The sequence below is a fragment of the Rhinoderma darwinii genome, chromosome 7, assembly GCF_050947455.1.
Source record: "Rhinoderma darwinii isolate aRhiDar2 chromosome 7, aRhiDar2.hap1, whole genome shotgun sequence".
NCBI classification, from domain to species: Eukaryota; Metazoa; Chordata; class Amphibia; order Anura; family Rhinodermatidae; genus Rhinoderma; species Rhinoderma darwinii.
The window spans coordinates 73,606,632-73,750,810 of record NC_134693.1 but is presented as its reverse complement, the minus strand read 5'-3'; the positions used below and the strand labels follow the sequence as shown (position 1 = coordinate 73,750,810).

The following is a 144,179-nucleotide window of genomic DNA, read 5'->3' as shown; positions in this document are numbered from 1 at the left end:
CATTTTTTTAAATAAAAAGCACTACTGTCACCTACATTATAGGGCCGATCTCCTTATGTAGGAGATAGGGCACTTATAATGTGGTGACAGAGCCTCTTTAATGTATATGTTTATATATGAAATTATTTATTCACATGCTTTTTCACATGTTTTGTACTAATTATGATACTTTTGTCTTTGTAACATCATATAGTATATTCCACTTTAATCATGTTTGATTATCTTATATTACCTCTTTGTATTTTTGCACACTATATAAATGCTTTGAGCACATACATTCATTGCTTGACAATGCCTTCAATGGGAAGGTGAAACGTTGCCTGTATGTTGGGTGATTAAATTTTTGGATTTTTCTACTACATTGGAGTGCTGCCTCTTCTTTTGGATTGTGGTCTGAATTACTAAGATAAGTACGTTACAATTTGATCTATTTTCAACTTAAAATCCTATTAAACTAATTTTAATATCTCAGAAACCTCTTTTTTACCTTCCCCAGTGGTCGCTGCTTACTATGCTTCCCGCTGACCATTCAGATAGATCCTGGAAAAAGCTGAAAGTATAGTCGAGGGGACACATGACAAAGGGAGTAGTGAGTTTAAAGTGTTAAAGAAAGTTAAGAAAGGGTTAATAAGTGCAGTAAGATGTTTAGTAAATAGATAGGGAGGAGGAGTTAAGAAGGTATAAAAATTAAGGAATAGATAGCGAGGGTCCCTTTCCAGTAGAAGAAAACCCTGAGGAAAAAGTTTCTCGCTACCTGGCGATGGCTGATACTGTGGAGGCCTTGTTGTAGCAGGTGAGGGCGGCTGGCTTGCTTCATGGACCCAGCTGGCTTGAGGAGCAGGTGAGGCAGGCCGGAAGGTGAGACGGGGTAAGCAGGCAAGCTTTCCAAGAGGACTCCTGAGAGACTGAGCCCAGGATTTTCGCCGCAGGCCAGGCGGCAGCAGCAGAGCCACAGTCGGGACCCTCCAGCCCATGCTGCTAAGCGGCAGTGCCGCCCTGCTAGCAGCCAGGCTGGGAGGAATCCCTTATTGCGGCCTGGTCGGGGGGTAGTTGGTAGTCTCTGGGAGGAGACGTCATCCCCGTCGTGACGAGCAAGGGCAGCGGGACCTACGGCCGCCTCGCCCATTGAGTAGCCGCAAGGGAATGGGGCTAGGTGAGCCGGAGCTGCAGGAGCAGTGAGCGAGAGGCCTAGGAGGACCCCTTCTGTTGAAGCAGAAGGGCAGTTGGCGCGCACCGGAAGTGCCCGGTCAGTAGATGGACATACAGTGGCGGTCTCACCGGAAGTAAAAGGCCAGCAGCCATTTGTAAGTATTCAGGTTGGAGAGGATGGCTCTGCCCCTAGCGACGTCAGTTATGCGAGGGTGCTACCCAGCATGCTGGCGGCCGGAGGGATCATGTATTAGTGGCAATGGCAGTGTCTGCGCATGGAGCATGCGACACCCCATCTATAGGTGGAGGCCGTTTCTCTAAGTCGGCGACCAGTGTGAGAAGCTCATCAATATCGGGATCTTTGGGAGTGTCCACGTCTACGGCTGCTGGGGACAGGTGAGTCTACCACCTTTTCTCTGGGTCTATTAGTAGGGGAGTAGTCTTACAATGGATAGTTTACAATGTTTTTTTAAGGGGATGCAGGATTTGTTTGCACGACAGGGTTTGGGGAGATCAGGATCCTCAGTCGGAGTTTGAGGGTGTCCCCAAAGCCCATTAGGCCTCCTACGCTAGTGACAGGGCCATTGGACAATTCTGGGTCAGAGGGGCTCCCAGTGGCACGGGGTGAGGGTGAGCAGACAGCGTCTACTTCAGGATCTGTGGTGGCTGCTAAGGCAAAAATGGCTGATGAGGTGCGCTTGGTGGACACGGCACGGAGAGAGGTATATGTGTGTTTTGAAGGGCCTTGGGGGAGCACTTAAGGGCTGAGGTGTGTGAAAAAAATTTGGAAAGATGAATACGTCAACATGTTTTCCTTGTTGCCCTTGGAAAAATTCAATCCAGATTGGGTTAAGCCAGACGAGTGTGAAAAGGAGGAAGAGCAAGAGCGATATCGGCTGATTCCCCGTACATTTCTAACTGTCTCCAAGTATTTGCCACTGTAGCAAGCGTGATAGGGAAAAAAACTTCGGACAACTGTTCTGTGCTTTTTTGTTACTTAGACTCGGTGGGCGAGGTGTATAGGGTTTATGGGAGTACAGAGTGGCTTAGGTATGATGAGCACTTTTGGCAGTGGAAGGACTTCACTTCATTGGGATCGTTGGGAAATTGGTCTTTGGTTGAGACTTGGTTGAGACTTATGGCGGCGCCCAGAGGTGCGAATCAGCCCTGTCATGGGACAGCCGGTGGATCGGGTTCAGCAAAAAGTTGATCGGCTGCGTCCGGAAAAGGTTGCTGCTGAGAGTATAATTGTAACGTCCGTGGTCGCTGACCACGAACTCCTTCCATCCAGTTGACGCCCTTCTCTCCAGAGATGTCTGCACATACGGCCGTCCTGTTCCACAATGACCACCAGGGTGCGCTCGCGAATTCAGTCCAGACTCAAGAAGCCAGAGCGCACGCATGTGGGAGGTTTAGCGGATTGCTCCCAGAGCACCCTGGGCTATAAGAAGGTCTCAGCCCCTTCCTCCCACGCATGAGCACTGTTGTCGTATCCTAATTTTGTCTTGCAAATGGTCCTCTAGTGTTTCCTGCTCCCAGTGTTCCCTGTTACTGTATCCTGTAACCTGTATCCCGATCTAGTGCCGTGTTGAGCTGTTGCCGTGCTGTGCTTTATACCATGCCTGTCCTGCTACTCCACGCCTGACGTCTACCTGCTGCCTAGTCCCTGCCAAGCCTGCATTGCTACTGTCCGACCTGCCACAGGTACCCTATATTAACTATAGACTCTAACCTGCGCCCTGTTGGCCAGCTGCCATACTGCCAAGGCAGTGCGGCCCTGTGGGTCCACGAACCCTATGTGACAGTACGCTCAGGCCATGGACCCCGCTGGTCGATCCAAGACTATGACGATGTCACAAGAGATGCGGACGGATATGCTAGACCTCCAGTCTCGACAGGACCAACTCCTCCAGGCCTTGAACATTCTCGCACGTTGGCAGGAGGCACAAGCTGCCATTCCTCCTACTACACCTCCTGGCAGTACTGTTCCTCAGACTACACCACCTGGCAGTGTTGATCCTTGTTTTTCTTTGCCACTTCACTTCCCTACCGCTATGATGGAGACGCAAGTACCTGTCGTGGATTTTTGAACCAGTGCCAGATCCAATTCAGCCTGTATTCAAGGTCATTTTTGTCTGATGGCGCAAGGGTCGCTTTCATCATCTCTCTTCTTACTGGCATGGGTGAACCCTATCTGGGAGAGACAAGGACCAGAGACCAGTGACTTCCAGGGGTTCCTCCGGATATTTCGCACGGTATTTGAGGAGCCTAGACAGGTCTCCTCTGCTGCAGCTTCTTTGCTGAACCTACACCAAGGAGACATCTCTCTGGGCGAGTACGCCATTCACTTCTGCACCCTGGCGGGAGAACTGTTGTGGAACAATTAGGCCCTGGTGGCTAAATTCTGGCATGGACTGTCTCCTAAGATTAAAGACGAACTTGCCGCTAGAGAATTGCCGTCTACCCTGGATGACCTCATCCTTCTGGCTGCCCGGATTGATAAAAGGCTCCCAGTACGGCTCCAAGAGGTTCGTCTGGAGGGAGGCATTTCTAGTCTGGCCCCTACCTTGCAGCAACCCCTGCCGTCCTCAGATGCCGATCCTTCTCAGGAGTCTGTGAGGATGGACCAATGTAAGCTAGCTACCCAGGAGAGACAACGCAGACTCACTTCGGGACTCTGTCTATATTGCGGCCTCAGTGGCCATCTTGTGCGTCTGTGTCCCCAAAAGCCCCAAAGCCTAGGGTTGTTAGGATAGACAACTTTGGGTAAAGAAGGACTCCCGTCTAAGTTGTCCATACACAAAGACCATAGTTTCCGGAGAGAAAACGGTCTCTCCGAATTTGGACTCTGGATCCGCTGCTAATTTCATTTGTAGAGACCTGGTGGACCTTCTCCAATTACCTAGTACCCCTCTGGAGAGACCGTTGATGATTGCATCAATGAATAGACTACCTCTGCCAGATCCAATTCTATGTCCTGTCCAAGGCCGTTAAACCTGTGCTGCTGGGTCTGCCTTGGCTCAGACTACATGCCCCAGTCCTGGACTGGAACTCTGGAGAGGTTCTCCAGTGGAACCCCGAGTGTCCCAGCCGATGCCTGGTGCAGATTCACCAGGATTGCTTGGTCATTATACTGCGTTTTCGGACGTCTTCAGCAAAAGGGAGGCAAAGACACTGCCCCCACACCGGGCGTATGACTGTCCTATCGAGCTGATCCCTGGTGCATCCCTTCCCCGTGGTAGGATATATCCTCTCTCCTTGCCAGAGACTCTGTCAATGTCCACCTATGTGAAGGAGAACTTGGAGAGTGGCTTCATACGGAAATCTGCCTCCCCGGCAGAAGCCGGGTTCTTCTTTGTCAAGAAAAAGGATGGCTCCCTGCGTCCTTGTATTGACAACCGGGGTCTCAACCAAATCACGGTGAAGAATAAATATCCATTGCCGCTGATCTCTGAATTATTTGATCGTATACGTGATGCCAAAAAATTTTCTAAACTAGACCTGCGTGGGGCTTACAACCTTATCCGGATTCGCCACGGTGACGAATGGAAGACTGCATTTAACACCCGTGATGGACACTATGAGTATCTAGTAATGCCCTTCGGCTCCCGCGGTTTTCCAGGAGTTAGTTAATTACATTTTCCGTGACCTCCTCTATGTTTGTTTTGTGGTCTATCTTGATGACATCTTGATTTTTCTCCAGATCCTGTGACTCATCAGAGACAAGTTTTGCTGCGGTTAAGAAAGAATCATCTGTACTCTAGGTTGGAAAAGTGCGTATTTGAAAAGGATGCTCTGCCCTTCCTTGGCTACATTGTCTCGAATAGAGGTCTTAAAATGGATCCTGAAAAGGTAAAGTCCGTTCTGGAATGGCCACACCCTCAAGGCTTGAGAGCCATACAGCGCTTTCTGGGATTCGCCAATTTTTACAGACAGTTTATTCCAAACTTCTCCTCACTGACTTCTATCTCTGACCTCACTAAGAAGGGCATGAATGCCAAAGTTTGGACTCGTGAGGCACAGTCTGCATTCCTCAGCCTGAAGAGTTCTTTCACGTCAGCTTCTATTTTCCATCATCTCAACATTTCTCTACAGTTCTCCCTGGAGGAGGACGCATCCTCTGTCGGTGATGGGTGAACTCCTGTTCCAGAGAGGTTCCAAGGACAAGTCTATGGTACGTGGATATTTTTCTAAGCTCTTCTCTTCCGCAGAATGCTACTACTCGATTGGGGATCAGGAGTTACTGGCCATCACGTTGGCCCTGGAGGAGTGGAGACATCTACTAAACGGTGCAGCTCATCCCATCCTGATTTTTACAGACCACAAGAACCTCAACTATGTCCAGACGGCCCAACGGCTGAATCCTCGTCAGGACAGGTGGTCGCTGTTCTTTACCAGGTTCCAGTTTGAGCTCCATTATCGCTTGGCCGACAAGAATGTGAGGACCAATGCCTCTTCCAGGTCATTCGAGACAGAGGACACCATGGAGATGCCACAGAACATTATTGATCCGTCTTGCATTGTCTCTGTCAATCCCCAGCAAGTTGTGGACATTCCTCCAGGGAGGACTTTTGTGCGCCTGGCTGACCGAGGGAGAATCCTTGCCTGGGGACACTCCTCTAGACTGGCAGGTCATGCGGGGACCCGTAAGACCCGAGATCTGATTGCCCATCATTTCTGGTGGCCCACGCTGCCCAAGGACATTTTGGACTTTGTTTCCTCCTGCTCAGTGTGTGCAGCTAACAAGGTCGCTCACTCCAGACCTGCTGGCCTGCTCCAGCCATTGGCTGTGCCCGATGCTCCATGGCAGCATATATGTAAAGGATCTGCCAGACACAGCTTCTGTGTCGACGCCCATGGTTAATCAGTCTGCATCTGCTCCTAGGTCTGATAGAGTGACTCGATCTGCTACCACTCAGGCTGGTAGTGTAAAGGATCTGCCAGACACAGCTTCTGTGTCGATGCCCGTGGGTAATCAGTCTGCACCTGCTCCTATGTCTATGAGACTGACTCCATCTTCCACCACTCAGGATGGCAGGCTTAGGAGTGGGAGAGCCTATCACAGCCTGGCCTGATGGAGCTAGCTCCCGCCCACTGCCTATTTATACATGCCTTTCCTGTTCCTCCTTTGACTGTGATTCTGCTCTGCTTGTGTTAAGGATCTGCCAGGCACAGCTTCTGTATCTACGCCCATAGGTAATCAGTCTGCACCTGCTTCTATGTCTGTGAGACTGACTCCATCTTCCACCACTCAGGATGGCAGGCTTAGGAATTGGAGAGCCTATCACAGCCTGGCCAGACGGAGCTAGCTCCCGCCCTCTGTCTATTTATACCTGCCTTTCCTGTTCCTCCTTGCTTGTGATTCTTCTCATTTGGTTTCCTGGCCCTGCTGCAGCTTCTTGAACTATTTGACCCTGCTTCATATTGACCCTGGCTTACTGACTACTCTCCTGCTCTGCGTTTGGTACCTCGTACACTCCTGGTTTGACTCGGCTCGTTCACCACTCTTGTTGCGCACGGTGTTGCCGTGGGCAACTGCCCCTTTTCCCTTGCTTTTGTGTACCCTTGTCTGTTTGTCTGTCGTGCACTTATTGAGCGTAGGGACCGTCGCCCAGTTCTACCCCGTCGCCTAGGGCGGGTCGTTGCAAGTAGGCAGGGACTGAGTGGCGGGTAGATCAGGGCTCACTTGTCTGTTTCCTCACCCCCATCATTACATAATCACAAGCCCATACCTAGTCTACCCTGGTCCCGCACACTACTATGGACCCCCTTGAGACCCTGGCTCAGCAAATGCAGGGTCTCTCCTTACAGGTCCAGGCCCTGGCTCAGAGGGTCAACCAGCCTGACGCTACCATGGTAGTGCCCCTCACCTCACCTCTTGAACCCCACCTCAAGTTGCCTGACCGGTTCTCAGGGGACCGGAAGATTTTTCTCTCCTTTCGGGAGAGTTGTAGGCTTTATTTTCGCTTAAAGCCCCACTCCTCAGGTTCTGAGAGCCAGCGTGTGGGTATAATTATGTCCCGGCTCCAGGAAGGGCCCCAAGAATGGGCCTTCTGCTTGGCTCCTGATGCCCCTGAACTTTCCTCCGTTGATCTTTTCTTTTCTGCTCTCGGACTCATTTATGACGAGACTGACAGGACTGCCTTTGCCGAGAGTCAGCTGGTGACCTTACGTCAGGGTAAGAGACCTGTTGAGGAGTATTGCTCTGACTTTAGGAAGTGGTGTGTAGCTTCTCGGTGGAATGACCCTGCCCTAAGGTGCCAGTTTAGATTGGGTCTGTCGAGTGCCCTGAAAGACCTATAAGTCAGCTATCCCTCTTCTGACTCTCTAGATCAGGTTATGGCTTTAGCGGTACGACTTAACCGACGTCTCAGGGAACGATGACTTGAACGTCTCAGGGAATGACGACTTGAACATTTTTGTGCCTTCTCCTCTGGCTCCCCTATGATGGCTCCCGAGGTTCCGTTGCTTTGTTCTTCCACGGAAAACTCGGATGAACCAATGCAACTCAGGGCCTCCGTGTCTCCCCAACAACGTAGAGAGCTCCGCAGGAAGAATGGTCTCTGCTTCTACTGTGGGGATGACAAGCATCAAGTGAACAACTGTCCTGGGTAGAGATGAGCGAACCAGGACAACCGAACCCGGTTTCGGTCCGAACATCGTGAAAAGTTCGGTTCGCAGCGAATCCGAACTTCACCGGGTTCGGCCGAACCCGTTTTGACCGAACCCTGCCACATGTTAGATGTAAAATGGAGGATTTCAAAATATCACCTGACATCAGGCTACCCCATAATGCCTTGCAAACGGCTCTCGGGCCAATCGGGAGGCAGCAAAGGGGCGGGCTCAAGCCTGCAATAAAAGTCTATGCACGGAGCTCAGTGGCCATTTTAGAGACAGGAGCTGTAGGGATAGCATCTCTGTGCAGTAAGGGAATCTAAAAGCTAGGAATCCAGCAATCGAAGGGGCTCATCCACTACAGCGGGAGACTACTCTACTCTCAACAATCAACATCTACTCTCAACAATCAACATCCAAATTGCAATACAAATTCTCCATTTGCCAAGCCAGTGTGTGAATAAGCTTTTATAAGGGGCTCATCCCCGTTGCATGGGTTAACATCCAACTTGCAATCCAGGCAGGCAGCTGTAGTACTACAACGCCCAGCATTCCCTGAGTGCACAGTGGCTGATAGAAATTCTCATTCATTGCCATTTGCCAAGCCAGTATGTGAATAAGCTTTTAGAAGGGGCTCATCCCCATTGCATGGGTTAACATAACAATCCAACTTGCAATACAGGCAGCCTTTGTAGTACTAAAACGCCCAGCATTCCCTGAGTGCACCGTGGCTGATAGAAATTCTCATTCATTGCCATTTGCCAAGCCAGTGTGTGAATAAGCTTTTAGAAGGGGCTCATCCCCGTTGCATGGGTTAACATAACAATCCAACTTGCAATACAGACAGCCTTTGTAGTACTATAACGCCCAGCATTCCCTGAGTGCACAGTGGCTGATAGAAATTCTCATTCATTGCCATTTGCCAAGCCAGTGTGTGAATAAGCTTTTAGAAGGGGCTCATCCCCGTTGCATGGGTTAACATAACAATCCAACTTGAAATACAGGCAGCCTTTGTAGTACTACAATGCCCAGCATTCCCTGAGTGCACCGTGGCTTATAGAAATTCTCATTCATTGCCATTTGCCAAGCCACTGTGTGAATAAGCTTTTAGAAGGGGCTCATCCCCATTGCATGGGTTAACATAACAATCCAACTTGCAATACAGGCAGCCTTTGTAGTACTACAATGCCCAGCATTCCCTGAGTGCACAGTGGCTGATAGAAATTCTCATTCATTGCCATTTTCCAAGCCAGTGTGTGAATAAGCTTTTAGAAGGGGCTCATCCCCGTTGCATGGGTTAACAATCCAACTTGCAATACAGGCAGCCTTTGTAGTACTACAATGCCCAGCATTCCCTGAGTGCACAGTGGCTGATAGAAATTCTCATTCATTGCCATTTGCCAAGCCTGTGTGTGAATAAGCTTTTAGAAGGGGCTCATCCCAGTTGCATGGGTTAACATAACAATCCAACTTGCAATACAGGCAGCCTTTGTAGTACTACAACACCCAGCATTCCCTGAGTGCACAGTGGCTGATAGAAATTCTCATTCATTGCCATTTGCCAAGCCAGTGTGTGAATAAGCTTTTAGAAGGGGCTCATCCCCGTTGCATGGGTTAACAATCCAACTTACAATACAGGCAGCCTTTGTAGTACTACAATGCCCAGCATTCCCTCAGTGCACCGCGGCGTGGCTGATAGAAATTCTCATTCATTGCCATTTGCCAAGCCAGTGTGTGAATAAGCTTTTAGAAGGGGCTCATCCCCGTTGCATGGGTTAACATAACAATCCAACTTGCAATACAGGCAGCCTTTGTAGTACTACAACGCCAAGCATTCCCTGAGTGCACCGTGGCTGATAGAAATTCTCATTCATTGCCATTTGCCAAGCCAGTGTGTGAATAAGCTTTTAGAAGGGGCTCATCCCTGTTGCATGGGTTAACATCCAACTTGCAATCCAGGCAGCCTTTGTAGTACTATAACTCCCAGCATTCCCTGACTGACTGGCACCTTATGAGTCACTGATTTTCCACCAGTCCGAATAACAATTTAAAAGGGCCTCATTTCTGTCTAAGGGTTTAATTCAACGTGCTAATTAAGTACAGCCGGTGCCTTTGGTGCTATTATACAAGTCACAGCATACACTGACTGCCACCTATTCACAGTCACTCATTTTCAGCCAGTCCAATAATATTTTATAAGGGCCTCATTCCTCTAGTAGGGGAAGGGGTTTTGATTCAACTTGCTGCACTCCAGCACAGCAGTGAAATGTCTGGTAAAAGAAAGGTTGTGAAAGGACGGGGTAGAGGAAAAAACACCCATGCCATGTCCTCTTCCAGTCCAAATGTTAGATCTGTTGGTGCCAGACCCAGTACCAGGATTTGTGGCACAAGACATGTGCCCAGTTCTACTAGTAGCAGCAGCCATGTGCCTGCTGGTAGTAGTAGCAGTATCAGCAAGCCAGACTTGTTCATCTCCTCCGGTGGGCGGGTTACTTTAGACAATACGGCCATTGTGGACTGGCTGGCTGGCTCGCGGTCATCTCAGCAGGAAGACTCTGACGATCTGGCTTCAAGCCAGGTTTCGTTGGATTCCAGATCCTCTACAGTTCCTTGGCACAGTGAGAGTAGTAATATGGGTATTTCTAGCGTTTCCATTCCATCATCTATGTCTTCACTCCCCCTTCCTAGCGGGAAGCTATCTTTCCTGAGAGTCCTAAGAGACATCTCCTCGGGTGCGAAGGAAGATACTGAACAACATAGTGATGATGATTTGTTTTCCGCGAGTCAGCCAACGGAGTGTGTTGCGGCGGTGGTGGAGGTGGAAGCGGTGTCCGAGATGCATAGCTGTGGTAGTGGGGGTGTTTGTGGTAGCCGTGGTGGTAGACGCAGTAATGAGGGGGGCATGGAGCCCGCCATGATGTCACATCACATTCACAACACAGTGACAGAAGTGGCGGGGATGATGAGGAGGGCTATGATGATGTTGTTTTAGACAGGACGTGGGAACCAGGTGACGAGGTGATGACGGCGTCAGAGGAGGAGGGTAGTACTGGCGGCACTGGCAGTGATAAACAGCCAAGCCGAGGTAGGGGCAGAAGTCAATCTGCAAAACGTTGCAGTGGTAGGGTCAGCTCAGCAGCCGGTGACGGCGACACTGATGCTACTGGTGTAGGCTCCCGAAAAAAGCCTGCCAGACAAGGGGCAAGCTCGGGTGGTGGTGGACGTGGTACTACCTCTTTACGGTACTCTGCCGTGTGGCAATTTTTCTGTACCTTCCCGGAGGACGAAAACATGGCACAGTGCCGTATCTAAAAGCAGAAAGTAAGGCGTGGGCAGGGCAGCAATGTAGGAACTACCGCTCTACGTAAACACATGGAGCGGCATCACAAGGCCATGTGGGACAATCGACATGCCCCACCATCATGTACATCTAATGAAGACCCCTCTGCCACTGCTGCTCCGAGTCCTTGTCATCTGAGTAGTAGCCAGGCCTTATCCACCATGTCGTTGTCATCATCATCATCACTGTCATCTAGTGCTCCTCCTACGTCCCGTCAGTTATCCATTACGGAATCGTTGTCCAATAAGCAACAATATATACCCAGTCATCCACTTGTCGTGCGGCTTAATTCACACCTGGCTAAGTTGTTGGTGGTGCAGTCGCTGCCGTACCACCTGGTCGACTCCGCCGGCTTCAAGCAATTGATGGCGTGCACTCAGCCTAGGTGGCGAATACCATTACCATTACTTCTCCAAAACAGCTGTCCCTGCCTTGCACAAGCACGTGGAGGAAAAGGTGGGCCAGTCCTTGCAATTATCCGTGTGCAGCAGGGTACATGCCACCGTCGACACGTGGAGCAGCAACTATGGGCAGGGACAGTACATGTCTTTCACGGCCCACTGGGTCAATATTTTGCAGTCCGATGCTCCACCGCAGCAATGCCAGGCATTACCACCTCCACACTTGTATCTTTCTGGTTCAACTCCGGACACCAGGCGCCTACCATCCTCCTCCTCCTACTCCTCCTCCTCCTCCTTGCCCTCCTCAATGGAGGTCTTCCCGTCCCCGACAGGACACAGCGTATCTTCCACTCCTCCTCCCTCCTCTTTCATAGGTGCAAGGTGAAGCGCCACAACGCTGTCTTACACCTGCTGAGCCTGGGCGAGAAAAGCCACACAGGGCAGGAGCTGCTGCTGTGCATCAAGGAGGAAATCGCACGCTGGCTGTCTCCTCTGAAACTCACACTGGACAATGTTGTCTCTGATAACGGGAAGAACGTTGTGGCTGCACTGCGTCTAGGTCACCTGACACACGCTCCTTGCATGGCACATGTGATCAATCTGGTTATAACACGCTTCTTAAAGTCATATGTTGGTTTGAAGGGTGTGTTGGCCATGTCCAGGAGGGTTTGCGTTCGCTTTAGACGTTCGTATGCATTTAAGCACGCCCTCCTGGACTTGCAGCGTCAAAACAATCAGAACACAGAACACAGCCTGACTTGCGACGTTCCAACACGCTGGAATTCCACCCTGCACATGTTGGACCGTCTGTACGAACAGCGGAAAGCCGTGAATGATTTCCTGATGCAGCAGACGGGCAGCGTTTGGAGCCAGTGTAATTTCGAGTTCAGGCACTGGCAGCTGGTTAGAGACGCATGTCGCGTTTTGAGGCCCTTTGAAGAGGCCACACGATTTGTGAGCCGTGACGCTAGCGGAATGAACGATGTTATGCCGCTGATATTCATTATGGAGCAAACGCTCACAGCGATGATTCAGCAAAGGATGGAGGAAGGATCACATCTGGCTATGGATGTTGAAGAGGAGGATGAGGAAACAGGACCTGAAGAGGAGCTGGATTTGGAGATGGAATCACAGGAAGGGATAGGGGACGAGGCAGCCACACAACATGACAGTGATGGTGATGACGAGTCTGACCACGACCTTGATGATGGACAACCATGGCAGTATGGGGCGGAGATGGAACCAACCGGGCCCTCTGAAACGCTGGCCAGGATGGCGAGCTGTATGCTTCGTTACTTGCGAGCTGACTGTCGTATTGTTAGCATGAAGCAAAGAGATGAGTACTGGATAGCCACACTTTTAGACCCTCGGTATAAAGCCAGAATGGGGGAGTTTTTTGCGCCTTCCGAGAGGGAGGCAAAATTGGCTTATTATCGAGAGAAGCTATGCAGCCAGCTTGTCACGGCTTTCAAACGGCAAACACCTGCTACAAGCATGTCTGACCGGGAGGCCACTCTCCGCTCCCCACTGTCTCATCGTTCCACCGCCTCTGGCAGAGCTACCTCTGCAATAGGCGGCAGCAGTGGCAGCAGCAGCAGCAGCAGCAGCCAATTCAGTTTGGAAAATATGATGACAACATTTTTACATTCAATACCGCGACCTAACACACAACGTAGTCACCAAAGGGATGTTCACCATCACCAGGTCCAGCACCTAAACAATCAGGTTCACTCGTACCTGGACTGTGCCCTTTCTCCGTCAGAAATCCTGATCCCAGACCCCATGGACTTCTGGGTCAGCAGATTGGATCATTGGCAAGAACTGGCCCAGTTTGCCATGGGTGTACTGTTTTGTCCACCCTCCAGTGTAGCGTCAGAGAGGGTATTCAGCGCGGCAGGGGGCTTCGTTACCCCTAAGCGAACAAGATTGTCCGCCAACAGCTTGGAAAATCTCACGTTTCTGAAAATGAATCAAGCGTGGATCGGTGAGGATTTTAAAACCCCTGTGTCTGATGCCACTAATTAGATCTGACATTGCTGCTGATGCTGCCGCTGCCGCGTGCTACTGCCGCGTGCTACTACGGGATTATGTCCTGTCCACTCTTTTTTTTATATGCCGCTGTTGGTGCTGCTACTACTTCTACCACCAATCCACCCCCAGTGCCGTCTGCTACAAGCAGGCCTGCCCCACCACAGGGCTTTGTCCTGTGACTGTCCAGTGTCTTTTAATGTGCTGCTACTACTACTACCACCACCCTTGCTGTCCGTTGGCTACCTCTACTACCACCAATACACCTCCACTGCCGTCTGCTACAAGCAGGCCTGAGGCCTGCCCCACCACAGGGCTTTGTCCTGTGACTGTCCAGTCTCTTTTAATGTGCTGCTGCTGCTACAACTACTACTACCACCACCCTTGCTGTCCGTTGGCTACCTCTACTACCACCAATACACCTCCACTGCCATCTGCTACAAGCAGGCCTGAGGCCAGCCCCACCACAGGGCTTTGTCCTGTGACTGTCCAGTCTCTTTTTATGTGCTGCTACTACTACTACTACCACCACCCTTGCTGTCCGTTGGCTACCTCTACTACCACCAATACACCTCCACTGCCGTCTGCTACAAGCAGACCTGAGGCCAGCCCCACCACAGGGCTTTGTCCTGTGACTGTCCAGTCTCTTTTTATGTGCTGCTACTACTACTACTACTACCACCACCCTTGCTGTCCGTTGGCTACCTCTACTACCACCAATACACCTCCACTGCCGTCTGCTACAAGCAGGCCTGCCCCACTACAGGGCTTTGTCCTGTGACTGTCCAGTCTGTTTTAATGTGCTGCTACTACTACTACCACCACCCTTGCTGTCCGTTGGCTACCTCTACTACCACCAATACACCTCCACTGCCATCTGCTACAAGCAGGCTTGCCCCACCACAGGGCTTTGTCCTGTGACTGTCCAGTCTCTTTTTATGTGCTGCTACTACTACTACTACCACCACCCTTGCTGTCCGTTACCTACCTCTACTACCACCAATACACCTCCACTGCCGTCTGCTACAAGCAGGCCTGAGGCCAGCCCCACCACAGGGCTTTGTCCTTTGACTGTCCAGTCTCTTTTTATGTGCTGCTACTACTACTACTACCACCACCCTTGCTGTCCGTTGGCTACCTCTATTACCACCAATACACCTCCACTGCCGTCTGCTACAAGCAGGCCTGCCCCACTACAGGGCTTTGTCCTGTGACTGTCCAGTCTGTTTTAATGTGCTGCTACTACTACTACCACCACCCTTGCTGTCCGTTGGCTACCTCTACTACCACCAATACACCTCCACTGCCATCTGCTACAAGCAGGCTTGCCCCACCACAGGGCTTTGTCCTGTGACTGTCCAGTCTCTTTTTATGTGCTGCTACTACTACTACTACCACCACCCTTGCTGTCCGTTGGCTACCTCTACTACCACCAAAACACCTCCACTGCCGTCTGCTACAAGCAGGCCTGAGGCCAGCCCCACCACAGGGCTTTGTCCTGTGACTGTCCAGTCTGTTTTAATGTGCTGCTACTACTACTACCACCACCCTTGCTGTCCGTTGGCTACCTCTACTACCACCAATACACCTCCACTGCCATCTGCTACAAGCAGGCTTGCCCCACCACAGGGCTTTGTCCTGTGACTGTCCAGTCTCTTTTTATGTGCTGCTACTACTACTACTACCACCACCCTTGCTGTCCGTTGGCTACCTCTACTACCACCAATACACCTCCACTGCCGTCTGCTACAAGCAGGCCTGCCCCACCACAGGGCTTTGTCCTGTGACTGTCCAGTCTCTTTTAATGTGCTGCTACTACTACTACTACTACCACCACCCTTGCTGTCCGTTGGCTACCTCTACTACCACCAATACACCTCCACTGCCGTCTGCTACAAGCAGGCCTGCCCCACCACAGGGCTTTGTCTGTGACTGTCCAGTCTCTTTTAATGTGCTGCTACTACTACTACCACCACCCTCGCTGTCCGTTGGCTACCTCTACTACCACCAATACACCTCCACTGCCGTCTGCTACAAGCAGGCCTGCCCCACCACAGGGCTTTGTCCTGTGACTGTCCAGTGTCTTTTAATGTGCTGCTACTACTACTACCACCCTTGCTGTCCGTTGGCTACCTCTACTACCACCAATGCACCTCCACTGCCGTCTGCTACAAGCAGGCCTGGAGGGCTTGTGAAAAGCCATTGCTTGTTGCTTTTACATCCATGTATGGATGAACCCCGGCAGGCATCTGCCAATAAAAAGGGTAAATTTTTGGAGGGCTTGTCAAAAGCCATTGCTTGTTGCTTTTACATCCATGTATGGATGAACCCCGGCAGGCATCTGCCACCATAAAGGGTACATTTTTTGAGGGCTTGTCAAAAGCCATTGCTTCTTCTTTTACCACCTTATATGTATGAACCCTGGCAGTCATCTGCCGCCAAAAATGGTTAATTTTTGTACCTTTTTTAACAATGCATTAAGCATACAACATGCATAAGTGCAGTGGTTTCTGTTAGTTATCACCGTGTCCCATCCGTTTTCCTATAGCCATACATGTTGGCGTAACTTTGACACTAACTTTGCCTTAAAGACAGCTCAAAAGTACTTGGATACACTTATGGGTGACCTAAGAGTGTTATACAGGGCTTCTAGGGCTTTTAAACAGTGTTATACACGATTTTAGGGGCTTTCTTGTATTACAGGTTCGGTCAGAACTAGTTCGGTCCGAATCGAACTTTTTCATGAAATTCGGCGAACCAGCCGAACCGAACTTTTCATAAGTTCGCTCATCTCTAATTACGAATATTAAAAATCTATCTTTGGATAACGACTTTTTGGTGTGCATTGTACCTTTCTTATACTACACGGGTTGGGCCCTTACGCATGCACCCATATGAAACCTAGTGCGGCCTGAACACCTTCCAAACTGTGTATAGCATTTTACTTCCTGTCAAAATTAAGGAATATGCGAAAAATATAACCAAAGCCTAAATAATACAACTATACTGTACACATAAATAATGTCATTAACTTTACTCGTAAATAGTACTGCTATACTATATATAGTACACACATATACTGATCAGCCATGACATTAAAACTACTGACAGGTAAGGTGAATAACATTGATTATTTTTGTCGTGGAAGTTAATGGCTCAAAATATATTAGACTGAAATTTAGATGAGTATTCCAACAGACACTCACGCCACGAACTTTATCCAGCATCCTAATCAGGATATTTCATACCGATATATATCGAGAGTGGAGAAAAAACACACAGACACTGCTGATATGCTCAAAATACTCCTCTGGAGGTTTATTACCAAACTCAACTATAATAATATCATTCAAATGGGGTGTAGGCTTGAGGTTAACCAATCAGAGGCAATGTGACAATAACTCTTATTCAGCCAATAGCAGACCATAAGAATATTAATTCTAATTCTTCATTAAAATGCTGACATCAGGTAACACCTGGAGACTGGCATATAATGGGCAGTTGTTAGTGATTTGTTCTCATGGGGGAGAAATAGTTGCACTTTATGTCTGGGCGTTCAGCCAACGTGCTTCAATGGACTATGAAGACCACACGATGAGCACATGGAGATAAGATGTTTCTTTGAATTATATAGAGGAAAGGTCATTACAAAACGGAGAATACATATCTTAGTAATTCGGCATCCTGCTTGATAATTCATAATGTAATTTCATACAGAGAATATAAGCAAATAAACCATCCTTCACAAACCCCCCTTTTTCTCATATTAAATTACAGAAATTATTATTATGATTGTAAAACTCAAACAATATATCAATAGGGCCACAACTAATATAATGCCATCACCAATGTCCGGTTTGGGTATAGGGTCCCACCAGTGCATTGACAAGTCCTGTACATCATCATCATCCTCTTCTATCTTCTGCTTTTCACTGACTGTCACCCTCAGGGTAACCCACACAATTATGGTGTCAGACTGTATGGTGGTGTCCAGTGGGCGATTTATTATTACCCCCTCCAGGCCACTTACTTCTTAAAACACTTGGATGCTGCTAACGGGTTCACTGTTTTTTTTCTTTGCTTTACTTTGACCTTTGCTGATGTCATTAGGACTTGGCTTGATAATTCGCATCTGTCAGACATCGTCTCTATTAGTATACATCAACGGGCTGTACTGTGAGCCTGAGGTGAGTTCCCACGTAGACGGATTAATGAAGTTTTATTGTGACTGCCACAAACTCTCTGCATCTGTCCTCTTCCTCCAGTAAGTTACTTGTCTGGGCGGCTGCTTAGAATTGTGACACTGCCGTCAGTTCATGACAAACGCGTTGTATTGGCTCCGGTTGCGTTTGCCGCATCTCAGTGATGGAGTTCATCATGTTAAAGTCTTTTAGTTCATGTTTACTGGCACTTGCTGGGGACCCCCAACCCTTGTCAATTGTTAAAATAAATGCTAATCTGGTGACATCATCTACATAATATAAAAATTATTCCAAGTACATACAATAACAATGTCAGGCCCTTAACCCCTTCGCGCTCAGGTCAGTATTATTACGTCGCGCTAAGTACATCGTTCGCGCTCAGGTCAGTAATAGTACTGACCTGAGTAAACACGGCGCCATTTAATCCCAGCGCGTGTTTGAGCTGTGATACCTGCTGTTTCCGACAGCAGGCTATCACAGCTTAGTGTGCAGGGACCGATCGCGGTGGTCCCCGCCGATTAACCCCTTAGAAGCCGCGTTCAATAGCGATCGCGGCTTCTTAGGGGTTAAGCTGCCATCGGCGGCCTGCTACACGATAGCGGGCCGTGATGGCTACTATGGCAACCAGAATCCTAACAATGGACTCTGGCTACGCCATCGACGGAAGCCTAGTGGGTCCCGACAAAATCAGGACCCACTATGCTTGCTGTCAGCGAACAGCTGACAGCTCTAATACACTGCACTACGTATGTAGTGCAGTGTATTAGAATAGCGATCAGAGCCTCCTGCCCTCATGTCCCCTAGTGGGACAAAGTAAAAAAAGTGTAAAAAAGTTAAAAAAAAGTTGTGTAAAAATAAGAAAATAAAAGATTTAAAAGTAATAAAAGTAAAAGTCCCCCTTTTTCCCTTATCAGTTCTTTATTATTAATAAAAATATATAAATAAACAAATAAACTATACATAATTGGTATCGCCGCGTCCGTAACGTCCTGAACTACAAAACGATGTCGTTATTTATCCCGCACGATGAACGCCGTAAGAGAAAATAATAATAAACCGTACCACAATCACAATTGTTTGGTCACTTCACCTCCCAAAAAATGGAATAAAAAGAGATCAAAAAGTCGCATGTACCTAAAAATGGTACTGATGAAAACTACAGTTCGTTACGCAAAAAATAAGTCCTCGCACGACTTTCCTGATGGAAAAATAAAACAGTTATGGCTCTTAGAATAAGGTAACACAAAAAATAAATTATATTTTACAAAATGTATTTTATTGTGCAAACGCCATAAGACATAAAATAAAACTATAAACATCTGGTATCGCCGTAATCGTATCGCCCCGCAGGGAAAAGGGAATATGTCATTTATAGCGCACGGTGAACGCTGTAAAAAAAATTGAATAAAAAACAATAGTAAAATTGCTGTTTTTTTAGTCACCACGCCACCTAAAATTAGAATAAAAACTGATCGAAAAGTCGCATGCACCCCAAGAAAACTACAATGGATTCCTCAAGGTCTCTAGTTTCCAAAAAGGGGTCACATTTGGGGGGTTTCCACTGTTTTAGCACCACAAGACCTCTTCAAACTGGACATGGTGCCTAATAAATTAAATTAAATTAATTAAATCTCACCTCTACTTTGCTCTAAATTCCTGTGAAACACCTAAAGGGTTAATAAACTTTTTAAATGCTGTTGTGAATACTTTGAGGGGTCTAGTTTCTGAAATGGGGTGTTTGATAAGGGTGTCTAATATATGGGCCCCTCAAAGCAACTTCAGAACTGAGCTGGAAACTAAAAAATAAAATAAAAATGAGGCAATACTTCGCTTCTTACATTATACTCATAATGAGCCGTGCCCACCCCGAGATGACCCCAGTTTTGACCGTTTGTATAAACGGAGACCCCTATTAGACCATTTCAGTGCCCGGTTTTCCCAGCATTCACCCCCGAGAAGTGTATTTCTATAGATGAATCCCTGGTACATTTGAAAGGGAGGCTTCAATTCCGCGAGTACCTGCCGGGTAAGAGGGCAAGGTATGGCGTGAAGATGTATAAGCTGTGCGAGAGTGCATCAGGGTATACCTACAAATTTAGGATATATGAAGGGAAGGACACCAGTACTCAGCCCCCAGAATGCCCCCCCCTTACTGGGAGTTAATACAAAAATTGTGTGGGATTTGGTGCATCCACTGCTGGACCAGGGTTACCACCTCTACCTGGATAATTTTTATACCAGCGTCCCACTCTTCAATTGCCTCGCGTCCAGAAGTCCTGCGGCATGCGGCACTGCTAGAAGAAACCTGAGAGGCCTCCCTAAGACTCCCTGCTTGGGCAAACACTCAGAAGGCGTGAGAGCAGGGCACAATCTAGCAGCAACATATTGTGTGTCAAGTACAAGACCAGGGAGATGCCACACCAGTACCCATGTACCTGTACGAGGTACCAGTACAGGGACCCCCAAACTAGACTGCATCCTGGACTACAATAGGTACATGGGAGGGGTGGACTTGTCAGATCAAGTCCTGAAGCCTTACAGTACTTCTGGAAGCGGGGCCACAGGCATCGTACCAGGGCAACACTTTTTAGGAGAAGTTCCCCAAACTGGCAAGAAGGGAAAAAGTCAAAAGAGGTGCAGAGTCTGCTATAAGAGGGGGATAAGGAAGGACACAATATATCAATGTGACGCGTGTCCCGAAAAACCAGAGCTCTGTATGAAAGAGTGTTTTAAAATTTATCATCCATCCCTTTATTTTTAATTTACCCCAGTTTTACTCGCTCTGATCCACTTCGCACAGCTTACCCCTCCTCATCTTTCCCCTCTGAGCCCTGCTGTGTGCCCAGGCAGCTGATAACAGCCACATGTAGGGTATTGCCGTACCCGGGAGAGCCAACATTACAGTTTATGAGGTGTATATCTCCGGTGGCGCATGCTGGGCACAATATATCGGACACTGAATTGGCATATATGTATAGAAAATTGCAAATTTCACTCTGCACCAACAGCTGCGCATTATCTTTTACACAATACCTGTGGGGTCAAAATGCTCACTACACCTCCAGATGAATGCCTTAAGGGGTGTAGATTTTAAAACAGGGTCAGTTCTTGGGGGTTTCAACTGTACTGGTACCTTAGGGGCTTCCGCGTACAAGACTTAGCACCAGAAAAGCTCCAGTAGGCCAAATGGTGGTCCTTTCCTTCTGAGCCCTGCCGTGTGCCCAGGCAGCTAATAACAGCCACATGTAGGGTATTGCCGTACCCGGGAGAGCCCACATTACAGTTTATGGGGTGTATGTCTCCGGTGGCACATGCTGGGCACAATATATCGGACACTGACATGGCATATATATAGAAAATTGCAAATCTCACTCTGCACCATCTGCTGCGCATTATCTTTTACACAATACCTGTGGGGTCAAAATGCTCACTACACCTCTAGATGAATTCCTTAAGGGGTGTCGTTTTTAAAACAGGGTCACTTCTCGGGGGTTTCAACTGTACTGATACCTCAGGGGCTTCTGCACACACGACTTAGCACCAGAAAATTCCCAGTAGGCCACATGGTGGTCCTTTCCTTCTGAGCCCTCCCATGGGCCCAAACGGCAGTTTATCACCACAAATAGGGTATTGCCACACTCAGGACAAATTGGGCAACAAAATGCGGTATTTTATTCCTTGTGAAAATAAGAAATTTTGAGCGAAAACTACCTCTTATTGGAAAAAATAAAAAAACATTTAATTCACAGCCCAATTCAAATAAATTCTGTGAAAAAAATGTGGAGTCTAAATGGTCACATTACCCATAAATGAATTCCTTGAGGGGTGTAGTTTCCAAAATGGGGTCACTTCTGGTGGGTTTCCATTGCTTTGATACCTTTGGGGCTCTGCAAATGCGACATGGCACCCGAAAACCAATCCAGCAAAATCTGAGCTCCAAAGAACACATAGCGCTCCTTTCCTTCTAATACCTCCCATGGGCCCAAACGGCAGTTTATGGCCACAAATAGGGTATTGCCGCACTCAGGACAAATTTGGCAACAAAATGGGGTATTTTATTCGTTGTGAAAATAAGACATTTTGAGCCAAAACGACATCTTATTGGAAAAAAGTTTTTTTTTTTAAATTCACAGCCCAATTCAAATAAGTTCTGTGAAAAAACTGTGGGGTCTAAATTGTCACAACACCCATAAATAAATTCCTTGAGGGGTTTTGTTTCCAAAATGGGGTCACTTTTGGTGGGTTTCCATTGCTTTGATACCTCTGAGGCTCTGCAAATGCGACATGGCACCCGAAAACCAATCCAGCAAAATCTGAGCTCCAAAGAACACATAGCGCTCCTTTCCTTCTGAGGCCTCCCATGGGCCCAAACAGCAGTTTATCACCACAAATGGGGTATTGCCGCACTCAGGACAAATTGGGCAACAAAATGGGGCATTTTGTTCCCTGTGAAAATAAGAAATTCTGATCAAAAATGACATCTTATTGGAAAAATTGTCATTCTTTTAATTTCACAGCCCAATTCAAATACGCGCTGTGAAAAAACTACGGGGTCAAAATGGTAACAATAACCATAAATGAATTCCTTGAGGGGTGCAGTTTCCAAAATGGGGTCAGTTTTGGGGGATTCCTACTGTTTTGGCACCTCAACACCTCTCCAAACCTGGCATGCTGCCTAAAATATATGCTAATAAAAAAGCACCACCAAAATGCACTAGGTGCTTCTTTGCTTCTAGGGCTTGTGTTTTAGTCCACGAGCGCACTAGAGCCACATGTGGGACATTTCTAAAAACTGAAGAATCTGGACAATACATATTTAGTTGTGTTTCTCTGGTAAAACCTTCTTTGTTACAGAAAAAAAATAGAATAAAATTGAAATTCAGAAAGAAAAACGAAATTTGCAAATTTCACCTCCACTTTGGTTTAATTCCTGTGAAATGCCTGAAGGGTTAAAAAACTTTCTAAATGCTGTTTTGAATACTTTGAGGGGTCTAGTTTTTAAAATGGGGTGCTTTATGGGGGTTTCTAATACATAGGCCCCTCAAAGCCACTTCAGAACTGAACAGGTACCTTAAAAAAAAGGCTTTTGAAATTTTCTTAAAAATATGAGAAATTGCTGTTTATGTTCTAAGCCTTGTAACGTCCAAGAAAAATAAAATAATGTTCAAAAAACGATGCCAATCTAAAGTAGACATATGGGAAATGTGAACTAGTAACTATTTTGGGTGGTATAACCATCTGTTTTTCAAGCAGATGCATTTAAATTCTGAAAAATGCTATTTTTTCTAAATTTTCTCTATTTTGCAATTTTTCTCAAATAAAGACTGAATATATCGACCAAATTTGACCACGAACATGAAGCCCAAAGTGTCACGAGAAAACAATCTCGGAATCGCTTGGATAGGTTTAAGCATTCCGACGTTATTACCACATAAAGTGAAATATGTCAGATTTGAAAAATGGGCTCTGAGCCTTAAGGCCCAAACTAGGCTGCGTCCTTAAGGGGTTAAACTAAATCAAACACACACCTTTATATAAGAAAAACTTCTCTGTTACAATGGACAGGGCACCTAGAATATGTGTAGTTACTGGGTACATTGTATTTGCACTTGGTGTTACACTTTTCAGCAGGATTTGTACCTTGATCTGAGCTGATTACTGCTCCAACTCACAAAAATATACACAGATTCCACATGTTTATCTGACAAATGTCGCAAACCAATTTTTCTTACTCTGATTTGTATTGCCTGGGAAGGGCTCTCAAGGTCTGTTCTCTTTGTGGGAGGTGGGTATGATAAGGTTGGCACCGGTCTGCCAGAACTGTTCTGTAGGCAAATCAAACAGCTCTAACAGAATTTAGCAGCAACAGCTGTAAAGCCTGGGACAAACCAATTAGATCTTACCACATCGATCCTTGCAGTCTTGGGGCATATGTGAGGTCCCACCATCAATGCAAGTGCCATCAAGAGTGCCTTGGCTGCTACCGATTTACCTTCCTTTATCCGTCCACATTCTGTTAGAATCTGGTTCTCACACCTTCCGCTCCCAGTTGGACTTTTCCTGTGGAGAACAATCTTTTTCATCGCATAATCATTAATTAATTAATTTGAAGAAAAACATTAACAAATAATATCTTTACATTAAACATTCACATTGAGCAGTAACTAGAAGTGATACATACAAACTCATTTTTCTTCTTCATATATATATATATATATATATATATATATATATATATACACATATACTGCACAGAATTTTCTGCTCTAAAATTTGCCTTTCACAACAACAACAAAAAATAAATAAATAAAGATGTTTTCAAATGGGAATATTCCGCTTCTGTACCTTTAATCCGACGCCTCCAATAGTCCAATGCTAAGGCACGCTAGTCTAGAACTTTACATAAAACTTAACCTCAGTGTTTAATATTCCCACAACACTTCTTGAATACAGTTATTAAACAAACTAACTTTGGGATAACATCTGGAGAACTGCTGACATCTTATTGTACAAACACCAGTTCAATGCTTGGGATGAAAACTATTCCCTTGAAGATACAGGCTGGGCTTCAGACCACCCTGAAAACAGCTCTACACATACGAGCACCTTTCCATACACACCTACCTCAGGTAGTTGTATGTTCGGCAGTCGCTGGGACGGGTAATCTGGCCGGGGTGCACTCTTCATAGGTACATTTGCTGTTTTACCTATGTCATGCCGTGCACACATCATGCAGGCTGCTACAAACCTAGTGGTGGCATTATTGTATCTAGGGACAAGCCAATTTACTGACACCTGGCTGCACATACTCTTGTTTTCAGGTCTGTCATCTCTTTGGCTTACCCGATGATCCAATAAATTTCCTACTACCAATGGGCCTATAATTGTGGGCGATGCCAAAAGCGTACCTAGAGTCAGTGTAAATGTCGGCCGTCTTACCTTTTGCCAGGTTACAAGCCTCAGCGAGCACCTCCAGCTCTGCTCCTTGAGATGAACAAAAAGGTGAGAGTGGATTCTGGATGATTTCCCTTGTGCCTCGTATCCTGTCCTGTACATACTCTATATGATAAAGTATTTCTACATTACAAATTTACTTTGGAAACCCATGTCACATATAGATAGAATATTTCAAAAGGATGGAGTTTTATTTTTCCACATTTATCTGATGAATTTTTGTTACTGAAATCTGGCATAAAATGAACAATGTTCAGACAAATTTTTTTGTTTTGCCTTCTTCTCATCTAAATCTATAAAAATTCATCTGTGAATGACGTCACCTCGGCATCCTGTGTAAATTTGCTGGGGGAGGGGATGGTCTCTTACACAATACCTCATATTAGGTGGAGACTACAGCACAGCATACCCAGTGCCATATTTACGATTCTGGAAGGAACTGAAACCATCTATACAGAAATACCTCAAAATTTAGGTTACTGTCATACACATTTAATCTGGATTACTCATTAATAATAATAATAATCTTTATTTATATAGCGCCAACATATTACGCAGCACTTTACAATTTAGAGGGAACATGAAAAAAACAATATCAAACAATACATAGTGACAAAGTTAATTTACAATTCAAACGTGAGGAGTGAGGATCCTGCTTCCAAGAGCTTACAATCTATGAGGAAAAAAGGGAGACACAAAATGTAACAGTATTTGTTCTGTACAATAGTCCAGCCATTTTTTATACACATGGGTGGTACACATAAAGCTGCATGAGCCGGTCACTAGCCAGTATCCGTGTATGACAGGCATGAAGAAAAGGAGTGTGAGGGAATCTTATTCTGATGACTAATCTAAAAGGAGGGCCATGGAAAGGAGTCAGATTAGGGAATGTTATAGGCCTGTCTAAATAGATGTGTTTTCATGGCACGTTTAAAACTGTGTATATTGGGAATTAATCTGATTGTCTGGGGTAGCGCATTCCAGAGGACTGGTGCAGCACGAGAAAAATCTTGAAGACGGGAGTAGGAGGTTCGGATTATGGAGGATTTTAATCTAAGGTCGTTGGCAGAACGTAGAGTCCTAGTATGCTGGTAGACAGAGATGAGGGTGCAGATGTAAGGAGGTGCAGCACTGTGGAGAGCTTTGTGGGTGAGAGTAATAAGTTTGAATTTTATCCTGAAGGGGATGGGTACCAGTGCAGTAACTGGCACAGATTAGAGGCGTTTGTGTAGTGGTTGGTCATAAATATGAGCCTGGCTACTGCATTGAGGATAGTTTTGAGAGGGGAGAGTTTGGTGAGGGGAAGACCGACTAGTAATGAGTTACAGTAGTCAAGACGAGAGTGAATCAGAGCAACAATGAGAGTTTTGGCGGTTTCTTCCATAAGAAAAGGGCGGATTCTGGAGATGCTTTTGAGGGGAAAATGACAGGAGAGTGGGGTCTCATACACATTTTGTAGACCTCCTATAACCAAATTCATTAATTCAAAACAAAATAAAATACAAAACAAAACTACCTGATCAGTCCCCTCACCATTCCCTCCTATTTGGACTCGGCGAAAATAATGTAGCAGGGTTCAAAACTACATATCTCAACATAATAAGGTCTGGCACTCTATCTGGGGGGCACTAGTTTGGCCCCCTGTAATACCCAATAGCCTGGAACAAAAATGACTTTCTCCTGACAAAAATACATTTTATCTTTAAAATAACTTGCAATCATTTACCTGTAAAACATCTCACATTTTCAAAAATAACATTTAGGCAGCACTATACCACTTGCGTCATGTGTGAAAACAAAAACAAAACAATCGTAATTAGTTATTCAATAAAACAGAAAATAATATATCTGGTAATATTAATTACTGCAAACCAATAAACTATATATACAGTGAAGGAAATAAGTATTTGATCCCTTGCTGATTTTGTAAGTTTGCCCACTGTCAAAGACATGAACAGTCTAGAATTTTTAGGCTAGGTTAATTTTACCAGTGAGAGATAGATTATATTTTTTAAAAAAACAGAAAATCACATTGTCAAAATTATATATATTTATTTGCATTGTGCACAGAGAAATAAGTATTTGATCCCTTTGGCAAACAAGACTTAATACTTGGTGGCAAAACCCTTGTTGGCAAGCACAGCAGTCAGACGTTTTTTGTAGATGATGATGAGGTTTGCACACATGTTAGATGGAATTTTGGCCCACTCCTCTTTGCAGATCATCTGTAAATCATTAAGATTTCGAGGCTGTCGCTTGGCAACTCGGATCTTCAGCTCCCTCCATAAGTTTTCGATGGGATTAAGGTCTGGAGACTGGCTAGGCCACTCCATGACCTTAATGTGCTTCTTTTTGAGCCACTCCTTTGTTGCCTTGGCTGTATGATTCGGGTCATTGTCGTGCTGGAAGACCCAGCCACGAGCCATTTTTAATGTCCTGGTGGAGGGAAGGAGGTTGTCACTCAGGATTTTATGGCACATGGCTCCATCCATTCTCCCATTGATGCGGTGAAGTAGTCCTGTGCCCTTTGCAGAGAAACACCCCCAAAACATAATGTTTCCACCTCCATGCTTGACAGTGGGGACAGTGTTCTTTGGGTCATAGGCAGCATTTCTCTTCCTCCAAACACGGCGAGTTGAGTTAATGCCAAAGAGCTCAATTTTAGTCTCATCTGACCACAGCACCTTCTCCCAATCACTCTCAGAATCATCCAGATGTTCATTTGCAAACTTCAGACGGGCCTGTACATGTGCCTTTTTGAGCAGGGGGACCTTGCGGGCACTGCAGGATTTTAATCCATTACGGCGTAATGTGTTACCAATGGTTTTCTTGGTGACTGTGGTCCCAGCTGCCTTGAGATCTTTAACAAGTTCCCCCCGTGTAGTTTTCGGCTGAGCTCTCACCTTCCTCAGGCTCAAGGATACCCCACGAGGTGAGATTTTGCATGGAGCCCCAGATCGATGTCGATTGACAATCATTTTGTATGTCTTCCATTTTCTTACTATTGCACCAACAGTTGTCTCCTTCTCACCCAGCGTCTTACTTATGGTTTTGTATCCCATTCCAGCCTTGTGCAGGTCTATGATCTTGTCCCTGACATCCTTAGAAAGCTCTTTGGTCTTGCCCATGTTGTAGAGGTTAGAGTCAGACTGATTAATTGAGTCTGTGGACAGGAGTCTTTTATACAGGTGACCATTTAAGACAGCTGGTTTTAATGCAGGCACCAAGTTGATTTGGAGCGTGTAACTGGTCTGGAGGAGGCTGAACTCTTAAAGGGGTTTTCCAGAAGTAAAAAATTACTTTTAATTAAACTAAACAATAAAAAACATTTAACTTTGTAATGTACTTACGTTTGATTTGCTGGATGTATCGTCGTATCCCCTCTTCCGTCACGTGACCGCTTGTCCATGTAAAATTTGCACTTCCTGTGCATACCCGTCCATTCGTGCCTAACTTCCGGTTTGCGGTTTCCGGTTTTCACAGTGTACGGTTACGTCATAACTGTACCACGTGTTTTCCCCATCTGCTTAGAGCATGCGTGGTTGTGTCTACCACGCATGCTCTGTTAAATGGTATGGCTGCGTCTTCAGCAGCAGTTTCATTGCGCATGCGCAAGTTTTAGTATGTGGTATCGGTGTGCACTGTGACGGCCGTGTCTACTGTAGCTCGCTCTCTCCTTCTCCTCCTCACAGTCCGAAGCGCATGTGAGGAGGAGGAGGAGGAGGGTGTTTATTTGGTCACTGTAGGAGCGTAATCCCCAAGCCCGGGTTTGGGGATTCCGCTCCACTAGAAGTCACAGACTTCACTGTGTCCATATATGGACACAGTGACTTCTGAAGCGGAATCACCGGCGAATTGGCCGGGGATTCCGCTCCAAGAGAAGTCACAGACTTCACTGTGTCCATATATGGACAGTGACGTCAGAGACGAATGAAGCGGAATCCCCGCCGATGTGGCCGGGGATTCCGCTCCAAGAGAAGTCACAGACTTCACTGTGTCCATATATGGACAGTGACGTCAGGGACTAATGAAGCGGAATCCCTGCCGACGTGGCCGGGGATTCCGCTCGAGGAGAAGTCACGGACTTCACTGTGTCCATATATGGACACAGTGACTTCTGAAGCGGAATCACCGGCGAATTGGCCGGGGATTCCGCTCCAGGAAAAGTCACTGACTTCACTGTGTCCATATATGGATAGTGACGTCAGGGACTTCTGAAGCGGAATTCCCGCCGATGTGGCCGGGGATTCCGCTCCAGGAGAAGTCACTGACTTCACTGTGTCCATATATGGACACAGTGACTTCTGAAGCGGAATCACCGGCGAATTGGCCGGGGATTCCGCTCCAAGAGAAGTCACAGACTTCACTGTGTCCATATATGGACAGTGACGTCAGAGACTAATGAAGCGGAATCCCCGCCGATGTGGCCGGGGATTCCGCTCCAAGAGAAGTCACAGACTTCACTGTGTCCATATATGGACAGTGACGTCAGGGACTAATGAAGCGGAATCCCTGCCGACGTGGCCGGGGATTCCGCTCGAGGAGAAGTCACGGACTTCACTGTGTCCATATATGGACACAGTGACTTCTGAAGCGGAATCACCGGCGAATTGGCCGGGGATTCCGCTCCAGGAAAAGTCACTGACTTCACTGTGTCCATATATGGATAGTGACGTCAGGGACTTCTGAAGCGGAATTCCCGCCGATGTGGCCGGGGATTCCGCTCCAGGAGAAGTCACTGACTTCACTGTGTCCATATATGGACAGTGACGTCAGTGACTTCTGAAGCGGAATCCCCGCCGATGTTGCCGGGGATTCCGCTCCAGGAGAAGTCACTGACTTCACTGTGTCCATATATGGACAGTGACGTCAGTGACTTCTGAAGCGGAATCCCCGCCGATGTGGCCGGGGATTCCGCTCCAGGAGAAGTCACTGACTTCACTGTGTCCATATATGGACAGTGACGTCAGTGACTTCTGAAGCGGAATCCCCGCCTATGTGGCCGGGGATTCCGTTCCAGGAGAAGTACCTCACTTCACTGTTCATATATGGACAGTGAAGTGAGGGATTTCTCCAGAGCCGTCCCCTACAGGAAAGTAGGGGGGGTGGCATTGCCTACAGGGGGGGCTATGTGGCATTACCTACAGGGGGGGGCTATGTGGCATTACCTACAGGGGGGGCTATGTGGCATTACCTACAGGGGGGCTATGTGGCATTACCTACAGGGGGGGCTATGTGGCATTACCTACAGGGGGGGCTATGTGGCATTACTTACAGGGGGCTGTGTGGCATTACTTACAGGGGGCTGTGTGGCATTACTTACAGGGGGCTGTGTGGCACTGCCTACAAGGGGGATGTGTGGCATTGCCTACAGGGGGGCTGTGTGGCATTACCTACAGGGGGGCTGTGTCGCATTACCTACAGCGGGGCTGTGTGGCATTACCTACAGGGGGTCTGTGTGGCATTACCTACAGGGGGCTGTGGCAGTATCTATAGAAGGTAGTGTGTGGCATTATCTACAGGGGGCAGTGTGTGGCAGGAAATTGACAAATGAAATTCATCCGTTTTTAAAACGGACAAGGAAAAAAATGGGTACAAAACGGGTTAAAAGCGAAAGCATGGCCCGGAACGGAACAGATGCAAAACGGCCGAGAAAACTGACCAAAACCGCCGTTTTTTATAGGCCGACACTCAGACCCTCTCGTGTGAATAGAGCCTAAAGGTAGTTGATGACGCGCCGTGTCTTTACACAGTCGAAAGTGCTGTCTTAGCAAAGACACGGAGCGTCATCAATCACAGAACACGCCCCCTCCTCTGACAATCTCGTCGTCCACACCTTCTCATCCTTCTTCACACTTGTAGTTCCCGCACTGTGTGTGAATATATGTGTGTATATATATATCCATATAAATATATAATTTGTATGTGTGTGTATATATATATATATATATATATATATATATAATTTGTATGCGTGTGTATGTGTGTATATATATATATATATATATATATATACATATATATACACATATACATATACAAATTATATATATATATATATATATATATACACACACACACATTTTATATGTATATATATATATATATATATACACACACATACACAAAATTTTATATGTAAAAATATATATAAATAGTGATACACACTAAGGCCTCATGCACACGACCGTAGCCATGTGCACGGCCGTGATCTTTGGGTCGACCTGCCCCGGAGTGTCACCCGCAAATCGCGGGCCGTGCACATGGCCATTATTTTCTATGAGCCTGGACCGTAGAACACGGCCGTAATAAGACATGTCCGTTCTTTCCGCAGTCCAGGGTCCTGGGCCATGCACAGACCTTGGAAACCACGGTCTTTTGCATGGGTCCATAGAAGTGAATGGGGCCGCAATTCTCTCGTGGATTTTCAGGGGAATTGCGCCTACAAAAGCACGTTAGTGTATGGGGCCTTACATACATTTATAGTAAATGATGTAAAAAAAAAAGAAACGTTTTACCATTGTTTGGAGTAGTGTTTGGTGTTGGCTTCACTGTAAGGCCCTGTTCACACAGTTATTTGCAGGCAGAAAATTCTGCCTCAAAATTTCGCTTGAATTTTCAGGCAGATTTTGATCTGCCTCCACGCCGTTTGCCACGATTTTCGCCCGCGGGCATTGAGCGCAACGGGCAAAAACGCTGCGAAAAACGCTTTCTCTGTCTCCCATAGATGTCAGAGGGAGGTCAGAGGGAGGTCAGAGGAGTAAACGCCCGAAGATAGGGCATGTCGCTTCTTTTTCCCTCAATGGCCGCGGGCAAAAAATTTGGCAAACGGCGTGCAGGCAGGTCAAAATCTGTCTCCAAATTCAAGACAGAATCTTGATGCAGAATTTTCTGCCAGCAAAAAAAACTCAGTGTGAACAGGGCCTAATACAGGATCTATTGGAACAGATCCAGCAGCAGGTGAGGTAAATGTGCTGACTGGATTGTGTGTATCAAGATGTCTGACTTAGGTGGAGTGGGCAAACTTAGGGCATGTTCACACGGCCTATTTTCGTCCATTTTTCGGGCCGTAAACTCCCGAAAAACGACCGAAAAATCCAAAGCAGAACGCCTCCAAACATCTGCCCATTGATTTCAATGGGAAAACGGCGTTCTGTTCCGAGGGAGCGTTTTTTGATGTGTTTTTTACACATAAAAAAACGACCGCGAAAAGGAAGTGCAGGAAACCTCTTGAGACGTTTTCCATAGACTGTAGTGAAAAAAGCTCCAAAAACGGGCGTAAAAAACGCAGCGAAAATCGCGATTTGCACAAAAAACTTCTGAAAATCAGGAGCTGTTTTCTCTTGAAAACGGCTCCGTATTTTGAGACGTCTTTGCCTGTGAACATCCCCTGACATTTATCAGGCTGTGGAAAGGGCGGGGGAGGGAGACGGGTCCCTGTACTTAGATCAGGGATAGATGGAGGCACAAAGGATAATGATGATTATTACTGTGTTAGGGCTTATTCAGACGAACGTGTAATACGTCCGTGCAACGCGTGTGATTTTCACGCGCCTCGCACGGACCTATATTAGTCCATGGGGCCGTGCAGACTGCCTGTGAGTTTCATGCAGCATGTGTCCGCTGCGTAAAACTCACGACATGTCCGATATTTGTGTGTTCGCGCATCACGCACCCATTGAAGTCAATGGGTGCGTGAAAATCAATCGCAGCACACGGAAGCACTTCCGTGGTACGCGCGTGATTCGCGCAACAGCAGTAAAAAGTATGAATGAAAACAGAAAAGCACCACGTGCTTTTCTGTTTACAAACATATAAACAGTGTCATAATGATGGCGGCTGCGCGAAAATCACACAGCCACGCATCATACGGGGCTGACACACGGAGCTGTTATGTACCTTTTGCGCGCACAAAACGATGTGTTTTTTGCGCAAGCAAAAGGCACACGCTGGTGTAATCCGGCCTCAGACAGTGTGCAGGGAGGGAGCCGTCTGCCTGTAATCTGTAATTAGAGCAGGGAAGGACCATGTGACCATAGAGGGGCGTGGCAGTATGCAAATAGCTGAGGTGCTTTGGAGGAAGGGGGAGGATGCAACTGTCTCCTCAGATGCAGCCGGGGATCATGGGTATAGTGGGTCACAAGACAGGAAACAGCCAGTAAGGGATGTAAACAAACAGCAAGGGATGTAAACAAACAGCAAGGGATGTAAACAAACAGAAAAAGCAGCAGTGACGATGGAAATCAAACAGAAACTGGTTAGAAGTTTAACCCCTTAATGACCGGGCCATTTTGCACGTTAATGACCAAGGATTATTTTTTGTTTTTTCATGGTCGCATTCCAAGAGTCGTAACTTTTTTTTTATTACGTCGACATAGCCGTATAAGGGCTTGTTTTTTGCGGGACGAGTTGTATTTTGTAATTGCACCATTTTTAGATGCTTACAATATATTGATTAACTTTTATTAACTTTATTTTAGGAGAGAATTGAAAATAAGCAGCTATTCCAGCATTAATTTTCACGTTATAAATTTATGCCCTTTACTATGCAGCATAAATAACATGTTACCTTTATTCTACGGGTCGGCACGATTACGAGGATACCAAATATGTAAAGGTTTTATATGTTTTCCTATGTTTGCACAATAAAAACCCTTTTAGAAAAAAATTACTTGTTTTTGCATCGCCGCGTTCCAAGAGCCGTCATTTTTTTATTTTTCCGTCGATGTGACCGTATGTGGGCTTGATTTTTGCGGGCCAATGCGTAGTTTTCATTAGTACTATTTTGGGGTACATAGGACTTATAGATTAACTTTTATTTTATTTTTTATGGGGGGAATGGGAGAAAAGAGAGAATTTTGCCGTTGTTTTTTGCGGGTTTTTTGGACGCCGTACATCCGGCGGTTTCATTAATGTGTTCATTTTATTGGTCAAGTTGTTATGATCGCGGGGATACCATATATGTGTATGTGTTATTTGTTTTGACACTTTTACTGAATAAAACCACTTTTTGGGCAAAAAAAGTAGTTTTATTTGATTTTGACTGTAATTATTTTATTTTTTTTCAACAAACTTTATTTAACTGATTGACATTTTTTTTTTTAAGTCCCACCAGGGGACTTCACTATGCGATGTGCCGATCGCATATATAATGCTTTGGTATACTTAGTATACCAAAGCATTATTGCCTGTCAGTGTAAAACTGACAGGCAACCTGTTAGGTCATGCCTCCGGCATCGCCAAACAGGCAGTTGCGGAAGACAGACCTGGGGGTCTTTGTTAGACCCCCGGCTGTCATGGAAACCCGACGGCGACCCGCGATTTGTTTGCGGGGGCGCCGATCGGGTGACAGAGGGAGCTCCCTCCCTCTGTCAAACACATTAGATGCCGCTGTCACTATTGACAGCGGCATTTAATGGGTTAAACTGCCGGAATCGGAGCGCGCTTCGATTCCGGCAGTTGCAGCAGGAGCCAGGCTGTGTATAACAGCCGTGCTCCTGCCGCTGATCGCGTGGGTACACTGGCAGTACCCGCGCCATCACAGGACGGATATATCCGTCCTCCTGCGCGAACTAGCAGCTGCTGAGGACGGATATATCCGTCCTTCGGCGTTAACCCCTTAAGGACGCAGCCTAGTTTGGGCCTTAAGGCTCAGAGCCCATTTTTCAAATCTGACATATTTCACTTTATGTGGTAATAACGTCGGAATGCTTAAACCTATCCAAGCGATTCCGAGATTGTTTTCTCGTGACACTTTGGGCTTCATGTTCGTGGTAAAATTTGGTCGATATATTCAGTCTTTATTTGAGAAAAATTGCAAAATTTAGAGAAAATTTAGAAAAAATAGCATTTTTCAGAATTTAAATGCATCTGCTTGAAAAACAGACGGTTATACCACCCAAAATAGTTACTAGTTCACATTTCCCATATGTCTACTTTAGATTGGCATCGTTTTTTGAACATTATTTTATTTTTCTTGGACGTTACAAGGCTTAGAACATAAACAGCAATTTCTCATATTTTTAAGAAAATTTCAAAAGCCATTTTTTTAAGGTACCTGTTCAGTTCTGAAGTGGCTTTGAGAGGCCTATGTATTAGAAACCCCCATAAAGCACCCCATTTTAAAAACTAGACCCCTCAAAGTATTCAAACCAGCATTTAGAAAGTTTTTTAACCCTTCAGGCATTTCACAGGAATTAAAGCACAGTGGAGGTGAAATTTGCAAATTTCGTTTTTCTTTCTGAATTTCAATTTTATTCTATTTTTTTTCTGTAACAAAGAAGGTTTTACCAGAGAAACACAACTAAATATGTATTGTCCAGATTCTTCAGTTTTTAGAAATGTCCCACATGTGGCTCTAGTGCGCTCGTGGACTAAAACACAAGCCCCAGAAGCAAAGAAGCACCTAGTGCATTTTGGTGGTGCTTTTTTATTAGCATATATTTTAGGCAGCATGCCAGGTTTGGAGAGGTGTTGAGGTGCCAAAACAGTAGGAATCCCCCAAAACTGACCCCATTTTGGAAACTGCACCCCTCAAGGAATTAATTTATGGTTATTGTTACAATTTTGACCCCGTAGTTTTTTCACAGCGCGTATTTGAATTGGGCTGTGAAATTAAAAGAATGACAATTTTTCGAATAAGATGTCATTTTTGATCAGAATTTCTTATTTTCACAGGGAACAAAATGCCCCATTTTGTTGCCCAATTTGTCCTGAGTGCGGCAATACCCCATTTGTGGTGATAAACTGCTGTTTGGTCCCATGGGAGGCCTCAGAAGGAAAGGAGCGCTATGTGTTCTTAGGAGTCCAGATTTTGCTGGATTGGTTTTCGGGTGCCATGTCGCATTTGCAGAGCCTCAGAGGTATCAAAGCAATGGAAACCCACCAAAAGTGACCCCATTTTGGAAACAAAACCCCTCAAGGAATTTATTTATGGGTGTTGTGACCATTTAGACCCCACAGTTTTTTCACAGAACTTATTTGAATTGGGCTGTGAATTTAAAAAAAAAAACTTTTTTCCAATAAGATGTAGTTTTGGCTCAAAATGTCTTATTTTCACAACGAATAAAATACCCCATTTTGTTGCCAAATTTGTCCTGAGTGCGGCAATACCCTATTTGTGGCCATAAACTGCCGTTTGGGCCCACTGGAGGTATTAGAAGGAAAGGAGCGCTATGTGTTCTTTGGAGCCCAGATTTTGCTGGATTGGTTTTCGGGTGCCATGTCGCATTTGCAGAGCCTCAAAGGTATCAAAGCAATGGAAACCCACCAGAAGTGACCCCATTTTGGAAACTACACCCCTCAAGGAATTCATTTATGGGTGTTGTGACCATTTAGACTCCACAGTTTTTTCACAGAATTTATTTGAATTGGGCTGTGAATTCAAAAAAATGTAATTTTTTCCAATAAGAGGTAGTTTTGGCTCAAAATTTCTTATTTTCACAAGGAATAAAATACCCCAATTTGTTGCCCAATTTGTCCTGAGTGCGGCAATAGCCCATTTGTGGTGATAAACTGCCGTTTGGGCCCATGGGAGGCCTCAGAAGGAAAGGAGCGCTATGTGTTCTTTGGAGCCCAGATTTTGCTGGATTGGTTTTCGGGTGCCATGTCGCATTTGCAGAGCCCCAAAGGTATCAAAGCAATGGAAACCCACCAGAAGTCACCCCATTTTGGCAACTACACCCCTCAAAGAATTTATTTATGGGTGTTGTGACCATTTAGACCCCACAGTTTTTTCACAGAATTTATTTGAATTGGGCTGTGAATTAAAAAAAAATATATTTTTTCCAATAAGAGGTAGTTTTGGCTCAAAATTTCTTATTTTCACAAGGAATAAAATACCGCATTTTGTTGCCCAATTTGTCCTGAGTGTGGCAATACCCTATTTGTGGTGATAAACTGCCGTTTGGGCCCATGGGAGGGCTCAGAAGGAAAGGACCACCATGTGGCCTACTGGAAATTTTCTGGTGCTAAGTCGAGTGTGCAGAAGCCCCTGAGGTATCAGTACAGTTGAAACCCCCGAGAAGTGACCCCATTTTAAAAACGACACCCCTTAAGGAATTCATCTAGAGGTGTAGTGAGCATTTTGACCCCACAGGTATTGTGTAAAAGATAATGCGCAGCAGATGGTGCAGAGTGAGATTTGCAATTTTCTATATATATGCCATGTCAGTGTCCGATATATTGTGCCCAGCATGTGCCACCGGAGACATACACCCCATAAACTGTAATGTGGGCTCTCCCGGGTACGGCAATACCCTACATGTGGCTGTTATTAGATGCCTGGGCACACGGCAGGGCTCAGAAGGAAAGGACCACCATTTGGCCTACTGGAACTTTTCTGGTGCTAAGTCTTGTACGCAGAAGCCCCTAAGGTACCAGTACAGTTGAAACCCCCAAGAAGTGACCCTGTTTTAAAATCTACACCCCTTAAGGCATTCATCTAGAGGTGTAGTGAGCATTTTGACCCCACAGGTATTGTGTAAAAGATAATGTGCAGCAGTTGGTGCAGAGTGAAATTTGCAATTTTCTATACATATATGCCAATTCAGTGTCCGATATATTGTGCCCAGCATGCGCCACCGGAGATATACACCTCATAAACTGTAATGTTGGCTCTCCCGGGTACGGCAATACCCTACATGTGGCTGTTATCAGCTGCCTGGGCACACAGCAGGGCTCAGAGGGGAAAGATGAGGAGGGGTAAGCTGTGCGAAGTGGATCAGAGCGAGTAAAACTGGGGTAAATTAAAAATAAAGGGATGTATGATAAATTTTAAAACACTCTTTCATACAGAGCTCTGGTTTTTCGGGACACGTGTCACATTGATATATTGTGTCATCCCTTATCGCCCTCTTATAGCAGACTCTGCACCTCTTTTGACTTTTTCCCTTCTTGCCAGTTTGGGGAACTTCTCCTAAAAAGTGTTGCCCTGGTACGATGCCTGTGGCCCCGCTTCCAGAAGTACTGTAAGGCTTCAGGACTTGATCTGACAAGTCCACCCCTCCCATGTACCTATTGTAGTCCAGGATGCAGTCTGGTTTGGGGGGTCTCTGTACTGGTACCTCGTACAGGTACATGGGTACTGGTGTGGCATCTCTCTTGTCCTTGTACTTGACACACAATATGTTGCTACTAGAATGTGCCCTGCTCTCACCCCTTCTGAGTGTTTGCCCAAGCAGAGTCTTAGGGAGGCCTCTCAGGTTTCTTCTAGCAGTGCCGCATGCCGCAGGACTTCTGGAAGCGAGGCAGTTGAAGAGTGGGACGCTGGTATAAAAATTATCCAGGTAGGGGTGGTAACCCTGGTCCAGCAGTGGGTGCACCAAATCCCACACAATTTTTGTATTAACTCCCAGTAAGGGGGGGCATTCTGGGGGCTGAGTACTGGTGTCCTTCCCTTTATATATCCTAAATTTGTAGGTATACCCTGATGCACTCTCGCACAGCTTATACATCTTCACGCCATACCTTGCCCTCTTACCCGGCAGGTACTCGCGGAATTGAAGCCTCCCTTTCAAATGTACCAGGGATTCATCTATAGAAATACACTTCTCGGGGGTGAATGCTGGGAAAACCGGGCACTGAAATGGTCTAATAGGGGTCTCCGTTTATACAAACGGTCAAAACTGGGGTCATCTCGGGGTGGGCACGGCTCATTATCAATATAATGTAAGAAGCGAAGTATTGCCTCATTTTTATTTTATTTTTTAGTTTCCAGCTCAGTTCTGAAGTTGCTTTGAGGGGCCCATATATTAGACACCCTTATCAAACACCCCATTTCAGAAACTAGACCCCTCAAAGTATTCACAACAGCATTTAAAAAGTTTATTAACCCTTTAGGTGTTTCACAGGAATTTAGAGCAAAGTAGAGGTGACATTTAATTAATTTAATTTAATTTATTAGGCACCATGTCCGGTTTGAAGAGGTCTTGTGGTGCTAAAACAGTGGAAACCCCCCAAAAGTGACCCCTTTTTGAAAACTAGACCCCTTGAGGAATCCATTGCAGTTTTCTTGGGGTGCATGCGACTTTTTGATCAGTTTTTATTCTAATTTTAGGTGGCGTGGGGACTAAAAAAACAGCAATTTTACTATTGTTTTTTATTCAATTTTTTTTACAGCGTTCACCGTGCGCTATAAATGACATATTCACTTTAATCTGCGGGGCGATACGATTACGGCGATACCAGATGTTTATAGTTTTTTTTTATGTCTTATGGCGTTTGCACAATAAAATACATTTTGTAAAATATCATTTACTTTGTGTGTTACCTTATTCTAAGAGCCATAACGTTTTTATTTTTCCATCAGGAAAGTCGTGCGAGGACTTATTTTTTGCGTAACGAACTGTAGTTTCGATCAGTACCATTTTTAGGGACATGCGACTTTTTGATCTCTTTTTATTCCATTTTTTGGGAGGTGAAGTGACCAAACAATTGTGATTGTGGTACGGTTTATTATTATTTTCTCTTACGGCGTTCACTGCGCGGGATAAATAACGACATCGTTTTGTAGTTCAGGTCGTTACGGACGCGGCGATACCAATTATGTATAGTTTATTTGTTTATTTATATATTTTTATTAATAATAAAGAACTGATAAGGGAAAAAGGGGGACTTTTACTTTTATTACTTTTAAATCTTTTATTTTCTTATTTTTACACAACTTTTTTTTACTTTTTTACACTTTTTTTACTTTGTCCAACTAGGGGACATGAGGGCAGGAGGCTCTGATCGCTATTCTAATACACTGCACTACATACGTAGTGCAGTGTATTAGAGCTGTCAGCTGTTTGCTGACAGCAAGCATAGTGGGTCCTGACTTTGTCGGGACCCACTAGGCTTCCGTCGATGGCGTAGCCAGAGTCCATTGTTAGGATTCTGGTTGCCATAGTAGCCATCACGGCCCGCTATCGTGTAGCAGGCCGGCGATGGCAGCTTAACCCCTAAGAAGCCGCGATCGCTATTGAACGCGGCTTCTAAGGGGTTAATCGGCGGGGACCACCGCGATCGGTCCCTGCACACTAAGCTGTGATAGCCTGCTGTCGGAAACAGCAGGTATCACCGCTCAAGCACGCGCCGGGATTAAATGGCGCCGTGTTTACTCAGGTCAGTAATAGTACTGACCTGAGCGCGAACGTTCTACTTAGCAGGACGTACTATTACTGACCTGAGCGCGAAGGGGTTAAGGAGTTAATAGGGGGTATTAGGGAAGGCAAATCAAGGCTGGGGGACATTTTTTAGAAAATGTTTTTTCCCTGGACAACCCCTTTAACCCTTTCACGACCAAGGACGAAAATGCACGTCCTGGTCGGCTGCTAGTTCCCGCACCAGGACGTGCATTTTCGTCCGCATTTCAAACTGTCACTCTGTGTAAACACAGAGTGACAGACCCGCGCTGACAGCTGTCCTAGACAGCTGAGACATCAGTCTCGCCGGACAGCGGACCATCGCCGCTGCTTTCGGCAGTTAACCCCTTAAGTGCGGCGACGGATTGCCGTCGCCGCATTTAAGTGGTTTGAAGCACATCGGCAGCCCCCACGAAGTGATCGTGGGGGCTACCGATGCTTGTCACGGCAATCGGAGGTCAGATAATGACCTCCGGGTTGCCATGCACGGAAGCCTCGGAGGAGCAGCCTCCGGCCGTTCCTCCTCTGCTTCCTGTCAGTGTGACAGTCACGTCACAATGACAGTTACAGTACATTACACTACGTGTGTAGTGTAATGTACTCTAGCAGCGATCAAAGCTGCAAGACTAAGTGTCCTCTAGTGGGACAAGTGAAAAAAGTAAAAAAAAGTAATAAAAATGTTTTAACAAAAGTGTAAAAATAAAAGTTAGAAGTTCTATAAACACTAAATGCTTTTTTTCCTATAATAAGACTTTTATTATAGAAAAAAAATGAACACGTTAAAAAAGTACACATATCTGGTATCACCACGTTCGTAACGACCCCAACTATAAAACTGTAATGTTATTTTCCCCGCACGATGAACACCCCAAAAAAAATCACTAAAAAACGACGACAGAATCACAATTTTTTTGGTCACCACCGCTCCCTAAATAGAGAATAAAAAGTGATCAAAAAGTCGCATGTTCCCGAAAATAGTACCAATAAAAACTTATATCCGTCCCGCAAAAAACAAGCCCTTACACAGCTTTTTTGACTAAAAAATAAAAAAATTACGGCTCTCAGAATATGGGCACACAGAAATTTTTTTTGTTTATAAATAAGTCATTTTATTGTGCAAACGCTAAAAAAAAGGACCAAACCTATATACATATGGTATCGCCGTAATCGTACCAACCCGCAGAATAAAGTAAAAATGTCATTTATAGGGTACGGTGAGCGCCGCAAAAAGAAAACCTAAAAACGGTGTCAGAATTCCTGTTTTTTACTCAGGATTGCAAAATAATTGAACAAAAAGTGATAAAAAAAAAAAAATCGCATGTACCCCAAAATGGTAAAAATGAAAACGACAGATTGTCCCGCAACAAATAAGCCCTCACACAGCTCCGGTCGTGAAAAAATAAAAAAGTTCTGGCTTTCAGAATATGGCGATGCAAAATATGCAGAGTGTCCAAAAGCGGATAAGATCGGGCGCCATTTATCAGTGCGACACCGGCCACATATCTATGAAATATTATTTATTTACCCCATTATTATACCCTCTTATTATACCCTGATGTACCCCGCACAGATTACATATGCCCCCCACATTATAAACTGAAATACCAGCGAAATCCAAAACAGAAAAACTACCAAGCAAAATCTGCGCTCCAAAAGCAAAATGGCGTCCCTCCCTTCTGAGCCCTGCAGCGTGCCCAAGCAGCAGTTTGCGCCCACACATACGGCGTCGCCATACCCGAGAGAACCCGCTTAACGTTTTATGAGGTATTTGTCTTCTGTGGCACAAACTGGGCACAACATATTATGCACTAAAATGGCGTATCAGTGGAAAATTGCAATTTTCACTTTGAACCATCCGCTGCGCATTAACCCCTTTGCGCACTATGACTTAATTGCCCGTCATGGTGCGGCGGTTGATGTATGGAGCCAGCTCACGTGCTGAGCCCGCTCCATACGCTGCGGGTGTCAGCTGTGTATTACAGCAGGCCCCCTCGGTACTAACGGACAGGTACAGCGATCGCTCTGTTACAGAAGCCTGTAAGAATAACAATATACTGCAATACATTAGTATTGCAGTGTATTGTACCAGTGATCCAATGATCGCTGGATCAAGTCCCCTAAGGGGATTGATTAATAAAATGTGTAGAAGAATTATAGTTATTAGTAGTGAGAAATTTTTTTTTTAAGTTAAAAAAACAAAACACCTTTTCGCATTTTTCTTCTAAAGTAATGTAAAAAAATGAACAAAATTGGTATCGCTACGTCCGTAAAAGTCAGAACTATTACAATATACCATTATTTAATTTGCACAGTGCACACCTTAAAAAAAATTAATAATTGAAACCGCCAAAATCGCAGTTTGTTTTTTTTTGTCACCTGCGCTCTAAAAAAAAATGTAATACAACTTTTGAATCAATTTTTATGTACCAAAAAATGGTACCAATAAAAACTGCAGCTCCTCCCGCAAGAAATAAGCCCTCACACCAGTCTATTGATGGAAAAAGTTATGGCTCTTGGAAAGCGGGGAGGGAAAATCTAAAATAAGAAAGCAAAAACTGGATCAGTCCTGAAAGGGTTAATTCATTTCTAATGAAAAAACTTTTGACCACATGTGCGGTATTTCCATACTCGGGAGAAATTGCTTTATAAAAAAATGTTTGTTTTTTTCCTCTTTATCCCTTGTGAAAATGAGAAAATGCAACATTTTAGTGGAAAAAATGTTGGTATGAATTTTCGCGCCCTAATTCTAATAAACTCTGCAAAAGACCCGTGGGGTGTAAATGCTCACTATACCCCTAGAAAAATTCCTTGAAGGTTTTTCCAAAATGGAGTCACTTTTGGGGGGTTTCCACTGTTTTGGTCCCTCCAGTGCATTGCAAATGCGACATGGCACCGAAAACCATTCCAGCAAAATCATAAATCCAAATGGCGCTCCTTCCCTTCTGAGCCCTGCTGTGGGTCCAAACAGCAGTTTATTACCACATATGGGGTATTGTCGTAATCGGGAGACATTGCTTTACAAATGTTGGGGTGCATTTTCTTCGTTATTCCTTGTAAATAATAAAAATGTCTATGATGTTTCAGAAAAAAAGTACATTTTAATTTTTACAGACTAATTCCAATATATTTAGCGAAAAACCTGTGTGGTCAAAATGCTAACTATACCCCTAGATAAATACCTTAAGGGGTCTAGTTTTCGAAATGGGGTCGTTTATGGGCAGTTTCTATCGTTCTGGCAGCTCAAAGCTTCTCCAAATGTACAGTGGGGCCTAAAACATTTTCAAGCAAAATATGAGTCCTGAAAGCCTCCGGGTGCTCCCTTCCTTTGGGGCCCTGCTGTGTGTCCAAACAACGCATTAGGGCCACAATGTGGGTATTTTTGAAAACAGGAGAAAGAGGGTGATAGATTGTGGGGTGTGTTTCTTCATTTTCATGTTCGCTTTACAAAGAAATTGGTCTTCAAACTGATACTTTTATGAAAAAAGTGAAATTATTTTTTTTTTCACCTGATATGCATTAAATTTAGCAATGAACTGTGGGGTCAAAATAATTACTATACACCTAAATAATTACGTTATGGGGTCTAGTTTTCGAAATGGGGTAGTTTATGGGGAGTTTCTATCGTTCTGGCAGCTCAAAGCCTCTCCAAATGTACAGTGGGGCCTAAAATATTTTCAAGCAAAATATGAGTCCTGAAAGCCTCCGGGTGCTCCCTCCTTTCGGGCCCTGTCGTGTGTCCAAGCAATGCATTAGGGTCACAATGGGGGCATTTTTGAAAACAGGAGAAACAGGGTGATATATTTTGGGGTGTGTTTCTTCATTCTCATGGTTGCTTTACACAGAAATCGGTCTTCAAAGTGATACTTTTATGAAAAAAGTGTTTTGTTTTTTTTTTTCACCTGCTATGCATTAAATGTAGCAAAAAACTGTGGGGTCAAAGTACGCACTACACCCCTAGATAAATACCTTAAGGGGTCTAGTTTTCTAAATGGGGTCGTTTATGGGGAGTTTCTATCGCTCTGGTAGCTCAAAACCTCTCCAAATGTACAGTGGGGCCTAAAACATTTTCAAGCAAAATATGAGTCCTGAAAGCCTCCGGGTGCTCCCTCCCTTTCGGGCCCTGTCGTGTGTCCAAGCAATGCATTAGGGTCACAATGGGGGCATTTTTGAAAACAGGAGAAACAGGGTGATATATTTTGGGGTGTGTTTCTTCATTCTCATGGTCACTTTACACAGAAATCGGTCTTGAAAGTGATACTTTTATGAAAAAAGTGAAATTATATTTTTTTACGCCTGCTTTGCATGAATTCTTACAAAAAAACTGTGGGGTCAAAATACTTACAACACCCCTTAATAAATACCTTAAGGGGTGTAGTTTTCAAAATGGGGTCACTTGTGGGGGTTTCCACCATTCTGACACCTATGAGCCTCTGAAAACCTGGCTTCGTGCAGGAAAACAAAATGTACTTCAAAATGTATAAAATGATTACTAAATTTGTAAGTCTTCCAAATTCCTCAAAAAAAAAAATTTTTTTTCAAAAGTGCTGCCAAAATAGAGTAAAGAGATGGAAATATATATTTAATAAAAAAAATTGTGCAGTATGTGTGTACATATGTGACATATTGCAGTTAAAAATAGGGAAAAATGATCATTTTTACAAAATTTCTTCAATTTCTCTATTTTTTGATTAATTTCCGCAAATCGTATCAGTCTACTTTTACCACTAAAATAAAGTACAACATCTGACGAAAAAACAATGTCAGAATTACTTGGATATTCAAAACTTTCACAGAGTTATTCTCTGATAAAGTCAGACATACCAGATTTGACAAATCTGGCTTGGTCATTAAGGTACAAACATGCCCGGTCATTAAGGAGTTAATGGTTGGTAGGGGATCAAATACTTATTTATCTGTGCACAATGCAAATAAATATATAGAATTTTGACAATGTGATTTTCTGTTTTTTTTTAAATATAATCTATCTCTCACTGGTAAAATTAACCTAGCCTAAAAATTCTAGACTGTTCATGACTTTGACAGTGGGCAAACTTACAAAATCAGCAAGGGATCAAATACTTATTTCCTTCACTGTAAGAATAGGGAACAGTGGGGGTGCATACATTTTCAAGACCCCGTGTCTCACAATATCTGTATTTTAATTCATTTGAATGAACATCAAAACATGCCAACATTAACCCCTTAATGACGAGCCTATTTTAACCCCTTCCCCCTGCTGGCATTCTGGGCCCTAATGTCCAAGCCATTCTTTAGATTTTTCCATTGTGTCACATTCGAAGAGCTGTAACTTTTTTATTTTTGCGTCGGCATAGCTGTATAAGGTCTTGTTTTTTGCGGGACGACTTGCAGTTTTTATTGGTACCATTTGAGAGTAGATGCGACTTTTTGATCACTTTCTATCACATTTTTTTTAAGTCAGGATTAACAGAAAACAGCAATTTTTCCATTGTTTTTTATTTTATTTTTTACGGCGTTCACAGTGCGGGTTAAATAATGTAACAGCTTTATAGTCGGGGTCGTTACGGACGCGGCGATACCAAATATGTGTAACTTTTTTGCTTTATTGTAGTTTTTTTTAATAGTAAAGCATTTTGTAAGGGGAAAAGCTGGGTTTTTCATTTTTTTTTTTCACTTTTTTTTTTTATTAACTTTATTAAACTTTTTTTACTTTTTTACTAGTCCCACTAGGGGACTTCACTATCCTCCGATCGCTATTATAATACACTGCAATACTTTTGTATTGCATTGTATTACTGCCTGTCCGTTTAAAACGGACAGGCATCTGCTAGGTCATGCCTGCGGCATGATCTAGCAGGCATTCGCTGCAGGCAGACCTGGGGGTCTTTATTAGACCCCCGGCTGCCATAGAAGACACAGACACTCGGCGATTTTATAGCCGGGTGTCAGTGAGATGAGAGGGAGCTCCCTCCCTCTCTCCAAAACCATTCAGATGCGGTGCTCGCTATTGTGCACCGCATCTGAAGGGTTAAACAGGTGAGATCGATACTAATATCGATCTCACCCGGCAGAGCAGGGACGCCCCCAGCCCTCAGCTGCTTCTGGCAGCTGAGAGCAGGGAGATTTCACGGCTCCCTGCTCTGTTTACTTTATTCTACAGCAGCGACGTAGTTTGGCGGCGCTCTAGAATAAAGCCCACTAATGACCGCCGTAAAAAGACGTATCGGCGGTCATTAAGGGGTTAAACGTTAATGACCAAGCCATTTTTTACGTTTTTCTATCGTCGCATTCCAAGAGCTATAACTTTTTTATTTTTGCGTCGACATAGTATAAGGTCTTGTTTTTTGCGGGACAAGTTGTATTTTTTAATAGCACCATTTTGAGGTACATGTTATTTATTGATTAACTTTTATTAACTTTTTTTGGGGGGGGAATAGAAAAAAACCTGAAATTTCGCCACTCTCTTTCGCATCCTAAATCTACGCCGTTTACCATGTGGTATAAATAACACAATAACTTTATTCAGCGGGTTGTTACGATTACAATGATACCAAATTTGTATAGTTTTTGTATGTTTTACTACTTTTACACAGTAAAAAAGCTTTTTTTTCAAAATGATTTGTTTTTGTGTCTCCATATTTGAAGAGCCATAACTTTTTTATTGTTCTGCCGATGCAGTTGTATGAGGGATTTTTTTTGCAGGAAGACTTGTAGTTTTTATTGGTACCATTTTGGAGTAGATGCGACTTTTTGATCACTTTTTATCACATTTTTTTAAAGTCAGGATTCACAGAAAACAGCAATTTTTCCATAGTTTTTTTATTTAATTTTTTATGGCGTTCACCGTGCGGGTTAAATAATTGAATAGATTTATAGTCTGGGTCGTTACGGACGCGGCGATACCAAATATGCGTAACTTTTTTACTTTATTTTGGTTTTCTAATAGTAAAGCAGTTTGTAAGGGGAAAAGTGGGTTTTTCATTTTTTTTTTTCACTTTTTTTAATTAACTTTATAAAACTTTTTTTTTTACTTTTTACTAGTCCCACTAGGGGACTTTAATATGCGATTCTCCGATCGCTATTATAATACACTGCAATACTTTTGTATTGCAGTGTATTACTGCCTGTCCGTTTAAAACGGACAGGCATCTGCTAGGTCATGCCTTTGGCATGACCTAGCAGGCATTCGCTACAGGCAGACCTGGGGGCCTTTATTAGGCCCCCGGCTGCCATCGGAGACACAGACACTCGGCGATCTTATCGCCGGGTGTCAGTGGGATGAGAGGGAGCTCCCTCCCTCTCTCCAAAACCACTTTGATCCGGTGCACGCTCTTGAGCACCACATCTGAAGGGTTAATGTGGGTGAGATTGATACTAATATCGATCTCACACGTTAGAGCAGGGACGCCCCCAGCTCTCAGCTACATCTGGCAGCTGAGAGCAGGGAGATTTGACAGTTCCCTGCTCTGTTTACTTATTCCGATGCAGCGACGTAAAAAGTCTATTGCATCGGAATTATGCCCATTAGTGACCGACGTAAAAACACTATGGGCCGGTCACTAACGGGTTAAATCTTGTTACATCATAACACATAACTATGCAGCATAACTTTTATCTTTTTGCAGACAAATCCCAGCCGGCTGTAATATTTTTCTCGCTTGGTGTAGTTACGGACAACAGCCATGCGCAAATATAAGAAACATACCTTTACACAGAGGAGAGGAGCTGAATTTAACCCCATACACAAAACACTAAGAATTTTATGTTTTTTAGACAGTACTTCTGTTAAAAATAAGAGCATACAATATAGCTTTATTGTGGCAACTAATTTCAAATTTCACACATGTTACATTACACACATGTCTCACACATCACACGGATGTCACATCACACCCATTCACATTACACTCCCCCCGTTCTGACCCACATTAGTCACTGCAATGTACCTGGCTGCTCCGTTTTCTTCACTCTTCCTATCAAAATTTACACCTGTATTCAAATTGTTCTTTCTCACATCAACTTACTTGTAAGCACCTGTATTCACTTACTTTGTCCTTTTAACTTATGCCTTGTCCTGGCCATCCACCGTCCCTTTCTCAACTTTCCACAAACCATTCTATTTATCAAATGCAAACATCCATCTTACGGCTGAAAGCCTCTTCAACAATTTTTTTACAGTGTGTTATTTTGCCTTCACATACTTTACAATTAAAGCCCCAGCTCCTTTTGCTCATTCTACTATAATGATGGCTGGGACCCGTGCCCCAAGGCTGTCCCGCATTTTTGTCTCACTTTCTCCTGACCCCATGGTCGGAGAGCAGTAGGGTGATTTCCGGTAAATCCCCCACCTCCACGCAAACTGGCCACGTCTGCCCACAGATATCTCAGACCAGTCTATCTCCTAGACTGTCTTACCAATACGATGTCAAAAGTCGTTCCTCCAGACATTCTAGCAGTAGGATCTCCTTTCCTCTGATCCCTCACTGTATTGAACATCAAGAACAGACAAAATGCTGCCAATCAACAATTGCAAGAGCAAATTCTTCAACACAATCGACATTCATGAACCTCCATTGAATCAAACAGGAGTTGGTCACATTAATTTCAAACATCCACAAACCCCTCACTGCCGGGGTATAGCTTTTGGTTCATTCAGAAGGACCCTTACACACAGTATTACAAGATGGCAGTGAGTGCTAAAAGTGTATCAATGATTATTCAAAACTACATTCAAAGTTTTCCCTGTTGCACTGGATTCTCCATTATCAGGACTTAAAGAGGCTGTCACCAGATTTTGCAGCCCCTATCTGCTATTGCAGCAGATAGGCGCTGCAATGTAGATTACAGTAACGTTTTTATTTTTAAAAAACGAGCATTTTTGGCCAAGTTATGACCATTTTTGTAGTTATGCAAATGAGGCTTGCAAAAGTCCAAGTGGGTGTGTTTAAAAGTAAAAGTCCAAGTGGGCGTGTATTATGTGCGTACATCGGGGCGTTTTTAATACTTTTACTAGCTGGGCGCTCTGAAGAGAAGTATCATCCACTTCTCTTCAGAACGCCCAGCTTCTGGCAGTGCAGACACAGCCGTGTTCTCGAGAGATAACGCTGTGTCGTCACTCACAGGTCCTGCATCGTGTCAGACGAGCGAGGACACCGGCACCAGAGGCTACAGTTGATTCTGCAGCAGCATCAGCGTTTGCAGGTAAGTAGCTACATCGACTTACCTGCAAACGCCGATGCTGCTGCAGTATCAACTGAAGCCTCTGGTGCCCTCGCTCGTCTGACACGATGCAGGACCTGTGAGTGACGACACAGCGTGATCTCTCGAGAACACGGCTGTGTGTGCACTGACAGAAGCTGGGCGTTGTGAAGAGAAGTGGATGATGCTTCTCGTCAGAACGCCCAGCTAGTAAAAGTAGTAAAAACGCCCCGATGTACCCACATAATACACGCCCAGTTGTACTTTTACTTTTAAACACACCCACTTGGACTTTTGCAAGCCTCATTTGCATAACTACAAAAATGGTCATAACTTGACCAATAATGCTCGTTTTTAAAAAATAAAAACGTTACTGTAATCTACATTGCAGCGCCTATCTGCTGCAATAGCAGATAGGGGTTGCAAAATCTGGTGACAGAGCCTCTTTAACCATTGAAGCCCCTGTGGTACTACAGGATATTACTCACAAATATCCAACTTTTCTCTCACCTACAAACAGTCAATACCTCCCAACTATAATCTCAGAGCAAACGGGTAACAGAATAACTATTAATCCTCAATAATTTTACACAACTAAATAACAAATGACACACTACAACAAAGCAGCAAGAACACGTTTTTTCCTCTCGATCCAGACTACAATCCTTTCATTTCAAATACTTCACATGTGAGTTACAACTTCTCTCCGCCATGCGCTACGTCACCGCATTACAAAGGGGGAAGTCTTACACTTCTCACAATTTTTTCTGGTTAACAATATAATTGCTGGCAAAAATTCTCTCATGTCTTTCATATCAACAGTTCAAGATCATGTACGCACCTGCAATCTTTCATCACACAAAAAGTTTCAACATACCTTTTTTGCATCCATCTTTCATACCACTGCTGGCACCTGTCAAGGGGTGGCTTAACTGGTTCCTGACCGCTGGTTGTGTTTTTACGGCAGCTGTGCAGCTCCAGTTACAGGGGAAAAGATGGTGTAAAAGAAAGAACAAAAAATATATAAAGTTCCCCAAGGGTCTTTTTTTACCTTTGAGGGACAGACCATAGTAATAAAAAAATAAAAATAAAGTGCAAAAAAAAATTAATAATAAATACACATAAAATACCCACCCCAAGAAAAAGTCCCCCCTCCCCCAACCCCCGCCATTCATTGTAACGCTAGCCCGGACCCAATTACTCTAATATAGACATGTAACATATTAAAATTTACGGTAGACAATGACGATCACAAACAAAAGGTCTATTTTAGGGTATAACTATGTTATTACCCAAAAAAATAGCTGAAACATAAAAAAGCTTATTTTTTTTACTATTATTCTCAAACTTTAAGAATAAAAATTCTAAAATAGCAAAAAGGATGTGTATAAAAACGATAAAAAAAAGAAACCGGCATTGTCTACGGAAAAAACATCGCAAAAATCACGTCAAAATTATAGCCATTTAACTACCACGTGCTAAAAATGGCTCAACGGTGTCTGGTCCTGAACGCGGAAAATAGCCCGGTCCAGAACTGGTTAATGAGTAAGTAACTCCACTTTCATAGAGACCTGGCAAAAGTTTGGATCGGTGGGGAGCAGTGGCGGATTAAGTAGACCATGGGCCCTGGGCTGTTACCCAAACTTGGGCCCCCCTTCCTCACCGCCGCCCTGCCGCGCCGTAACTATTTTTAACACTACCTTTTTGGGCAAGCATTAACAGTGTTACGATTTCCCTTGTCACAGCGCGGTGTCCCTACATACTGACAGTATCACACTGTGCAGGGACACAACCTCCTGACAAGGGGAATTGTCTATCAGTCCTGGACTGCAGAAAGACTTTTTGTGAAATACAAGGATTTCCTATAATAAAAATGTCAGGAGAGGTGACAGATTCTCTATAAATCTAGTGACTCACAGGTGACGACGTCTCAGATTCTAGTAGTTTTTTTCCTCTTTTCTTCTCCATCCGGTCCAGCGCTCATGACGACTTCTCCCGGCCATGACTAATTTCTGCAGAATTTGCCACTCAGACGTCTCCTCACTTTTCCAACATTTCCACACCTATAAACGAAAATAAAGTTATCATGGTGCCACATACTGTACCCCTAAATATAATAGCACCAAACACTGCGCGCCTGAATATAATAATACCACACACTGTAAAACACCACATACACACAGCCCCCTGTACATAGTGCCACACACAGCCCCTGTAGATATTACACAATCCCATAGATAGCGCCACATAGAGAACCCTGTAGATATTACACACCCCCATAGATATCGCCATACACAGCCCCCTCTATATATCACACATCCCCCCCATAGAGAGCGTTACACACAGCCCCCTATAGATAGTGCCATACAGCCCCCCTGTAGAGAGCGCCACACAGCCCTCCCCCTTGTAAATAGCACCAAAAAGCCCCCCCTATAAAGAGCGCCACACACATACCACTGTGGATAGCACTACACAGCCCCCCCCCCTTGTATATAGTGGCACACAGCGCTCCCCCTTGTATATAGTGGCACACAGCGCTCCCCCTTGTATATAGTGGCACACAGCGCTCCCCCTTGTATATAGTGGCACACAGCGCTCCCCCTTGTATATACTGGCACACAGCGCTCCCCCTTGTATATAGTGGCACACAGCGCTCCCCCTTGTATATAGTGGCACACAGCGCTCCCCCTTGTATATAGTGGCACACAGCGCTCCCCCTTGTATATAGTGGCACACAGCGCTCCCCCTTGTATATAGTGGCACACAGCGCTCCCCCTTGTATATAGTGCCACAAGGTTATGTACACATTTAAAAACTTTATATTATATATATATATATATATATATATAAGTATGTGTGTGATTGATTGATTTCATTAAAAAATATTTTCACTTTTTGAGATACAGCTGCTTTGTATCCTGTATCCGTCAGGTCAGCAGGACTGACAGGATCAGTGACACGCAGGATCCACCTCAAATCTATCACATCTAAGATTATAATTTAGCGCAGGGCCCGTTTCACTGATCCCGTCAGTCCTGCTGACCTGACGGATACAGGATACAAAGCAGCTGTATCTCAAAAAGTGAAAATATTTTTTAATAAAACGGAATTACAAGTTGCACCAAACACACATTTTTATAAAAAATAAATAAAAACGACGTGATTTTTGCGACGTTTTTTCCGTAGACAATTGCTATTTTAGAATTTTTATTCATAAAGTTTGAAAATAATAGTAAAAAAATAAGCTTTTTTAAGTTTCAGCTATTTTTTTTGGTAATAACACAGTTTTACCCTAAAATAGACCTTTTATTTGTAATCGTCATTGTTTACCGTAAATTTTAATATATTACATGTCTATATTAGGGTAATTGGGTCAGCGCTAGCGTTACAACAATGTTTGGCGGGGGGGGGGGGAACGTTTTTATTTTGGGTTGGGTATTTTATGTGTATTTATTATTTCTTTTTTTTTTGCACTTTACTTTACTATTTTTTTATTACTATGGTCTGTCCCCCAAAGGTCAAAGAAGACCTTTGGGGAACTTTATATATATTTTTTCTTTATTTTACACCAGGTTTTTCCACTGTAACTGGGGCTGCACAGCAGCCCCAGTTACAGGGGAAATCAGCCCTCTCATAGTGACGATTGTCACTAATAGGGCTGTGCTGGGTCTAGTTAGACCCAGCAACAGTCTGTCACTAACGGCACCCGGTGATCATGTGACCAGTCACATGATCACCGGGAGGAATAGAGACAGCGCCGCTGCTGCTGTCTCTATTCCTATACATAGCGTTCATTGAACGCTGTGTAAGAAGACATCGGAGAAGACAGAAGCAGCGAAAGCTGCTTCTATCCTCTCCTCAGGGTCCCCGGCAGTCACTGACAGCCGGAGACCCGACATTCAGCTGCCCGATCGCGCGGGCAGCAAGTTAAAACCCGAGCTGTAGAAAGTCTATGGCTCGGGTTTTAAGGACCCATCCCTGACCGCTGGCCGTAAAAATACAGCCAGCGGTCGGGAACCAGTTGGGTAGGAGGATAACTAACCTCAGCGCCGGTGACCGCCCGGCTCTTCTCTTGCAGCTTTGGAGTAACAGAACAGCCGTCCGTCGCTGTTCTGTTACTCAATGGCGCACTTGTCAGGGAGGCGTGTCCTACCCCTTTCCCGGCCAATTCCCTGCTACTCCCCTCCTCATCTTCGGAAGTTAGCAGCGCTAGCGCGCTGAATAGGTTTGGAAGATGTGCGGTTCGGGCTGCCATGGGCCCCCTGGGAGCTTCGGGCCCCGGGCGGCCGCCCGAATCGCCCATATGATAATCCGCCACTGGTGGGGAGATCCCGAAAGTGCAGAAGTACTCAGCTGAGCACCCTGCACTTTTGACTGTGATCGGTGCTCCCTATCAGGCTGAAGATGTCTCATAGACTGTCTATGAAAGCCGTTTTCAGCCTGACAATGAGCGCCGATCACAGCGGAAGGTGCTCTTCTGAGCGCGTCTCCACCTTCGTTTCAGCGTCGGTGTGTGTCTCTGCTGCCGGACCCCCACAGAGCCAAACTTTTGAAATGTCTCTACTACATGTGAAACGTTTGACGTGTAGTCATTCTTTACATATTGCATGCACAGATTTCACTATTAGGGAAGGGATTACGAGGCTCCGAAGTAGAATGTCCTTATAGAATCATTACTTTCTCTATCTTTTCACGACAACATATGGGTCGGGCAGACCACGACACCTGAAGGTCTCGCAAAGTAGGCAAGACCTCCACGGGGCAGCCTGTACCCGTTCAAAAATTCTTCTCACATGAGTAGTGAGGAACCAGGCGTTACCCCAGCTCGTTATTTTCCTTACTCATTAGTTTAAGGCATAAGTTTGGACTGCCGTCCCCCTGATGTCACCGTGTGCAGTAAACTTATCTACATCAGGGAGAGGATTATGGATGCCTCACTGATACATTGCTGACTTGCAATCTGCTAGCCAGCCTGCTTCTGTGTAATGATTAGCAGTTCAAATGTATTCTTTTTATTATTTCATTACAAATAAAAGAGGTAAATGCAAATTACCACTACTGCTGAAATGCATGATGGTAGTAAACTAGCGCCACGGCTGGCTAGCGTCATGACGTCATTGCATGGCGTTAGACCGCCTTCTTTCTTACAGTTGCTGCTGGGAAGCTGAAGGGCTGCGTTTGGAATATGGCCGACGTGTCGTTAGATGAGCTGATCAGAAAAAAGGGGATGGCGGCGGCGGCGGCGGGAATGGGAATGGGAATGGGCACGGGCACGGGCACGTATAACAGGTGAGTGGGTTGCGCAGGTTTGTAAACACCGGGTGTGCGGGTCTGGGCTCTGTGGTTAGTTATTGGGCCCGTTTGTTTGGCCTTGTGTTATTGGGGCTTCTCGGCGCTATGTTCTTATGGCTTCCTGACTAGTCACGGCTCCTCGTGCTGAAGCCCAGGCACAATTTATGGAACCTTCGCATTGCGCGTGCGTGTGTTTTCATGTATGTATGTATGTGTGTGTGTGTGTGTGTGTGTGTGTGTGTGTATATATATATATATATATATATATATATATATACATACATACACACACGTCTTTCATGACAAGAGCGGCACTCCAATAGACGTAGTCAAAAATTATAAATATTTATTCACCCATCGTGAGAAGGCGACGTTTCCACTCTATCATAGTCGTTTTCAAGCTTGGTATAGTCGAACCGTCGCCTTCTCAATATGGGTGAATACATATAAATATTTTTTGGCGGAGCCTATTGAAGTGCCGCTCTTCTTGTGATATATTTTGTAAAAAAAATCCTGGTTTGGAGGTCAACCGGTGAATGGAGCACCCTAACCTCGGATCTGGAATCGGAATCCATTGCGCAGTACCGCCGCTTTGAATGAGGGGTGTGTGTGTGTGTGTGTGTGTGTGTGTGTATATATATATATATTTGTGTATACACAGTCGAGTCACATTATTATGACCACCTCCTACATTGGACGTCGGCAGCGCGTAGCCCATGAAGGAAGTGATGTCGTGGGCTGGCTTGGTGGGTATATAAGGTTTGCTATAGGCTGTCTGAACACATAACACTCGTTGTTGTCGTTGTCATGGGTAAAAGGGGCGATTTGCAAAAAGAGATTATTGGCTTTCGTGCCCCCTGTTTATGAATGGCCCATGGGGGAGTTATACAGTGGAAAGTTTCCACTAATCGGATCCATTCCTGCTTTTGGCAATAAATCGACGGTGTTCACACAGGCCATTTATACAGAAGTGTGTACAAAGCTCAGGAAGAAATAGACCCTCGCCGTCCCCTTCCTTCACCCATACTAAAGTGTCATATGTAGTTTATCACCTCTAGCGCTCTGTTCCTGTCTGTGTTGCTGTCGGATGTGTCTTTTGCTTGAGCCCTCTGTGTGCTTGTAAGAAAGTTGGGTGACAATCTGTGGTCATTATTAACCAGTTGAGGGCTGACCACCCATATAGCGTGGGTTTAAAGGGGTTGTCCACTTTCTCAAAACTGATGACCAATCCACCAGATAGGTCATCAGTATATGATCGGTGCGTGTCCGACGTCCGGACCCTGCACTGATCCGCAACTCCGGCTGCTTCCATGCACCGGATGTTTGGAACTGTATGCAGTAGTTGGAGCCGGAAGCAGATGGCTCCAACCACTGCATAGCGACAGAACCCACTGTATTGCGGCAGAACTGCAGCACAGCCCCTATTCTTTGACCGGATCTATCTTCTTCTGGTAACATCGTCCGGCGCACGGAGACAGCGGGTGTGGCGGATCAGTGCGGGGGCTGGGTGTCGGACACGCACCTATCATATACTGATCCTATCCAGTGGATAGGTCATCAGTTGTCGGAAAGTGAAAAACCCCTTTTACGCTTGCTCTCCAAGCGATTAGGAAGCTGATTGTTGGGTGCCCCGCAGTCATACTGCCAGGGACCCTGGAGAAAAAACAGAATGTTACCATCGCTTTTGTCTTCTCTGTACTGATGTACACAGCGTTCAAGGAGCGATATGTATAGAATAGCGGTCGCGGTGGTCAAGTGACCAGCAGGGCTGCTGGTAGTAGGAGGCTGCTGCTGAGGTTAGCTAGACCCAGCACAGCCATATCAGTGACCATATTCACTATTACAGGACTGACTTCCTCAGTAGCTGGCGCTGCTGTACAGCGCCAGTTACAGTGGAGTAGTCTAGTGTAAAAAAAAAATAAAAATTAAATAGGTATTTTCTGACTTTTGAGGGACAGACCATAGTAATAGAAACTGTAAGGCCTCATGCACACGACCGTGGTGTTTTTCTGGTCCGCAAATTCCAGGACCGTGTTCCGTGGAATGTCATCCGCAGTTCATCCGTATGTAATCCGCAGTTCATCCGCAGTTCATCCGTATGTAATCCGCAAAAATGCGGATGAAAAAAAAAAAAAAAAAAAAAGGACTTTTAAACAGGATGCCAAAAGCTTGGTCAAACCCCCTTTAGAAGGTCACATGATCCGCAAATCCGCAAACTGCGGATGACACACGGCGGTGTATCCGCAATTTCCACGGGCCCATTGACTTCTATTGGCATGTCCGCACCGCATTTGCGGCCCATAATAGGACATGTCCGGAATTTCTGCGGCACGGATGTGCGGACATGCGGAGACCCGTGAAAACACGGATAGTGTGTATGGGCCCATAGAAATGAATGGGTCCGCAATTCTCCCGTGGATTTGCGGGGGAATTGCGGACGCAAAAACACGGTCGTGTGCATGAGGCCTAAGCCTAAAAATGCTAGCCCAATAAATTAAAAATGTTATAGCTGTTTAACTAAAATGTGCTTAAAAATGGCTAACCAGTGCCTGATCCTGAACGGGTTAAACCTCCCATAGGGTTTGTCGCTGGTCTTTCTAGAGTCCTAAATGGTAGTATAGTAGCAGGTGACCATACACATACGCAGATTTCCCTTTCCTGAGTATGGCAATGCTGGTTGGGAACCCTTAGCTGAGCTGTTGTAAGAGTAACAGATACTTTAAGACAGTTGAAAACACGATTAACCTTTATGGCATATTAATGTGATCTGCCATAACTGTTTGGTCCCCCCTTTTGAGAGATGTAGAAACAGGCAATTGCAGACTATAAAGTTGAGCTTGGCCAACACAGCACTGGGGACTAAGGATGCACGATGCATCGAAACTTCAATACAGTTTCGATACCGTTCATCCTCAAACGGTTCGATACCGTAGTTTCATGTATTTCGATACTTAGCTATGCAGCCGCACAGCTAAGTATAGTAACACATGAATGTATGAGAGCGGGGCTGTGGCGGTGTAATACAGTCGTTGCCCCGCTCCTGGCAAGTGCGCGCCGTCAGGATGATGTAATGCTGCCAGCGCTGCACCAATGTGCGGCAGCACTGAAGACAGAACATGGCGGGCGCACTACAAAACATCTTCAGTTGTCTTCAGTGCCTGCGCTCATTAGAGCCGCATCACCTCATGCTGACCGCGCACGCACTTAATGTGAGGAGCGGGGCAATGGCTGTATTACACAGCCGCAACCCCGCTCTATAACGGCGGAGATCATAGAGACCTCTCATCTCCGTCGCTATTATCCTGAATGCTGTGATCAAAACTGACCGCAGCATTCAAGAGGAAACTTAGAAGGGAGGATGCCCCTTGGATCGGGTCTGAGGGCCATACCATATATGGGCAGACAGCCCAGGGTCCATTGAAGGACCCCAGAGCTGTCTTACCATATTTCCTGTTAGGGCATACTTGGGTATGTCCTAACAGCCTGTGTGCTATCCATATATAGATATATGCCAGTACATTAAAGTTTAAAAATAAAGTAAAAACAAAGTAATATGAAATAAAAAAAAAATACACATACGCCCTTTTTACAATAAACATTAAAATAAGTCTCAAATCATAAAATACACACATTCAGTATTGGCGTGGCAGTAATAACCTGCACAACAATTTTTTTTGCATCATTTATGATGTGTATGCCGTAAAAAATAAAATAAAAACTGCTTTCTATCACTTATTAATGTGAGGCACGAGGTGTGATTAATTTAACCTCCATGTGCCTCATTAATATAAATTAACCCCATCATGTACCTTACACATTAACCCATTATAACTGAGAAACATGATGGGATTAATTACTATTAATGTGAGGCACATTCCAAATTTATCATCATACCACGCGCCTCACATCAGAAAATGGAAGAACTTTTTTTTTTTTTTATTACTGTTGGCAAAGTATCGTTTTGGTATCGGAATCGCAATACTACACGAGGTATCGGTATTGAAGTCCAAATTCTGGTATCGTGACATCCCTACTGGGGACAAGTCAACCATGTTCTCTGCATTGTTGTATTAAATTGAAGGCATAATAAGGTGTATAGTATTTACCGATCAATTTCTATGGGTACCGTGTTATTGATTTATACAACACGGATCGATAATACTACCGTATGCTTGGGGCACTAAAGGGTTGATGGCCTATCCTTAAGGCCCTTTAAATAGGCCAATGATCGGGCAAACGAATGTTCATATGTACACACATTCCCAATCATTGCCTTGTGTAAACAGGGCAACGATCAGCCGATAAACGAGCAAACACTTGTTCATCACTTGTTCATCGGCTGATCGTATAGTTTATGCAGCACAAAATGTTATTGTCGGCAGCACATCTCCCTGTGTAAACCGGGAGATATGCTGCCGACATGATAGAAATGCATGGAGCTGTCTCGTGAATCGGCACTCGTATTTACGGCCCAAATTGGCTGGTGTAAAAGTACCTTTAGGATAGGCCATCAATAGTAGATCGGTGGGGATCTGACTCTGCACCCCTGTCGATCAACTGTTTTGAAGGGGCCGATCTTGCACAGCCGCTAAGAAGTTAGATTTCATAGCGACTGGAAGGTATTACAGGACAGTGCAGCAGAAAGTAAGACCCCCACCAATTTAATATTGATGGCCTATTCCGGATAACCCATTTAAAGTCATGTATTTTAAGTATATCGTCTTGTAATTCGCTAGAATTAGTATTTATGGTTTCTGTCCATTGTGTGCTAAGCATATTAAAGAGGCTCTGTCACCAGATTATAAGTGCCCTATCTCCTACATAGTCGGATCGGCGCTGTAATGTAGATAACAGTGGTTTTTATTTTGAAAAACAATCATTTTTGAGCAAGTTATGAGCAATTTTAGATTTAGTTTCTTAATGCCCAACTGGGCGTGTTTTTACTTTTGACCAAGTGGGTGTTGTAAAGGAGTGTATGAGGCTGACCAATCAGCGTCCTACACTTCTCATTGTTCCAGCCCAGCATGATCCACAGCACAGTGAGATTGTGCAGTGAAAGAAGCTGGGCTGGAACAATGAGAAGTGCAGGACGCTGATTGGTCACTGATTGGTCGGCCTCATACACTTCTTTACAACACCCACTTGGTCAAAAGTACAAACACGCCCAGTTGGGCATTAAGAAACTAAATCTAAAATTGCTCATAACTTGCTCAAAAATGATCGTTTTTCGAAATAAAAACCACTGCTGTTATCTAATTACAGCGCCGATCCGATTATGTAGGAGATAGAGCATTTATTATATGGTGACAGAGCCTCTTTAAGGATTACATTCAATGCGTCTGGTCTCTTCTTCCTTTCTAGGGTCAATAATAGGGGGACTATGGGAGGTATGCGATCCAGGGTCCAATCTACACCGATTAGTCGTATACCAACCACTAATTTCCAGAGAACGTTTGATGCTCGTCAGAAGATAGGAGTAACGGATGCCCGTTTGAAGCTAGGGATAAAAGATGCCCGTGAAAAATTGGTTGCCAAAGATGCACGTTTCCGAATAATGGGTAAAGTGCAAGATGCTCGTCAAATGCTGAATTCTAGAAAGCAGCAGGTCAATGTTGGAGGAAAATCTACTAAAGTCATGGACGCTCGTGAAAAGCTAAGCTTTAGGAGAAGTGCGCCAGCCGTAACTATTAGCCCACCTGTGGCACAAGGGTCCTCCGCCATAAAAATTACCAAGACCATTCAGGCAAGTGGTGCTACAACAAAGGAGATTACACTGTTATTTCATTACAATGTCTTCAGTTAAAGGGGTAGCCACAGGATATTCCATAAATGTCCGATAGATGTGGGTCCTACTCTCGTACCTGCACCTTTCTTTAAAATGGGGCTTCCTGACAATTGTCTTCGCTTCTGCTGCTTGTCTCCAGCCACTGTGCGATGAGGTGGCCGGTTTTCCGTAAAGAGATCAGCAAGTTTTGCTATTCTGTTTCTGGGACTCCCATAGAAGTGAATGTGACTTGCGGAAACAGTTCAGCATGACGGACTGCGCTGTTTCTTTGGCTCCTGAGTTTCGGAAACAGCGTAACTCCCATTCACTTCTATGATAGTTTCTGGAAAACGTATAGCAAAACGTGCTCAGCTTCTTTCCGGAAAACCCGGTGACCACGTGGGCCCAGCGTCAAAAGCTAGGACGAAGGTCAGGGAGCCCTGTTCTAGAGATAGGTGCGGGTCCCAGATTTGTGGCATATCCTGTGGATATACCATAAATGTCAGAGATGGGACTACCCCTTTAACATTTATTTTGTTTCCCCCATGTACACTGTGAAGACCAGAAAGTGTGTAGCATTTTACTAGTGTTATTCATTGAAAGGTGAAAATGTTCAATAGTCAAAATTAGTTTAACAAAATGTTAGCGCCTTCTTTTCCTGACAACTAAGATTGATAGCTTATCACTATGGTATGTCTGCTGGAGTCTGACCTCTGAAAGCTCTACTGATGCATAGGACCGAGGGGTGCCCTATTCTGTCAATAAGCCACCAATGAGAGTTGTTGGAATACCCTTTTAAATAGGCTCTGTCACCAGTTTATAACTGCTCTATCTTCTACCTAATCTGATAGGCGCTTTAATAAAGATAATAGTTTTTTTTTAAAACGTTTTATTTTTGACCAAGTTATGATCATTTTTCGTTTTATGCAAATTTTTTTTTAATGCCCAACTTGGCGTTTTTTTTAACTTTTCACCAAGTTGGCGTTGTAAAGAAAAGTGTATGACGCTGACCAATCAGGGTCGTATACTTCTCTTCCCAGATTGTTTTACTGCACAGCGTGATCTCGCGAGATCATGCTGTGAAGGGACTTCCTCCCACAGGTCCTTCACCGGAGTCATGGAAGACTGAACAGACACCGCCTCCAGCCGCTGCGGATTCGGATAAACGTCCTGGCACAGCTGGAGGCAATGTCTGTTGACTCTTCCATCACTCCGGTCAAGGAGCTGCGAGAGGAAGTCCCGTCACAGCGTGATCACGCTGTGCTGTGAAATAAGCTGGGCATGAATGAAGAGAAGTGTATGATTCTGATTGGTCAGCATCATACACTTCTCTTTACAACACCCACTTGGTGAAAAGTAGAAACACGCCCAGTTGGGCATTTAGAACAAATTAGCACAAAACAAAAAATTATCATAACTTGGTCAAAAATAAACGTTTTAAAAAAAACAACTGTTATTTACATTAAAGCGCCTATTAGATTAGGTAGAAGATAAAGCACTTATAAACTGGTGACAGAGCCGCTTTAACAGTAAATACATGCAAAAAAATAAAGTTACCTTTTGTTATTTATATTCGCTTCTAATATATATAGAAACTTGTGACCGCTTATAACCAATGCTTTCCTCCTCTTTCAGATCTCACAACCTGAGACATTTTCTTCAGGTCTAACTAACCCTGTTAAAGGAATGCGAATAAATGTTGTCAACCACCAACCTGGGAAACAGGTAATTTTGTCAGTTTAACTTCTGTGAGTAGGCGTGCGCACCCACCGCTTTCCTATGTTTGGGTTTTTGGTGGGTTAATGCTTTAAAATGAATACAGTTTGTGTTTTGTTTTGTTCATAGTCCGCTGTGACTTTTGATCACGCAGTGGTCAACGTAAAATAGTTAGAAAAGTCACTGCCACTGTAATTTTTCGCTATGGTGGGAACTTGTTCAACAATCAAGTCTTTCGTCATGGCAGGAATTGTTGTGATTGTTGCTAGTCGTCCATGACTATTTCCGCGTAAGAGAAACATTGTGTGGGGGTACGCATTAAAATTAGAAGGCTGAAATGTAACACAAGGAAATACTTATTTTCAGAAAGGGTAATAGGCCAATGTAACAGATTCCAGCAGTTGGGGTGGGGACGTGCACGGTTTAGGCATTCAAGAATACTTGGGGCAGACATATTTCTATTGTCAAATGTTAAGAATTAAAATATGGGATGTCCATTTCAAAAAGTGATTCACACTCACACATTCTGGGTGGGCCTGTTTGTTCTTTTCTGTCGTTCTATTTGTTGTTTCTATGTGTGCCAGTCATAGAAACCTGCGATTTCACTTCAAGCAAATATCTAATTCGAAGGGTAGTTCCAGTTTCACTGGAAGCCCCTTCTGCGCTTTGCACAAGCGCTAGGCAACCAAACTGCCTGCTCTCCTGGCTGCATCCTCTGCTGTCACACTTCTCTACATTTAAAGATGGAGCTTGTATGTATCCTGGATACATAGAAGCTGTATCTTGTGGTCACAGCTGAATTCGTCAGGTTAGCGGGACTGATGGCTTCGGCGAGCGCTGATCCTGCTGTTATCGATCTCCTGTAAGTTCATGAACTTAGATGTCATTGATAATAACTGGATCCTGCGTATCAGAGACATGCAGGACCAGCATTCGCTGAAACAGTCAGTCCTGTTGACCTGACTGATTTGGCTGTGACTGCAAGACACAGCTTCTATGTATGCAGGATACGTGGAATCTGTATCTCCAAAAGTGAAAAATAAAACAGTGATTTAGAAAAAAAAAAAAAATATATATATATATATATATATATATATATATATATATGCTTTCAAGGTCTACATAGCCTTTAAAGAGTCTCTGTCACCACATTATAAGTGCCCTATCTCCTACATAAGGACATGGGCGCTATAATCTAGATGACAGCAGTGCTTTTTATTTAAAAAACTATCTGTTTTCACCACTTTATCAGCATCATGCACTTCTCTCCATTCATTTAGGCAGCGCATAGGGATCCTTTTAGATCGCTATGTGCGGTCTTATTCTTACACATTAACAATACTGAAGTGTTTAGAGAGTGAATAGACATTCCACGGGATGTCTATTCACAATCTCTGCACTTCGTTACTTTGTCTGTGGTAGTTACAGCAGAGGAAGCGTATTCTCGCGAGATTACGCTGTAGATGACAGGTTACGAGATTACGCTTCCTCTGCTGTAACTACCACAGACAGAGTAACGAAGTGCAGGGATTGTGAATAGACATCCCTTGGAATGTCTATTCACTGTCTAAACACTTCAGTATTGTTAATGTGTTAGTATAAGACAGCACATGGCGATCTTACAGGATCCCTATGCGCTGAATAAATGAATGGAGAGGAGTGCATGATGCTGATTGGTCCGCGTCATACACTCCTCTGTACAACGCCCACTTGGTCTAAAGTAAAAATACGCCCACTTGGGCATTAAGCAACTCATTAGCAAATCTAAAATCGCTAATAAAGTGGTGAAAACAGATCTTTTTTTTAAATAAAAAGCACTGCTGTCACCTACATTATAGCGCCGATCTCCTTATATAGGAGACAGGGCACTTATAATGTGGTGACCGAGTCTCTTTAAACTTCTTGCTGGTAGTTGTGACCTCAATAATAGCTGAAATTGAGCCATCAATATGCGATTGAGATGTGACTGCTGGCTAGTAATCGCATGATCAAAGGGATTAACTTTATAGTTTTACTAGACACAGTGCCTCGGCTTATCCATACATAAGCTGTATCTGATGTATATGGTGCTGAGCTGCTTCACTCGGTGGAGACCATTGATGAGTGGTAGTTGTAATTGATCCCAGCTATCAGACGCCACCAGTTGCACATTGATGGCATATTTTAGGCAAATACCATCAATATTAAGGCCCACTCAACCCCTTAAGCGTCTGCGTATTCTACAAGTGTCCAACAACTAATGTAAAAAGCCTAATTTCTCCCTCCAGCTTTCCATTAGCAATCTAACAATCTCTAGTGCTGTGCTCACCACCTTTTTTTGTTTTTTAGCATTCCATCACCTAGTTCAAACACACTTCTTCACCTTAGCACAAGATAGGGAGCTATCCTCCATAACTAATTCTGCATGGTGTCTTTGGCTGCTACGTCTAAAAATGTATGAGCCGTATGATATATTTTGCTACCAAATTATTAAAATGAATTACATGTAAAACAAAAAAAGCGATTACACTAGATACTGAACTGACCGAAGTGTGAAGCTCCACCATTGGAGCTATTTTATCTGACAACGAGATTGTATTCTTGAACTTCAACAGTATACAAGCGGGCGTGATTCAGGTACAGCAGCGCCAGGAATTTCAAATTCCTTATAGTGACTTTTCTGGAAACATAACTAATAGGTCCATCATCAAAGTTTTTTTATTGATTCATACTGTATGTCCGCCAATTTATGTATCGTTAGTACGGTTAAAAAAAGAACTACCCTACCGTTCAAAAGTTTAGGGTCACTTAGAAATATCCTTATTTTTGCAAGAAAAGCACAGTTTTTTTCAATGAAGATAACATTAAATTAATCAGAAATACACTCTATACATTGTTAATGTGCTAAATGACTATTCTAGCTGCAAACGTCTGGTTTTTAATGCAATATCTACATAGGTGTATAGAGGCCCATTTCCAGCAACCATCACTCCAGTGTTCTAATGGTACATTGTGTTTGCTAACTGTGTTAGAAGGCTAATGGATGATTAGAAAACATTTGAAAACCCTTGTGCAATTATGTTAGCACCGCTGTAAACAGTTTTGCTGTTTAGAGGAGCTATAAAACTGACTTTCCTTTGAGCTAAGTTGAGAATCTGGAGCATTACAATTGTGGGTTCGATTAAACTCTCAAAATGGCTAGAAAGAGAGAGCTTTCATGTGAAACTCGACAGTCTATTCTTGTTCTTAGAAATGAAGGCTATTCCATGCGAGAAATTGCCAAGAAACTGAAGATTTCTTACAACGGTGTGTACTACTCCCTTCAGAGGACCGCACAAACAGGCTCTAACCAGAGTAGAAAGAGAAGTGGGAGGCCCCGCTGCACAACTGAGCAACAAGACAAGTACATTAGAGTCTTTAGTTTGAGAAATAGACGTCTCACAGGTCCTCAACTGGCAGCTTCGTTAAAGAGGCTCTGTCACCAGATTTTGCAACCCCCTATCTCCTATTGCAGCAGATCGGCGCTGCAATGGAGATAAGAGTAACGTTTTTTTTTTTGTTTTTTTTAAACGAGCATTTTTGGCCAAGTTATGACCATTTTTATATTTATGTAAATTAGGCTTTCTAAAGTACAACTGGGCGTGTATTATGTGCGTACATCGGGGCGTTTTTACTTCTTTTACTAGCTGGGCGTTGTGACGAGAAGTATCATCCACTTCTCTTCACAACGCCCAGCTTCTGGCAGTGCAGACACAGCGTGTTCTCGAGACAAGTGGGACAGGACATGAGTATCAGTCCCTCTCTCACCCACCAGCCTAAGGGGCACCTCGAATACTTCTCCCTCCAGTGTCTCCTTATTAAAGGCAGTAAAACTAAGGGGGTGCTCCTGCTGGTCTGGCTATTTTACCACAATTTTTTTTATTTTGACTGCTCTTATTACTATGTCCTGCCACATACGGCTGTTACATTCATATTTCTGCACCGTGATATGGGCATGATCTTTATTTATTTTTTGAGGATCTCTAATAATCGAGCTGTTCCTTATCAATACACCATGGGCTTTGTTAGTTTTGTTCGGGTTCTTACTGGACGTAGTACACCCGACAATACTTCTGGAAATACTGACCTCATTTTGGGGATTGGTGATCCTTTACTGTTCCTATAGATGGACACTGCCCCTCTATATATTCTGTAGGTGATTGGTTGTTTTGTGCACATATCGGTTCCTACCTTGCCGGGCAGGGGCCTGTTATGGTGTACCGCGTCACTTGGCACATTCGTCCCTCATATAAGGATTGATGGAGCTAAAGAGACGTTGTACAACCAGTCACTGAAAAAAAAAAGCTTGTCTTGACAGCCCTGCAGGTGTTCTTCTATCTAGTGAACAGACTCGCGTTTGCAACATAGTTGGATACATTTTCCTCCATTTGTATATATTGCCCTTCACTCCAGTACAGATTATTTTTTCCGCTATTATTTGTTACACATCAGACCAGAATGATGTCAACGGCTTCAGAATGAAACAAATATGGGACAAACTGCTTTGTTAGCAAGACAGTCATATCGACAGTCAAATGCATTTCTAGGCACATGCCTCCCTTATTAGAAAATAGCATCGCTTTTCTTCTGTACGGCCCCCCCAAGATAAGAATGCAATATATTTCTAACACAGCAGCCGTTTTACACAGATATATTTTTCCATCACTTCATTTGAAAATGTATTTAAAATTTGCCTAAAAAATATATATCCATATTTATCTGAGAATTCCCATTCCTCCTTTTTAAATTTTTGCGTTGTATCTCTACACCCCTAGATAAATACCTTAAGGGGTGTAGTTTTCTAAATGGGGTCGTTAATGGGGAGTTTCTATCATTCTGGTAGTTCAAAACCTCTCCAAATATACAGTGGGGCCTAAAATGTTTTCAAGCAAAATTAGTCCTGAAAGCCTCCGTGTGCTCCTTCTCTTTCGGGCCCTGCCGTGTGTCCAGGCTATGCATTAGGGTCACAATGGGGGCATTTTTAAAAACAGGAGAAACAGGGTGATAGATTTTGGGGTGTGTTTCTTCTTTCTCATGGTCGCTTTACACAGAAATCAATCTTCAAAGTGATACTTTTATGAAAAAAATAATTTTTTACGCCTGCTTTTTCATGAATTCTTACAAAAAAAACTGAGGTCAAAATACTTACAACACCCCTTAATAAATACCTTAAGGGGTGTAGTTTTCAAAATGGGGTCAGTTGTGGGGGTTTCCATCACTGAGACCTATGAGCCTCTGAAAACCTGGCTTGGTGCAGGAAAACAAAATGTACTTCAAAATTTATAAAATTATTACTAAATTTGTAGGTCTTCTAAATTGCTCAAAAATTATTATTTTTTTCTTCAAAAGTGCTGCCAAAATAGAGTAAAGAGATGGAAATATATATTTAATAAAAAAAAATTGTACAGTATGTATGTACATATGTGACATTGCAGTTAAAAATAGGGAAAAATTATAATTTTTACAAAATTTCATTAATTTTTCTATTTTTTTAATTCCGCAGATCGTATCAGTCTACTTTTACCACTAAAATAAAGTACAACATGTGACGAAAAAACAATGTCAGAATTACTTGGATATTCAAAACTTTCGCAGAGTTATTCTCTGATAAAGTCAGACATACCAGATTTGACAAATCTGGCTTGGTCATTAAGGGGTTAACTAAACTAATCTTCCCTAAAAATTATATATTTTTTTTCTCCTGATTCGAAGTAGCAATCTGGATTAACATTCAAACAGGAACTCCACATATTGCCATAGGTGCTGTGTGTTACATTCGAGGCACATACCAACAGAAATATACCCTGCCTACACACACTGAGCTATTCCGTTTTAGCTTAGTGTCCGGAGCAGGCATAGGAGTCTCTACCAAGTATTTTTTATTTTTATTTTTTAATTAACCCTTTCGTGACCAAGGGTCGTTGATGCCCGTGTCCAGGTAAAACTTTCCATTTCTGATGTGAACTTCTTTAAACGATAATATCTTTGCAACCGCTTTGAATATCCTAACTATTTTAACTTTTTTTTTTACAAGATTTATGATGCTTTAATTTTCTAGATTAGTTTAATTCCATGTTTTACATTTTTATTATGAGTAGACAAATCCCTAAAAATGTGAAAAAACACTTATATTAAAGGAAGTGTCACCAAAAATTTTTTTTTTATATCAGTTTGATGTTAGTGTTTTATTAAAAACGTTTAGATTTATTTGTGTTACTTTTTTTAATTTTTTTACTTTTTCTTCCCTATGGGGGCTGCCATTTTTGTTTCCATTTCTGTATGTGTCGATTAACGGCACATACAGACATGGAATACGGCAGCTACAGTCCCATAGTGAAGTCGAACGGGGCCCGTTCCAGCCACTATGGTGTACGCCGTCTGTGTGGGAACGGCGCATGCGCCGCTCCCACACAGTCCAAGTTGAACTGTGTGCCGTCCGGCGCCATTTTTCTGTGGACCGGAAGTTGCGGCCGGACAGTAAGATTACTACTTCCGGCCGCGGCTTCCGGACTTGTGCACTTGGAGCAGCGGCAGCAGACGGAGCGGACGGACCGGAGGGAGCGGCGGCGACTGGAGCAGGTAAGTGATTTCTATGTATGTTCGTGTTTCAGTGTGTGTTTACTACTGTATGTAAACCTACTACACTGTGTGTTAGCTCAAAAAATGGCGACACACAGTGTAGGAGGTTTGACCGTTCAATCCCCTCGTTTCTCCCGGCACCAGCCAGGATAAAAGAGGGGGGGATTCTGAGAGCTTACTAGAGCGAGTGAGTTTTTCCCAATTTTGCAGCATAAAGCAATGTGGTTGCTTTACCACATGCAATGCTGCAATTTTGGGAATTGCTCCATCTAGTGACCAGCACTGGGAAATGTTATAAATTCGAATCTAATTTATAATATTTCCTGACTCGTGAAAAAAATAAAAAAAATTAGAACAATGTTTAATCGCCTACACACTAATTGTTTAAAGAGGCTCTGTCACCAGATTTTGCAGCCCCTATCTGCTATTGCAGCAGATAGGCGCTGCAATGTAGATTACAGTAACGTTTTTATTTTTAAAAAACGAGCATTTTTGGCCAAGTTATGACCATTTTCGTATTTATGCAAATGAGGCTTGCAAAAGTACAACTGGGCGTGTTTACAGTAAAAGTCCAAGTGGGCGTGTATTATGTGCGTACATCGGGGCGTGTTTACTACTTTTACTAGCTGGGTGTTGTGTATAGAAGTGTCATCCACTTCTCTTCACAACGCCCAGCTTCTGGCAGTGCAGATCTGTGACGTCACTCACAGGTCCTGCATCGTGTCGGCACCAGAGGCTACAGATGATTCTGCAGCAGCATCGGTGTTTGCAGGTAAGTCGATGTAGCTACTTACCTGCAAATGCTGATGCTGCTGCAGAATCAAGTGTAGCCTCTGGTGCCGACACGATGCAGGACCTGTGAGTGACGTCACAGTGCTGCACTGCCAGAAGCTGGGCGTTGTGAAGAGAAGTGGATGACACTTCTATACACAACGCCCAGCTAGTAATAGTAGTAAACACGCCCCGATGTACGCACATAATACACGCCCAGTTGTACTTTTACTTTTCAACACGCCCAGTTGTACATTTGCAAGCCTCATTTGCATAAATACGAAAATGGTCATAACTTGGCCAAAAATGCTCGTTTTTAAAAAATAAAAACGTTACTGTAATCTACATTGCAGCGCCGATCTGCTGCAATAGCAGATAGGGGCTGCAAAATCTGGTGACAGAGCCTCTTTAACTAAAAAAAAAATTTTTTGCTAGCAACACATTCCGTTTAACATTTAACAAGCTCCAAGGGCCTTTACCAAGTTGATTGCAGAGATGACTTCGTACATCAGGACGAGGGACATCCTCCTGATTCCTTATCTGGACAATTTTTGTGGCCATAAACTTTAACTTGCCTTCCAATATTTCACATTTTTTCCCAAATGTGATATTTATTTATTTTTGAAATTTTGTGGGCATATTTAGCTACAATGTTTTGTAACCAGAGGATCTCCTTATCCTGTTGTCCAATCCTCTCCCCACAGTCTATTTCTCCCCCACCAATATAGTCTGACCCCTCTCTAACCTGACTACCTCCTTCATTTTCTACATTGACCTCAGCCCTAGTATAAATACTCCGCCACCCCAGCTAGAATTCTCTCCCCCAGCACAGCGGACCCCCTTTCATTTAGGTGCAAATCATCTGCAGAATACAGTTTGTACCCCAACGAAAAGTCAGCCCAGTGCTCAAGGAACCCAAAGCCTTCTCCTCTACACCAAGACTTTTTTTTTTTTTTTTAGTTAGTTAGTTAGTGTATACATGATTAGACATTGTTAGAATTTTTTTACATTTTTTCACAAGTCAGGAAATATTATAAGTTAGACTCTAATTTATAACATTTCCCTGTGCTGGTCACTAGAGGGAGCAATTCCCAAAATTGCAGCAGTGGCATGTGGTAAAGCAACCACATTGCTTTATGCTGCAAATTTGGAATAAACACACACGCTCTACTGAGCTCACAGAATCCCCCCTCCCTTATCCTGGCTAGTGCCGGGAGAAAGGAGGGGATTGAATGTACAAACCTCCTACACTGTGTGCCGCCATTTTTTGAGCGAATACAGTGTAGTAGGTTTACATACAGTGGTAATCACACACTAAAACACGTACATACACAGAAATAACTTACCTGCTCCTGCCGCCGCCGCTCCCTCCGGTCTGTCTGCTCCCTCCGCTCCTAGTGCTTGCTTCAGAACAAATGTCCAGAAGTCGTGACCGGAAGTAGTCATCTTAATGTCCGGCCGCGGCTTCCGGTCCACAAGAAAATGGCGCTAGATGTCGCTCGGCTGAAGACCTTCCATTTGGACTGTGTGGGAGCGGCGCATGCGCCGTTCCCACACAGATATGGCGTACACCATAGTGAATGCGAACGGCTCCCGTTCGCATTCTCTATGGGGATGTATGTGCCGTATTCCATCTCTGTATGTGTCGTTAATCGACACATACAGAGATGAAAAATAAAAATGGCAGCCCCCATAGTGAAGAAAAAGTTAGAAAAAATAAAACAGAACACAAACACAAATACATTTTTTTTAAATAAAACCCTAAAAGCAAATTGATCTAAAAATTTTTTTTTTTTCGTGCCACCCTTCCTTTAAGCCATGCGTTTAAAGCTGCTTGTCACCAGATTATAAGTGGCCTATCTTGTACATGATGTGATTGGCGCTGTAATGTAGATTACAGCAGTGTTTTTTATTTAGTGCACAGCAGAAAAAAAGGGTTTTAACCCCGGGCCTGAAAAGACCTTAAAGGGAATGTGACGCTAGAAAGATTTTTTTTTTTTATTTAGTTAAACAATTAGTGTATAGGTGATTAAACATTGTTTTAATTTTTTTCACGAGTCAGGAAATATTCTAAATTTAGATTCTAATTTATAATATTTCCCAGTGCTGGTCACTAGATGGAGCAATTCCAAAAATTGCAGCATTGCATGTGGTAAAGCAACCACATTGCTTTATGCTGCAAAATTTGAGAAAACTCACTCGCTCTAGTGAGCTCTCAGAATCCCCCCCTCCTTTATCCTGGCTAGTGCCGGGAGAAACGAGGGGATTGAACGGTCAAACCTCCTACACTGTGTGTCGCCATTTTTTGAGCTAACACACAGTGTAGTAGGTTTACATACAGTAGTAATCACACACTAAAACACGTACATACACAGACTTAACTTACCTGCTCCAGTCGCCGCCGCTCCCTCCGGTCCGTCTGCTACCGCCGCTCCAAGTGCACAAGTCCGGAAGCCGCGACCGAAAGTAGTAATCTTACTGTCCGGCCGCGACTTCCGGTCTACAGGAAAATGGCGCCGGACGGCGCACAGTTCAACTTGGACTGTGTGGGAGCGGCGCATGCGCCGTTCCCACACAGACGGCGTACAGCATAGTGGATGGAACGGGCCCCGTTCGCATTCACTATGGGACTGTAGCTGCCGTATTCCATGTCTGTATGTGTCGTTAATCGACACATACAGAAATGGAAAAAAAATGGCAGCCCCCATAGGGAAGAAAAAGTTCGAAAATAAAAAAAAGTAAAACACAAACACACAAATAGAAAAGTTTTTAATAAAACACTAAAATCAAACTGATGTAAAAAAAAATTTTTTTTCGTGGCACTGTTCCTTTTAATGACCAGCTCATTTTTTCTGTTTTTGCCTCTGTCTTTCAGCAGCCATAACGTTTTTATTTTTTTGTTGATCTGGCTGTATGAGGCCTTGTTTTATGCGAGAGAAATAGTATTATTTTTTTTTTCCTGTAGTTTGGGTGTCAATTTTTTTTTATTTTTTTTTTTTAACGGAGTGAATATAGGAAAAAGCGATTCTCGCCATGGTTTTTCTTTATTTTTTTTATACTGTTCGTTTCACGCTAAATAACCCATTAAATAAATTCAGGTTATTACGGTTGTGTAGATACCTAATATGTGTAGGTTTTTTGTTTTTATGTAATGTGGGGGCAATAAAATATATTTTATACAAAATGACTTTTTTGGACTTAATGATTAAGGGATAACTTTTTATTTTACTTTTATTTTTTACTAATGTATTAGCATACTACTGTATGCTAATACATTACACTGTGTCACTATGACACAGGCTATTAGGACAGCACATGGTGTGCCCGAACAGCAAGCAAACGGAACGGACAGCCCTGGGGTCCTTTGTAGGTCCCCAGGGCTGACTGCAGAGGGATTCCCCGGTCTTTGATCGGATCACCTGTAGTCCCTGTGATGCGATCAAAGAGGGGTATTCCCTTTGATCATGCCGTGGTCACGGACCGTGGCAATCAAAGTGTTAAACAGCTGGGGTCTGCATGTTTCCGACCCCAGCTATGTTCAGGAGGCTCCTCTGAAATCAGGAGCTGTTCGTTACAGCTCCTGCTTAGAGGATGAGCGCTCACCAGCCTGATCTACAGCGGCGCCAAAAGACGTCGTCGTAGACTGGGGACCTGCACCGCCTGCCGTAAAGACAGTGGGCGGTTGGGAAGGATTTAAATTGTATCAGTAGTTGAAACACAAGCTGCAAATTGAAAATAGCGAGGTCGTTTTTTGTGTGCAAACACTCAATCTGTTAACAGAATCACACACAACAGCAACTCCACTTTTTTTTTTTTTTAGAGGCTCTGTCAACAGATTTTGCAACCCCTATCTGCTATTGCAGCAGATCGGCGCTGCAATGTAGATAAGAGTAAAGTTTTTATTTTTAAAAAACGAGCATTTTTGGCCAAGTTATGACCATTTTTGTATTTATGCAAATGAGGCTTGCAAAAGTACAACCGGGCGTGTTTACAGTAAAAGTACAACTGGGCGTGTATTATGTGTGTTACATCTGGGTGTGTTTACTACTTTTACTAGCTGGGTGTTCTGACGAGAAGTATCATCCACTTCTCTTCAGAACGCCTAGCTTCTGGCAGTGCAGACACAGCGTGTTCTCGAGAGATCACGCTGTGTCGTCACTCACTTCCTGCCCCAGGTCCTGCATCGTGTCGGCCACATCGGCACCAGAGGCTACATTTGATTCTGCAGCAGCATCAGTGTTTGCAGGTAAGTAGCTACATCGACTTACCTGCAAACGCCGATGCTGCTGCAGAATCAAATGTAGCCTCTGGTGCCGATGTGTCCTCGCTCGTCCGACACGATGCAGGACCTGGGGCAGGAAGTGAGTGACGTCACAGCGTGATCTCTCGAGAACACGCTGTGTGTCTGCGCTACCAGAAGCTGGGCGTTCTGAAGAGAAGTGGATGATACTTCTCGTCAGAACGCCCAGCTAGTAAAAGTATTAAAAACGCCCCGATGTACGCACATAATACACGCCCACTTGGACTTTTACTTTAAACACGCCCACTTGGACTTTTGCAAGCCTCATTTGCATAAATACAAAAATGGTCATAACTTGGCGAAAAATGCTCGTTTTTTAAAAATAAAAACGTTACTGTAATCTACATTGCAGCGCCGATCTGCTGCAATAGCAGATAGGGGTTGCAAAATCTGGTGACAGAGCCTCTAACTCCACTTTCTTTTTTAACTCCACTTATGCACTTGTCCAGTGAATACAATGTATCTACTTCTGTGATAAATACTTATCAGATTACGCACGGACTGGTTTTTGAGTTTCTTCGCTGGTCCTTGTTTATGAGGCTGCAATGTCAGTAAATTACAATCTCTGCTCGAAATACAATTTCTTTTAGAAACCAGCTTATATTGATGGTCAAATTCTCACCCAGGATGATAATGTAAACTGGTTATTCACATTTCTGTCTATCAATAGGTCTCTTCTCGACAAGATATAGCTGATGATGATATGCTGGAATTTTCCCATATCCCAACCAAAAAGATGAAGATCACAGCTGCCAACACTATGCCAAAAAGGGTAATTTCGACACTTAATTTGTTTTTTTCTCTTTTTTAGGAACAAGCCATCTAGAAATTAATTCGAAAAGTAAAGTAAGGCTACATTCACACGACAGTGAAAAACAGCAGTGTGATGGCCGTTTTTATAACTGCCGTCACACGGCCGTTTCAGAACATTGAAGTTCAATGGGTGTATTCACACGGACAGTTTTTTAACTGATCCTGGCAGAGGACTTCCCGCACACAGCGCTACTTTGAACGCTGAGCCCGGGGAAGTCCCTTTCAGCTATGGAGTTCCCGGCCAGAGCATCGCAAGATCTCTGTCCGGGAATTCCTGTCTTGGGAAAGCCCTTGACGTCACTGTCCATATGCACCCCCCCGGAATAGGGCGCCGCTGTAGCTACCTGCAGGATCAGATTCCCCGGCGGCCAGACCCCGCTCTTGACGGAAGCCCCCGACGTCACTATCCATATATGGACAGAGACGTCAAGGGGTTACTCGTGGAGTGGAGTCACAGGCCAGAGGGGACTCTGGGCACTATCTGTGTGGGCTGTAAAGGGATGTGTTTTCTATCTCTAGGGGACTATCTCTTCCCTCCGTGGGGGGGGGGGGGGGGGGGTGAGACAGTGGTCACATCCAATGCATTCTCACTGCTTGCCCCCCCAGTCCATGCCAGGTAATGAGGTTCCATGGGGGGAGCCATGCCCCCCCCCCCCCACTTGCACGTGCATGAGCATGTGATGTCATACAGATGTGCACGGACAAGGTATAAGAGGGTCAACAAGCATGCTGATCACTCTTGCTCCTGTCTCCTGCTCACCAGACACCTACAGCACTCACTTCCTGCTCACCAGACACCAACAGACCTCTTTACCTCATGCACCGCTAAGTATCTTTCCTTTCTCTCTCCTCTTTCCTACCCTTTCTCCCCATAACCCCTTTCCCTGGTAACACTTTTCCTTCCCTGGTTTACAGATTTCCCCTCGTATTTAATATCCTGAGTGTATAGGGAAAGTTGGGGGTGGGCCACAGGAGAAAGCATGAATGCTGAAATATACCTTTATTTACTATGTAGTCGTATACACTTAGTAGCAAAACAATTAACGAAATTACCTTAACCCCTTAATATCAAAGGTCTTTTAAACCTTCATGACCGAGCAATTTTTTAAGTTTTTCCATCGTCTCATTCAAAAATCTATAAAGTTTTTTATTTTTGCGTCTACATAGCTGTAAAGGACCTTTTTTTTTTTTGTGGGACAAGTTTTATAATCGCACCATTTTGGGGTACAAATAACATAATAACTTTATTCAGTGGGTCATTACGATTGCGGCGATACCAAATTTCTATGGATTTTTTTTTACGTTTTACTTCCTTTTTTTTCAAAATTATTTGCTTTTGTGTCACCATATTAAGAGCCTTAACGTTTTTATTTTTTAACCGATGCAGCTGTATGACGGCTTATTTTTTGCGGGACGACTTAGTTTTTATTGGTACCATTTTGGAGTAGATGCGACGGTTTGATTAAATTCTTTTGAAGGCCGGATGAACAGAAAACAGCAATTCTGGCGTTTTTTTTATTCTATATTTTACGTCGTTCAACCGTGTGGGTTAAATAATTTAATAGTTTTATAGTTGGGTTCGTTACAGACGCGGTGATACCAAATATGAGTAACCTTTTACTTTTTTTCATAATGAAGTATTTTGTAAGGGGAAAAAGTGGGGGGTTTTATTTAATTTTTTTACTTGGGACATTTATTTATTTCAAACTTTATTTAACTTTTTTTTTACTTTTGTGTTTAGTCCCTCTGGGGGACTTTACTGTGCAAACTTTTGATCGCTATTATAATACACTGCAATACTTCTGTATTGCAGTGTATTATTGCCGGTCAGTGTAAAACTGACAGGCACCTGTTAGGTCATGCCTCCGGCATGGCCTAACAGGCAATTACTAAAGGCAGACCCAGGTTGCCATAGAACCCATCGGCGCCCCGTTGTTCACACGTGGATGCCAGTGGGGTTAGAGGGAGCCCCCTCCCTCTAAAATCAGTCAGATGCGGCGCTCGCTATTGAGCGCCGCATCTGAGGGGCTGCTAGTGGTCTCCGATCGTTGCCCTGAAGCCCGAGGCTGTTACTAACAGCCCGGGCTTCAGCAGCACCCCACACGATGCGGGGGAAGTTCTTCTGAATTGCTGACGTGAAAAGGCGGCGCTTCAGAAGAACTACCCTGAACGGCCGACGTAAAAACACTATACGCCGGTCGTTAAAGGACCAGTGTCACGGAAAAAACATTTTTTTACACCAATTTGCTTTTATTGTTTCATTAAACATTTTTTTATTTATTTGTGTTTGTGTTTTACTTTTTTTTATTTTTTCACTTTTTCTTGTCCATGGGGGCTGCCATTTTTTTTTCCTTCTCTGTATGTGTCGATTAACGACACATACAGACATGGAATACGGCACATACAGTCCAATAGTGAATGCGAACGGGGCCCATTCCATCCACTATGCTGTACGCCGCCTGTGTGGGAACGGCGCATGCGCCGCTCCCACACAGTCCAAATAGAACTGTGCGACGTCCGGCGCCATCTTCTTGTGGACCGGAAGTCGCGGCCGGACAGTAAGATTACTACTTCCGGTCGCGGCTTCCGGACTTGTGCACTTGGAGCGGAGGTAGCAGACGGACCGGAGGGAGCGGCGGCGACTGGAGCAGGTAAGTTAAGTCTGTGTATTTACGTGTTTTAGTGTGTGATTACTACTGTATGTAAACCTACTACACTGTGTGTTAGCTCAAAAAATGGCGACACACAGTGTAGGAGGTTTGACCGTTCAATCCCCTCGTTTCTCCCGGCACTAGCCAGGATAAAGGAGGGGGGATTCTGTGAGCTCACTAGAGCGAGGGAGTTTTCTCAAATTTTGCAGCATAAAGCAATGTGGTTGCTTTACCACATGCAATGCTGCAATTTTGGGAATTGCTCCATCTAGTGACCAGCGCTGGGAAATATTATAAATTCGAATCTAATTTATAATATTTCCTGACTCGTGAAAAAATTAGAACAATGTTTAATCACCTATACATTAACTGTTTAACTAAAAAAAAAAGCGACACATTCCCTTTAAGGGGTTAACTAAAGTTAATACAAGATAAAGGTAGGGGAAACTAGGCATAACCCTAGTGACCCTGATATAAAGGAGGTAGCCTATATTGTACATGATATGATCGGCGCTGTAATGCAAATTACAGCAGTGTTTTTTTATTTAGAAAAACGATCATTTTTGACGGAGTTATGACCTATATTAGCTCATTAACTAAACTCATTAGCATAAAGCTAATATAGGTCATAACTCTGTCAAAAATGATCGTTTTTCTAAATAAAAAAACACTGCTGTAATCTACATTACAGCGCCGATCACATCATGTACAATATAAGGAATTTATAATCTGGTGACAGCCTCTTTAACATCCGCACAAAATCTGAGCCCTGAGAGCTTCATGCCATGGGTTTCCATGACTGAGCATCTGCATACAGGCCTTTCAATGCCATGCATGGGATACAGTGGTGTAAAGAAGTGATCCCCAACCACCGGGCTGCGGATCATTTGGTACCAGGCTGCGGTATCTGTTATCCACCCCGGTGGCCGCAGGGAATTTCAGGTGAAAAACCGCACCAAACTGTGGTGCAGTTCTTTGCCCGCAATGTCTGCTGTGGAAAACTGCTGAGCAACTGCTGAATCCTTCAACCCAGGAGACCGCTGCAGCCTGTGATTTGGCTGCAGTGGCGGTCACATGGGATGAAAACTCATCCGAGGAGGCTGGCCTGGAGGAAGAACACAAACTTCTGGGTAAGCATAAGTTGTTTCGTTTTTTTGTTTTGTTTTTTTTAACGCATTAACTGCTATTTGTTGTGGGTTTTACCTCCCTATTGAATTCAATGGGGAAAACCCACAGCAACTGATGCGGAATAAAACTGCACCGCATGTCAATTACTGAGCAGTTCCTCCGCTCACTATCTACGCAGCATGTGGATGAGATATGTTCTATCTCATCCACTTTGCTGCTACAGTTTTATGCTGTGGATTTTACGTTATCAATTCTGTTGTGGAGAATCTGCGGTATTTACACTTCGAGTGAACTGGCTCTAACCCTCCCCAACTACACACACACACGCGCACTCTTTTCTGGATGGTTGGGCAAAAATTTCCAGATAAACCCCTAAGTCTCCTAGAAAGCCTTCCCAAAAGATTGTTAGGTGTTTTAGCTGCAAATGGGGGACCACCTCCATATAAATGCCTATGGTTTTAGAATAAAAGATCATAAAAGCTCCTGTAGGTGTCCCAATTCTTTTGTCCATATAGTGTAGTTACATATGTTGAAAAAAAAGACACCGGTCCATCAGGTTTAACCTTTCTCAATCAATCACACATCAAGAGGTTTTCCCATCTTGGACAATTCTGGCAGCCACAGGATCCATAAATGTCCGATAGTTGCAGGTTTTTCATCTGGGACCCGCACCTATTTCTAGAACGGGGCCCCCTAAACCCCATTCTACCCTGCTCGGCTCCCACTGCTTTAAGGCCGCCTCCTGATTAGGTGGTTTTGAGTTACAAAAACAGCCAAGCTCGCTGAGCTTCGCTTTTTCCATAACTCCCATAGAAGTGAAGGGGTACAGCGTCGCACAGCGACCTGTGCTGTTTCCGTATCGCCCGTGTGCCAGAAACGGCCTAGCTCGCTGTGCTACGCTGTTTGTTACTCCCATTCACTGCTATGGGAGTCACGGAAACAGCTCAGCCCAGCTGTTTCCCCAAATTCCGACCACCTAATCAGGAAGTGCCCGGGAAGCAGCGGAAGCCGAGCAAGGTAGAACGGGGTATAGGGGTCCCCGTTCTAAAGAACGGTGCTGGTCCTGTGGATATGCCATAAATGTCTAAGATGGGAAAACCCCTTTAAATAAGCATCTAGCCCTTTTTTAAATGTTGACAAATTGTCTGCCATCACTACCTCTTCAGGAAGGGCATTTCAAAGTTTGACTACTTTAGCTGTAAAGAATACTTTTCTTTATAGAGGTCTAAAACACCTTTCTTCCACACGCAATGAATGTCCCCTGATCCCTTGTAAAGCTCTTGGAAAGAACGAATTGTCTTATTTTTTTTATTTATTTTTATAGACCACACATACTTATACATGTTAATAAAATCACCTCTAAGGCCTAATGCACACAACCGTAAAAATCGGTAATTGCGGGCCTTAATTTTTTTTACCCCCTAAAATCTTATTTGCTTTTGCAGCTGCTGCTTGACATTTAGTAGTGCTGCTTATCTTATACCCAGGTCCTTCTCTTGTGCTGTTATCTACAGTTTTATTGCATCTAATGTAAATGCATTAATACTATTACTTCTGCCTAGGAGCATTACTTTACATTTATTAACATAAAAATTCAACTGCCTTGTTGTTCCAATGCTGGTAACTTATATAGGTCTTTTTGGAATATTTTTCAATCAAGCTGAGTTTTAAGTTTCCTACTAATGGTTTTTAATCTACTACCTCTGTAGCCCCAGTACAAGGCTCTTGTGTGGTACAGTATCAAATGCTTTTGCAAACTACAGCTATACCCCAATGCCGTCCTGCCAGAGGTCTCCTGATGACCTCTACTAGGTTGTGGCTGAGGCCTGCGCTGACCATGGCAATAGAGTAGCACTTGCATGAGCCACCTGGTAGGCAGCATAGGATATACTACAACTGCCAACCACTGCAGGTGTAGTATTTTCTTTCTGCCTACCAGGAGTTTCATGTAATTGATACTCTGTTGCCATGGTCCACACAGGCTTCAGCTGTGACCTAGGAGTCAGTTTATGAAATATCCGCATTCAGGTAAGTACAGTTTTGGGAAGATTTAGAGCTCCATTGGACCAACCAAAAGCTGGAATATAATTATTTAGTAGGAGGTTTCACTTAAAGCAATTTCTAGATTACTGTCAAACTTTTTTATTTCTTAAGACCCAATGCACACAGCTGTATCACATCACCCATAGAGGGGCATAGGGCTTTACTCTTATTCTCTAGTCCTCAGATTTCATATGAAGACATACTGAGGTTTTTTTTTGTCATAATCCTTACAAATCTAACAGAACAAAAGAATAATTGTAGTATGCCCCACCACATACTGTATTATGGCGCTGTTCTCCCCTTAAAATATTGCTTCTAGTGGAAAAGTTTTCCAACATACAGCACCCAGCAGAGCATAGTACAGGGGCTCAATGTCCCGCTAAACAGTTTGCGTATGGTTCTGCCATGTGCATGGGACCTTCAGCTGTGTTAGAGATTTTTTTTACACGTTTGGTTTTGAAAGCGAGCTTTACTTTTCCAGCACTAAGTTTCCCCTTATACCTCTGTACAGTACCATATTCTCTAACCTCCCTAATGTGACGAAATCTATAAAAAAAAAAAACTTCACCTCCGTAAAAACCTCTTTGGAAAATCTTAGGCATGCAGAAGCATGGGCCCTTAGTTTTATGTGGGTGCCCTACTTAGAATCTGGAATATGGCAGCGTGCTTGTGCTATTTGTTCCAGACTCTCCACCAACAGTATACATATGGCTAAAGAAAATAGTAATTTGTAGTCTGGAGATGCAAATAATTTTAGCATTCCAGTGTAAAAATATTATTTTCTATTTTTTTTTTTTTAATCTGTTTGATTTTACTTATTTTGTAGCCTGGATTGTCCGGAAACTCATTCTCACTTGCGCAAACGTTACCTCTCACTAAAGTGGTGCAGAATGATACATACACAGCTCCCGTTTCTACACATTCTGCCTCTTCAGCACCTTTACTACGCACGAAGACTTTAACCAATGTGTCACGGACACTTGTCACAAAGGAGGCTAGTTCTTCAGTACAGCCGACTCCAACAGAGGTGAGAATCGCATGCATCAAATAAACTTGTGTTTAGCAGTAACTTCTATCGTTGACACTATTTATTCAGAGGCAAAATCATTCAGAATTGTGATTTATAATGTCAAACCCCTCCGTCCCAGAATGCACAGCTACATCCGTAGTGGTAAGCGGTTCCTGCGAATTGCCGTACAGTTGCGGCACGTGGGTGTGTCGCGAGCTCAGGTCTTGAGCCCGCATTATCAACAGCAGGAGCCAGCTGTAATATATAGCTGGGCTCCTCCAATAGCAAACGCCGGTCCCAGCCATTTAGCGTATTAGATGCCGTGGTTAATAGTCACCACGGCATCGAAGTTGTTGACAGGAAAAGGGGCTCCCTCCGTACCCCATTGGCCCTCCACAAGTGATAGTGTGGTGCTGATGGGCTGATATGGCAACCAGAGGCCTAAAAATGGCCACCTGGTCTGCCATGTGCAGAATCTAACTAGGTCTTGGCAGGGCTTAATAGACTGCTTGTCCGTGGAAATCTCACAGTTCTAATACCTTGCAATACATAAGTAGTCTAATGTATTTTACCAGTGTTTAGAAAATTAGGCCAAATGTGACTAAAGTGGGACTAAAAAAACCAACAATGTTTTAGAAAACTAAATTAAAGTTTGAAGTAGTAAAACAAATTTTGTTCATTTCATTAGGGGACACAGACCGTGGGTATATGCTGTTGCCACTAGGAAGTTTGACACTAAAAAATAAAGTGGGCCCTCCTACAGGATATACCCTGCCCACAGACATTGAGCTATTCAATCTAATAATAATCTTTATATAGCGCCAACATATTACGCAGCACTTTACAATTTAGAGGGAACATGAAACAAACAATATCAGACATTACATAGTGACAAAGTTAATTTACAATTCAAATCTGAGTGAGGACACTGCTCGCAAGAGCTTACAATCTATGAGGACATAAGGGAGACACAAAGTGTAACAGTGCAGCAGAGTCTCTACCAAATGTTTTATTTTGTATTTTTTCCATTCTCCGCAAGAAAACTTGCACACAAGTTTGACAGTCTCCCTGTTGTCCCCTCCTTGGCGGGCACACGGTCTCATTAGATAGATGTGTTTTTCAAAACAAATCACACTAGTTATCAGCGTCAGAGCGCCTTAGATTAGTTAGGAGATAGGGAATTAATATACTTGTTACAGAGCCTCTTTAAAGAGGCTCTGTCACCAGATTTTGCAACCCCTATCTGCTATTGCAGCAGATCGGCGCTGCAATGTAGATTACAGTAACGTTTTTATTTAAAAAAAACAAGCATTTTTGGCCAAGATATGGCCATTTTTGTATTTATGCAAATGAGGCTTGCAAAAGTACAACTGGGCGTGTTGAAAAGTAAAAGTACAACTGGGCGTGTATTATGTGCGTACGTCGGGGCGTTTTTACTACTTTTACTAGCTGGGCGTTCTGATGAGAAGGATCATCCACTTCTCTTCAGAACGCCCAGCTTCTGGCAGTGCAGATCTGTGACTTCACTCACAGGTCCTGCATCGTGTCGGCACCAGAGGCTACAGTTGATTCTGCAGCAGCATCAGCATTTGCAGGTAAGTAGCTACATCGACTTACCTGCAAACGCCGATGCTGCTGCAGAATCAACTGTAGCCTCTGGTGCCGATGTGTCCTCGCTCGTCTGACACGATGCAGGACCTGGGGAAGTGACGTCACAGCGTGATCTCTCGAGAACACGGCTGTGTCTGCACTGCCAGAAGCTGGGCGTTCTGAAGAGAAGTGGATGATACTTCTCATCAGAACACCCAGCTAGTAAAAGTAGTAAAAACGCCCCGATGTACGCACATAATACACGCCCAGTTGTACTTTTACTTTTCAACACGCCCAGTTGTACTTTTGCAAGCCTCATTTGCATAAAAACAAAAATGGTCATAACTTGGCCAAAAATGCTCGTTTTTTTAAAATAAAAACGTTACTGTAATCTACATTGCAGCGCCTAAATGCTGCAATAGCAGATATGGGTTGCAAAATCTGGTGACAGAGCCTCTTTAAGGGGTCATAATTTCTGTACCCCCGACCCAAATGTTTTGGGGCTCTACACCAACCTTTTTTGTCGTACCGAAAAAGGATGGTTCGGTTGGGCCCATTTTGGATCTCAAGCGTCTTAACGCTCGTGTCGGGGCTGTTCTTTTCGGATGGAATACCTCCGGTCTGTCATAGTATCCATGGAACAGGGGGAGTTTCTTTCCTCAGTGGACATTAAGGATGCGTATCTGCACGTTCCTATTTGCCAGACTCACCAGCACTACCTGCGCTTTGCAGTGCTGTCCCATCATTACCAATTTGTGGTTCAGTCTGGCCACGGCTCCGAGAGTCTTTAGGAAGGTTTTCTCAGTCTTGATAGTGCACCTTCGGACCAGGGGGTTGTTGGTCACCCCGTACCCGGACGACATTTTGATAGTCCTCTTCCAGGGAGGGCGACAAGACTGCACTACTAGACACCCGGAGTTGGTTTGGTTGGATTATCAACCGCTTCAAATCTTGTCTGTCTCCATCCCAGAAGATTGTGTTCCTGGGCATTGCCTTCGATACTCTGTCTGCGAGTGGTTTCCTTCCCCCAGAGCGACTATTGATCCTTCAGAACGGGATTCATTCATTGCAAACATCCACTCCGACTTCACTCTGCCTCTGCTTGAGGGTTTTCAGGAACCTAGCGGCCTCAATTGAGATTATTCCGTTTAGGCAGTTCCACACAAATCCTCTATAGCGGGCATTTTCTCCTTGTGAAAGCGCTCTCTGGACTCCCTGGATGTGAGGTTCAACAACTGGGCCGTCTATTTCCTCAGTTGCAAAAAAGGTGGCTCCCGGGGAGTGGTTTCTTCACCAGGAGGTCTTCAACCAAATATGTCTCCGGTAGGGCCATCCAGAGATGGACCTGATGGCTTCCAGATTTAATAGTCCTGTTCCCTGATTCATCGCCTGAGATCTGGAGGCCTGGGCCGTGGATGCTCTCGTGTTGCCGTGGTCCAACTTCAGTCTCCTGTAGGTCTTTTTCCTCCTCCGGCCCATGGTCAAGGGGATTCCAGCCATACCGATCGTTCCAGATTGGCCACGCTATTGGTGGTACATGGACCGCGTGTTCCTGCTGGCCGATGTCCTGTTGCCCTTGCCTCACCTTCTCTCTGAGACGTCTCTTCCACCAGGATTTTTAAGGTCGCTACGTTTATTCTGAGGGCTCGTGGTCTCTCGGAGAGTGTCCATCTCAAGACTAGGAAGCCGCCTTCAGCCCGCATTTACAATCGTACCTGAAAGGCCTTCCTTCGATGGTGTGAAGATCGCAAACTCCTCCCTTGAGCTTTTCTCTGGTTCCTGAAGGGGTAGGTGTTCTTATTCAGTCGCCCATTGGCGTCTTAAGGCTGACGTCAAAACTTTTTTTTTTTTTCTGCAGTGGGTGGCTCATACGTTTTCCCCTAAGGCCCCTCAATTCCTTCTTGGGATCTCAATTTGGTTTTGGAGTTCTTAGGTAGTGCACTCTAAACCCTTGCGAGACATCTCCCTATGTCTCCTGTCCTGGAAAGTGTTTTTTCTGGTAGTGGCGACCTGCATCCGGAGGGTCTCCAGAATTGGCGGCTCTCTATTTCCGTTCTCCATTTTTTTACTCTCAGGACAAGGCAGTGCTCCGCATGATGCCTGCTTTCCCTCCTAAAGTTTTTTTCGTCTTTTCACATGAATGAGGACATTGTTTTGCCATCCTTTTTATCCATCTGTCATCTGAGGGAGCAGTTCCTCCACAACCTGGATGTCGTCCGCAACTTGTAGACTTATTCGGTCACTGCTTCCTTGCGGAGGTTGGATTCCCTCTCCATCCTACCGGAGGGTCTCAGGAAGAGTTTGGCGTCCCATAAGACCGCTCCTGCTCGCAGGATTTGATTGACTATTCGCAAGCCTTATCAGCTGTTGGAGCCATGTGGTCCACCCACCTTTTTGGGGCATGGCCCACTTTACCAGAGCGGTTAAAGCTTCCTGCGCTGTGCATCATCAGGCCTCTACTCCTCAGCTGTGCAAGGCGGCGACATGGTCTTCTTTGCACACTTTTTGTCAAGTTCTATCAAGTGCATGCCCTTGCATCTGCAGATGCTTCCCTGGGTCTGTGATATAGGTGAACATGAGGACTTCTCTAGGACGTCCTATGGTCTGTGTCCCCCAATGTAATGAATGAGGAAATAGGATTTTTTGAGTACTCACTGTAAAATCCTTTTCTCATTCAGTTCTTGGGGTATACCGCTCCCACCAATTATGTGTTGAGGTTTTCTTTGTGCTTGGTTGTCATTTTGAGGGATTGTCCTCTGTTTGTTTGACATACCTTTTTTCTTACCTTGTATTTGCTTCTTCTCCTGCTTGCGGACAGACTGAATAGCTCTGTGTCTGTGACAGGGGATATCATGTAGGAATGGGCCACTTTTTTATTTCTTAGTATCAAGTTTCCTAGTGGCAACAGCATATACGCATGTTCTGTCCCCCAATGAACTAGATGAGAACACTATTTTACGGTGAGTACTCTACTCATAAAATTTGTTATTTTTTTTTGAGTACTCACTGTAAAATCGTTTTCTCGTCCAGTTCATTGGGGGATATTTTTATAAATGATATATATATATATATATATATATATATATATATATATATTTTTTTTTTAATGTCCCTTCATTAACCCCTTAGTGACCACTAATATGCCTTTTCACGGCGGTCACTAAGGGGCCTTAGGCTAGGCCGCCGCCTTTTCACGGCAGCCCAGTCTAAGCCCTGCACGGGTGTCCCGTTTACTTAGATCGCGGCCATTTAACTTTACAGAGGGAGGGAGCTCCCACTGTCACCAATCGGCGGCCCGCAAATGCAATCGCTGGTCTCCGATGGGGTGTCATGTCAGCCGGGGGCCTAATAAAAGCCCCAGGTCTGCCCTGGGCATATGCCTATAAGTATAGCAAAGCATTATAGCAGCGATCTACAGATCACATGGTAAAGTCCCCTAGTGGGACTAAAAAATAAGTATGTAATGTGAAATAAAAATGATTAATAAAAATAAAAAAAAAATCCCCAGAAAAGGGGGTTTTATTTAGTAAAAGTGAAAAAATAAATGTACACATATATGGTATTGACTCAAAGTTAATGTAATTTAAACCGCAAGGTGAACACCACAAAAAACGACATTGCTATTTTTTTTCCATTGCCCCCCCAAAATAGTAATAAAAGTTAATCAATAGGTCCCATGTACCCCAAAACAGCAGCAATCAAAACTACGTCTCGTCCCGCAAAAAACAAGTCCAAAACATAACTACATTGACAGAAAAATAAAAAAATGACGGCTCTTGGAAAGCAACGATGCAAAAACAAATAATTTTCATTCAAAAGTGTTTTTATTGTGCAAAAGTCGTAAAACATAATAAAAACCTCCACATATGTGGTATTTTCGCAATCGTACCGACCCATAGAATAAAGGTAGCGTGTTATTTACGCCGCACAGTGAACAACGTCAATTTAAAACGCATGGAACAATGGTGGAATTTCAGGGTTTTTTCTATTCTCTTCCCCCCCCCCCACCCCTCAAAAAACAAGTTAATCAAATATGTACCCCAACATGGTGCCATTATAAACTATAACTAATCCCGCAAAAAGCCTCATACAGCTATGTCGACGGAAAAATAAAAGTTATAGCTCTTTGAATGCGACTATAGAAAAACGAAAAAAAATAGCTTGGTCATTATGGCCTAAAATAGGCTGGTCACTAAGGGGTTGATGGGGGACGACAATTGATATTGCCACATTTGTTACAACCTGAACTATATAAAAATGGCACATTTATCACGCTTGTTAAGCGGCGTAAAAAAATAAAACCATGGCAGAATTACACATTATTGCTAACCTGGCCAAAAAAAAAAAAATGGAATAGAAAGTGATTAGTGTCACGTGCCCCAAAGTGGCAAAAAAAAAAAAACGTTTTTCCCGCAAAAAATAGTCCTAACAGCTTTGTTGACAGAAAAATAAAAGGTTATGGCTTTCAGAATAGCAACACCAAAACATGATTTTTTTTTAAAAAGTATTTATTGTGTAAAAGTTGTAAAATATACCGAATTTTGTTATTTTTTTTTGTTTTCTTTTCACAATAATCCTATAGTTACGCAGAATAAAGTGAACAAGTCGTTTATACCGCATGGTGAATGTTTTTAAAGTGTCAGAATTGGTGTTTTTGTCTCCTCCCCTCCCAAAACAGAATTTAAAAAAAATTTATCTAAAAGTTGCATTTACCCCAAAATTCTACCATTAAAAACTACAGCCTCCAAAAAACAAGCCCTCCCACAGCTTTTTTGACGTAAAAATAAAGTTATGGCTCTCAGAATATGGGGACACAAAAAATAAATTATTTGAAACAAAAGTGATTTTTATTGTGCAGACGCTGGAAAGCATAAAAAAATTATATACATATGGCGATGCTAAATGTGCAGAGTGTTCCAAAAGCGGGAAGATTGGGCACCATTTATCAGTGCGACAAAGGTCACATATCTATGTATTTACCCCATTATTATACCCTCTTATTATGCCCTGATCTACCCCGCACAGTTTACATATGCCCCTACATCATAAACTGAAATACTTGAAAACCCCAAACAAAACTACCACTAATCAAAATCTACGCTCCAAAACCCAAATGGTGCTTGCTCCCTCCCTTCTGAGCCCTGCAGCGTGCCCAAACAGCAGTTTACGTCCACATATATATGGCATCGCCATACCCGGGAGAACCGCTTAACAGTTTGAGGTATTTGTCTTCAGTGGCACGTACTGGGCACAACATATTGTGCACTAAAATGGCATATACCTGTGGTCAAAATGCTCCCTACACCCCTTAAAAAATGCTTTGAGGTTTGCAGTTTCCAAAATGGGGGTCACTACTTGGGGGTTTGTTTTACTTTTTGATCCCAGAGCCCTGCCATTGTTGGCCAGTGCCGCGAAAATCACCAAAATAGACCTCGCATGCGCATTTGCGCTTTCACTCCTAAGCACTGTCATATGTCCAGGCAAATGATAAATGCCTTGAGGGGTGTAGTTTACAATATGGGGTGATTTCTCAGGGTTTTACACTCTCTACTCTGGTACCTAAGGCAGCTCTGCAAATGCGACATGGTGCCTCTACACCAGTCCAGCATAATCTGCACTCTAAAAGCCAAATGGCGATCCTTCCATTTTGAGCCCTTCCATGTGCCCAAACAGCAGTTTAGGGCCACAATGGGGTTATTGCCGTAATCGGAAGAAATTGGGAAAAAATATATATATATTTTTCTCCTATTACCCCTTGTGGGGAAAAAAATTGGGTGCAAAACTACATTTTTGGGGAAAAAAATAATTTTTCATTTTAACTGCCTCATTCTAATACAATCTATGAAACACCTGTGGGACCAAAATGCTCACTACACCCCTAGATGATTACCCTGTGGGGCATAGTTTCCAAAATCGAGTCACTTCTACTTTACTTGCACCTCAGGGGCTCTGCAAATGCGACATGGCGCCCAAAAAACAATCAACCAAAATCTACATGCTAAGTAGCACTCCTGCCTTTCTGAGCCCTGCCATGTGTCCAAACAGCAGTTTATTACCACTTCTGAGGTATTGCCGTACTCGGGGAAAAATTGCTTTACAATTGTTGTGGTGCTTTTTCTCCTTTCTCCCTTGTGAAAATGAAAGAAAATTCAACATTTTTGTGGAAAGAATGTAGATTTTCATTTTCACTTCCTAATTCCAACAAATTCAACAGAAAAAGTGGGGTCAAAATGCTCACTATACCGCTAGATAAATTTCATGAGGGGTGTAGTTTCCCAAATAGGGTCACTTTTGCCGGGTTTGCACTATTTTGGCCCCTCAGTGGCTTTCCAAATGTGACATGGCGCCGAAAACAATTCCAGCAATGGCGCTCCATCCGTTCTAAGCCCTGCCGTTTGTCCAAACAGCCGTTTATTACCACATATGGGTTATTGCTGTGCTCAGAGTTTGAGCTAAAACGAAATTTTATTTGAAAAAAAATTGATTTTCAATTTCACGGCATAATTCCCATAAATTCTGAAAAAACAGTGTGGGGTCAAAATGCTAACTATACCCCTAGAAATATTCCTTGAGAGGTGTAGTTGCCAAAATGGGTCACTTTTGGAGGGTTTCTTCTGTTTTGGTCCCTCCAGGGCGTTGCAAACACGACATGGCACTGAAAACTATTCCAGCAAAATCTGCTCTCCAAAGTCAAAATGGTGCTCCTTCCGTTGTGAGCCCTGCCGTGGGTCCAAACCGCAGTTTATTACCACTTATGGGGCACTGCCGTAATCGGGAGAAGATGCTTTACAAATGTTGGGGTGATTTTTCTCATTTGTTCATTGTCAAAATTAAAACTTTCTACGTTTTTTCAGAAAATTTCATTTTTACAGACTAATTTGCAATAAGCTTAGTAATGAAATTGTGGGGTCAAAATGCTAAACTATACCCCTAGATAAATTCCTTGAGGGGTGTAGTTTCCAAGATGTGGGTCACCTTTTGGGGGGTTTCCACTGTTTTGGCACCACAAGACCTCTTCAAACCTGACATGGTGCCTAAAATACATTCTAAAAAAAGGCAGCCCCAAAATCCTCTAGGTGCTCATTTGCTTCTGAGGCCGGTGCTTCAGTCCATAAGCACACTAGGGCCACATGTGGGATATTTCTAAAAACTGCAGAAACTGGGCAATTAAAATTGAGTTGCATTTCTCTGGTAGAACTTTCTGTTAAAGAAAAAAATGTATTACCAATGAATTTTGGCAATAAAAATAAATTGCATTTCCCCTCTATTTTGCTTTAATTCCTGTGAAACGCCTAAAGGGTTAAAGTTTCTGAATGCTGTTTTGAATGCTTTAAGGGGGTCTAGTTTTTAAAATGGAGTGATTTTATGGGGACTTTCTAATATATAAGGCCCTCAAAGCAACTTCACAACCGAACTGGCCCCTGTAATAATAGCCTTTTGACATTTTCTTAAAAATTTGAGAAATTGCTGCTAAAGTTCTAAGCATTGTAACGTCCTAGAAAAATAAAAGGACTTTTAGCCCCTTCCCGCCGCAACCATTTTTCAGATTTTCATTTTCGTTTTTTCCTCCCTACCTTCCAAAAGCTATAACTTTTATTTTTATTTTTCTGTCAATATAGTCCTATGAGAGCTTGATTTTTGCGGGACGAGTTGTAGTTTTTCGTACCACCATTTTATTGTGCCATATAATGTACTAGGAAACGGGAAAAAAAATATTTGTGGGTTATAAAATGAAAACTGCAATTCTTCCATTGGTTTTTGCGCTTCGTTTTTACGGAATTCACTGTGCAATTAAACCAACATGTTAACTTTATTCTGTGGCTCAATATGATTACAGCGATACCAAATATAAATAGTTTTTTTTCTATATTTTACTACTTTTTACAAGTAAAAACCGAAGTGTAAAAAATAAAATGTATTCTGTCACCAAATTCTGAGAGCCATAACTTTTTCCGTCGATTAAGTGGTATGAGGGCTTATTTTTTGCGGGTTAAGCAGTAGTTTTAATGATACAATTTTGGGGTACATGCGACTGTTTGATCACTTTTTATTTCATTTTTTTGTGGGAGATGGTGAAAAAAAAGAGTGTGGCGTTTTAGATATTTTTTTTTAATTTATTTATTTTTTGTAAGACTGGGGAGCTCTTACACTGTCCGTAGCAGTGACACGCCTCCTTGCCAGTTCGGCAGAAGACTGATCTTGATAGCTGAAGAGTGAGCGTGCGCACCCGCACACTCTCTCTCCTCGCTCTTGCTGTAACACTGTCCATATCTGATTGGACAGTGTCACAGCCATAGTAATACGCCCCTTGCCAGTACACGCCCCGTTGACTATTCATGGGGTTATTTAAAGAGAATGTGTTGGTAGAAAAATATATAATTTTTTTTTTTAGTTACTGTTAGTCAATAAATGATTACACATTGTTCTAATTTCAATTTTTTCACAAGTCAGGAAATATTATAAATTAGATTCTAATTTATAACATTTCCATGTGCTGGTCACTAGAGGGAGCAATTTCCAAAACGGCAGCATTGCAATGTGGTAAAGTAACCTCATTGCTTTATGCTGCAAATTTGGTGTAGACACACACGCTCTAGTGTGCTCACACAATGCCCCCTCCTTTATCCTGGCTAGTGCCAGGAGAAAGGAGGGGGTTGAATATTCAAACCTCCTACACTGTGTGCTGCCATTTTTTGAGCGAATGCACAGTGTAGGAGGATTACATACAGTGTAGGAGGATTACATACAGTGTAATCACGCAGTATAACACGCACAAACATAACTTTCCTGCCGCTGCCTCCGCTCCTAGACCTTGCTTCTGAACATATGGACAGAAGCCGCGACCTGAAATAGTAATCTTACTGTCCGGCCGCGGCTTCCGGACCACATGAAAATGGTGCCGGATGTCGCTCGGCCGAAGACCTTCCTTTTGGACTGTGTGGGAGCCGTTCCCACACGGACGGCGTACGCTATATGGTGAATGGAACGGCTCTCGTTCGCATTCACTATTGGGATGTATGTGCCGTATTCCATCTCTGTATGTGTCGTTAATAGACACATACTGAGATGAAAAAAAAATGGCAGCCCCCATAGAGAAGTTAAAGAAGAAATAAAAAAGTAAAACACAAAAACACAAATAAAATTTATTTTAATAACATACTTAAAGCAAAAACATATATAAAAAATATTTTCCGTGACACCTTACCTTTAAATATCGGGCGCCAAATATAACAGCACCGATAGCTAAATAACAGAGGGAGGTAGAAAAAAATGTAAAGTGCCCCCGGGTTTGTGCAGCCCTCCCCATTACATGCTGCACTTGTATGGGGAGGTCAAAGGTTCTCTTTAAGGCCAAAACAAGCTGTGTCGTTAAGGAGTTAAGGGTATAGTTTACAAAATAGGGTTGCAGTGGGGTTTACACTGTATTGGTACCTCATGAGCTCTGCAAATGCGTCATGGAACCCGAAAACGGATCCAGCAAAATCTGTTCTCCAAAAGTTCCTTCCCTTCTGAGCTGTACGGTGTGCCCAAACGACCATTTAAGACTACATATGGAATATTAACATGCACCTGAGAAAATGCCTAATTATTGTTGGGGTGCTTTTTCTCCTATAGCCCTTGTGTAAATGAAAAATGTGAGCTAAAACGACGTCATATTGGGGAACAAAAATATTTTTACGCCCCAATTCACTTGAAACACCAGTTGGGTCAAAAATATTCTTACACCCCTAATATTTTGTCAGTTTTATACTGACAGGCAATAATGCTTTGGTATACAAAGCATTATATAAGCGATCAAAAGATCGCACAGTGATGTCCCTAGTGCGACTGCAAAACAAATGAATGTGAAATAAAAATAATTAAGGTACGCAGAAAAAAATCCATGTTTTTTGTTTCATAAAACTTCGTTTTATTTAGCAAAAGTCTAAAAAATAAACGACACATACAGTGAAGGAAATAAGTATTTGATCCCTTGCTGATTTTGTAAGTTTGCCCACTGTCAAAGACATGAACAGTCTAGAATTTTTAGGCTAGGTTAATTTTACCAGTGAGAGATAGATTATATAAAAAAAAAAACAGAAGATCATAGTCAAAATTATATATATTTATTTGCATTGTGCACAGAGAAATAAGTATTTGATCCCCTACCAACCATTAAGAGTTCAGCCTCCTCCAGACCAGTTACACGCTCCAAATCAACTTAGTGCCTGCATTAAAGACAGCTGTCTTACATGGTCACCTGTATAAAAGACCACTGTCCACAGACTCAATTAATCAGTCTGACTCTAACCTCTACAACATGGGCAAGACCAAAGAGCTTTCTAAGGATGTCAGGGGCAAGATCATAGACCTGCACAAGGCTGGAATGGGCTACAAAACCATAAGTAAGACGCTGGGTGAGAAGGAGACAACTGTTGGTGCAATAGTAAGAAAATGGAAGACATACAAAATGACTGTCAATCGACATCGATCTGGGGCTCCATGCAAAATCTCACCTCGTGGGGTATCCTTGATCCTGAGGAAGGTGAGAGCTCAGCCGAAAACTACACAGGGGGAACTTGTTAATGATCTCAAGGCAGCTGGGACCACAGTCACCAAGAAAACCATTGGTAACACATTACACCGTAATGGATTAAAATCCTGCAGTGCCTGCAAGGTCCCCCTGCTCAAGAAGGCACATGTACAGGCCCGTCTGAAGTTTGCAAATGAACATCTGGATGATTCTGAGAGTGATTGGGAGAAGGTGCTGTGGTCAGATGAGACTCAAATCTCTAAAATCTCTTTGGCATTAACTCAACTCGCCGTGTTTGGAGGAAGAGAAATGCTGCCTATGACCCAAAGAACACCGTCCCCACTGTCAAGCATGGAGGTGGAAACATTATGTTTTGGGCGTGTTTCTCTGCTAAGGGCACAGGACTACTTCACCGCATCAATGGGAGAATGGATGGAGCCATGTACTGTCAAATCCTGAGTGACAACCTCCTTCCCTCCACCACTACATTAAAAATGGTTCGTGGCTGGGTCTTCCAGCACGACAATGACTCGAAACATACAGCCAAGGCAACAAAGGAGTGGCTCAAAAAGAGGCTCTGTCACCACATTATAAGTGGCCTATCTTGTACATAATGTGATCGGCGCTGTAATGTAGATTACAGCAGTGTTTTTTTATTTAGAAAAACGATCATTTTTGACGGAGTTATGACCTATATTAACTTTATGCTAATGAGTTTCTCAATGGACAACTGGGCGTGTTTTACTTTTTGACCAAGTGGGCGTTGTATAGGAGTGTATGACGTTGACTAATCAGCGTCATACACTCCCCTCCATTCATTTACACTGCAGATAGCGATATAGCTATATCGCTATTTGCAGTCACATAAACACACTATAACGCTACTCATGTGTCATGACAATGAATATACATTATCTCCAGCCAGGACGTCATGTGTATTCATTCTCCTGACCACTTCTGTAGCGTCACTGTGATTTACAACACAGCAGGCGTAGTCTCGTGAGATTACGCAGTAAACTGTCATTCACAGCGAGATCTCGCCGTGCTGTAAATCACAGAGACGCTACAGAAGTGGTAAGGAGTCTGAATACACATGACGTCCTGGCCGGAGGTAATGTATATTCATTATCCGGACACTGCAGTAATCTGTGTGTGTGTGTGTGTCTGTCTCGCTGCAGATAGCGATATAGCTATATCGCTATCTGCAGTATAAATGAATGGGGAGAAGTGTATGACGCTGATTGGTCAGCGTCATACACTTCTCTCCACAACGCCCACTTGGTCATATAGTAAAACACGACCAGTTGTCAAAATTGATCGTTTTTCTAAATAAAAAACACTGCTGTAATCTACATTACAGCGCCGATCACATCATGTACAATATAGGACACTTATAATGTGGTGACAGAGCCTCTTTAAATTGTATTTCTATGTTAACACCTGCTGTGTTACTGAAATTGAATATTCGCAAAAACAAATTAAATTGGTAAATTTTACCTCCACTTTGCATTAATTCCTGTAAAGCACCTAAATGGTTAACACACCTCCTATATTCGGTTTTCAAATAAGTGAAGGGGTGCAGTTTTTCAAATGTGGTGATTTATGGGGTTTCTAGTGTATAAGCCCCTCAAAGCCACTTAAACTGAAGTGGTGCCTAAAAAAAATATGGGTCTTTCAAGTTTTTTTTTTTTGGGAAAATGCTAAAAACTAATTTTTACATTTATAAGCCTTATAACGTCCTTAAAATATAGTTTAAAAAAATGTTTGCTTCATAAAGACGACATGTAATATTTATGGGGAAAAAATTGTGTTGTATCCATTTTAGAAGCAAAGGATTTAAAACTTAGGACTGCAAACATTTTTTAATTTTCTGTTTAATTTCGTTGTTTTTTTTAAGAGTAAATATATTGACCATAATTTCTGACTAAAAGTACAATGTGTCTTAAAAAAACCCAATATCAATTACTTCATTCTCAAGTTACTACATAAACTGACACATGTCCAATTTTAAAAATGAGGCTGCGTCCTCAAGTCCAAATCGGGCTGCGTCCCCAAAGTGGACCTGTCCCATCAAGTCTGATCTGTGATCAACGTATCCGAGCAGGAGGCACTGAGCAGATTGATATATAGTTGTGTGAGAAAAAATTAAAAATAGCCTATTTTTTTTTTAATCGAAATGGACCGTAACTTTTCAAACAACTTCTGCTTATCTAATAATATACCCGATATAGATCAACTTTCTAATATACTTACTGTTTAAAATGATTTGAATGGATTAAAACAAAATTTTAAGTTATTGCCACTATAATCTGCTGCACATCCCTTGTGGTTGAGAAAAATCCGTCCCTAGTTACAGAGCAGAATTGACTGACTGCAGAAGGGGGCCTGTTTCTTTAGTCTGCCTATACAAGTCTGGAGAGGGGAGGGAGTGCAGGGAGAGACAAACACCCCTGCATTCTTTATAAGTCTATAGAGGCAGAATCAGATTGAGGAAGACATTGACAGACGTGCTGCAGCTTCCTGGTAAGTTTATATCTCACCTCGGTGCTGGATGGATTCTCCGCTACACTGCCCAATACTGCTATATAACTTTTCCATACTGCGGCAGCTTCTTTATATGTGATAGGATAGCAGAGTTCTGCTCCTCTGTGTGCAATGTATAGAAGACATAATAGCAATTCGGCTCTGTCCATTAGTTCAGAGACCTCTGTGAATTAGGAGAGCCTGCAGAGGGGAAAACTGCTAAAAAAAAAAAATGCAGAATACAAGTCATATAATGGCCAAAAAGTGTTATTCCTCCTGTATACACATATGACCGCTTATTCTGAAAAGTTAGGTACGATTTTAAAGGTCTGCTAACTCTGGACTTAAAGGGGTTTTCCCATCCGAGACATTTGACATATCCATAGGATATGTCATAGATGTAAGATGCGGAACACGCACCTATCTCCAGAACAGGCCCCCCTAAATCCCGTTATGTCGCTCTGTGTTGTGGCTGAAGCGTGTGATTCCCAACCACGAATTAGGTTTCCGTGCGTCCCATAGTAGTGAATGGCCGTTACGGATGCAGCTTAGCATGTGAGCTACACTGTTTTCGTAACTACCATTCAGTCCTATGGGATTTACAGAAAAACAGCGTAGCTCAGTGACATTCCGTATTTCATGGTTGAGAATCACACGCTTCAGCCACAAAAGAGCGGCAGAACGGGTTTAGGGGGCCCCGTTCTAGAGATAGATGCGGGTGCCAGAGGTGAGACCTGCACTTATCTGACATCTATGACATATCCTGTGGATATGTCCTAAATGTCTCTGATGGGAAAACACATTTAAGAGTCCACAATGCAAGTAGAGAGAAAAAATCCGCACTCATCCGGGCTGACATAGAAAATTATTTAATACTTGTAAAAAAGGTGTGTGGGGGGGCAGTTTCAGGTAACACCCGTTTTGCGTACAACGCTTTCTCAAGCCCTCTCGAGTGCGGCATTTTTTCTCTACTTGCATTGTGTTACATATGGTTTCACCTATGACACCCAGCACATCCATAGACTTATACCGCAGCCCCTGTTGCTCCTCCATGGGCAGTGTACTGCCGAATGTCCAGAAGGACTACTGGTCACAGCAGTGCCGACTGATTCTGTTGTACTTAAGCTCTCTTAGAGTCCAATGGGCGGTCCTACTGTGATTGGCAGCTATTTATGCCTTCACACATACACGGAAGGCTGTCAATCAATTGTTAAGATTGCCCACTGGATTCTTTAGCCCACAATGAGCAGAGATTTAAATGAATACAATGCAGGTTATCCTGAATCATTTTACACAAAGCTATATATCTGTTCAGCTACTCCTGCACTATAACACTCTGCCTGCGGATATGACAGCATGATCAATATTACAAGTTTCTTTTTAAGGGGTGAAAGTTCAGTGTTCCAAATGAACAAGCTTCTGTTCTGTGCAGACACTTCTACAATTCAGAAAAAATCATAGAAGAAATCCTACAGCTCACAATTGGCAGATCTTTAGTGCAGGCTGCGCTCGGATCCCCGTGACGGCTCACAGTGGGGTCAACAAGAAACGAAAGAAGCAGTGATCCAGCGCAGAATAGTTTTAAAGGAAGCACGGTTCCAATTTTATTTCAAAACTTCTTTTTTTTTTTTAAATAAATATATATATATATATATATATATACACTACCGTTCAAAAGTTTGGGGTCACTTAGAAATTTCCTTATGTTTGCAAGAAAAGCACAGCTTTTTTCAATGAAGATAACATTAAAGAGTCTCTGTCACCAGATTTTGCAACCCCTATCTCCTATTGCAGCAGATCGGCGCTGCAATGTAGAAAAGAGTAACGTGTTTTTTTTTAAAAAACTAGCATTTTTGGCCAAGTTATGAAAATTTTTATATTTATGTAAATGAGGCTTTCTAAAGTACAACTGGGCGTGTATTGTGTTCGTTACATCTGGGCGTGTTTTTACTTCTTTTACTAGCCGGGCGTTGTTAATAGAATCATCATCCACTTCTCTTCACAACACCCAGCTTTTGGCAGTGCAGACACAGCGTGTTCTCGAGAGATCACGCTGTGACGTCACTTCCTGCCCCAGGTCCTGCATCGTGTCGGACGAGCGAGGACACAGCACCAGAGGCTACTGTTGATTCTGCAGCAGCATCAGCGTTTGCAGGTAAGTAGCTACATCGACTTACCTGCAAACGCCGATGCTGCTGCAGAATCAAATGTAGCCTCTGGTGCCGATGTGTCGTCGCTCGTCCGACACGATGCAGGGCCTGGGGAAGTGACGTCACAGCGTGATCTCTCTAGAACACGCTGTGTCTGCACTGCCAGAAGCTGGGCGTTGTGAAGAGGAGTGGATGATACTTCTATTAACAACGCCCAGCTAGTAAAGGAAGTAAACACGCCCAGATGTAACACACACAATACACGCCCAGTTGTACTTTAGAAAGCCTCATTTACATAAATATAAAAATGGTCATATCTTGGCCAAAAATGCTCGTTTAAAAAAAAACAAAAAAAAACTTTACTCTTATCTACATTGCAGCGCCGATCTGCTGCAATAGGAGATAGGGGTTGCAAAATCTGGTGACAGAGCCTCTTTAAGTTAATCAGAAATACACTCTATACATTGTTAATGTGCTAAATGACTATTCTAGCTGCAAACGTCTGGTTTTTAATGCAATATCCACATAGGTATATAGAGGCCCATTTCCAGCAACCATCACTCCAGTGTTCTAATGGTACATTGTATTTGCTAACTGTTAGAAGGCTAATGGATGATTAGAAAACCCTTGTGCAATTATGTTAGCACCGCTGTAAACAGTTTTGCTGTTTAGAGGGGCTATAAAACTGACCTTCCTTTGAGCTAGTTGAGAATCTGGAGCATTACATTTGTGGGTTCGATTAAACTCTCAAAATGGCTAGAAAAAGAGAGCTTTCATGTGAAACTCGACAGTCTATTTTTGTTCTTAGAAATGAAGGCTATTCCATGCGAGAAATTTCCAAGAAACTGAAGATTTCCTACAACGGTGTGTACTACTCCCTTCAGAGGACAGCACACACAGGCTCTAACCAGAGTAGAAAGAGAAGTGGGAGGCCCCGCTGCACAACTGAGCAACAAGACAAGTACATTAGAGTCTCTAGTTTGAGAAATAGACGCCTCACAGGTCCTCAACTGGCAGCTTCATTAAATAGTACCCGCAAAACGCCAGTGTCAACGTCTACAGTGAAGAGGCGACTCCGGGATGCTGGCCTTCAGGGCAGAGTGGCAAAGAAAAAGCCATATCTGAGACTGGCTAATAAAAGGAAAGGATTAATATGGGCAAAAGCACACAGACATTGGACAGAGGAAGATTGGAAAAAAGTGTTATGGACAGACGAATCGAAGTTTGAGGGGTTTGGATCACACAGAAGAACATTTGTGAGACGCAGAACAACTGAAAAGATGCTGGAAGAGTGCCTAACGGCATCTGTCAAGCATGTTGGCGGTACTGTGATGGTCTGGGGTTGCTTTGGTGCTGGTAAAGTGGGAGATTTGTACAAGGTAAAAGGGATTTTGAATAAGGAAGGCTATCACTCCATTTTGCAACGCCATGCCATACCCTGTGGACAGTGCTTGATTGGAGCCAATTTCATCCTACAACAGGACAATGACCCAAAGCACACCTCCAAATTATGCAAGAACTATTTAGGGAAGAAGCAGGCAGCTGGTATTCTATCTGTAATGGGGCGGCCAGCGCAGTCACCAGATCTCAACCCCATAGAGCTGTTGTGGGAGCAGCTTGACCGTATGGTACGCAAGAAGTTTCCCATCAAGCCAATCCAACTTGTGGGAGGGGCTTCTGGAAGAACGGGGTGAAATTTCTCCCGATTTACCTCAGCAAATTAACAGCTAGAATGCCAAAGGTCTGCAATGCTGTAATTGCTGCAAATGGAGCATTCTTTGACGAAAGCAAAGTCTTTGAAGGAGAAAATATTATTTCAAATAAAAATCATTATTTCTAACCTTGTCAATGTCTTGACTATATTTTCTAGTCATTTTGCAACTCATTTGACAAATATAAGTTTGTTTTCATGGAAAACACAATTGTCTGGGTGACCCCAAACTTTTGAACGGTAGTGTGTTTTGTGTATATATATATATATAACAAAAAGACAAGAGCATGGAAGCCGCACTCACGAAAAAAAGTGACGTTTATTCACCCAACAACTGCAACGTTTCACTTCCTCAAGCTTGAAAATGCTTCCATTGAGGAAGTGAAACGTTGCAGTTGTTGGGTGAATAAACTTCATTTTTTTTCGTGAGTGCTGCTTCCATGCTCTTGTCTTTTTGTTATACATCATATGGGGAGAAGTCACTCCTATCATTTGAAGCTTAGCACCGGCCATTTATTTGGTAATTTGCTCCTACCAGCCTTACTATTTTTTATATATATATATATATATATATTCAGATACGAGGGTAGTTAGCTGTATTCGTTGATGCCATCATTTAGATTTATACAATTCAGTTTACTCTTAACCCCATCAGGGCCGAGACCGTATTGGCCTTGTGGACACAGACAATTTTTTTCAAATCTGACTTGTTACTTTGTGGTAATAACTTGGCAATGCTTTTACCTATCCAAGAGATTCTGAGCTTGTTTTCTCATGACATATTGTACTTTGTTAGTGGAAAAATTTGGTTGATAAATTCAATGTTTATTTGTGAAAATTTGCAAAACTGCATTTTTCTAAATTTAAATGTATCTGTTTGTAAGACCGATAGTAATACCACACAAAATGGTTACTAATTAACATTTCCCGTATGTCTACTTTGTTTGCATCGTTTCTTGAACATCCTTTTATTTGTCTGGGATGTCACAAGGCTTAGAACTTTAGCAGAAATTTCTCACCTTCTCAAGAAAATTTCAAAAGGCTATTTTTTCAGGGACCACTTCAGTTCTGAAGTGGCTTTGAGGGGCCTATATATTAGAAACCCCCATAAATCACAATTTTAAAAACTGCACCCCTGAATGTATTTAAAACCACATTCATAAAGTTTCTTAACCCTTAAAGGGAATGTGTTAGCAAAAAATGTATTATTTTTTTTTAGTTAAACAATTAGTGTGTAGGTGATTTAAACATTGTTCTAATTTTTATTTATTTTTTCACGAGTCAGGAAATATTATAAATTAGATTCTAATTTATAATATTTCCCAGCACTGGTCACTAGATGGAGCAATTCCCAAAATTGCAGCATTGCATGTGGTAAAGCAACCACATTGCTTTATGCTGCAAAATTGGGAAAAAATCCCTCGCTCTAGTGAGCTCTCAGAATCCCCCCCTCCTTTATCCTGGCTAGTGCCGGGAGAAACAAGGGGATTGAACGGTCTAACCTCCTACACTGTGTCGCCATTTTTTGAGCTAACACACAGTGTAGAAGGTTAACATACAGTAGTAAACACACGAACATACATAGAAATCACTTACCTGCTCCAGTCGCCGCCGCTCCCTCCGGTCCGTCCGCTCCGTCTGCTGCCGCTGCTCCAAGTGCACAAGTCCGGAAGTAGTAATCTTACTGTCCGGCCGCGACTTCCGGTCTACAGGAAAATGGCGCCGGACGGCGCTCAGTTCAACTTGGACTGTGTGGGAGCGGCGCATGCGCCGTTCCCACACAGACGGCGTACACCATAGTGGATGGAACGGGCCCCGTTCGCATTCACTATGGGACTGTAGCTGCCGTATTCCATGTCTGTATGTGTCGTTAATCGACACATACAGAAATGGAGTAAAAAATGGCAGCCCCCATAGGGAAGAAAAAGTGAAAAAATAAAAAAAAGTAACACACAAACACAAATACAAAAGTTTTTTATAAAACACGAACATCAAACTGATATAAAAAAATGTTTTTTGGCGACACTATTCCTTTAAGGCGTTTCACAGCTTCTTTCACTGCACAATCACGCTGGGCTGGAAAAATGGGAAATGTATGACGCTGATTGGTCAGCGTCATACACTTTTCTCTTTACAACGCCCACTTGGCCAAAAGTAAAAACACACCCAATTTGTCATTAAGAAACTAATTAGCATAAATCTAAAATTGCTCAAAAATGATCGGTTTTCAAAATAAAAACCACTGCTGTTATCTACATTACAGCGCCCATCAGATTATGTAGGAGATAGGCCACTTATAATCTGGTGACAGAGCCTCTTTAACTTTATTCTGTGGCTAAATATGATTATGTTGATACCAAATTTATATTTTTCTTATTTTTTATTTTACTGCGGTTACAAAGAAAAAACTATTTCTTTGTTACCCCACATTATGTGAGACATAACTTTTTTTTATTTTTTGGTCGATTTGAGTGGTGTGAGGGCTTATTTTTCGCAGGACAAAGCTATTGGTCCACACAAGTTTTTGATCATTTTTTTGAGAGCGAAGGTGACCAAAAAACAGCGATTTTGGCGTTTTAAATGCTTTTATTTTTTACGGCGTTCACTGTGCGCTATAAATGACAATTTTACTTTATTCTGCTGGTTGATACGATTACATCGATACCATATGTATATAGTTTTATTTTTTTGCAACGTTTGCACAATAAAATCACCTTGTTATAAAATTTCCTTTTTTGTGTCGCCATATTCTGAAAGCCGCAACTTTTTTTTTTTTTTTTTCAGTCAAAAAAGCTGTCCAAGGGTTTGTTTTTTGCGGGACGGGTGTTAGTTTTTATTGGCACTAATGTGACTTTTTGATCGCTTTTCATTCTGTATTTTGGGAGGGTTGGAGACCAAAAAAAAGCGATTTCTGTTATTTGTTTTTTATTTTTTTTGCAGTGTTCACCGTGCGGGAAAAATAAGTTTTATAGTTTGTGGCTTTACAAACGCGGTGATACCAAATATGTGTGTTTTTTTTGTACAGTTTCCATTTTTTCCCTATCATAAGACTTCGTATAGGAAAAAAGCCAGTTTTTTTTTACTTTTTTATTTTTACACTTTTTTAAAACATTATTAACTTTTTTTTACTTTTGTCCCACTAGGGGACTTGGACCTGCAGCTCTGATCGCTGCTATAATGCATTGCACTACCTACGTAGTGTAATGTATTATAACTGTCAGTGTGACGCTGACAGTCACTTTAACCGGAAGCCTATCAGGACCAGCAACCGGCTGGTCCTCATAGGCTTCCATGCATGGCAGTCCAGGAGTCCATTTTATGGCCTCTGGCTGCCATTACAAACAGCGGCAACACCCACGATCGATCCTGGGAAAGTCTTGCTTCAACAAACTTTCCCTGTAATGTCACATGATCGGGACCTGAACCAATAATGTCGAGATCATGTCTCCGGGACCAGAGGCAGGTATTAACAGCGTGATCCGGGTGTCAGCACTGCTTTGAACTAACAACAAATTGCCTTTAGGCAAGAAACCCTATTTTCCAACTACCATGAAAGTAAAATAAATTCTTTATTGTGCTATATATAGCAAAAAGACAGACCACACAAAGATTAAAATTGACTATTTCTAATGTAAGGAAAAACGTCTACATAGTTTTTAGTTCTATTTTTATTTTTGGTATTTAAAACAGGTGCAGGGTTAGACTATCCAATAGACTATGTTCACAGATGTAGAAATAAACCCGATATAGACATTAGAAAGGGATTTCAGATCAAAGAAAGGCAGTAAAGGTGAAGCCCTCGTTTAGACCCAAAGGGGTCATGGTGCTCAGGCGGTGAACCCACTGTGCCTCTAATTTGATTTGGGCAACACCCCGAAATTGAAGTAATCGAGTGTTGCCACCATGAAAATTGTGAGTATGTCTTGATAAAGTGGTATCTTCTTTATGATTGATGGTACTGAGGTGTTTGGAAATTCTTCTCCGTTCCTGGATAGTTTTGCCCACATATAACTTGGGACAAGGGCATTTGGCTATGTATATAACTCCACTGCTTTGGCAGTTCATGAACTGTTTGATCTCCTATGATTTGCCATCGACTGGATTGATGAAGTTCTTAACTGTTGGCATGAGGGTAAACTATGTAGATGTTTTTCCTTACATTAGAAATAGTCAATTTTATGACTTTGGACCACACAAGCATGGCGGCTCCCTATCTCTTCCACACGTTCTGTACCCCATGTCTGTCGATTAGCTATCATCTAATCAAATGTATTTGTACATTCTGTAGTTTTGAGGACCTACCCGTGCCTTTATAAGGGAGTCCATGTGCACCTTTCATTAAATGATCATCCTTTTATATTGAATGCTTATAGACGCACACGCGCTGTTCCTTATTTTCTGCGTGGCCCCTACATACATCGATTTATTTAAACAGATTTAATCATCTTGTAGTACTTACCTGTAGCACCTCTCAATAATTGAATGTTGTCACACAAAGTCCCACACCTTACAGATGAGCATGCGCTGACTTCTTGTTTCTTTACCTGATTTAGTTTAAGTCCTGCTACTGCCCGTCTGCGCATGCGTGGCTCTTATCGATTCCAACATACTCACTGAGCATGCACTTACTGCTCATAGACAACTCGTACTATGTCCTTCTCTATTATGTGTGGGCACGCGCATTCTATTCTTGATGATTGGCTCATCTGATGTTCTCCCATTTGTCAATCCACTTTCTCTGGGGGTCGGTCCTCCATCTACCTCTTCTGATTGGCCAGTCGCACTGACACACTTCCGATATACGTCATTGGAAGTGTTTACAAGAGGAAGAGCTGTTTCGGCGCGCTGCCATTAGCCCCGTTTACTCCTGAGGACGCTACAGTAGTAGCGAAACATGTCGGGGGGGGCTTCTTACATTTTAATTCCTGCTGGTTGCCAGACTCGCTGTTGGACAAATTCAATCAATTGACTGCCAGATTAGCGGTCTTCACACTGGTTGTTAGGTGTTTCACACAGCTGCATATGCAGTAACCCTTTACATTTTTGTCTGGCACCATGCAGTGACAATTTTAATCTTTGTGTGGTCTGTCTTTTTGCTATATATAGCACAATAAAGAATTTATTTTACTTTCATGGTAGTTGGGAAATAGGGTTTCTTGCCTAAAGGCAATTTATTGTTAGTTGTATATTGTGCCCGCCAACTACCCAGGGTCTTTATTATGTTTTTGCTGGCACTGCTTTGAGAGACCCGATCGCTCTGTTAACACCCACTGTGAATTCACGTCAGCGCTGCACAGATCCCAGCAAGCCCCGACGTGAATTAACCGTGAGCGGTCGGGAAACTGTTAAATATTGCTTTTAACAATTTATTTTATTTTCAGTCTGTTTTCAGCCCCCTAGAAGGCACAAAAATGACCGTTAATAATCTGCACCTGAGGGTCACAGAGGAAGATATTGTGGTAAGTATCAAAGCATTGTCTGCTCATTTTTCAACTGTCCCAAAGTTGTTGTTTTTTCTTAAATTATGTTTTTTACTTTCACGAAGGCCCCATGCACACGACCGTAATTTTTGTCCACCCGTAAATACGAGTCCTTGGTAACACGTATTCGACCCCGTATTGCACCAGTATTTACGGGCACGTTTTCTCTGCAAAATTACACTGCAGTAATCGGAAGCCCTTCTCTCTATCAGTGCAGGATAGAGAGAAGGGACAGCCCTTTCCGTAATAAAAGTAAAAGAAATTCATACTTACCCGGCCGTTGTCTTGGTGACGCGTCCCTCTCTTGACATCCAGTCCGACCTCCCTGGATGACGCGCAGTCCGTGTGACCGCTGCAGCCAGTGATTGGCCTGTGATTGGCTGCAGCGGTCACATGGGCTGTAACGTCATCCCAGGAGGCCGGACTGGAGGAAGAAGCAGGGAGTTCTGGGTAAGTATGAACGTCTTGTTTTTTGTTGTTTTTTTCAGCTTTATCTATATTGTGATCGGCAGTCACTGTCCCTGGTGCTGAATGAGTTACTGCCGATCGTTTAACTCTTTCAGCACCCTGGACAGTGACTATACACTGACGTCACCTAGCAACGCTCCCGTAATTACGGGTGCACACATGTAGTCACCCGAAATTACGGGAGCCCCATAGACTTCTATGGGCCTGCCCGTGCCGTAATTACAGCCTGAAATAGGATATGTTCTATATTTTTCAACGGCACGGGCACCTTCTCGTAAGCATACGGGGAGGTACCCGTGGCCAATAGAAGTCTATGGGCCCGTAATTACAGGCGTTTTTACGGTCGTGTGCATGGGGCCTGACTATTTTCTGATTTTGTTTGATTTAAAAAAAAACATTTACTTAATGGGGACAACTATATTCTAAGGAGAGGTAAATCACATCTCTAAACCGCTTTATAGAAGTGCCTTACAGCCTTAAACTGCATTTTTTTGCGAGAATGCTCACTATAGGGGAGCCTATCACTTATAGGACTGTATGCAAATCTCCACATGGCAATACTCTAAGTACTGTGTATTGTCAGTATGAAGATGTGTATGACTGTGCTGCTGTGTATTCCCCACATGCTGAGACAGCAGGATTTCCCTAAGAACAATTGCCTTAGCATGTCGCGAATACACATCGTGGCTAAAGCTGGCCATGTACATTAGATAAGTCAAATGAAACTTCTGATTCTGGCAAGATCAGCCAAATTGTGTATGGTGGGGCCTCCCAACATGCCCTCGAAAGTAGATGTTGCAGAAAAGAAGTTTTGGGCATGTTGAAATCCCCTCTATTTAATCATTCATTCTCCACTGAACGTTTATGGAGGAGCCGTGTTAAACAGCTGTTGGCCGAACGAGAGTTTGGAGGATATCTATTGCAGGTGTATGTCCAGCTTAAGCAATACACCTCGAGCGAGCTTGCTGAGCTACGCTGCTTCTGTAACGCCTATTCACTTCTATAGGCGTTCCGGAAATAACATAACGTGCTCGGCTGTTTCCAGAGCCCAGCAGCAGAAAGTAGGACATGTGTCAGGGTGCCCCATTCTAAAGAGCGATGCAAATTCCAGATGTGAGATACACATCTCAGACACTTTTGGGAATACCCCTTTAAGTTTGTATGTCGTATGTAGTTATGTACTCCATTCTGTACACACAGCTGGGGCTGGAGGATCATGGGGAGCGCCTTTGGCTAATTTTCATAGGGACATCTCGAATTGATAGCTGAGTATGTACTCTTTGCGCAGCCTACACCGCAAAATGTGTTTTCCCTAAACTTGGTTAAATATTGTCATATGGATAATATCTAAGCCGATTATAATCTAAACAAAATAACTTTTTTTTTCTTTCAGGAGCTTTTCTGTGTATGTGGAGCATTGAAGCGTGCCCGCTTGCTGAGCCCGGGAGTTGCAGAGGTTGTATTTGTGAGAAAGGAAGATGCAGTTGGTGCCTACAAAAAATACAACAACCGATATCTTGATGGTAGGTTAGGGGGTACTGTTGAGGTCACCAATCATGTTTTTTCTTATACCTGTAGATTCTGTTGTGTGTTGGAAAATAAAGTCAAACAGTAATCTAATTTTATCCCAAGCATGAGCACTAGAATCTGATTACATTTTATGGGTGAACATCACACATTTTTAGAATTATTTCCTAAGGCTGCTTTCACACGTCTATAATATGGGTGTATTATATGGCTATGATGCCAGGACCTCTGGCAAATCTGCTTAACCCAGAGGTCTCAAACATGCAGGCCACATGCGCCCCCTGAAGCTGTCTGCGGCCTGCTGGCAGCGGGAGGGCAGACAGCAGGCCGGAGGAGGAGCGCCACACACGCACCCTTGTAGATAGTGCCACGTCTCAAACTCCACCCTGTGGACAGCGCTGCACCACCCTCTATAGATTAGCTACATTGGGGCTCCCTCTAGGAGTGGAATCCCCAGCCAGAGCGCTCTGATTGTGGATTTTGCTGATAGACGAGGCCTCTGACATGACTGTCCCTATATGGACAGTGACGTCAGTGGTTCCTCCTGGACTGGAATGCCCGGCCGACGCACTTGTCGGGGATTACGCTTATGGACGAGGCCTCTCGCGTAATTGTCCATATATGGACAGTGATGTCAGGGGCTCCTCCAGGAGAGGAATCCCCGGCCAAAGTGCCGGCAACGCTTTGGCTGGCGATTCCACTCCAAGAGCGAGCCCCAATGGAGCCATTTATAGGGGGATATGTGTTGCATTATCTACAAAGGGGTGGGTGTGTGTGGCACTATGTACAAAGGCCACTTTGGCATTATCTACAGAGGGCACGGGTGAACTATCTACAGACCGGGTGGCTCTATCTACAGAGGGCACTGTGGCACTATCTAAAAAGAGGCTGCCCAATCTTGATATTCTTGTCTGCCAAACGCTGCCAACTGGGCCGCCAGACTGCATTTTGCGACATTTAAAACTAGAATATTGGATTGTTAAAATAAGTGGAGTAAGCTCGCAAATTTCCGGTAAGTTTAAATCTAGCGGTATTATAGTAATGTAATATTGTTTCTAGTAATGTAGTATTGTTACAGTAGTTCAAAGAACAAATTGATTAACAATAATTTAGTATTTTATCAAACTTGAAAGTAATGTGGCCCGTCAACGTCACATTTTTTTCTATGTGCGGCCCGTTTACCCGACAGAGTTTGAGACACCTGGCTTAAATCCTAGCCAGACGTGTCAGTAACTTTACATCCTGGTGAGAGGTTAATTCCCGCAACAGGACGTACAGTTACTGAACTGTTCCCGAAGCTCCCTCTCCTAACGGACATTAGTCCCCAACTGCTGACACTCCACTATCATCAGCAAGCAGTCCAACGCTGGCGATCTCTGTGATAAACCTCTTAAATGCGGTGGTCAATAGCAACTGCCACATTTAAGGGGTATGTAGCACACTGTCACATTGACAGCTCTAATATATTACACTTCGTAGTTAGTGTAATGTATTCGCATAGCGATCAGATTTGCAGGCCTTCAAGTCCCCTAGTAGGACAAAAAAAAAGTTAATGTATAAAAATAAAAGTTTCACGTAAAAAAACAAAAACATACATAATTGGTATAGCCATGTCCGTAAAGATTCGACCTATAAAATGGTCACGTAATCTGTCCCGCATGGTGAATGCCGTAAGGAAAAAAATATGAAACTTCCAGAATCTCTGTTTTTAGGTCACATTTCCCCAAGAATTTGAATAAAAAGTGATCAAAAAGTTACATTTACCCCAAAATTACCAATAAACACGACCGCACGTCCCGCAAAAGACAAGCCCTGACATAACTCTTTTATTTTTGGGTTGACAAAGCTATGAGTCTTAGAATATGGCAAAATAGCAAAGGAATGATTTAAAAAATAAATTTAAAAAAAAAGTAATTTCAATGTGCGAACACTTAAACCAAAAAATAAACTATATACATATGGTATCTCTGTAATCGTATCGACCCACAGAATAAATTTAACATCTAAATAATTGCGCACGGTGAATGCAGAACAAAATAACAATAGAAAACCATTCCAGAATTGCTGTTTTTTTCCCCATTTCCTCTTTCAAAAAATGAAATATAAAGTGATCACAAAGTTTTGTGTCCCAAAATGGTACCAATAAAATCTACAGGTTGTCCTCCATCAACTGAAAAATAAAAGTTCTGGCTCTAGCTCTAGTAAGGCGCAGAGGAAATAAAAAGCCTGATGTGCAGACCCGAGGGAAACATTCCTTCCTGTAGTACAACATATAAAACTAGATAAATTTGGAATCGTCGTAAACATACGGAAGTGCCAAATAATCATAACATGTCATTAATACTGCACGGTGAACAATGTAAAGAAAAATAAATAAAAAAAAACAATGTCAGAATCACTGGTTTTTGGTCTCTGGCCTCCCAAAAAATTTAATAAAAAGTCGCATGCCCCCGAAAATAATACCAATAAAAACTACAGCCTGTCCTGCAAAAAAAAGCCTTCATATGGCTATGTGGATGAAAAAAAAAAAAAAGTTATGGCACTAGTAAGGCGGTTATAATTTATTCCTTCAGTTTCAAGAAATGGTTATCAGGGCCCTAGTATTTGGGAACCAGGAAGGGGAAGGCCACAGCACATCCGCTGGAAATGAGGGTGCTCATATCATACCAGGGGAACACTTATCCAGCAAAGTTTCCCAAGCTGCAAAGGAGGAAAAATTCCAAAAAGGTGCAGTGTGTGTTCCAAAAGAGGGGATAAGAATGGACATCGTTTATCAGTGCGATTTAAATGGTGTATGTTCCAGCAAAATCTACGCTCAATGTCAAATGGCACTCCTTTCCTTCTGAGCCCCCCCTCCCCATATATCCAAACAGCAGTTTATGGCCACCTATGCTGTTACCATACTCTGGAGACCTTGCTTTACAAATATTGGGGTGCTTTTCTCCTTTAATCCTCATGGAAATTAAACAGTTTGAGCCAAAACTAGATCTTATTAGGGAAAACAAAAGCCAACTGGTGCTCCTTCCCTTCTGAGCCCTGCCATAAGCAGCAGAAATTGCTTTATGAATGTTGGGGTGCTCTTTTATTCCTTGTAAGAATTCAAAATTTCTATTTTTTCAGAAAAGATTCCAATAATGCCCCCCATAGCTGTCCCATACACTATAATGCCCCCATAGCTGCCCCATACATTATAATGCCCTCTCAGCAGGTACCATATGAGCGCCCTCCCATACCCAGTATAAAAAGTTAATGTATAAAAAAATAAAAGTTTCAAGTTAAAAAAAAAAAAACACAAATGCCTTTTTCCCATAACATGCCTTTTTTATTATTGGAAGAAAAAAAAAATACATAATTGGTATTGTCATGTCCGTAAAGATTCGACCTATAAAACGGTCACGTAATACATCCCGCACGGTGAATAGGTATGTACCAAATAGAAAAATAATAATATAATTACTTACCTATCCCCATTCCCACGACAGGTGGAGGATCCTTTTCCTCCTCTGTGCTGTGAGTGACTCGGTGCAGACAGGCGAGATGACAAGGCTCCAGCATTGAATCCAAGTGAGCGGAAGCGAGACCAGCGCGGTCAGCGCTGTGTGGTAACGGGGCCCTGCGGACCCCCCAGGCTTAGGGGGCCTGGTTGCAATTGCGACCGTTAAGACCCCTATAGCTATGCCACTGCCTGGCCCTGGAGTGAACCAGTCCAGTAACCTGATCGAACGTTACTGACTCAGGTCAGGTGACCAGACGACTCTTGGGCTGGCACAGTCCATTCACATGTAGTCATGTCACTGATTCCGGTCGGGTGACCGGACTGCTCCACACTTGGGCCAGCACGCACCGACCTCACTCAGACCGCCGCTGCCGCCACCATGCTTGGCCCCTAAATTTGAGTTGCTGCCGCCGTGATTCCGCTCTACTCAAAGTGAGGTCGGGCGGGACCAAATAATTCCGTGTGCCTGGACGTTCCCCACCCCTGGCTTAGAACTTTAGCAGCAATTTCCCACATATTCAAGAAAATTTCAAAAGGCTTTTTTTCAGGGACCTGTTCAGTTCTGAAGTGGCTTTGTTGGGTCTCTATATTCGAAACCCCTCATAACTCACCCCATTTTAAAAACTGCACCCCAGAACGTATATTTAAAACTGCATTCAAAAAGTTTCTTAACCCTTAAAGCGTTTCAAAGGAATTAAAGCAATGTAGAGGTGAAATTTACAAATTTCAATTTGTTTGTTTTTTGCAGAAATTCATTTTGTAATTTTTTGTGCAATACAGAAGGTTTTACTGCAGAAACGCAACTCTATATTTATCGCCCAGATTATTCCGTTTTTAGAAATATCCCACATGTGGCACTAGTGTGCTAATGGACGAAGCAAAGGAGCACCTAGTTGATTTTCAGGCCTCCCTTTTTTTTTTTTTTTTTAAATATAATTTAGGCACCATGTCGGGCTTGTGATGCTAAAACAGTGGAGACCCCATTTTGGAAACTACAACCCTCAGGGAATTTTATCTAGGGGTATAGTGAGCATTTTGACCCCACAGGTTTTTGCAGAAATTATTGAAAGTAGGCTGTGAAAATGAAAACCCTAATTTTTTTTCACTAAAACGTTGATAATTTCAGTTTCATAAAGGAGAAAAAGCACCCCAATAGTTTAAAGAGGCTCTGTCACTACATTATAAGTGCCTTATCTCCGACATAAGGAGATGGGCGCTATAATGTAGGTGACAGCAGTGCTTTTTATTTTAAAAAAACGATCTGTTTTCACCACTTTATTAGCGATTTTAGATTTATACTAATGAGTTTCCTAATACCCAAGTGGGCGTGTTTTTACTTTAGACCAAGTGGGCGTTGTACAGAGGAGTGTATGACGCTGACCAATCGGCGTCATGCACTCCTCTCCATTCATTTGCTCAGCGCATAGGGATCCTTTTAGATCGCTATGTGCTGTCTTATACGAACACATTAACAATACTGAAGTGTTTAGACAGTGAATAGACATTCCACGGGATGTCTATTCACAATCTCTGCACGTCGTTACTGTTTCTGTGGTAGTTACAGCAGATCAAGCGTAATCTCGTTGTAACCTGTCATCTACAGCGTAATCTCGCGAGATTACGCTTCTGCTGTAAATACCACAGACAGAGTAACGAAGTGCAGGGATTGTGAATAGACATCCCGTGGAATGTCTATTCACTGTCTAAACACTTCAGTATTGTTAATGTGTTAGTATAAGATAGGAAATAAGGATCTAGCAGGATCCCTATGCGCTGAGTAAATGAATGGAGGGAAGTGCATGATGCTGATTGGTCAGCGTCATAGACTCCCCTGTACAACGCCCACTTGGTCTAAAGTAAAAACACGTCCACTTGGGCATTAAGCAACTCCTTAGCATAAATCTAAAATCGCTCATAAAGTGGTGAAAACAGATGCTTTTTATTTTAAAAAAAAACTATTACTGTCACCTACATTATAGCGCCGATCTCCTTATGTAGGAGACAGGGCACTCATAATGTGGTGACAGACACTCTTTAAAGCTATTTCTCCCGATTACAGAAATACCCCACATGTGGTCATAAATGGTTTTTCATTAGAAATTAATGAACCCTTTCGGGACTGATCCTTTTTTGCTTTTCCATTTCAGTTTCTCACTACCCACCTTCTAAGATCTATAAAAAATATATAGATTTTTCCGTCAATCGAGCGGTGTGAAGGCTTATATTTTGTGGGAGGAGTTGTAGATTCTAATGACACCATGTAAAGTACCATATAATGTACTGGGAAACTGAAAATAAAATTCTTTGTGGGCTGAAACTGGAAAAAAATTTGATTCCTCCATAGTTTCTTAAGTTTTGTTTTTACGGCTTCCACTGTCCGGTAAAAACAACAACTTAACTTTATTCTGCGACTAAATACAATTACGGTGATACCAAATTGATAGATTTTTTTTAAAATATTTTACTACTTTTGCAAAGAAAAAACGATTTATTAAAAAAAAAACACATTCTGAGAGCCATAAGCTTTTATTTTTTGGTTGATTGAGCGGTGTGAGGGCTTATTTTTGGTGGGACAAGCTGTAGTTTTTATTGGTACTGATTTTTGCTTATACAAGCTCGTAATCACTTTTATTGCATTTATTTTTTTTTGAGAGCTAAGGTGACCAAGAAACAGTGATTTTGGCGTTTCAAATGCTTTATTTTTTACGGCATTTACCGTGCGCTGTAAATGACAATTTTACTTTTATTCTGCTGGTTGATAAGATTACGGCGATACCATATGTATATAGTCTTATAAATTTGTGCAGCGTTTCCACAATAAAATCACACTTTTATCAAATTTTATTTTTTGTCACCATAGTCTGAAATCCATAACTTGTATTTGGGTTGTTTTTTTTTGCGGGACGCATTGTCGTTTTTATTGGTACTATTTCAGAGGAAATGTCGTTTTTTTTTTTTTGTTTTTTTTTTAAACACTTTCTATTATATTTTGTGATGGGTGGTTACCAAAAAATAGCGATTCTGGCATTGTATTTTATTTTATTTTTTTATGCAGTCTTCAGCGTGCAGGAAAAAGAACATTCTAGTTTTATATACTTTTTTTTTTTTTAACGTTTTCATTTTTTTCCTATAATTAAGACTTGTAGAAAAGAAGGCAGTATTTGTTTGTTTTTTAAATTATAACTTTTATTTTTACACTTATTAATAAAAATGTTTTTTTTACTTTTTTTTTTTTTTTTGTCCAACTAGGGGACTTGAAGACCAGCAGCTTTGATCACTGCTATAATATATTACACTACCTATGTAGTCCTGGAGGCCATTGTATCGACTCCTGTTGCCGTTACAACCTGCGGCAACACCCACGATCGATCCTGGGAAAGTTTGTTGCTGCAACAAACTTTCCCGTCAATGTCACATGATCAGGACCTGAACCAATCAGGTCCCGATCGTGTCGCCGGGACCAGAGGCAAGTGTTAACAGCGCGATCCGGGTGTCAGCGCCACTCTGAGACACCCGATCGCTCTGTTAACACCCACCGTGAATTCACGTCAGCACCGACATGAATTTACAGTGAGCTGTCAGGAAGCGCTAAATCATGTCTTCATAAGCTTTTTTTGAACACGCTTTATGCATGTTTTTTGGGGCATAATTAGGACTCCCATTGACTATGGGAACATTTGACCCCTTTCACGTGCCAAGGAATTGACCCGACGCCTTTTTTTACACAATGCGTTTTTTAAAAACGCTTGTGCAAAAAAGCGCGTTGCATGTACTAATTGATGAAGGTTTTTTTTATACGTTTCTCGGTGCCAAGAAACGCATAAAATACACGCCGTGTGAACCGGTCAACTGAAAAGTCATTAACCACAGGGTCTTCCCTCTTGACTTTCATCATTCTTTAGCCTTTTGATGTGTCCTAGAACTGCTGCCAGCGTTGTACAATCTCTTCAAAAATGCTTGGCAATTTAAAGACCCCTCTTCCTGGGTTGTAGCCAAAAACAGACATGAGTCTCCCTCCCACATTTTATAGCAGCGGAGAGTGAGGTTGCTTTGCCTGATTCACCTCGCTGTAATCCTGGGAAGTGCTTCTTCTGGTGGCCAATTGTGAAAAACACCAAAATTCTGCGAAAAATTAGCATTTTTCTACATTGAAATGTATCTGCTTGTAAAACAGATTGTAATACCACACCAAATAGTTGCTATTTAACATTTCTCATGTCTACTTGGCGTAGTTTTTTGAACATCCTTTTATTTTTCTAGGACCTTAAAGTGAAGGGGTCATGATTTTTTTTATTTTTTTTATTATAATATGGCTTTTAATATGATATTAACATAAATTTTTATTTAATTGTGTTCTCATGTTCTACTTTTTACTGTGTTTTTACTTTAACTTCTCTATGGGGGCTGGCATTTTTTTTTCCATCTCTGTATGTGTCGATTAACGACACATACAGAGATGGAATATGGCACATACAACCCCATAGAGAATGCGAACGGGAGCCGTTCCATTCTCTGAAGAGTACGCCGTCTGTGTGGGCACGTTCCCACACAGACCAAAACGAAGCTCGTTCGCAGAGCAAAATCCGGCGCCATTTTCATGTGAACCGGAAGCCGCTGCCGGACAGTAAGATGACTACTGGCCGCGGCTTCCGCCCATATGTTCAACGAAGCATAGGCACAAGGAATACGAGCGTAGACCAGCGGAAGCGGCGGCGGCAGGAGCAGGTAATTTATGTTCGTGTATGTGATGTGTGTATTATATTCGTGTGATACTGTCTGCTGAGCCCTGTATATAATCCTCCTACACTGTGCAGTCGCTCAGAAAATGGCGGCACACAGTGTAGAAGGTTTGAAGATTCAAACCCCTCCTGCTCCTGGCACTAGCCAGAAGAAGGGAGGGGGGATTGTGTGAGGACACTAGAGGAGTGTGTCCAAATTTGCAGCATAAATCAATGAGGTTGCTTTACCACAGTGACCATGCTGCAATTTTGGGAACTGCTCCCTCTAGTGCCCAGCACATGGAAATGTTATAAATTAGAATCTAATTTATAATGTTTCCTGACTTGTGAAAAAATTAAAACCATGTGTAATCACTCAAATACTAATTGTTTAACTGAAAAAAAAAAATATTCTAGCGACACATTCCCTTTAAGGATTTTTGAGGCAGATTTTGAAATGACAGCATTCTTTGATAAAAACAATGGCAAAAAAAAAAACGCTTCAAATGTTTTTTCTTCTGTTCCCATTGTTTTCAATGGAGGTTGAGAGGCAGAAGCCGCTCCAAAAATGGGCATTCTTTTGTTTTTCTGCAAGTGGTCCAGAACCGCCCGGGGAAACAAAATCTTGAAATTAATGTTGGGAGATTTGGGGAGTTTTTTGGCACGAATTCCGACGGCGGTCCTGATTATGCCATAATAAGTCTCCCTTTCTTATATCGCTGCCCAATTAAGCAGATTTTCCCTTTTTGGTATATTTAAGGCCAAATTGCGCAGGTTGTTCCCCCGAACTTTCCCAGACTGCTGAATTCCAAATTTTCCTAGTAATAAAGTGATAAATTTCACTTCTGCTTTCGCAGGACCAAGATCGACAACACTGTGGTGCTGCAATAGTGACCATAGAACCTGCTGCCCGGTTAATATAAGATACACACAATGTATAAGAGCAGCATTGTTTGTATTTTATACAGTCGAGTCACATTATTACGACCACCTCCTTTCGATATCACCAGCGCGTAGCCCATGAAGTAAGTGGCGTGTTGTGGGCTGGCTTGGTGGGTATATAATGTTTGCTATAGGCTATCTGAACACACATCACTCGTTGTCATGGGTAAAAGGGGTGATTTTATCAGAGTTGCAAAAAGGGATAATTGACTTTCGGGCCAAGGGTGGCAGTATTTCTCAAACCGAACAGTTTGTCAACTGTTCCCGTGCTGCTGTGGTGAAAGTGTATCGTGAGTTTACAAATGGCACCATTCGGAATAACCGACGTGGAAACTGCGGAGCATCGTGTGCCATTGATGTGAATGTCTGCTACGAAGGTGCGCGTGGGCCGAACGACACACTACAGTGGAGCAGCTCACCAGGAGGCTACCAGATGTGTGTGTCTAAAACAGTTCAGCGAACCCTACTGCGTAAGTTGCTCCGAAGCAGACGGATGGTCACTGCTCCTATGCTAACGAAGGTGCATCGGGTAAAAAGACTTCAATTTGCACAGCAGTATCGGAATTGGACAACCAATGATTGGCAAAGGGTTGCCTTCTCCGATGAGTCATATTTTCTGCTTCATCGAACGGATGGACGTTGGCCTGTCAGACGAGAAACATCACAGAACAAACACCCTGCAACCATTGCTGGAAGAACACAAACTGGTGGTGGCAGCATTCTGGTCTGTGGAATTTTTTTCATGGCATTCTCTGGGCCCACTGATCCAAGTGGTTGTCACTCTGAACCAATTTGGGTATGAATCCATCGTGGCAGATCACGTCCACCCATACATGCTGTGCCTTACCTGGGGCAGATGGAATCTTCCAGCAAGACAATGCGACGTTTCACACGGCTAGAAATGTCTAACCTTGGTTGGAAGAGCACGACCAAGATTTCCAAGTACTTCCCTTGCCCCCCTAATTTGCCAGATTTGAACCTAATTGAGCAGTTGTGGGACCACCTCAATCGTCTTGTTTGCTCTTTGGATCCTCCCCCACGCACCCTCCAGGTAATGTGGGATGCACTGCAGTCAGCATGGCTCCAGATACCTGAGGCAACCTACCAGCACCTTATTGAGTCACACACAGCCCGTCTAGCTGCTGTCCGTACTGCACACGGCGGTTACTCTGGATATTAGCTTGTGGCCATAATAATGTGACTCGACTGTGTATAACCAATGCCAATCGGCACAGCCCCATTGATTCCCTGTTGCTTCAGCGCCTTTAGCCTTGTCCAGCTAACAGACTCCAATGACTAAGCCCCTCCCTTTCCCCCCAATTTTGCCAATTTCGTATTTAGCAGTGATTACATTCTGGTGCACACAGCTGATACCAGCCAAGGAGGCCGGGAGGAAATAGCTCCCTCTTTCCTAAAATATTTAAGAAACTGCTTTTTCTGCAGCTTGCTGAAAGTCCTTCAGGTATATCTATAGGGAATATTTTTATATATGCTTTTTATTAACTTTTTTGTTTTTAAGGTTTAGTGTCCCTTTAACTGGACTTAGATCAACATGTCATGTTGTAGTACCGCAGGTGGTCAGAATAAATATACGCTAAAAGGCTTTGTTCACTCGAGGCAGATTTGTTTCAGAAATTTCTGCGACTTAAAATCGATTGCATACATGTGAATGGGGTCGTTTCTGCAGCATGTGCATGGATTTGTCAAAGCCTCATTCAGATATATGGAACAGTCACAGAAGTTTCTGCAACAGATCGGACTTGTGTGAATATACTTTAATGCTCCCATATTATGGCCGTGTGAATGTGGCCTGTCTGTCCCTAGTTAGACTAATTACAGAAGTTGGGGGTGGGGGCTGTCTCTTCCCTGCCTACCAATAGTCTATGGAGAGGGGAAGGGGGAGCAGACAGACACGCTGCCCATACAAGTCTATGGGGAGGGGTGCAGCTTTCTGGTAAGGGTATGTTCACATTTTTTCACATATTTTCGGCCGTTTTTTGGGAATAATGGCTGCATAATCGGAAGCAGAACGCCTCCAAACATCTGCCCGTTGATTTCAATGGGAAATACGGCGTTCCGTTCCGAGGGGGCGTTTTTTACACAGCCGTTTTGAAAAATTTGAAGAAGTGCAAGTACATAGAAAAACAATCAAATATATAACTCAGTTCACTACTCACTGAAATATTTCAACAAGGAGATAAACAACCGGAGCAGGTAAAAAGAGGTGAAATCCACCACAAAAAACAGAGACAAATTGATAGTTTTTTACCGCTCAGATGGTTGCGGATGTAAAGTCTGAAGTGTCCATCAAGGGTTTGACCTTCCCCCAGCTAGCATGCAGAAAGAACGATCCAAATTTCCATTGGTGTGTGTATCTCGCTGGTACTTGTGGTTCCACACACAAATGAAACTGCATAGAAAAACAGCTCCTGAAACGCAGTGAAAAACACAATTTGCGAGAAAAAAGCGGCTGAAAATCAGGAGCGGTTTGCCCTTGAAAGCCGTTCTGTATTTTCAGACTTTTTTGGTTAAGCATGTGAACATACCCTAAGTGTTTATTTTCCACCCCAGTGCTGGATTCTTAGCTACACTAATATATATATATATATATATATATATATATATATATATATATATATATATATATTCTATTTGTGCTAAATATAGAAGACATGATTCGCCCATTATTAACTGAGAATTAGTGAGAGCCTGCAGAGGGGAAGACTGACATAAAATGTCATATAATGGCCAGAAATAGTGTTATTCCTCATGTACACACCTATGAAAGCTTATTCTAAAAAGTCCCCTGAAAGGTAAGGTACACTTTAATTCCCCTTTTTTATGTAGTTCTTTTCAAATAATTTAGAGATTAAAGTTATCGCCTAAAGACAACCCCCTTCTCAATTCAAAGTAGATCATCTGTTCTCACCAGGGTAAGCTGTAACCAACCATACATTTGTCTTAACATTCTGACCTTTCAAATGAATGTGAAACCAAATACTAAAGCCATAGTCTCAAAAATAAAAATGACCTCTCCCTGAAGAAGGATTGGGAAACGTACGTTGGAGGGTGCGGTGAGAGGACACGGCAGGAGGCTTGTCTGCAGTATGACCAGTTCAGATCTGTAGTATTTGTATTCTATACTGATGTATATTTATAGGTCTATAAATTTTGGACTAATACCATCCTCTCTTTATATCGGATCATAAATATATGGTATATTCAGTAATGCCTTGGCTTGGTTCTACCTTTTTATGTAGTTTAGGATTTATACTAATGGTTAGTATGGTATAGATTAATTCATGATTAATGGATAATTATATATTGATATTTACTGTGCCATTTCCATATGACTGACTGGGCCGGATGAGTGTCAGTATTCACTGCTTCTTTTTATTACACTCCTCTATACTCTACTGTTTATATGCAGGGCCGCCATCAGGGGGGTATTAGGGGTAGTGGTGTGAGGGGCCCGGCCAAAACTAATTGAAAGGGGGGCCCGGCAACTGCCTCGACATTCTTTTGGTAGGAAAAAACGGGCCCCTGCAATGGGTCCCGTTTTTTTCACCATAAGAATGTCGTGAGCTGCTGCTGCGGGCCCCCTCCCCTCGTCATGGGGGGCCGTCAAACCGTCCGCCCGCGCGCGCACCCGATCGCGCGCACAATGAAACTGCCGCGCGTGCGCACTCGCGAGCGCATCCACGAACGCCCGCACTGGAGACCGCCCGCGCGCGCACCCGCGATCGACCGCGCGCGCACCCGCAAACGAAGCGCGCGCAGCCGCGGACACACATGGACAAAACTTACCTGGAGCCTGGCTGGAGGTGAAGGACTGGACGTCTGGACCGAAGACCTCCCCTGGAAGACATCGCCGGAAGAGGACTGGAGTGGGAGCAGCTCTTCTGACAGTGAGTAAATTATCTCAAAGTGCTGTTTCTGTATGGCCCTGTTTACACAGTATTTTGCAGGCAAAAAAAAATCTGCCTCAAAATTCCTTAAAGAATTTTGAGGCAGATTTTGCCCTGCCCACACTATCTTGCTGCGTTTTTTTGCTGCGTTTTTTGCTCGCGGCGATTGAGGACAGCAGACAAAAAACGCAGCGAAAAATGCATTTTCTGCCTCCCATTGATTTAGATGGGAGGTCAGAGGCGGAACCGCGGCAAGAAAGGACGTGCTGCTTTTTCTTTTTTCCGCGACTGGCTCCCATTGATTTCGATGATTTCAGATTAAATCAATGGGGGGCGGTTTTGGAAGTTGTTTGGTGCTGATTCTGACGCAGTGTCCGAGTCAATATCAAGGCCCAAAAACTCTGCGAACTGGGCCTTATTGTTAGGGCTTATTCAGACGAACGTGTAATACGTCCGTGCAACGTGCGTGATTTTCACGCGCCTCGCACGGACCTATGTTACTCTATGGTGCCGTGCGGACTGTCAGTGATTTTCACGCAGCGTGTGTCCGTGTGTCCGCTGCGTAAAACTCACGACATGTCCGATATTTGTGCATTGTTCGCGCATCACGCACCCATTGAAGTCAATGGGTGTGTGAAAATCACGCTCAGCACTTCCGCAGCAGTATAAACTATGAATGAAATTAGAAAAGCACCACGTGCTACAAACATACAGTGTCATAATGATGGCGGCTGCGCGAAAATCACGCAGCCGCGCATCATACGCTGCTGACACACGGAGCTGTTATGGACCTTTTGCATGCGCAAAACGCCACGTTTTTTGCGCGTGCAAAAAGCACACGCTTGTGTAAATCCGGCCTTAGGGTAGGAACACACTAGGCATGAACACTGCGGATTTTATGCAACACATTTTATTGTGGATAATCCGTAGCGTATCAGTCGCAGCAGAGTGGATGAGATTAGAACAAATCTCATCCACACGCTGCAAAAATAATGGACCTGCAGTGTGGCTTTGGCTTTTTAAGTCGCATGTCAATGTATTCTGTGGAATCGCTGCTCCTCTGTTGCGGAAATGCTGCGGTTCTGCCGCAAAAATCACACAAGAGAAGAAAAAAAAGGTACTTTTTTAAATTGATAAAGTTTAGACTTGCCCCGGCCGTAGTCCTGGTGACGCGATCCTCTATTCTTAGCGCAGCCCCGCCTCCTGTCATGACGTTTCATCCCATGTGACTGATGCAGCGGTCACATGGTCTACAGCGTCATCCCAGGAGGCGGGGCTACGTTCAGAAGAGAGAGATGCGGCACCAGGACTACGGCCGGGGCAAGTCTAAACTTTTTTTTCCCTGCAGGATTCCCGCAGCGGACACGCCTCACGAAATCTGCGCCGCTATTTGGTGCGGTTTTGCTGGCAGAATTCCCTGCGGCTCCCGGGATAAGTTGTGTAGTTTTACTCAGCATATCCGCCTAGTGTGTCCCTTATGATGTCGCTCCTGGAGCTGCTGCCGCTCTCTAAATAGGCAGTTGGTCCAGTAGAATTTGGAATTATTTTTTTTTGTGAACCAGCTTAAAAAAAATACAAAACTTTTGTGTTAGGGCCTGTTCACATCACCGTTCGCTTCCGCTCCGGGGTTCCGTCTGAGGTTTCTGTCGGGTGAACCCCGCAACGGAAAGTGAAAGTGATAGCACAGCTTCCGTTTCCATCACCATTAGCGCAGTCGACTGCGCTATTAATTCCGTCCGAAAACCAGCCGGAATGGTGACGAACCACCGCTCCGGGGTTCCTTCTGAGGTTTCTGTCGGGTGAACCCCGCAACGGAAAGTGAAAGTGACAGCACAGCTTCCGTTTCAGTCACCATTGATCTCAATGGTGACGGAAACATCGCTAATGGTTTCCGTTCGTCACCATTCCGGCTGGTTTTCGGACGGAATTAATAGCGCAGTCGACTGCGCTAATGGTGATGGAAACGGAAGCTGTGCTATCACTTTCACTTTCCGTTGCGGGGTTCACCCGACAGAAACCTCAGAAGGAACCCCGGAGCGGAAGCGAACGGTGATGTGAACAGGCCCTAACACAAAAGTTTTGTATTTTTTTAAGCTGGTTCACAAAAAAAAATAATTCCAAATTCTACTGGACCAACTGCTTATTTAGAGACCGGCAGCAGCTCCAGGAGCGACATCATAAGGGACACACTAGGCGGATATGCTGAGTAAAACTACACAGCTTATCCCGGGAGCCGCAGGGAATTCCGCCAGAAAAACCGCACCAAATAGTGGCGCAGGTTTCGTGAGGCTTGTCCGCTGCGGGAATCCTGCAGGGAAAAAAAAGTTTAGACTTACCCCGGCCGTAGTTTAAGTGACGCATCTCTCTCTTCTGAACGTAGCCCCGCCTCCTGGGATGACGCTGTAGACCATCTGACCGCTGCAGCAGTCACATGGGATGAAACGTCATGACAGGAGGCGGGGCTACGCTAAGAATAGAGGATCGCGTCACCAGGACTACGGCCGGGGCAAGTCTAAACTTTTTTATAAATTTAAAAAAGTGGCTTTTTTTTTTTTTCTCATTTGTGATTTTTGCGGCAGAACCGCAGCATTTCTGCAACAGAGGAGCGGCGATTCCACAGAATACATTGACACGCTGCGGCTTAAAAAGCCAAAAAGTCACACTGCAGGTCCATTATTTTTGCAGCGTGTGGATGAGATTTGTTCTAATCTCATCCACTCTGCTGCGACTGTGATACGCTGCGGATTTTCCACAATAAAATGTGTTGCATAAAATCCGCAGCGTTCATGCCTAGTGTGTTCCTACCCTAAGGCCGGATTTACACAAGCGTGTGCTTTTTGCGCGCGCAAAAACGTGGCGTTTTGCGCTTGCAAAAGGTCCATAACAGCTCTGTGTGTCAGCAGCGTATGATGCGCGGCTGCGTGATTTTCGCGCAGCCGCCATCATTATGACACTCTGTTTGGATGTTTGTAGCACGTGGTGCTTTTCTGTTTTCATTCATAGTTTATACGGCTGCGGAAGTGCTGGGCGTGATTTTCACCCACCCATTGACTTCAATGGGTGCGTGATGCGCGAACAATGCACAAATATCGGACATGTCGTGAGTTTTACGCAGCGGACTCGCGCTGCGTGAAAATCACTGACAGTCCGCACGGCCCCATAGAGTAACATAGGTCCGTGCGAGGCGCGTGAAAATCACACACGTTTCACGGACGTATTACACGTTCGTCTGAATAAGCCCTAACAATAAGGCCCAGTTCAACGTTTTTGGGCCTTGATATTGACTCGGACACGGCGTCAGAATCAGCACCAAAAAACTTCCAAAACCGCCTCCCATTGATTTAATCTGAAATCAATGGGAGCCAGTCGCGGAAAAAAGAAAAAGCAGCACGTCCTTTCTTGCCGCGGTTCTGCCTCTGACCTGCCATCTAAATCAATGGGAGGCAGAAAATGCATTTTTCGCTGCGTTTTCTGTCTGCTGTCCTCAATCGCCGCAGGCAAAAAACGCGGCAAGATAGTGTGGGCAGGTCAAAATCTGCCTCAAAATTCGGTGCGCGCTTCCAGGCGGTCGCCGGTGCGCATGCGCGGGAGTTTGCGTGGTGCGCGTGATCGGTCGCACGGGCGGCGGTGTTTGACGGCCCCATGCTACCCAGGGCCGCCATCAGGGGGGGTATTAGGGGTACTGATGTGAGAAGCCCGGCCAAACCTAATTGAAAGGGGGGCCCGCAGCTCATGACATTCTTTTGGTGAAAAAAACGGGCCCCATTGCAGGGGCCTGTTTTTTTTCTACCAAAGGCAAGTCGCGGCAGTTTGCCGGGCCCCCCTTTCAATTAGGTTTGGCCGGGCCTCTCACATCAGTACCCCTAATACCCCCCCTGATGGCGGCCCTGGGTACCATGATATAGTACTGGACGGAGTACCGTTAACAGGCGGTGCCACGGTAGGGGGGCCCAGAAAATGTAGCTGTAGGGGGCCCTGAAATTCCTGATGGCGGCCCTGTTTATATGCATACTTATGCTTCCAATTTTTTTAGCCGCCTTGTACTTTCTGTAGATATTGTCACCTGCTGTGTCCTCCACTGCTCTACCACACTTTGTTTTTACTATTTTATATGTTGGTTGAACTTTTTTTCAACCGTATTATGTAACGGAGTTGTTGTTTTTTTGTTTTTTTTGTGTATATATTGTATGTATGCTTTTGTCCAATATGGATTAATAAAGCCAACTTTGTACTTTCATCTAATGGGTATTTTTATTTTTGAGACTATGGCTGTAGTATTTGGTTTCATATTCGATTAGTGCCTGGTTTTTCAGTTGAACTTACTTAGTATTTTAGGGTGTGTACCTTCACATATTTATAGGTTGCCTACATTCAAATGAATGGATAGCTATGTAATAGGTGGACGAGCCAGGTTCACCAGAATAGGGGGATTACATCGTTATGCCCTAAAAGCGCATATGGAAAGTGGTTGGTTGTTTTCATGAAACAGACAACTACTTTATTAAAATGGGACAATTTTTGTATTTGTTAAACTCTGCTCTTGCCAAATTGTAGCTACCGTATACAAGCAGATAATCTATTGTAAAATTTTGTTTTGATCACCATCCAACTAATTCACTATACTTTCAATTTCAGGACAACCAATGAAATGCAATCTTCATTTGAATGGCAGTGTGATAACATCAGACCAGCCCATCCTTTTGTAAGTGTAGATTTTGTTATGGTTACAAAGGAGTATTTTCAATACATTGTTCTATATGTAGTAGAGAAATTATAGTATGCAAACCACCCAAAGCACTTTATTTCTATCTTATGTATACAATCATTATATCTGAGATTATTGAGGGAGGGGGGTGTCCTGTGTGTGTGTGTGTGTGTGTGTGTGTGTGTGGCTGGCGCCTGATGGGGGGTGTGTGTGTGTGTGTGTGTGTGTGCGTGCGCGCGCGCGCGCGCGCGCGAAGTGTGTATTCATTGACCTCTAGTTTCTATTGTGGCGCAGGGGAGAAAGCAGAAGACTGCTGTAGGTGAGTATAAGCATTTTTTATTTTTCATATTACTAATTTATTTTGAAGTTTCCGCTGGACCTATTAGACTACGTCGCGGATTCGGTGAACTACTGCGATGTAATTATTATTTTTTTTAAATAAAATGGTCAACGAGGGTTTTGTGGGAGTTTTTATTTCAATAAACTTTTTCTTATGTCTGGTCTTGTGTTTTTTAATACTTTATTAGCGCCTTAGTAATGGCAGTTGTCTGTTTCACAGCGTTCATTACTAAGGCAGGACTTAGTGTTAGCAAGTAAAAAGGCTAGCAGTAACCCCCCCATTATCAGTCCGGTAACCGCCACCAGGGTTACCAGGAAGAGCCAGGTACAATCCAGTATACCAACCAGTATGAGCCTCTTCCTCTGCGGTGCTTGGGTACAGCCTACAGGACCTTTATCATGTGACTGTTATGTCACTACAGGTCCTACACCTAGCTGCAATATTTCCATTAACAAGCGGCTGCTGGAGGTATAGACAGTCTGGACAGTGCACAGAAGAGCAGGCTGTCATAGAAAGTGACTCCAGCGCCTGCCCATCACGATCGCTTGTCTGTCTGCTTTCTACAGCTGATGCTTACACAGTGGGAGAGCAATGGCCGGCCCTGCCCCTTCCTATCAGCAGCTGGCAACAGCAGCCCTAAACTTCTGTGGTGGGACTAGCCAGGGGGGCACATGCGCCCCCCCCCCCCATTGTTTTTCCAGTCTACGCCTCATTTTCCACCCAAGGGGGCCACTTTTTTTTAGGCATTAGATTCTCTGCTGCATTAAGGAGTGATCATCCCTGTTCCTCCCAGACCAAAGATATTTAGGGTTCAATTCCAATCTTTTTGTAGTGCCAAAGAACTGATCGGTCTGGTCCATACTGGCCCTCAAGCATCTAAATGCCTATATCACTTTCGCATAGTCTCTGACTTAGGTTATAGCTTTTACGGAGCATGGAGAATTTCTTTGTCCGTGAACATATTGGATATGTACCTCCACATCCCAATTTGCCTATCCCATCAGAGTTTTCTACGTTTTGTAATTCCCTTCAACCAATACTAGTTCATGGCTCCTGTTTGGCCTGGCTAAAATTCTCTCAGTGGTGATGCTGTTGCTACGTGCCAGGGGACTGTCTGTCATTCTGTACCTGGATGACATCCTGATAAAATATTCATTCATGGAGGACAATCAAACAAGCCTCCAGCTCTCTGATTGGAGTGATTGTCCAACTGAAATGGGGAAGTTTATGCAAAGCCTCCTTTTCTTCTTCCCAGAGAATTGTTTTTCTCAGCATGTCTTTCGATACTCTTTCAGCAAGGGTGTTCCTAGGAAACCTCAGGAAAGGTTATCCGCGCTAAGGAAATGAATCGGGACCCTGCGGAGAGGGTTTTCGGTATCTTTTCAATATTGCATGAGAGTTCTAGGCACCATGGTGGCCTCAATCGAGGCCATTCCTTCTGCCTATTTTCATTTGCGCTTTCTGTGGAACCACTTTCCCGATTCCTTGTACCGGAACATCCTCCTTTCCCGGTCGGTTTAACAGTTCCTCTGCTGGTTGTTCTCCTACCCGGCCATTCCCTGGGTTCGCTCTTTCCTTCCTCTAAATTAACTAGTCCTTTTCTTGGACGCGAGCCTCCTGAGCTGGCGAGGAGCCCTCTGGAAGCTCAAGGTCTGTGGTCCCCGCAGGTATCCGCCCTTCCCATCAACCCCCCTGTAGTTACAGGGCAGTTAAATGCGTCTCCAACATTGGGTTTTCTTTCTGTCCGGCAACACAGTCCAAATTCATATGGATGTCACAGCCATAGCTTATGTGAATCACCAGGGCGGCACTTAAAGTGTGGTGACCATGGCGGAAGCCTGCTATTTTGGGAATACACAATTCAGGGGTCGACAATTGGGTTGCAGATTTTCTCATTTGCATTGACCCAGGAGAGTGGTCTCTCCATCAGGAGGTCTCTTACCATATTTGCTCTAGTTGGGGCACTTTGGACGTGTACTAAATGGCATCCAGATTCAACCGCAAGATTCGATGTTTTCGTCTTGCGAGCTCGGGATCCTGAGGCTTACACGATGGACACTGGTAGTTCCGTAAGATCAGCTCTCTGTGCTTTATCTCTTTAGGCCGCTGCCTCTCCTTCCCAGACTTCTGAAGCAGACCAAGGCTGATGGGATTCCGACAATACTCACTCATGTTGCCGTATTGGCCTTGCCACTGTTGGTAAGCGGATATGGTAGCCTTGCTTGTCAGTACCCTCTGGTGCCTGCCTTCTCTGCATAATCTGCTCTGTCAGGGTCCAGTGTTTCACTAGCATTTATAGTCCTTTAAGTTTAACCACGTAGCTGTTAAAGCCACCATTTTGAAAGCTTGCGGGTTGTCTGCCCGTACTGTTCAGATTATGTTGAAGGCAAGGAAGCCTTCCTTGGCTCACATTTACCATTACCAATTTGTATTTGAAATCTTACTTTCCCCAGTCCTCTTCCATGACTGCACCATAGGATTAGAAGCACCTCCCAAGTGTTTTGCCTTTCACTATGTGGCATGGCAGAGAGGTTGTTTTTCTGGGCTCTGCACAGTAACCGAGTCTAGTCCACTTTTTTATTTTGGGTTTTCATACTTTCCAAACAACGGAGGTCAATCCTAGTTCTTTCACCTCCGAGACTGCTTCAGAACCAGCTTTTCACCTGCGCCTCTTCGGAGGTTAAGCTGTATAGCCAAAAACCTACGGCTCCAGTCCTCCAGGATCTCCCCAGCCGTATCTTCAGGGCCTCTTTCGCGTGTGAGATGCCGGCTGTCGAATGATGCCACTTCGGGCGCCGCGATGACTACTTCTGTTTGGTGGGACCTGAATGCGTTCCAAAGCTTGAGTTAGCTGTGGCCTACATCTGGTAGCGGTGAACGCTGGATTTTATGGAAATTTCACGCATTGGAAGCCCCGGAGCGAGATGCCCTCGGCTTGGACGAGTAAGGCGCTGATCCCTGCGGCAAGATTTAAAAAACGCCCTGATCAGAGGTCCGTTCTACTAATGTAGGACTAACCTGTATAAAATGCCTGAGATAAAAGGGTTCCTCCTCCCGCTCTGGTTCTGTGGAGCAAAGCCCCAGCTCAGTAAGAATTACCAGTTACCAATTATCAGGGGATCTGGGACCCTTTAGAAGGGGGGACATTTTTTTTATATTCCTCTTTGCTTCTTGTTAAGTTGACAAAAAGTCCCCAAAAAAAATCTAAATAAAAGACAAATATAACTCGTAAATGGCATTTGTTCTAAAAATAAATTAATACTACCAATTGCCTATAAGAAACCCCTCTGTCAGGCCTGCACTGAGAAAATCCTACGGGAACAACTATCCTCTTTAATGGATGAGATAAAAACCCTTATTCGAGTAGAAATTCAGTGGTCTCTAGCAGCTTTTTCGCAATCAAATATGCCCTCTATTTCCACCCCGGTGGTGAAAAAAAAGAAGCTAATTCAAGACGACTATTCTGTATCTAAAAAGCTGTCCGTTTTCTATTCCTGAAGATGTGGAGGAAGGGGAATTGTCATATCATGGTGGATGACCATGAAGATAGAAAATATTATTTTTCATCCGAAATATATGGATGAGTTCAGGCCATAAGAAGCACTATGGCGATTGAAGAAATAAAAATATTCATTATGAAATGTTTGCAGGATTAGGTAGTAGGAGAAAGTGTTTTTCCCATTCATGAAAATATTCAAAAGTTACTTAAACAAGAGTGGGCAAATCCTGAGATCCTTTGACGAACAAGTACAAATTTGAGAAGAATTTGCAAAAATGTATATTCAGGTAGCCAAAGTGGCTAGGATACTGACCCTTCAGTTCGAAGATTCCTCTTAGCTCAAAGATCCTGTGGATCGGAAAGCTGAGAGTCTACTAAGAAAAAGGCCCGGAAAACATCTTCAGCCCCTTTGGAAAAGTAATGTGGCTTCTATCTGTGTAACCCGATCAATGTTTTGCTGGCTGTACCAACTGAAAGCCCACTTAAAAGGAGGGCACCCCAATTGAATAAATCCTGTAATCCCTACCTTCACATAGCTGAAGCATCAGCTATAATCCCTGTTGCTTGCTGAGTGAGTAAGAGTCGCAGCAACAGCTTTTGTGCTCTCAAACGCTGCTAGAAATTGAAATTTTGTACTATCCCATTCGAGGGAGAATGTTTGGACCCACTCTGGATAAGTTCCTTGAATCAACAATCTCAGAAATTAAAAAAGTTTTACCTGAACCTTAACAGCGAGGAGGGAAAAATATCCTTTTGACTCTCCAAATTTCAGTTCCAAGACTATGAAGGTAAAGGAAAGTCAGGGAGATGAGGTTACCCAAAAGTTGGCAAGGGAAGAAATATTCTTAACACCATTTGACAAAACGCGGATAAACCGTAAAACCAGAGTGGGCAGAAGAATCTCAAAATTTTACATGGGATGGGAAAACATTACCTCAAATGTCTGGATCTTAAATACAGTTCCAAATGGATACAAAATGTAAATTTCTTCATATCCCCAGGGAAGTTAGTCATTACAAACCTACAGACCACTTTCCTTCAAAAGGAACTACAAAGCGGAATCCTGAAATGCCTTCAGATGCAAGTAATTTCGCCACTTCCTCAGGAAGAGAGGTTTAGGCCATTATTGTCACCTACTTTTGTTAAAAAAAAAAAAAACAACCAGTACTCCTTCAGGAAAATAATACATCTAAAACCGTTAAACAAATTTGTATCCTATCATCGCTTCAAGATGGGATCAACAATTCTGCTGATAGGGAAAAATCATGTGATGGCTACGATCGACCTTGAGGTTGCTTACTACCACATACCTGTTTATCCTCGGTATGAAAAATTTGTAAGATTTGCCATCATTCAAAATCAAAAAGTACATTACTTCTAGTTTTCCTCCCTTCTGTTTGGGATTTCTTCCGTCACAAGGATCTTCACAAAGTTAATAGTGGAGATAGTGGCTAATTTAAGAAAACAATAAATAAATATTGCTCCTTATTTAGACTATTTGGCATTTTCATCGCCTCTTTTGCGGCGTCACCTAAAAAAGACCTGCCAGGTTCTTCAAGACTTAGGCTGGATCATAAATCCCCAAAAATTTTGGATTTTCAACCATCAAGACAAAATATATTCTTAGGGGTTCCACTAAATTCCCAAAAACAAACATCATTTTTTTTTATTTTTAAACTCCGGACCAGAGAGACTTTAAATCATCCAAAAGATAACTTCCTTCTGGAAACTAAGAAGTCTCGTTAAACGCCACGTCCGTATTGGTGTCCACGACACCATGCAGTCAGTCAGTGGCATGGTGTCGGGTCCATACCAGATCTCTTCAAGCTCTAATAATGTCCAACTGGGGCAAGAATCCTCTATCTCTGGAAAAGAAGATTCCTCTCTACAATTATGTGAAGTCTTCACTCCTCTGCTGGACAATTCCCAAGAATTAGAAAAAAGAGGCTTTTTTTTTTTTTATTAGGGATCGTCGGCTCTGCAGGGGAACCTGGTCCTGGATGCTCTTCAGTCTACTCTGTTTGTTAGCTTCTACAACATATTTTCCTCAGTCTTCTCTCCTAGAAAATGTTTGTTTGTTTTTTTTTGTTTTTTTCTCCTTCTCCTTGTTGCCTTACCTCTATCTGCAGGTTTTCAAAGCTGGTAGCCCTGCCTTGTAAACCTCCTTTTCTGGCCCTTACTTTAGGACAGGGTAGTTCTTCATACAGTGCCTTCATTTTTGCCCACGGTGGTCTTATCTTTTGAACTCATGAGGTATAGTCGTTCCTTCTGCCCATCTCATCCCAGGGAACGATCTCTCCACAACCTTGGACGTTGTTCGAGCCATGGGGGTTCACCTCTCCCACTTCTTCCTTCCGGAGATTAGATTCCTTGTAGTTTGCGAGGGGTCCGCGGAGGGGCCTTGCAGCCACTAAGCCGGCTGTCGTCCGCTGGATTTGGTTGGTTATCTCTAAAGCCTACCGAGTCAAGGGTAGAGTCCGGGGCTTCCTTGCTGTGCACCATCAAGCTTATGCCATTCAGGTGTACAAGGCGGCTACGTGATCATCTTTTCACATGGTTTCCAAGCTCTACAGGGTGCATTCTTTCCCCTTCCCATCAGTGGATGCTTTGCTTGGTCACAAGGTCTTGTAAGAATCTTTGGAGTAGGCGACTGCGTTTTGTTTTTCTGTTCCCGTACCAGCGGTCTTCTTTAGAACATCCCACGTTCTATGTCCCCCAATAATACGAACCAGAAAAGGGGATTTTTTGAATACTTTGGCGTCAAATTATTTTTTTTCATCCACTTCATTAAGGGATACCGTTGCCACCTAAGGGATATGGTTTCATGTTCCTGTCGGTAGTCTGGTTGCCTCTTTTTTCGGACAGGTTTTTTTCTCTTTGGATTTTGGTTTAAGTTCCTCACATTAATTTGTGTCTACGTACATACTGAATTAGCTCAGTGCGATAGGTGGGGTATATACTATAGGTGAGTCAACGCTTTTTAAAGTGTCAAGCCTCCTAGTGGCAACATCATATACCCATGGCATGTGTCCCCTAATAACCTGGAACAGAGAAGGGTTTTTACGGTAAGTACTTAAAGAATTATATGTTACAATACTGCTAACTCAAAACGGGAACCCCCTTCTTATTTTAGAACTGATGCCGTTTTGCTGAAGGTTTTTTTTTTTTATTGTATTTTTTTTATTTCCCGTTTTACAGAACATGAAGTAAAAATAAGAACACACTTGCTTAAATATCCTGTGTTGCAATTCTACCCCTGTTTGTTGCCATCTATTGTGCATGCAGTCATGTGGCATAATAATGCACTGCGTTCACGCTTGCGCTGAGATAGGATATGGCGGTGACAGGACAGAATGAAGTTAGGGGAGTAACCTCTTTTTATGTCTTTTTATTTTATTAAAAAAAAAGAATAAACCTTGAAAACCCCGTTATTAAAAATGTGACCATTCCAGTTAACTGTTTTTTACAGTTATTTTGTTTGCCTTACTGTATTAATTTCAACTGAATTGTGAAATATTTGAATGTCCCAACCCCCGAAGAAAAAACAAACAAACTGATAACATTTGCCATTTTCTTTTTTTAGAAGATTAAGTGATACACCCTCAACGGCAAAGAAGGAAGGGGAAATAAGAAGAAATACATCATCCTCTAATGCGGCTCCTAATCCACCGGCTGAAGTTGACCCTGATACTATTCTGAAGGCACTCTTTAAATCCTCAGGATCTTCAGCAATTGTCCAGCCCACTGCATTCAAGATCAAGCTCTGATGAGACCAACACAAATTGGAGACTGTAATGCGAGAGATTTGGCAGAATATTCTGACCAACTCACTGATGGGCCCAGGGACTCTAGAAAAAAAACAACAACTTTTATTTTGCTTCCTGAGGTTTTGTTTAGTGCTGTTCACCAGCAGGTTAGTTAATTTTGGAAGGATTCTGGCAGTAGTCATTGGACAATCAATCCTCTTCCCAACATTGCAGTACAGTTCACCCTCTTTTCAGGGCAGTTGTATTATTGCATAACAATTTCAGTTTTCCCGTTGCTCTATATACAGCACGATTTATGTTTCTACTGTTCCCGTCATGGGAAACTAAATGTACAGTGAGTCGCATAACTTGTTTAAAATTCTTCAATAATCTGTTTCTACTAAAAGGAGAATTTGTTGTTGATGTTATTTTGTAGTTATTGTAATATATTTGGATTTCTACAACTATATTTGAAATTGCAGCTTGATAATCCAGGCAGGAGGTGGGTTCCTTAGGGTGGATTCAGACACAACAGATTTTGTTGCAGAAATTTCTGCGACTTACAATCCGTTCTATTCATCAGCATGGAACTTGCAGTAATTCGTGTGCTGCAGAAACAACACCATTCCGATGACTAGAACTGGTTTTCAGTCACAATCTGTTGCATGTGAAACCACCTAACTGTGCAAAAGCAAAATTTTTACAAATTAACATTTCGTAGCTGAATGTTCTTGGTCTTTAAAAGGAGCATTCATCTTAAATTAACTGGTATTTTTTTTGTAATGCACTGTTGGTGTTTGTGGCCTTTTTTTGTCTTCATTTACAAACATTAAAACGAATTTCAAAGCGTAATTAAGTGTAGCTAAACGTTTGACAAACTTCTGACATGCCATTGTGACATGTCATAAGTTTGGATTGGTGGGGGGGGGTCAGAGCACTGGGACCCCCACCAATCGCTAGAACGAAGCAGCTGAAGTGCTCATGTGAGCGCTCAGCCGGTTCGTGTCCGGCTTTTTCCGGAAAGCCAATGTATTGGAGTACGGGCTCATAGACTTTCTATTGAGTCTGTACACTGATACATTTATTTCCGGAAAAAGCTGAACAGAGACAAAGTGGCTGAGCGCTCACATGAGCACTTCAGCTGCTTCGTTCTAACGATTGGTGGGGTCTCAGTGCTCGGACCCCCACCAATCCAAACTTCTAACATGTCACTGTGACATGTCAGAAGTTTGTCAAACGTTTAGCTACACTTTAAATTAGAACTGAATCTGAATTGATTATGTGGGAAATATAACCTGGCACACAAGGTGGCATATCAGAGAGAAAAAACATTAACGGTCTAGTATATAAGAAAAAACCTGCTCTGAAATTGTTGCTCCCCTCCATCCCTAATATGGGATTGCATCTATGACCTGTTACCGCCTCAACCAGGTTTGGTCTTTGGTCTGTCACTTTATGCTGGAATACTTTTACTTGTCCAAGCGATTCTGAGTTTTCTCCTCACACAGTGCTTTATGTTAGTGGTCAATTTCCTTTGCTACAGTCTGTGTTTTTGTGAAAAACACAAATGTATTGAAAATTTGCAACAATTAGCGGTTTTTCTAAAAAAAAGAAGAAAAAAAAACAAGAGGCAGATAGTCATACCGCACAAATAAGTTAACTATTAAGGCCGGATTCAGACGAGCATGTTCGGTCCGTGATATACGTATGTATATTTTGCTATGATTCGTGGCAAAAACCGCGACGAAACTGCATTGTGTATGTCCTGCAAAAGGACCTTAAGGTCATGTGACCTTATGTCTAATCTCTAAGCAGTAGTAAGAACTTCAGAGACCTGCTGGTCACATGACCGCAGCCGCAGCAAATTTCCACAGAGAAGACTGAGGAGAGCTGCTATGTAAGTATAAGGGGATTAATTTGTTTAAGGGCTCTGTATTTAAAGGGGTTTTCCAATCCTTTCTTTTTTTTCTTTTTAAATCAATGCAATGTTCCTCTATTAATATATTAGTGCACTCTGACTATCTTTTTCTTGATAATAAATGGTTTTAGTAACATTACTCCCTATTGTTTACCTTGAGAGGTTTGTTTTGCTCAGTAAGTTCATTCCTCTTCTCTTCCTGTGTTTCTCCTCCCTGCATGCACTGCTCTAGTCCCAGCATGCAATGTGCATGCAGCAGTGCACTTGCTCCGCCTACTACACCCAGCTCTACTAACTTCTGCAATCTCAGTCTTCATTTTGGTGCTCTCATTCTATTACTGATAGCACAAGCTGAAATCACTGGATATCTGCGTTTTTAACCTCTTAACGCCGAAGGACGGATATATCCGTCCTCAACAGCAGCTAGTTCGCCCAGGAGGACGGATATATCTGTCCTGTAATCGTGCGGGTACCGTCACTGTACCCACGCGATCAGCGGCAGGAGCACGGCTGTTATACACAGCCTGGCTCCTGCTGCAACTGCGGGAATCGAAGCGCACTCCGATTCCGGCAGTTTAACCCATTAAATGCCGCTGTCAATAGTGACAGCTGCATCTAATTAGTTTGACAGAGGGAGGGAGCTCCCTCTGTCCCCCCATCGGCGCCCCCGCAAAGAAATCGCGGGTCGCCGTCGGGTTTCCATGGCAGCGGGGGTCTAACAAATACCCCCAGGTCCGTCTTCAGCATCTGCCTTTTAGGCGATGCCGGAGGCATGACCTAACAGATTGCCTGTCAGTTTTACACTGGCAGGCAATAATGCTTCGGTATACTAAGTATACCAAAGCATTATATATGCGATCAGCAGATCGCATAGTGAAGTCCCCTGGTGGGACTAAAAAAAAAAATGTCAATCAGTTAAATAAAGTTGGTGAAAAAAATAAATAAAAATTACAGTGAAAATCAAATAAAACTACTTTCTTTGCCCAAAAAGTGGTTTTATTTAGTAAAAGTGTCAAAACAAATCACACATACACATATATGGTATCCCCGCGATCGTAACATCTTGAGCAATAAAATTAACACATTAATTAAACCGCCGGATGAACGGCGTCCAAAAAAAACTTTTAAAAAAATCGCTCTTTTCTCCCATTCCCCCCATAAAAAATTAAATAAAGTTAATCTATAAGTCCTATGTACCCCAAAATAGTACTAATGAAAACTACACCTTGGCCCGCAAAAATCAAGCCCACGTATGGCCACATTGACGGAAAAAGAAAAACGTTACGGCTCTTGGAATGCGGCGATGCAAAAACAAGTAATTTTTTTCTAAAAGGCTTTTTATTGTGCAAACGTAGGAAAACATATAAAACCCTTACATATTTGGTATCTCCGTAATCGTGCCGACCCATAGAATAAAGTTAACATGTTATTTACGCTGCATAGTAAACGGCGTAATTTTATAACGTGAAAATCAATGCTGGAATAGCTGCTTATTTTCAATACTGTCCGAAAATAAAGTTAATAAAAGTTAATCAATATATTATAAGCATCTAAAAATGGTACAATTACAAAATACAACTCGTCCCGCAAAAAACAAGCCCTTATACAGCTATGTCGACGGAATAAAAAAAAAGTTACGGCTCTTGGAACGCGACCGTGAAAAAACAAAAAAAAATCCAAAGGTCATTAACGCGCAAAATGGCCTGGTTTGAAGAGGTCTTGTTGTACCAAAACAGTGGAAACCCCCAAAAGGTGACCCCCATTTTGGAAACTAGACCACTTGAGGAATCCATTGTAGTTTTCATGTCATGCATGCAGCTTTTTGATCAGTTTTTATTCTATTTTTAGGTGGCGTGGTGACTAAAAAACAGCAATTCTACTATTGTTTTTTTTATTCTATTTTTGTTACTGCGTTCACCGTGCGCTATAAATGACATTCACTTTTATTCTGCGGGGCGATACGATTAGGGCTCATTTACACGAGCGTGTTAAACGTCCGTGCAACGCGCGTCGCAGGGACCTATCTTAGTCTATGTGGCCGTGCAGACAGGTGCGTGATTTTCACGCAGCGTATGTCCGCTCCGTGAAACGGACGACGTCCTATATTTGTGCCCTGTTCGCACATCACGCACCCATTGAAGTCAGTGGGTGTGTGAAAACCACGCATGTCGCACGGAAGCAATTCCGTGGGACAAGCGTGATTCGCGCAACAGCACTGTAAAGGATGAATGAAAACAGAAAAGCACCACGTTCTTTTCTGTTTACAAACATCCAAACGGAGTGTCATAATGATGGCGGCTGCGCGAAAACCACGCAGCCGTGCATCATAAAGGGCTGACACACGGAGCTGTTAAGTGCCTTTTGCGCACGCAAAACGCCGCGTTTTTTGCTTGCGCAAAACGCACACGCTCGTGTAAACCCGGCCTTACGGTGACACCAGATGTTTATAGTTTTTTTTTATGTCTTATGGCGTTTGCACAATAAAATACGTTTTGTAAACAATCATTCACTTTTTGTGTTACCTTATTCTAAGAGCCAGAACTTTTATTATTTTGCAATCAATAAAGCCGTGCGAGGACTTGTTTTTTGCGTAACGAACTGTAGTTTCAATCATTACCATTTTTAGGTACATTTTTTGATCTATTTTTAATAAATTTTTTGCGAGGTGAAGTGACCAAACAATTGTGATTGTGGTACGGTTTATTAATATTTTCTTTTACGGCGTTCACCGCGTGGGATAAATAACTAAACAATTTTGTAGTTCAGGCCGTTACGGACGCGGCAATACCAATTATGTATCGTTTATTTATATATTTTTATTAATAATAAATGACTGGTAAGGGAAAAAAAAGGGGATTTTTTCACTTTTAAAACTTTTATGTTCTTATTTTTACACATCTTTTTTTTTACTTTATTATTTTGTCCCACTAGGGGACTTGAGGGCAGGAGGCCCTGATCGCTATTCTAATACACTGCACTACATGCGTAGTGCAGTGTATTAGAACTGTCAGCTACTCACTGACAGCAAGCATAGTGGGTCCTGACGTTCAGGACCCACTAGGCTTCCGTCTATGGCATAGCCGGACGCCATTGTTTGGTTGCCGTAGTAACCATCGCCGGCCGCTATCGTGTAGCAGGCCGGAGATGGTAACTTAACCCCTAAAAAGCCGCGATCTCTATTGAACGCGGCTTTTAAGGGGTTGAACAGCGGGGACACAGCGATCGGTCCCCGCTGTAGGAGCTGTCACAGCTCCTGCATCTGTCGGGAAGACAGCCGAAATGGGAGTCACTAGGACACTAACGCTACACACAGACTTCAAACCTGCGCATGCGCAGTGTAATATACATGGCCGCTGAAGACGCAGCCACATAATTTCACAGAGCATGCGCGGTGGTGTGTTAACCACGCATGCTCTAAATCAGATAAAGAAGCACGTGTTACGGTTGCATCATTTATGACGTAACCGTACAGTGTGAAAGCCGGAAACCGGAAGTAAGGTAGCCGACCAAATGGACGGGTCTGCACAGGAACTGCAGATTTTGCTTTACTAAGGGGGCGGTGACGGAAGAGGATATACGACGCTACAGCCATCTGATGAAACGTAAGTAGATTGTAAAGTTATATATTCTTCATTGTTTAATTTAAATGAATGTAATTTTTTTACTTCCGGAAAACCCCTTTAAGAGGACTGTATTTAGGGGTTCTGGTGTGGGGGGTCTGTATTTAGGGGTCTTCGTTTGGGGACTGTTTAGGAGGTTTAGTGTCTATTAGTTTAAGGGGTCTGTATTTATTGGGTCTGGTCTGGGGTCTGTATCAGTTTAAGGGGTTTAGGGTCTGTATATTTAGGAGTCTGTTTAAGGGGTCTGGGGTCGGTAATTAGGGGGTCTATTAGTTTGAGGTCTGCGGTCTGTATTTAGGGTGTCTGGTCTGGGGTCTGTATTAGTTTATAGGGTCTATTTAGGGGGCCTGTTCTAGGGTCTGTATTAGTTTAGGGGTCTTTATTTAGTGGTCTTCTCTGGGGTCTGTATTAGAATAGGGGGTCTGGGGTCTCTATTACTTGATGAGTCAGGTCTGGGGTCATTATTAGTTTAGGGGTCAGGTCTGGGGTCTGTATTAAGGGAGTCAGGTCTGGGGTCATTATTAGTGTAGGGGTCAGGTCTGGGATCTGTATTAAGGGAATCAGGTCTGGGTTCATTATTAGTTTAGGGTCTGGGGTCTATATTTAGGGGTCTGGTCTGGGGTCTGCATTTATTTAGGGTGCTTTTTCTGGGGTCTGTATTTGTTTAGGGGGGTCTGGTCTGGGGAATGCAATAGTTTAGAAGGTCTGGGGTCTGTACGTATTCTATGATCCAGTCTGGGGTCCAAATTTATTAGTCTGAGTAAAAGAGGTTGTCCAGGCACATCAATGGGTCATCAGTATAAAAAAAACAGTCCGTTCCCGGACAACTCCTTTTAAAGTATGGGTCTGGGCCTTGGTGTCTAAATTTGTGTGTTTCTATAGAGGCTGGAAATGGCCGCAGAAGTGATGGGCAAAGATGTCTTATCAGGAGAAGTCGCCATAACTGTCTGCGTCAGATGGAGAAGAAAAGAAAACTGCTCCCATCAGAGAAGACGTCACTTGTGAGTCACTGGATCTATAGGGGATCTGTCACCTCTCCTGACATGTCTGTTGCAGGTAATCCTTGTATTCTACATATCTTTGTGTGCCCAGGACTAATACACAAATGCAAGTTACCATTCCAATTGTCAAGAGGAAGTGTCCCTACACAGTGTGATACTGTCAGCGATAGTTGGAGACTGTCAGTATGTAGGGACACAGCCCTTTGACAAGGGGAATCGTAACAACCATTTGTCAATGCACGCACAGAAAGGTGGTGTTCACTATAGACACGGCAGAGCAGCGGAGGGGAAGGGGGGCCCACGTTTGTCGGCAGTATTTCCCGGACCGAACACACTTCAGGGAGCCGGGCTCCTAGCATCATAGTTATCTATGACGCCAGGAGTCCCTGCCTCGCTGCGCTGTACATCACGGACCGAACATGCTCCTGTGAATCTGGCCTAGCATTTACCATATGTCTACTTTATGTTGGCATCATTTTTTAAACATCCTTCCGATGTATACCTCCAAAAGAAAGGTGGTGCCATATCTCATGGTATAGGCATACAGGGGAATGTTGCCCAAAACCCACCCCCAGGCAGAGCACTGCCTAAAGCGCTATGCCCGGAGAAGCTCCTGACGTCACTGTCCATATATAGATTGTGTCGTCGGGCTACTCCAGTCTTGGAGTCCCTATTAGATTGGTTATGGCACTCTGGCCAGAAACTCTGTATTTAAAAGCCCCTGATGTCACTGTTCATACATAGACCGTGGCGTCGGGAGCATTCCCTAGGGCTGGATTCCACGGACCAAGGACTACCTTATGATCTCCCTGGAGAAGCTCCCCGAGGTATACGGTTTCCATATACCCGTGACGGATGATATTCAGTAGCATCTGTAACACACAACTCCCATTTAAAAAAAAATAATGTATACTGCATTTTTCCTGTGTTCTGTTTTTTTGTGGGATCTTTGAGGACGAAAGCTATTTCATCCTTTAAGAACAAAGATGTATACCAGCCTGACGGAGGCCAAAAGGACACTCCGTCAGGCTAATGGAGCTCCATGGACATATTTAGCATATACGTTGGGAGCTTTCCCGACATACAATCTAAACGTAGGGCATAAATGCAATGTGATTGAGGCCTGCTAAGTTTGCAGCAATTTTTTCACATTTTCAAGAAAATTTCCAAAGCCTATTTTTTTTGTTTTTAGGGACCAATTCAGTTATGAATTGGCTTTAAGGGGACTATATATTAGAAACCACCCCATTTTAAACATGGCACCCTCAAAGTACTCAAAACCACATTTAGAGATTCAACTTAGTTTTTATTTGAAAATAAACAAGTACAATAATACAAAGTACATAGTTCAACAAAAACACATGAATAACAAAATAAATATACAAAACAAATTGGTGGTAGTGAGGTAAAATACCAATAAAGAGTATACTGGATATGAGATCAATGTTTCTTGGAGTAATAGTTACATGTGATGTGGCGTAATAATACAAGGTATTCCAAACTGATGTTTGCGGAGAAGTAAACGGACATGAGGCAAATCTGTCCAGGGGGCCCAATTAAGCAAGCATCATTGTCTAAGAACCTTAGAGGTAGAAAAATGTAATTCATTTCGAAAGTGTAGGAAAACTGAGTATTTCTGAGAGGTTTAAGGGCTAGTTCAAAACAGAGACCGTGTCTGTAATTAAAGAGACTCTATCATGAACTTCACTGGGGCATGGTCAGATATCGCTATGGTGTCAATGGAGGTCTCTAAGAGCCCATAAATCAGGCCAGTGAAAAAGAGAGAATGAATCATACTTTAAGATAGCATAACCTCATCATTCAGTGTCCTCCATACGTCGCACAGCAATAGATGTTTCATGAGCTGCAAAACCGCCCCAGAAGACTGAGTGCGCTGTGCTCTGGGGGTAGGGCAATCCAGGGTGTGTTGAGAGTAGTGTTTAAATCCTGACCCACAATCTGATTCTAGGGATGCTGGATAAAGAGAAATTCGGTTATTTTGGTGAAAAAGGGAGTCAGTCGCATTGCGGGCGCAAACTTTCAGTAGAGTATGGGGTAGCATCTATGATCACGTTTAGTTTGGATCCACCACGGTCTCCTGAATTTCATAAGAGAGGCCTGAAATGGTGTGGCCACACCCCTAGATTTGGAAGTATGGGAAGCAGAATTCCAGTTTGCAAACCCGGGAACCTTAAGTGAGGACTGTGAGGGTGTTTTCCAATGGGGTTCCTGCAGAAATAAGATTTCAGGTTTAAAGCATTTAAGATATGTAATTATTTTCTGGGTTATTTAGTCCTACCACATTCCATGTAAGCACTTTGAGATGTGAAGATGTAGTGTATGAGGTTGTGCTGCACGTTCTAGAATTACTCACCTGGCCATGGAGCAGCAAGGTGTCTCCGATTATAAAGATGTTGCATATAGAGCTGCTCCCTCCCTTCCTAGCAAGTGAGGAAGAGCGGACAGGAGGGGTTGTTTCCTGAGAATTCCTGTGCCAAACAAATACATCTGGAACAAAAAGATTGTTATGGGGCAAAATAGTAAAGAAAAAAACAATTTAAAAAAAGCACACATTGGTTGGAAACAAACAGTGCACAGAATAGTGCTAAATAAAGCAGGTTAGACATGGCACAGTCCTGACCGAGAGGATCATTTCGCCAGGCAGAATGTTGTTGTGTCAACAGTCAATGCTTTGGTGGAAATAATCTAGTGGCCTTATCCAGGTCATTGAAGAGGTGGATGCATCCATTGTGGCAAACCCAAAGTCTTGCAGGATAAAAAAATAAAGCTGGAAGCGAATGTTACGACCATCTAGGTATCGGTAAGTATCCACAAAGGTTTCCTGCTTTTGCTAAACTAAGGCTAGATTCACACGAGCGTGGCGGTTTTCCTGCGCAAAAACCACTTAGCTCCGTGTGGCAGCAGCATATGATGCGTGGCTGTGTGCTTTTCGCGCAGCCGCCATCATTGACACTCCATTTGGATGTTTGTAAACCGAAAAGCACGTGGTGCTTTTCTGTTTTCATTCATCCTTTTCACCGCTGTTGTGCGAATCACGCAGTTCGCACGGAAGTGCGGCATGCGTGGTTTTCACGCACCCATTGACTTCAATGGGTGCGTGATTCGCGCAAAACGCCCAAAGAACGGACATGTCGTGACTTTTTTTCATCGGACTCACGCTGAGTAAAAATCACGCACATGTCCGCACGGCCCTATAGACTAATATAGGTCCGTGCGACGCGCGTGAAAATCACGAGCGTTTCACGGACGTAATTCCCGTTCGTGTGTCATCAGTGTATGATGCGCGGCTGCTTGATTTTCGCGCAGCCGCCATCATAGAGATGAGGCTAGTCGACGTCCGTAAATAGTCACTGTCCAGGGTGCTTGAAAGAGTTAACTGATCGGCAGTAAGGCCTCATGCACACGACCGTGTTCGGTCCGTGATATACGGTCCGCATGTCGGCTGCATGTCCCGGACCGAACACAGTGCAGGGAGTCGGGCTCCTAGCATCACACTTATCTATGACGATAGGGGTCACTGCCTGTCCGCGGAACTACTGTCCCGTACTGTAATCATGTTTTAGTGTGTGACAGTAGTTACGTGGATAGGCAGTGACACCTAGCGTCATAGATAAGTATGATGCTAGGAGCCCGGCTCCCTGTACTTTGTACGGTCCGGGACAAGCGGCCGACATGCGGACCGTATATCACGGACCGAACACGGTCGTGTGCATGAGGCCTAACTCTTTCAGCACCCTCGACGGTGAATTCCGATTACAATATCGAGCAACCTGTTAAAAAAAAAAAAAAAGACGTTCGTACTTACCGAGAACTTCCCTCCCGGCCGTTGCCTTGGTGACGCGTCCCTCTCTTGACATCCGGCCCCACCTCCCTGGATGACGCGGCAGTCCATGTGATCGCTGTAGCCTGTGCTTGGCCTGTGATTGGCTGGAGCTGTCACTCGGACTGAATTGTCATCCCGGGAGGTCAGACTGGAGGAAGAAGCCGGGAGTTATCGGTAAGTCAGAACTTCTTTTGTGACTATCTCTTGACGTCGCGTGCCGGGTTCGGTCAAAACGAGTTCGGCCGAACCCGGTGAAGTTCGGTTCGGTTGTCCGGGTTCGCTCATCTCAAAGACACTCCGTTTGGATGTTTGTAAACAGAAAAGCATGTGGTGCTTTTCTGTTTACATTCAGAGTTTGACAGCTCTTGCGCGAATCACGCAGTTCGCACGGAAGTGCTTCCGTGCGGCATGCGTGGCTTTCACGCACCCATTGACTTCAATGGGTGCGTGATGCGCGAAAAACGGCAAAAGAACGGACATGTTGTGACTTTTCAGCGGACTCACGCTGAGTAAAAATCACGCACATGTCCGCATGGCCCCATAGACTAATACAGGTCCGTGCAAATCACGCGCGTTGCACGGACGTGATTCCCATTCGTCTGAATAAAGCTTAAGGCAGAGAAAAATACTGGAAGATGAGAATTTTGTGTCAAGGTTTTTTGTGAAAGATAGTGGATGCTAAAAGGCTATGTACACCTTCTAATCGAAATTTTGTTTTTAATCAATGTTTTATGTGATTTGAAACCACTTTTAAAATTACTTTTGTTAAAAAAATGTGTTTGTGCTTTTTAAGATACAGCTTCTATGTATCCTGTATACATAGAAGCTATATCGTTCTGTCAAAGCCGTGGCCGTCCGTTCAGCTGAGCTGAAAGCTGGTCCGACATGTCTCTGACACGCATTTTCCAGCTAATAACGATCACATCTAACTTCATACTTTAGACATGATTGCTATTAGCTGGAACCTGTATGTTATAGACACGCACACGGACTCGACTTTGACAGAACGATACAGCTTCTAGGTATACAGGACACATATAGAAGCTGTATCTTTTATTAAACAAATTTTTTACTTTGTAAAGTCAATTAAAAAGTTTCTTCAAAGCAATTTAAAAAAATTCATAAATCAAAGTTTTATTTTACCAGAAGCTTTACCCCCACTTTCTGACCAGGCACATTTTAGTTTTAGACATGTTCCAATTTAAAAGCAAAATTTTGTTCTCTTACTCTTCCAACTTGCATGTATTTGGTCTAGTTTTTCTCAGAACATATTGGGTTTCCATATTGTTTAAAAAAAAAAAAAAAGTGATATGTTTTTTTTTAAATGTGATTGTGTATTTAGGTGATTATTATTTTTGTTTACAGCTGGTACTTGCCACTGTGTAAACACATGAACACCTATTTG

At 43.4% G+C, this 144,179-nt stretch overlaps 1 protein-coding gene and 1 non-coding gene across 2 annotated transcripts; one reads left to right on the top strand and one right to left on the bottom strand.

Annotated features, from left to right (window-relative positions):
* Window positions 1–53,699: 53,699 nt before the first annotated feature.
* On the bottom strand, window positions 53,700–53,849 carry LOC142658225 (U12 minor spliceosomal RNA). The gene has a single exon (XR_012850059.1). It is a non-coding gene; the product is annotated as a U12 minor spliceosomal RNA (small nuclear RNA).
* Window positions 53,850–54,095: 246 nt separating this feature from the next.
* POLDIP3 (DNA polymerase delta interacting protein 3) lies at window positions 54,096–132,819 on the top strand. The gene is made up of 9 exons (XM_075833546.1): window positions 54,096–54,280; window positions 59,645–60,026; window positions 61,683–61,772; window positions 74,102–74,203; window positions 80,893–81,093; window positions 104,944–105,021; window positions 106,904–107,033; window positions 124,737–124,803; window positions 132,229–132,819. Exons 1-9 carry the CDS (start codon window positions 54,177–54,179, stop codon window positions 132,410–132,412), a joined length of 1,338 nt encoding a protein of 445 aa, XP_075689661.1. The 5' UTR covers window positions 54,096–54,176; the 3' UTR covers window positions 132,413–132,819.
* Window positions 132,820–144,179: the final 11,360 nt, after the last annotated feature.

What these genes read in the sequence shown, in the direction of transcription:
- POLDIP3 (XM_075833546.1), top strand. Translation starts at nt 54,177, where the DNA reads ATGGCCGACGTGTCGTTAGATGAGCTGATCAGAAAAAAGGGGATGGCG. An exon ending in GGCACGGGCACGTATAACAG is followed by an intron (nt 54,281 to 59,644) that starts GTGAGTGGGTTG and finishes CTTCCTTTCTAG; the next exon opens with GGTCAATAATAGGGGGACTA. An exon ending in TCAGACCAGCCCATCCTTTT is followed by an intron (nt 124,804 to 132,228) that starts GTAAGTGTAGAT and finishes TTCTTTTTTTAG; the next exon opens with AAGATTAAGTGATACACCCT.